At 35.6% G+C, this 141,242-nt stretch overlaps 15 protein-coding genes, 2 long non-coding RNA genes, 1 other non-coding gene and 1 pseudogene across 31 annotated transcripts; 11 read left to right on the top strand and 8 right to left on the bottom strand.

Annotated features, from left to right (window-relative positions):
- Window positions 1-723: 723 nt before the first annotated feature.
- On the top strand, window positions 724-4,422 carry LOC130730691 (rhodanese-like domain-containing protein 9, chloroplastic). The gene is made up of 6 exons (XM_057582759.1): window positions 724-855; window positions 1,028-1,278; window positions 1,383-1,533; window positions 3,706-3,791; window positions 3,872-3,976; window positions 4,079-4,422. The coding sequence occupies exons 1-6, from the start codon at window positions 806-808 to the stop codon at window positions 4,147-4,149; spliced, it is 714 nt and encodes a 237-aa protein (XP_057438742.1). The 5' UTR covers window positions 724-805; the 3' UTR covers window positions 4,150-4,422.
- On the top strand, window positions 3,365-3,588 carry LOC130734961 (small nucleolar RNA U3). The gene has a single exon (XR_009018293.1). It is a non-coding gene; the product is annotated as a small nucleolar RNA U3 (small nucleolar RNA).
- A 714-nt stretch (window positions 4,423-5,136) lies between the features above and the next one.
- On the bottom strand, window positions 5,137-15,242 carry LOC130730690 (uncharacterized). Its single transcript, XM_057582758.1, has 9 exons — window positions 14,622-15,242; window positions 14,199-14,339; window positions 10,721-11,101; window positions 9,544-9,648; window positions 7,668-7,808; window positions 6,283-6,486; window positions 5,977-6,069; window positions 5,754-5,865; window positions 5,137-5,546 (listed from the first exon to the last, which is right to left on the bottom strand). Exons 1-9 carry the CDS (start codon window positions 15,102-15,104, stop codon window positions 5,503-5,505), a joined length of 1,704 nt encoding a protein of 567 aa, XP_057438741.1. The 5' UTR covers window positions 15,105-15,242; the 3' UTR covers window positions 5,137-5,502.
- Window positions 15,243-19,259: 4,017 nt separating this feature from the next.
- Window positions 19,260-26,042, bottom strand: LOC130730688 (probable pectinesterase 8). Its single transcript, XM_057582757.1, has 5 exons — window positions 25,452-26,042; window positions 21,791-21,962; window positions 21,440-21,646; window positions 19,702-19,961; window positions 19,260-19,559 (listed from the first exon to the last, which is right to left on the bottom strand). The coding sequence occupies exons 1-5, from the start codon at window positions 25,862-25,864 to the stop codon at window positions 19,412-19,414; spliced, it is 1,200 nt and encodes a 399-aa protein (XP_057438740.1). The 5' UTR covers window positions 25,865-26,042; the 3' UTR covers window positions 19,260-19,411.
- Window positions 26,043-29,150: 3,108 nt separating this feature from the next.
- Window positions 29,151-32,824, top strand: LOC130730687 (FT-interacting protein 3). 2 transcript variants are annotated; one of them, XM_057582756.1, is made up of 3 exons: window positions 29,151-29,387; window positions 29,858-29,914; window positions 30,201-32,824. In XM_057582756.1, the coding sequence occupies exon 3, from the start codon at window positions 30,209-30,211 to the stop codon at window positions 32,543-32,545; it is 2,337 nt and encodes a 778-aa protein (XP_057438739.1). In that variant the 5' UTR covers window positions 29,151-29,387; window positions 29,858-29,914; window positions 30,201-30,208; the 3' UTR covers window positions 32,546-32,824. The 2 variants fall into 2 exon arrangements, with proteins under 2 accessions (XP_057438739.1, XP_057438738.1); XM_057582755.1 differs by having other exon boundaries at window positions 30,112-32,824.
- Window positions 32,825-53,101: 20,277 nt separating this feature from the next.
- Window positions 53,102-60,924, top strand: LOC130730686 (bZIP transcription factor TGA10-like). 5 transcript variants are annotated; one of them, XM_057582750.1, is made up of 11 exons: window positions 53,102-53,649; window positions 53,778-53,890; window positions 54,565-54,659; window positions 54,820-54,951; window positions 55,186-55,254; window positions 55,372-55,431; window positions 55,568-55,645; window positions 55,881-55,959; window positions 56,069-56,340; window positions 57,082-57,321; window positions 60,529-60,924. In XM_057582750.1, exons 1-11 carry the CDS (start codon window positions 53,453-53,455, stop codon window positions 60,676-60,678), a joined length of 1,485 nt encoding a protein of 494 aa, XP_057438733.1. In that variant the 5' UTR covers window positions 53,102-53,452; the 3' UTR covers window positions 60,679-60,924. The 5 variants fall into 5 exon arrangements, with proteins under 5 accessions (XP_057438733.1, XP_057438732.1, XP_057438735.1 ...); XM_057582749.1 differs by having other exon boundaries at window positions 53,104-53,649; window positions 55,183-55,254; XM_057582752.1 differs by having other exon boundaries at window positions 53,105-53,649; window positions 53,781-53,890.
- Window positions 60,925-67,687: 6,763 nt separating this feature from the next.
- On the top strand, window positions 67,688-68,890 carry LOC130730684 (polygalacturonase inhibitor-like). The gene has a single exon (XM_057582747.1). The coding sequence runs from the start codon at window positions 67,712-67,714 to the stop codon at window positions 68,708-68,710; it is 999 nt and encodes a 332-aa protein (XP_057438730.1). The 5' UTR covers window positions 67,688-67,711; the 3' UTR covers window positions 68,711-68,890.
- Window positions 68,891-70,080: 1,190 nt separating this feature from the next.
- On the bottom strand, window positions 70,081-71,837 carry LOC130730685 (40S ribosomal protein S20-2-like). Its single transcript, XM_057582748.1, has 3 exons — window positions 71,646-71,837; window positions 71,441-71,554; window positions 70,081-70,437 (listed from the first exon to the last, which is right to left on the bottom strand). The coding sequence occupies exons 1-3, from the start codon at window positions 71,755-71,757 to the stop codon at window positions 70,295-70,297; spliced, it is 369 nt and encodes a 122-aa protein (XP_057438731.1). The 5' UTR covers window positions 71,758-71,837; the 3' UTR covers window positions 70,081-70,294.
- A 3,208-nt stretch (window positions 71,838-75,045) lies between these two features.
- Window positions 75,046-76,153, top strand: LOC130730683 (polygalacturonase inhibitor-like). Its single transcript, XM_057582746.1, has one exon. The coding sequence runs from the start codon at window positions 75,070-75,072 to the stop codon at window positions 76,075-76,077; it is 1,008 nt and encodes a 335-aa protein (XP_057438729.1). The 5' UTR covers window positions 75,046-75,069; the 3' UTR covers window positions 76,078-76,153.
- A 3,344-nt stretch (window positions 76,154-79,497) lies between these two features.
- On the top strand, window positions 79,498-80,608 carry LOC130730681 (polygalacturonase inhibitor-like; annotated as a pseudogene).
- A 4,947-nt stretch (window positions 80,609-85,555) lies between these two features.
- Window positions 85,556-86,650, top strand: LOC130730680 (polygalacturonase inhibitor-like). The gene has a single exon (XM_057582745.1). It carries the CDS (start codon window positions 85,576-85,578, stop codon window positions 86,590-86,592), a length of 1,017 nt encoding a protein of 338 aa, XP_057438728.1. The 5' UTR covers window positions 85,556-85,575; the 3' UTR covers window positions 86,593-86,650.
- A 362-nt stretch (window positions 86,651-87,012) lies between these two features.
- Window positions 87,013-92,003, bottom strand: LOC130730679 (uncharacterized). Its single transcript, XM_057582744.1, has 5 exons — window positions 91,311-92,003; window positions 90,138-90,222; window positions 89,863-90,032; window positions 89,326-89,600; window positions 87,013-87,398 (listed from the first exon to the last, which is right to left on the bottom strand). The coding sequence occupies exons 1-5, from the start codon at window positions 91,684-91,686 to the stop codon at window positions 87,222-87,224; spliced, it is 1,083 nt and encodes a 360-aa protein (XP_057438727.1). The 5' UTR covers window positions 91,687-92,003; the 3' UTR covers window positions 87,013-87,221.
- A 3,903-nt stretch (window positions 92,004-95,906) lies between these two features.
- LOC130730678 (uncharacterized) lies at window positions 95,907-101,937 on the top strand. Of its 7 annotated transcripts, none has more exons than XR_009016434.1 (10): window positions 95,907-95,932; window positions 96,026-96,172; window positions 96,296-96,368; window positions 96,480-96,522; window positions 96,638-96,811; window positions 97,091-97,159; window positions 97,307-97,459; window positions 98,442-98,545; window positions 100,732-100,820; window positions 101,667-101,937. It is a non-coding gene; the product is annotated as an uncharacterized LOC130730678 (long non-coding RNA). The 7 variants fall into 7 exon arrangements; XR_009016430.1 differs by lacking the exon at window positions 101,667-101,937 and adding an exon at window positions 100,931-101,246; XR_009016431.1 differs by lacking the exon at window positions 101,667-101,937 and adding an exon at window positions 100,928-101,246.
- A 2,012-nt stretch (window positions 101,938-103,949) lies between these two features.
- Window positions 103,950-106,199, bottom strand: LOC130730677 (cytochrome P450 93A2-like). The gene is made up of 2 exons (XM_057582743.1): window positions 105,172-106,199; window positions 103,950-104,653 (listed from the first exon to the last, which is right to left on the bottom strand). The coding sequence occupies exons 1-2, from the start codon at window positions 106,078-106,080 to the stop codon at window positions 104,021-104,023; spliced, it is 1,542 nt and encodes a 513-aa protein (XP_057438726.1). The 5' UTR covers window positions 106,081-106,199; the 3' UTR covers window positions 103,950-104,020.
- Window positions 106,200-107,483: 1,284 nt separating this feature from the next.
- On the bottom strand, window positions 107,484-111,630 carry LOC130730676 (3,9-dihydroxypterocarpan 6A-monooxygenase-like). Its single transcript, XM_057582742.1, has 2 exons — window positions 110,660-111,630; window positions 107,484-108,370 (listed from the first exon to the last, which is right to left on the bottom strand). The coding sequence occupies exons 1-2, from the start codon at window positions 111,572-111,574 to the stop codon at window positions 107,756-107,758; spliced, it is 1,530 nt and encodes a 509-aa protein (XP_057438725.1). The 5' UTR covers window positions 111,575-111,630; the 3' UTR covers window positions 107,484-107,755.
- A 6,243-nt stretch (window positions 111,631-117,873) lies between these two features.
- LOC130730675 (protein POLYCHOME-like) lies at window positions 117,874-119,464 on the bottom strand. Its single transcript, XM_057582741.1, has 2 exons — window positions 118,922-119,464; window positions 117,874-118,755 (listed from the first exon to the last, which is right to left on the bottom strand). The coding sequence occupies exons 1-2, from the start codon at window positions 119,225-119,227 to the stop codon at window positions 118,384-118,386; spliced, it is 678 nt and encodes a 225-aa protein (XP_057438724.1). The 5' UTR covers window positions 119,228-119,464; the 3' UTR covers window positions 117,874-118,383.
- A 3,121-nt stretch (window positions 119,465-122,585) lies between these two features.
- LOC130730674 (transcription factor bHLH130-like) lies at window positions 122,586-126,323 on the bottom strand. Its single transcript, XM_057582740.1, has 6 exons — window positions 125,488-126,323; window positions 123,896-124,125; window positions 123,638-123,814; window positions 123,440-123,505; window positions 123,287-123,355; window positions 122,586-123,199 (listed from the first exon to the last, which is right to left on the bottom strand). The coding sequence occupies exons 1-6, from the start codon at window positions 125,837-125,839 to the stop codon at window positions 123,128-123,130; spliced, it is 966 nt and encodes a 321-aa protein (XP_057438723.1). The 5' UTR covers window positions 125,840-126,323; the 3' UTR covers window positions 122,586-123,127.
- A 945-nt stretch (window positions 126,324-127,268) lies between these two features.
- LOC130730672 (uncharacterized) lies at window positions 127,269-130,076 on the top strand. Of its 3 annotated transcripts, XR_009016428.1 has the most exons (4): window positions 127,269-127,843; window positions 127,944-128,812; window positions 128,990-129,039; window positions 129,575-130,076. It is a non-coding gene; the product is annotated as an uncharacterized LOC130730672 (long non-coding RNA). The 3 variants fall into 3 exon arrangements; XR_009016427.1 differs by having other exon boundaries at window positions 127,269-128,043; XR_009016426.1 differs by having other exon boundaries at window positions 127,269-128,812.
- Window positions 130,077-132,572: 2,496 nt separating this feature from the next.
- LOC130730671 (uncharacterized) lies at window positions 132,573-137,124 on the top strand. Its single transcript, XM_057582739.1, has 7 exons — window positions 132,573-133,976; window positions 134,087-134,152; window positions 134,743-134,887; window positions 134,974-135,192; window positions 135,815-136,004; window positions 136,110-136,305; window positions 136,660-137,124. Exons 1-7 carry the CDS (start codon window positions 132,820-132,822, stop codon window positions 136,775-136,777), a joined length of 2,091 nt encoding a protein of 696 aa, XP_057438722.1. The 5' UTR covers window positions 132,573-132,819; the 3' UTR covers window positions 136,778-137,124.
- Window positions 137,125-141,242: the final 4,118 nt, after the last annotated feature.

Raw genomic sequence — 141,242 nt, 5'->3', positions numbered from 1 at the left:
AACAATGTCGATGAAATGTAACATTTCACTTTAAATGATAATAATGATAAAAGAAATGCTAAAATACATTTTTTAAACACATTCTTCACACATTTTTTTTAAAAATAAACAAATCTCGTGTAGTATGATGAAAAATGTGTCTAAAAAGAGCATGTTATCAGCACTTATCTAATAAATTGGTTTAGACAAAACTCATTCACTCATTTTCTTTATATTTTACTAAGACTTTACAATTTTAACTACCCTTCATCAATCAAAACATACCTGAGTTTAATAGCTTAATGTCTTGTACAGTGAACAAATAAATTTTCACTATCTTATTATTCCTTTATATGGTACGTACTATTCTATTTTCTGGTCAAATTATTCATCTCTTACTAGAGTTGAGTTAACCAACACATATTGATTCAGTTAGTAAGGATGAATCACTTTTCCTCAAAATATTACGTGTTTGATTCTCATTATTGATGTGAGAGCTATGATAGTGGGTGACCTATAAATACATATATAATTATAAGCCACATATGATCGTGATAATGATCGGAGCCGAACCCAGTTAAAATTTAATCCAACGGAGACATCTGCAACCATCAATGGGTGACAAAAGCAATAATAAGGTTAGTGTGTACCTGTGAAGCGGTGATCAAAGCTAAGGATTGAGAAACATTTCCACGTGGCAGAAAGCCATTGCTGATGCCAAATTTCATGGCCCACTAAATTATACCATTGGCTAAGTTGTGTTAAGCTTTGAAAGCCTAGTTGTCATGGAGGGACAAGAATGACACACAAATTCTAAGTTCTAACTATGGCAGGGACTGGTTTCCACACTTCCTGTCTAAGTCTCTCCTCCTCCAGGTAACTCATCTTAACTTTCAACTTTCCTTTAACATGTTAACTTTCTTTTCAATTTTTGCCTTATAAATTAGATATTTGTTGAAAACAATTAATGAAGGGGGGAGAAAAAGCTTAGTTAATGTTTAAAAATCTACTTGTACATGATTGTGAGGGATTAAGGTTGTGTTTTCAGCAATTTAGGGACATGTTGGTTGGTATTAAAAACTCACAATGCAAGGGCCCTGCCAGGGAAACTACCTGGAAGGAGAAGCTTGACATTGAAAGCAGAAGTGAAGTTTGTAAATGCTGAACAAGCCAAGGAGCTCATAGCAGTGGATGGATATAGTGTTCTGGACGTGCGGGACATAACTCAGTTTGAGCGAGCTCACATTAAATCATGCTATCATGTGCCTCTTTTTGTTGAAAATAAAGACAATGATCCAGGTATATATAATATATGGAATTTCTTCTTCCAAAAGAATTTATGTGCATTTTTTTTTTCCTTTTCTATTGTTCTTTTCTTCACCTCATTCACTCACTTTCTGTAGGTACAATCATAAAAAGGACTCTGCACAATAATTTTTCTGGGTTGTTCTATGGGTTACCATTCACAAAGCCAAATCCTGAGTTTGTACAATCTGTCAAGAGCCAGATTCCGCCTGAAAGTAAAGTCTTGGTTGTATGTCAGGAAGGACTGAGGTTAGTTTATGATTTATTAGCAATTTTGATTGCTAATTGTACTTAACTGTTCTTGATCATATGTTGAGAGGAAGCTTACATTGATATTTTCAGTCCCTTAATCTGCCATCTTAGGACATGGAATCCCAACTCTGCTTTGGATCATTTATTTTTTGTTTGTGATTGGCTTCCAAAATTATAGTTTCACAATATCAGAGAGCGTTTTGCATGTACTGTAGCTTGGAGAGAAAAAACTGATTGAGAAGAGTGTTGGTGATAAAGAATCATTTTTTGGGGGTTTTAAAATAACTTAACTTCTTGGGAGGTTTGGTTTTTGACAGAGAGTCATGTTAAATATTTCTTGCATTGTGTGCTTAGAGAAGTCATATTTTCAAACCTTATATTTTGGAGAGTTTGGACTACAGTATTGTGTAGTTTCAAGCAAACTCTCCCAACACTTTCAATCTTTTCCTTTTTGTTATTATCTATCTTCAAGTTACCAAACTCCCCTTCAGTTTTCCAAGTGTCAAACATTGCTTGGTTTTAGCAAATCTGCATTGGGACTGCAGAATCCATCACCCATTTTGATTTAGTAACCTTACTGATTGCTAAGAACACATCATCTTTTGTGGTTCTAACCATGTTGCTTTGGGAGTTATCATTCTTCTTAATCTCTTTCAATTTCTTCAAGTCCTTCTCTTTTGTGTACATTTAGCTTGTATACGTTGCTCGTCTCCCAACAATAGTGATACTCCTCACTCATATCTCTTCATCACAAATTGACTCTTTGATTGGCTCTTCCCTTACTCAAGCTCCTTCGCAGCTAACATACCATCTTTGTCATTAATATTCGCTCATTTTTCATTGTATTTATAATTTTCTCAAATGACTGCAATCAAGTCATTCAATTTCAATGGTGCCCTCCCTATAAGTCATGTTTGAACTAGAGGCTTGTAGGACTTAATTAAGCCAACAATAGCAGCGCCTACTTCTCTTGAGAGATTTTATCGTCTGTGTTCAATAGTTGGCATACTAGCTGGTTGAACACATTGATATGGTTATGGAATGTTCCTCCTTATTTCATGTTCATTTAATGTAACTCCACCTTCAAACCAAGTTAAATGGTTAGCAACTTAGATGCATAGAAGTTCTCAAGCTTCTTGCACACGGCTTTTCGGTGGTGTCTCATGTAGAGTAGTGAGAGTGCCTCTCGTGAGTATGTTATTATTCCTTGTGACTATTGGGTGGGGTACTCGTGTTTGCAGGGTGGTACATATGTTCGGGCAAGTTTTACAAGTTTTCGTAGAACTTGTAAACTTATTTTGAGAGAGTGAATATTTTCATTGAAGTGTTTTCATGGATGTAAGTTAATAGTACCTAAGTGTGTTAATAGAGCTTAATCAGAAAGCTATTAATTAAGCTATACTGGTGGAGAATCCTGTAACCATGAGTGCAAATAACAGGAGTATAATCCGAAGGAAGGCCGTGAATACATTCTGATTAGTTCTTGTTCTTGAGATCAAGAAAAGGAGTTACAAAGAATCCACAAGCCATACTCTTGAATGCCTCAACTCTTCAAAAGACTCCTTTCTATGGTGTTTGAGTATGCCTTCTTCTAAGAATGGTTAAGTTGGATATAAATCTCATCACCTTTTTGTAACACTGTTGGCATCGTTTTATGAATTTACTTCTTGAATTTCATCATTGTATTTGAGGTGTGAAGGAATCCAGAACTCCAATAGAAGCAACTTGTCAGACAAGTGCCTTTTTGTCAGTAACATATATAGTCCCACATCGTGCAGAATTGAACTAATAAGATGGTTTATATAACCAGAACATGACATGATTGGTCACGACCTTACTTGAACAGGATCTGTTCTATAGGCTCGTACAACTGTATCCTTGAGTTCTAAGGAGACAGGAACCAAAGTCTGGTGGATGAATTATGGCCATGAGATCAGAGCGTGATTAATGGCCTTAATGAGCTTCTGTTTCAGGGTCTCATCTTGGGCAATAGAGGATCGTTCTTGGTTAGCCTTTGCTGACTGAGATGGTCTCATGGCTTTCTGACAGACTAAATATCTTTTTTTCTCAGTTTTTGTAAATTATATGAGCCAACGTTGAGATTTCTGAGCACACATTGAGATTTCTGAATCTAAAATTTGGAGTTTTTTACCCCTTCTTTTTGTCAAGGTCTACTGCAGCTGCAGATAGGTTAGAGAAAGCTGGTTTCGAAGATGTAGCATGCATAACTTCTGGCCTTCAATCTGTGAAACCAGGTTTGATGATGCATTGGCTTTTTTCTTTTAAATTACTGTTTATTTCTTAGGTTAAGAGTTTTAGTATTTCCATTTTGTAGGAACATTTGATACTGTTGGCTCCAAGGAGTTGCAGGATGCTGGCAAAGCGGGTTTGGTGACGATCCAAGGAAAAATTTCAACTGTGTTGGGAACAGTTCTTGTTTGTATGTTTCTGTTTTTGGTGTTTTTGTTTGTAAGTTTCTAATATCCTTTGTCACAATTACTGAAGATAATATTGAATCTTCTTTGTTTTATGAAATTTTCAGGTGCATATCTATTTATTACCTTTTTTCCTGATCAAGCAGAGAAGCTGTTCCAATTGGTCCCTGCAGGCTAACCCCAAATATTACATTCATTGTTTTTCCTTCTCATTATGCATTTGGCAAAATTGAGAAATGTGAGATTAGGATTGAGGAACATAAAAACATGAAATGTGAATGGACTCTGATAGAATGGAAGAGCTAGTAATGCCAGTAAGGCTATAATGTTCAAAACAAATTGTAATCCCACTGTGGCAGTGGTAGTATTCTCTATTAAGCAATGCGTACGCCCATTTCCGAATGTTCATATCAGTTATTTTGAATGTACTTGCTAGAACACTTGCAAGATATCAGAACCTGTTAGATTGTTTTCATCAACATCTATACTAGTACTTGTGTAGTTTGGCTTCAAAAATAGCGTTTTCACAGGTTTCCTTCCTGTGAAAAAAGAACATTCACATGTCTATTTTCAGATTTTGTGAGAGCAATTTAAAAGGATTCATCAATGAAGGTGAAAGGATTTGTAAGGTAAATCCCACATGTGGTTCTCTTGATTAATTTAACAATTTCCTAGGTGAACTAAGCAATTTACTAGGTTAATGAGACATTCTAATATTTCATGTAACATTCATATGGAGACTTGATTTCTTTCTAACATCAACTACGGTATCACCACTGATAGTCGTGAGACGATGCTCTTGCCTCACTGTTAGCTGATTAAGTGGTAGGAAGTTTACCAATAAGTTATTATATTTGTAAGAGTTGAGAATCAAACTCTCAACCATTTACTTAAGAGACGAAGTACTGAATCACTTTAGACCCACATGGTTTCATTTGGTGACTTGATTACATGAACTGAACATCATAAACGGACATCTACCATGTGGCCAGTCCCATCTCATTACTAAGCAATCCTAGCAACCATTTAAATCTGCACTCCACAACATAAACGACAAAACTATATTTATTGGCATAAACCAAAACTAAGTCGTTTTTGTGTCCTAAAGCTATCTCCAACCATCCTCGCAAAATACTAGTAAATCAGCCATGACAATGCTACAAAGTGAATCCCAACAGAAATTCCCAGAAATTCTTAAATAAATGCACAAAACTCCAAGTTGGAAGACATGCAGTACACTAGATCTTGGCAGGTGGAATTTTTCACAAAGCCATTAATTTAGGCTAACAAAATATTACAGTAATTATTTTCACAAACAAAAAATTACAAATCAGATTGGGAACTGTAATTCTGTGCACCGGTGATGTCACGGCATAAATAGGTGGGCAATTCTAATTCCCGTAATCTGAACTCAGCAGCTACCTATGGAGCCAGTAGAATTGGCAAGAGGAATGGAGGAGGTTCAGAAAGGAATCAGAAACCATGGTCATGTACCATCACTAACTGTGCAACATGAATTGTATGACAAAGATCAATCACCATGTAGACAGTAAAGTTGACGAATGTTCCCGGAAGCTGTCACAACAGAAAATAAACTATTAGCATTATCTGTGAGGTGATGTTGAATGAAACTCAAAGAATTAAATGCTAAATTCCATAGGAGGCTCTACAATAAAAGGTACCATAGAAATTTCCCCAAAGCATTTGCCAGAGAAATAGCAAGTTTGGTAGTAAACAAGTTTAAACTTCAAGGCCATAAAAAAGAAAAAGAATGATAGTTACCATAAAGCCACTCCTTGAAGTACACATGGAGGGCCGATGACAATTCGCGTTTACGACTTTCTTCTAAAGATGCTTCTCTTAAGAGCTGCCTTATCTCCCTTAAATTATTTTGCTGTAGAGAAGATACAATTTCATTCAAATTAGAACATAAATCACTTCAAATATAGCTCCAAAGTTTGAGCACAAATATTTTGACAGTCCAAAGGTAACACTGTAGACATACATTTTTATGTTGAGATGCCCTATAAGCGTCAGGTAATGCGAACAGGTTGACTTTTGTAGACCCGGTGGACTCGCCTCCAAGCCCATTTGGAATCTGCATCCCAGCAATATGGATAAAAAAAGGTAAATGACTAAATATAGTGGAAAGAAATACAGACCTTGACTATTCTTCATCCTTTATATTTTACAAACACACACACACAATACCAGCCAATAATGAACATATAGAAATCCATTAAATTTGACTGTATTCAAAAAAAAATCTTCACTTGCCCTAAAAATCAATATAAAAGAATAACATTTGTACCACAAAATTAGTGAACTGATCAGGGTCCACCCGTGTAGCAGACTCAGCTTGAACATCAGAGACACCTGCCGGATGAGATAATGAATCATGAGGATCAACCATGCCCAATGCTAAAGGTTCATCCCATCTGTTCACCGTGGGCAGAATTCCAACTTCATTCATATGCTCCTCCAACTGGGAGTAAAATGTATTATAAGGTGCCACCTGTTAATATTGGAAGGGAGAAATCTTTCAGACAGTGACTCCAGTTGAGAAGGGTCAGAGGATTTTAAAGAAAAATAGAGACATACACTATAAGAGGCTAGAATGTTAAAAGAAAAAATAGACTATAGGTAAGAGGCCAGAGATCAAATATCATATGTGCAGTGATCTTAAAGAATGGATAAGAAATCTGTTACTTAAAATTTGAAGATGAACTCAAATGCTTGCTTATGACTTTTATGAATTTAACCAATCCATTACTTAAAGCTTAATCATGAAGTAAACCTTCTTATAATTTTCTCTACTTATATTAACTACATCATATCTATAACATATAGGTCATAGACTGTGTTCCCTGAGTGTCAAAAATTAATTATCAAAATTGGCAAACAATACAAAAAAAGGTGAAATACATATATGATTCATAGAGCACTACTCAGTGCATACACGATGAGACACCCTTTTTTCTCTCTATCTCTCTTTCGGTCACATCACATCAATTACTTATCTCTCCTCTCGTCCTATCTCTCTCTAGTAGTCTACACCCATTAGGTGTACACCAATCTTTATCAATAAATATAGTTTAGATAAAAACATAAGCTTAGGAATATGCCATATGCCTACTAGTACGATCTATGAAGAAGCTCAAAGTACACACTCTCACAGTCCAGCTATTATATTTATCTTGTGTCACTACAATGTGATTTGATAGTACTGGTAGTTTCATTAGTAGTTGCCCAATATTTGCAGTGATTGTACTAGTCCTTTTCTGCTTCTTTTAAGAGATAATTTTAGGAATAACTAATAAGCAACGCACATGACATCCCAATGGTCAAAATATAAAGTAATTGAAATCTTGTCATCTTAGACATACTCTGGACACTAAATAAGCAGCAATACAAAAATGGTAAAATTTACAAAACAGTCAACATGCTTTAAATTTTAATTTCTCTAAAGCAGCAGTATTAACCACTTCTTCTGTGTTAAGTGATAGCAGATAGGCCAATAGGATAATATCATAATATATCTTGTATTTCTGTAGGGGCATCATATGAGGCCTAAACATAATTCCGGAATTTCAAGGTTACATTTTCATACAAGAGCCAACAGGGAAGGGCAGAGCAGCATCTGGCTAGCTACTAGCCTACTACATAAATCATGCAAAAGTAAATGAAGAAGCTCACCTGCAACTTATGGTTATCTCCAAGAATAAGAGGTTGCTGGTTCACCCCCAGAAAGAAAATACATTCACGGCAATTAGCAATACAAATTCGTTTTGCTGCTACAATCACATGTACTCGTTCACAGTGTTCTACTCTCACAGCCTGTCAAAAAAAAATGTGGAGATCAACTTCCTTCCAATTAAGCCCCAGATATTCTAACACTCCTGGTAGACAAAAGCTCAAAAAAGTGCTTCCCAGGCCCAGCTATAAAATCTTACTTAACATAGACAGCACACATGCATAAGCATAATATAAGCAATGGTTTTTAATATTATCAGTAAATAATTTCATTATCTCTTTTAAATATAATATTAGGCATCTGAAACTGAACTATGCATGAACTATCTGTATATAAGCTCTGGAACAGAAATCAATAAGATATTCACCGCACGGTACAGATTCAATAAATTGGAAGATAAAAGAAGTATAGCAAGGAGAAAATAAAACAACAGGAATTTTGAGGTTCCTGTTTCCTCCCACCCCAAAACCAATATTACTTCTCTCTTGCCCACATTCCCACCCCATCCCCCAATCTCCAACTTTACTCCTCAACCATCTTCTCCAACCCATTCTCTTTCTGTCACCTGTTAATTTCGTTACGCAACACATCACCAACATGAAAATACTCCCTCATAATGAAAAGATTCTCAAGCCACTTGTAGGACTGAACACTCTGCCCTCCCTCTCACAGTAACTACTTCAAATGGCAGTTTTCTTTAATAAGGGAAACATCTAACTATAGATATCAAATGGCTTGATTTTAAGTAAGGGAGTATGTAATATAGGAGGATTGAAAAATTTCTCCCTCCTAACCCTCGAGGCCTAATCATCTTCTTCTCAAGTTACTATTCCTAGAATATACCTTCGTGTGTGCGTGCATTTATGGTTGGGGGCACTTGATAGAACCTTGTTGAAAGGTGTTACAGGTGATAGATAATAATCAGCTCAGGTAAAATCATCAAAGGCCTGATTTCATACATCAAAATAATAACAGATTACTGTCACATGCACAAGTGCAGGTGTGAATTAACAATCATCATCTCTAGTACTTCTCATATGCCTGAAAGGGCTGTTCATAAAGCACAGAACAGAAGCAATACCAAATGAAAAATATTCCTTTTTTAAATCTTTTGTGATAAACTGACAGTATCACAAGAAAAACTATTGCATTCAGGAAAGTTTAGCCATCAATTATAATCCCACCATCCAAAGAAAGTTAAGGCTTTTACTTTCACATATTTAGTCTGTCAGATTGATTCTCATCTCTTCACTTTTCTTTTCTTGTCCATTCTTAAACATGAACATAGCTCTTTACCAAAAATGAAGAGTTTTCATTTTTCACAGATAAAGAGATAGACACATTGTACATCAACAATATGTTTGCATATGTCGTAATGTAGTATGTACATATGTTTCGTATGAATGAAAAGGTATCCAACCCAATAAAAATATAGAAAGCTAATGCCACCCTAGTGTGCATAAGCATATATAATTTAGTCATCAGAGTTTCCTTCACTTTATAAGGGACTCATACATACATGACAAGGCTAAAGATCCTTTGAGAAAATATAAAAAGATGCACATATAAAAAGAAGATAGTATCTAATAGAAAGAACTATTGCATTCCCATTACCAACTAGAACTTTAATCCTGAAGGAAATCTAACTCACTTGAAGCCCACCCGACAGTTGTAAATATCATATCAGTACATTCTTCCTTGCATGATGACAATATTTTTTCCCAGTGTGGTAGGAAAACAAATTCCATAATTGTTGTATTTATGTTTAGACTCATTATGCTCCTTTCAAAAACAGAACACAAAGTTACTAGTTGTTACCTTTCCAACTGCTCCTAGAACTATAGTAGCATCTGAACATCCATAGACAGTGGCATATCTGAAAGGTGCTAAGATGTAGATGCTAGACTCTTGGCAATTTAGAACCTGCAATGACCAAGCACAACTTCTATTAGCATATTTATATTGACATTAAACTCAAGAGACCCCTCGACGTCCAAAATTAAAATAAGATGCAAAAGTTACTGATTGAGAGCAGAAAAAAAAAAGTTTATCTCTGTTCTGAAGCACTCGAATAAAACTTCAAGTTCAACATTAGACAGTCTGACATATATTTTCAAGAAACTAGTAATTTCAAAAACTTAAGCTGTTAGTAGGGATGTTAGAAACCACCTTGTCCTGAAATACAAACTAACCCAATCCTAACTGATGGGCGGGCATTGATCAATAATTATTATATATCATCTTTTCAAATAGGCCTATATTAATAAAACCATTATCATCATGAATATATTGGTTACATAAGCATTGCATCCTAATTCAAGCTTTAAACTTGAATAACTTTCAGCAAAACAGATGATTGATCATGAAAAATCACCATTTAAAGCTTTCTTTTTCAAGTGTAGGCATGTTTGATCTAAAATCAGTTTCAAATGATTAAGTCTGCAAGAATGCTGAATTTTTCATTTGTCTAAATTAAACTGTAATAGCAAATCTTCTAAAAAAAATCAATACGCGACTTCATTAGTAAATCCAATGTAACAATGCCGTTAATTTATATAGATAGGCAGCTAGATCCGTGCAGGATATGGAAGCAATTATGTCCAACACTGTCTGGTAAAACATTAAGCATTCAAAATAATATTCACAATCACATCATGAACCTAAATCTATATGTGCATAACTTGTTCAGAAATAAAGGAACAACCACTAGCATATCCAAATTTCAAATTTATAGACAGAACTACACGTGAAAAATACCCCAAAGCGAGCATCAGTCATTTTATTATATAAAGTTTGAATACAAGATGCAAATGGTTACATCAAATAGAAGAACTGCATTTAATAGTGGCCTTAGAAGGAAAATAATATTAAGAGTTAATAACTAACTTAAAATTAATAGCTTCAATTATGTACCAAAAGTTATAATCTACAATTTGATCAGCATTTTAGTTAAACACAGACAAATATATGGAAAGAAGAAGGATAAGAAACAAACCTTTATAGAGGAACCTTTAATGTCAGATGCGTGCTTCACATATGACGATTTAGAGATCCCTTCAATGAAACTTGCACCTCTAGTACTTGATGAGACCTTTACGGGGGCAGTACATGCATCAGTCATAGCAACATCCTGATCAGAGGCACTAGCTGGGCCATTTTCCTTTGAAGAATTCCGTTCAGCAATATGTTCTAGAGCAGAAGCTATATTCTGCAGAAGCCAATCATGAACTTGAGCAGCAGGTACAGGAACAGCAGGCATGTCAGGATCGGAGTTTGCAAAAAACGGAGAAGATTGACTCAAAGAATTTCCTTCAGATCCCTTGTCACCAAAATGAAATAGAAATCCAAGGTGCTCAAATCTATCCATGGTTAACACCTATAAAATATGAAAAATAATGTTAGGACTAAGAACTAAAAAGAACATAAACATTTGAAGACATAAAAGAAAAAACTTCTTCTGGTCCTATTTATAAGACATATTCTAGAAGCTTTTCATGTCCCGTAACCCAATATAAGTCACTTTAAAACATAAAAACATCTATGAAGCATTAAATTCTTTTCCAAGTTTACCCTTAATATTCAATGCTCCATATTTAATTAACACTCACCAATAAATTCTAAGTTTTTCAATAATTTAGGAAAGTTAACATAATATTTGCTAAATTTGAGACTAAGAACTAATCTTAATTAATTTTCTTGATCCATGTGAATTAGTTAAAAGTGACTTATCAATAAGCACAGAGTATATAAATCAATAAAATGAAACATTTAGTCATAGACAACATAAACATTTCAAAAAATTCCTTATACTTTCCTCCTTGTAAGTTGTAACAGACTAAATGATTTTAGGCTACAATGTTGGGTTCACTCCGTGGGGAAAATTGGGAATACACTGCCGTCCAATACAATATATCATAACCAAATGCATGTTAAAGTTAAACAAAGAATGAATTAGGACTAGCATTAACATCAACAGAATTTGGCATCAACAAGACAACAGCAAAGACTACATGGCTGACATCCTTATCACATTAAAATAGATTTTCCCCAATACCAAACAAGGACGAAGAAGCGGCTAACAACTCACATACCAGCCCCCCTCCCCAATTCACAAAAAAAGGGTTGACTGTCTCTAGAAATGTCCAATCAAGCTAGCTGTAGGGCATGATATGTACATAAACCACTAGAGGTAATTTCATTGATTATCAATGCAAATTGTCAGTTGACCCATTCATAGCGCATCGGACCCAAGGCCCAAGCTCACTCAGAAGACCATAACCCCAGCCTCATTCTTAATAATTGAGTCACTGATAATTGGCAATGAGCCTTAGTAATAAGTTATAAATATGGATTGCACGCAAGAATTTTGACCATCTACAGCAGCACTCACAACCCCGCGACCCGAATTGATCAAATGAGAGTGAGACTGATATGGATGCAGATTTGAATTGATGATATAGATGTTGATTTGATTTGATTTGATTGACCATCAACAGCAGCACTCGCACCCCCAGGACCCCAATTATTTGTTTTTATTTGTTTGATTCTATGTTGTCAATCCCAGTTCCCAGCTCGTCATGAGCAGCCTCAAAACAAGGATAGCGAGATTCCGGAAAGCGGGATAGAACAGAGAAGAAGAGGGTCAAAGTGGGTAGAACAAAGGTGACACTCGCCGAAAAAAGGTCGGAGGTCCGGTCGTGGTGGTCGCCGGCTGATTCAGGGTCAAAGAAAGGGATGGTGCGAAGATAAAACAGAGAAGAGGGTCAAAGTGGGTAGAAGAGATGGAAAGATCCAACAAAATCAAAGTTCTAGGGCTTTTTCCATTGTGAAAACCCAGAAATACCCCTAAATAAAATCCTCAACATTAACATTTGGGGGGCATTTTTGGAAAACTGTTATCCCGCCGGGATGGCTGAGATTTTGCGGGATTTTGGTTGGGATCCCAGCCAGGACAGCGATCTGGGATGGGAAAATTCATCCCAGGGCAAGGTTAGGATGGGATGGGAATCCGCCGGGAATGATAACTTAGGTTTGATTTGAATTGTTAGATGCTGATTCGATTTGATTTTTTTCTCATTTATTAAGCTAATATAGACCGACATCCAGATGCAACAACCCGAAAATCTCGGGGTTGCCATGAACAAGGCTCGAGCATTGGAACGCAAATAGGTGTCTCACAGAACTCTACCAACATGGACAGCGGGCAGCAACCATTCAATTGCCCCAACTGACAAGAACCAGATTGACAAGGGAGGGAGACAAATCTCCAAGCCAACAGGTGGAAACAACAAGGAAGGCTCTTCAAAACCTTTTTTTAAAGGTTAACACGCCCCAGAAATGGCAGAAAGGAGGGCCAAAGAGCTGTGTTACAACTGTGATGAGTCTTATTTAATGGGGCATGAGTGTAAGAGACTATTTTGGATTGAGGTTCCGGACGAGGAAAATGGGCCAGAGGAAGGCTCAGTGAATGATCCTACAATTTGACCTTGAGGACAACGTCAATGCCCAGGAGGGGAGTGATGATATGGATGCAGATATGAATTGATGATATAGATGCTGATTTGATTTTTTGTTAATAGGCAGATTGGATTTCGTGGGTTAATTTAGGATTTTTCTATTTTTATTTGTTCTTTCTTTATTAGTTAGGATTTGATTATCATTCTTTATTAGATACGACTTCATTGTTTCTTGTCTTGTCAAATAAGATCTTAGGATTTTTTTAGATAGGATTCTAGTTTCCATATTTCCTTGTATATCAATCCTAATAAAAGGAGATTTCATAATGGAATAAAATCAATCAAGGAATTTTATTAAGAACCGTAAATTAGAAGAGGCTCTGTCAAGGACTAGTCCGCTTCTTTTCTACACACTGGGTCGCATGAAGAATTTCTCTGCGTCCAGACCCGTGACCAGATCCTACGCAAAGGGGCATAACAGAGACATACAAGACAATCATGTTTTCTGCTCTCGACTACGATTTACAATTCTAGTGATACATCAGAAAATCAGAATACAAAGTCACAATCATACTGGAAGGGGACACAAAATGGTGACTACATACCCCAAAATCTTAACAAAAGATCCCTTCAGAGTTCAGTGTATGCACAAAGTATCAAGTTTGGACAAAAACAGATCACAATGAGCACACGATAGGTAATATGATTAATCCTGTTCATATTAAGAAATAAATAAATAACGTCATTTTACCGGAGCAGCCAAAGCTCTAGAAGCCCGCGCACGTGCACACACAAAACAGGGTAAAAAAAACTAAGTTACAAGACATTCAAGCCCTATTCCTAGTTTGCATGGGATAATTAAGTCGTCACTAAAACAGCATACAAATTGCAAAATTGGATCCCATAGATAAAAGATATATGATACAGATATAAGGCAGTTTTTTTATAGTATAAGAAATATAACGTATAGCAGTCAAGTTTAGCATTTCATGGGTAGCATGCAGTAAAATAACAAACCAGTGACTCTTCGGGTTCCCCCTCCACAGGCTCTGCCAGAAGAGACAGAATGTTAGCCAAGTGCTTTTGCAGATACAACAATTGGTGCGCCTCTTCATCATTCTGCGACGGCATGAACCGCCGACTGTTGCTGCGCACAAGCTGCAATCACAAAACAATTCACAACCAAATTAACACTTGTAAGCATCAAATCAACATAATCACTCGAAATGAAATTCTCAGCAGCTTAATTCGAGAATCAAACAGAATCACAACGAACGAAAAAGCACCAAATGCCAGCTAAAATAAACGAAAAACCTAATAAACCGTTTGAATTTGATAGTAACCACAAGAAATCAATCAAACAATACAGGAATTGAGCAATGCATTAATCCATAACAACACCTCGTTATAAGGATCGAAGAAGGAGAACAGAGAAATCACCTGAAGCGGAGAGAGAGCGGACAAGTATCCATCGAAGGCGGAGGTTGAAGGCCAGACATCAGCAACCGCAGCGGAATCCTTGTGCGTCCGGGGAAGCAGTCTCTTATACGATTGAATGTAGAGGAAGAGAACCAGATCATGAACATCTACACCAACGGAATCGGTTTCTCCGAGTCCAGCGGCAACGAGAGGCTCAGCGTCGGAGTGGAGGACGGAGGCAAGGGTATCGAGAACAAGCCTAGCGTGTTCGACGGAGATCTGAAGCGACTCGGCGATGGCGGCGGAGCCTACACGGTGGTTGGAGGACGATTCTAGAAGCTTCTGCTTCAACGAGATTAGGGTTTGCGTCGGGTCGGAGAAGATGAGACGCGGGATTGGTAACAGGCCGTGCTCGAAGGGCTCGCGGCGTGGGTGAATCACGTTGGTTGGGTCCCTCGGTGCGGCGGGGCCACCAGAGGAAGAGGTGGTTGGTTCCGACGACATGGCTACGAACGGAGGAGGAGGAGAGGGAGAATCATGTGAGAATGAGATGGAGATCTTTGAATCGGGTGGAAGAAGGAGAAGAAGAAGAGAGAGAGATGCGGGGTGTGTTCTGGTGGGGTGAGTGTACGTGAAGAGTGGTTACGTGGCGTGTTTTGATTGGTTGGTTTTTTTTATGCTTTTGACTTGAAATTGTGATGTGAATGTATTTGTACTCGGAAGGGCTTTTCTATAAATAATCAATTTGGTGTGGCACGGAATTTTTCATTTGTGGGACAAACTCTGAGACAGTGGGAGCAGAGCAGAGACTCCTTTAGTTGCTGTTGCCTGCTGCTTTGTTAACATCATTCTCGTTAGTGATATGGCCTTATAGGATTAGTAGTACTTGTACTCTATAGTTGGAAAAAAAAAATTGGTCATTTCAAATTTTCATGCTTGGTAAAGAGTGTTTGATTGAGGGAAGTTCCAATGGAGCTTCAACCAAAGCACTTCTATGTGCGAATATGACATCCGTTATCGTCGAATGATGTCATTAAGCGAGATTTGTAATGACACTCTAACGTCTGAGTTAGAAGATGAGGGAAGAACAGAATGTAAGGGGTGAAATGTGTTTATACCTTATGTAGCACAAGACTCGTCTATTAGGAAGATAGATATATTAGGAAGATAGATATATTAGGAAAATCAATATATTTTTAGTTGGGATTTGATTGTATTTATATTAGGAAAATACTAATACCGCCTTTATATGGTTGGATTATGAGGGTGACGATCATGATAATTATGAGGTGTGGTTATAGAGAAGGGTTATTGGATCTTCTAACATGTCGTTTAGTCAAATGGGTGAGGGAACGTTAGCGTGATGTGACAGAAACTTTGAGCATTGCGCTTGTTCCTTGATAAGAGGATTGCTGACTTGGAATGTGGCGTGATAGATGGAGAGGTGTCAAATTGTACCCTCGGTCGAGACAGTTTATAGAGAGGCAGTCGATTTGGGATATGCGCAAATAGTTTTGGTGAATGAATTTGGTTTGCCTGACTGTAGCGGTTAGTGGTTTGTTGTTTAGTGTGTACTCGTTTTGAGACGTAAGCTAAGGAAGGACGGGTTGGGTCTACGTAACCAGACTCAACTTGGTTAGAGCAGGTACTAGAATAGTAATCCAGTGGTCCCTACCTCTATGGGTGCGCGAGTGCGAATGCCAAGAGGTACTAGATGGTCCGTAGTGTGATACAAGCTTTTCGGGGATGACGTGAAAATTCTATTGGTTACTAGGTATCTGAATAGTAATGATAATTTAATTTTTCTACTTATACATGACCTAAAATGATTTTACTTGGCATCCTTTTAATATATTTAGCTTCATATCATAATCCATTAATAAATGTTTGAATTGAATTACTTTTCTCATAATTAATTCTAACCTCGATAAGCTAGTTATCAATATCAATCAATATCAATATCAATATCAATATCAATCAATATCAATATCAATCAATATATATTAGAAAAGAAGAACTTTCATAGTGACGTGTCAGCACCAGATTAATTCTTAGTGACGTGTCAGCACCAGATTAATTCTCATAAAAATTATTCCACGTGTCAATTTATTAGAGGGTATAATTTTCAATTAATATATGTTTTAATTTTATATATTCTAAACTAATTAATTGATATTATTTTAGAAGATATAATTTTCAATTGATATATGTTTTAATTTTATATATTCTAAAATTATTGATTCATATTATTTTAAAAGATAAGATTTGGTCTTTTAATTTATTTTTAGAATATATTAATTAATTTTTATTGAATTTTCGATTTTTTTTATTAATTCGGGATTTTATGAGTTTTTATTGTGATTTTCTAGATTTTATTAGTTTTTATCTATTTTATTTAGTACCTTTTTTTAATATTATATTTGATTGGGATTTAGGTTGTTTATTTCTTAATTTTATTTTAATTTATCTTATTATTTATTTAATTTTAATTCCAGGAAATATTTTCTTTTATTTTAGATTTATTTTTAGAGTATATTAATTAATTTTTCTTGAATTTTCGGATTTTTAATTAATTCAGGATTTTATGAGTTTTTATTATGATTTGCTAGATTTTGTAGTTTTTATCTATCTTTATTTAGTACCATTTTAAATATTAGATTTGATTAGGATTTAGGTTGTTTATTTCTTAATTTTATCTTATTATTTATTTAATTTTATGTCCGGGAAATATTTTATTTTATTTTACATTTATTGATAGAGTATAATAATTAATTTTTATTGAACTTTCATATTTTTATTTAATTCAGGATTTTATGATTTTTTATTGTGATTTGCTAGATTTTGGTAGTTTTTATCTATCTTTATTTAGTACATTTTTAAAGTTTAGATTTGATTATGATTTATGTTGTTTATTTCTTGATTTTATCTTAATTTATCTTATTATTTATTTAATGCTAATTCTAAGAAAAAGAAGTTGATTTGGTGCTGAGGGTCCACAAAGCTACCATGGACACGCAGAGATTTGATAGCTGCTATTTCTACCTCTGCCACATGTCGCGATCAGGACAGAGGTTTGCCGTAAGATGATGTTACGTGAAGTAAAGTTCAATTTAAATTGATTGTTAGTATAAGTTCATTGGTGAAGTAACCACAATTATTTTGGGTGGGAGAATTTTTTTTTTCCTCACATATATAGATAATTTGTTGGGGTGTGCACAATTGGGGCATTACACCATTTTTTGTTTCTTTTTACTGATATGCATCTTTGATTTTTTGTTTCACAAGGGTTTCACCCCAAGATTCACAAATACACTAGATACAATTCTTTCACCACAGTCCTTTTAAATTGGTGAAAGAGGGTTTTTTTGTTCTTCAAGACTTCATTTTGGGTTTCTGTTTCAATCTTCTTCATGAATTGATTTTGTTCTTCAGCTAATTGTAAGATGTCATATGCTTCAAGGATTCATGCTTTTCTCTTCTTAATCAAATGCAAAAGGATTGAGGAAAAGAAAATCTTTTGGGGTGCAGAATATTCATTTATTGGAAAAAAATTACACGTGTCATTCTCAGGTTAATTCTCATAAAAAAATACATTTTAAAATTAAATATTTGATTAGGATTTAGGTTGTTTATATCTTGATTTTATCTTAATTTATTTTTAATTTATTTTTAAAGTAAAAAAAATACATTTTTAAATTTTAGATTTGATTAGGATTTAGGTGATTTATTTCTTAATTTTATCTTAATTTATTTTTTATTTATTTTTTGAGTATTAATTAATATATCCCTAACTTTTTTTAAAAAGAGTGAGTTTGAAAGCTATAGCTTAAGTTAATTTGTTAATATATTCCCAAATAATAGTAATAATGATAATAACATATGTGTGCGGGTATGAGCCGGTTGGGTACTATAGTGCTCATACCCACTATTTTTTGCTGGTAATTACCTATACCCAACCTCATACCCTTTTAGCGGTTTTTTACCCTACCCATAGTTAGTATTTTGCGGGTACCCTATGATTTCGAGACCCATTGTCATCCCTAGATTTAGATTTTGCCAAAGATTGATAGCTTCCTGTAATGACATTGAATTGTCTAAAGGTGGAGAGCTTCGAGTCGCTACCCACGTGAGTATAGGGACGAGTATATGTAATTTTTAAAAACGCGGGTATGTGGATGGTACTATAGTACCTACCCATTTTCATCCCTACTTAGTTGGAATAAACACAATAATGTTATACTTTATGATTTATCTTACACAATCCTGATTTGTGCTACTATCACATTCATTTTTTTTTAAAGATTAATATGTTGGTAATTTCTTATATCTATGATTTGTGTTATCGTCTTCATATTTACGGAGAATGTGAAACGAGTTCCCGTTGGTCTCAATCGGGCTTAGAAGAGAAGTCCTTATGTCCACTTTACTCATCAATTCTAACTCTTATATTTCATTCGTTGTTTAATATATTTTTAATAATCAAAGTATTAATTAATGTATCAAATACAATAGACATATTCCCCGTGCAACGCGCGGGTAAAAAACACTAGTATAAGTTATTACGATAATTGATTTTGACTTTATAGGCAATTGTAATTTTCAAACATAGTATAATTGGACTTTTTGGTATCACAGCTACTAATAAAGAAGCCCAATAAGTAGAGCAAATGATACTTGTTAACAATTTGTCATTATAATATACAGGCAGTTCAATGATTCGTATCTCTTTTTCCTTTGGTTAAATTGTGTAGTTGTTACACAGTAAGAATGAAAAAAAGAGTTCAATTTACATGGTAAAGTTTAGCTTATTGCTATGTTTCCAACCATTGATCACCATCAATAAAACTTGAGTTGAGGAATGGAAAAGCTTGTGTATCGTTTAACCTTCGGACATAAGATGCCCTCAAATTCGCAGTAGCCCCTGGTCCAGAGCAATTGTATTCTCCATAGAAGATAGTTCTGCATGAATCCCCAAAATCAGTATATGCAAATTACAAAACTAACTACAATTAACACTAGTTCAAATCGGTATATGAGAATTGTACAATTTTTTTTTTCATATAAAAGAAGAATTTGGCTTGTTTTAAGTGTGTGTACTTACTGATCTCTTGTAGGGTCATTGAAATCATTCCAACCTTCCGGGGCAATGATGTCTGACATCGCCGTGAAGGCGAAAACAACCCGGGAATACGGCCTCCATGCCCGGCCCAACCATATTCTGCCGTTGCCTCCTATTGTGCTGTTCACAAATGCAAATCCTGTGTTTTCATCCATGGAAACTCTTCCATGAGCTGTAACAGCACCATTTATGCTCCTTTGTCCCGGGGGTACTGGATTCGCTATTGAAACTAGTTGACAGTTCTGTTTAAATACCAAGATCAACAACATCAATTTACATTTTAGCTATAATTTTTGAGTTTGTGAAAATTAAACACCACATTTTGCTAAGTAATTAAAAACGAACACTAAAGGTTATGTTTGGCATGTCATTTCAGCTAGCCTATAGCTTATTTGACTAACTTAAAGCTTATTTGACTAGATTAAAAGCTCTTCAAAAGTGTTTGGTGAATGAGCTTATTTCAGTAGCTTAAAGCTTTAAGCTATAAGCTCTCTCAAGTAGCTTATAGCTTATTAAATTTATTCTCATTTTTATCCTTAATATTTTATTAAAATTCCACCTTTACCTTTATATATTTATAAAAACACTAAACATATTTTCCCATCACACTTACGTATGCAGTTCCCGCCACACCGCTGCGCACCATAAGTATTAAAAATATTATATTAATAAAAATAAGTAAAATTCAATATTATATTTTTAAGATGATAAATAACTTGAGTTAATAAAAATATTTAAAGTGATAATAATTTTAATATTAATATCATATAGGTATTAATGTGAAAATAAAGTAATGTTAAATATAAAAATAATTATTATACAAGTATGTCCTTTTATGTCCTTTTACAATTTCAGCTTGTTTAACAGCTAGTTTTACCAAACACTTTTGTTTCAATCACGTAGCTTTTCAGCTTTCAGCTATCAACTTTCAGCTAGCTTATCAGCTAAACATGTCAAACATAGCCTGCTTTCTAGTTTAGGAAAAAAGAAAACTATTAGAATTTGAGCGAGTCCAAACTATAAAAAAATGTAGCTCAAATGTAAGGATTATTATCTCACGCCAATATTGGACATTGGAGCATGTGAAGTGTGGACATCACAAATTTCATATTATCAGAATGTGTATATTTCATCATTGAATATTTATCTAATATTGGGCCAAAGTGAGTATTCATCAAAGTCTTACATCAAGTGGTATAAAGAAGAAGAAAATAGAGAAAGTTCGTACTCATCCAAATCTCACTTCGAATGGGGTGAAAAAGAAAGAAGTTGAGATTATTATAAATATGAAGAGTTATGTTGAGTTTTATTCACCACAATAACACTAGTGTGATTTGTGTTGAGCTTGGGTAATTATGTGTCATTGTGAAAGTTTGGAATTATGTCATTCAATTGTATTGTAATAGTTTGCAATTCGATCGGTCATTAAATACACCGAGAGAGTTTGCAATTTTATTAGTCGACCTCTCATGGTTCCTAATATCGGGCGGGTCAGGTCAATGTCTTTATCCCATCATATCATGAGATATTTATAAGGCGATCAAGTCAATTCTTCAATTTCAAGCTTCAATGCATAACCCAACAATGGATCAAAGGTTGACTCCAATTAGAACTTATACCAAACCTAACTTTATTGGGAAGCTAATTCAGATGTACTTCATAAGGAAGAATTAACAAAAAATCTAGGTAGGTATTCAAGGGGAAGGAAAAAATTAGATACCTCATAGAGTGACCTTGCATTGCCGAATATGAAATCAATGGAGCCTTGAATATAGCAATCTTTGAAGTAATGACGACCCTTATCATCATGAAGGGTGTCTTGTGCTCCAAAGAAACCACAACCCCTGAATTCAGCTTGATCTCCTGATATTCTAATAGCTACTGCTTGTGCTCCTTCTACGCCAGGGGCTGGCATTGGTGCTAAATTCTATTTCAAGTTACGTAATTATAAATAGTTAATGAAATTGTTAGTGTCAAGTAACATATATGTTTCTTATTTTTCTATATTTTCTTCACTGAGCAATTAGATATCACATCTAGGCACATAAATAATTAATTAACAACTCTTCACCATAAAGCTTATGTTCTTAGCAATGAAGTTGGGGGCAAAAACTTGAACGGAGCCACTATAAAATGTGCCATTTGCAGACTTTGCAGTATCATTCCATGCAATTGCAGTTGAAGTGTAGCCTTGTCCTTGGAATGTTATGTTGGGTTTGGTTTTTGGCACCATGACTTTCTCACTGACAAAAAAAAAAGGCTTAAATGCATTTGGTGCCCCTGATGTTTCAGGTTCGTGTAAATGACACCCCCCATCTATTTTTGTCAATGTTTGTACCCTCAATGAAACAGAACAGTGTAACGAGTACCCCTCCGTTAGTTTAGAAAACGTCAAACTAACGGAGGGGGCTGACGTGGTTTTTTTTTTTCCTATTTGACACGTCATTAAATAAAACTCAAAACTTGGAAAAATGGTTAAGGGATTCGAACCCAAGACCTCAAACTTGCAAAACACACACTTTACCATTTGAGCTGCACAATCAATTAGTTATATTATGAACAAAAATTTATTTATATCATTATTCCCCTTGTTCTTCTCAATTCTTCATCATCTGCTTTATCTCATCATTGTGTTTACCATCTCCATCCCCAACCACATTGAAACCCAGATTTCAACATCTTGCTCTTCTTCTTCATCATAGCCAACTAAACCCAAAATCAGAACCAACCTCCATAGTCCAAACCATCTCCTTCTCCAATCTTCTACCTCTCCTTAGCAACACGAAAAAGCAAAATAAACAACAACCCCATGAAATGAGATTCCAACAACCCAGCCAAAAACACCGTTCAAAAACCCACAGACTCAAACCCAATTTCTAAAAACGATTCTAACTCTTTTCCCTCTAGAATTTAAGCTCGTGAGGCTTCATGCTAGACTTCAAGGAGAACCTGGAACCTAGGTAAGCCTTCAGGTCTGGAACACTCTCGATGGCGTAATTTAACAATGGTACCAGCCAGTAATTTAACATGAGAGTGAAGCCAAAATTACAAAACTCAAAAGGGATTGATTTTGAACAGCTAGCGGATACAGTGAAGAACCAGGGAACAACCTCAGGCACTCATTGAGCTCTTGAAGTGATCCTCCAACGCTCCATCAATTTGTGCTTCTCTTCTCAGATCTGGAAACAAAACCAGAAATCGAACTCAAAAACAAACCCATAGATCTCATTTTTCTGCAAAATCAAACCTTCTCAAACAGCCACCGCAGCCCAACCTCACTTCATCCCTACGGCAAACCTTCTCAAACAGCCACCCACACCCAACCTCACTTCATCCCTACCGCAACCCACAACTGCAAACCTTCTCAAACCCCACCCCCATATCGGAAACCTAATCCACAGCCTCACCCTCGCGCCGCTCTGCTCCACCGCCATCACCCAACCCCCACCACCGACTGCTGGCCACCACCGCATCCCACCCCACCTCCACCCCAAAAACCAGAAACCCACTCACCTCCAACCACCACCGCAACCCACCCTACCCCCTTCCCAGAAACCCAATCGGTAACCACTCAAAGGGAGTTTTACCATAAATTGGGGGTGAAAGATGAAGAGAAGGAGAGAGAGAGAGAGAGAGGGGGAAGGATGATCTGAGATCTTTGCACATCGCAACTTGGATCTTCACACGGGCTTGATTATGGGTTGCTTCAGGTATTTGTGAAAAGGAAAGGGGGAGAAGAAATTTGCACATCCCACTTAGGCTCTTCTTGTTTACTTTGGTTATGTCTGTTGCCAGAATATGAGGTTTGGAGCTTTGGTTAGCAGTGGGAAGAAGATCTGGGTATAGGTTTAGAGGAGGCTAAATGATATAAATAAAATTGTGTTGCAAAATATAACAATTATTTATGTAGCTCAACTGGTTTAGTGTTGGTTTTGCCACTTCCAGAGCTTGGGTTCGAATCTCTCTCACAATTTTTTCCCAATTTTAAACGTTATTTCCACGTGGCAGGTCTAAAAAATAAAAATAAAAGCCACGTCAGCCCCTTCCGTTAACTTTTTAACGTCACTCTAACGGAGGGGTACTCGCTACACTTCTTTATAACATTGAGGGTACAAACATGGACAAAAATAGATGGGGGTTGTCAGTTGCACAAACATGAAACATCAGGGGCAATAAATGCTTTTAAGCCAAAAAAAAATGATATAATGATTACTGAGGAGCGTAATCTTAAGTACTATTAACTCCAACCAAACAAAATGAGTAAGTGTGTCTTTGGATAAAGTTAATCGAAAGTGATTTTTCCTCCTCAATCTATAAATGGAGGTATGTTTACTTTTTATCTCTATGTGAGTGTTAATATTCATTTGGACTGATGCTAACATATATGTAAACATAGCCTAAATGTTTTATTGTCTCCAACACTTGAAATATGTGTCATATTTTCTATTTAAAACTACAAGTATCATCCACTGAGACAATTTTGTTCGAGTCGAGTAGAATTGTTACGAACGTTCACACTCTCTTTATAAAGTTTTTCATGCACTTGCATTCACTCATATAGACTCGAAATTGAGACATTTGTGTAAGTTATATATTTTCATATTCGTCTCAACACTAAAGAAATGTGTATAAACATCCTTAACTTATTTTTTTTTTTTTAAGTTATCTAATTATATCATGAGGTTAAATAATCTTATCCAAGATTGTATTTGAGATAGGTAGATTGTGCACCAACTTCTTACTTGAATCTTTATACAAACATTTTTAGTTCACCTATAATAGATTTAAAGCATGTTTGGATAAGTTTATTGTTAGAGCTTATTTACTAGAAACTGCATTAAATAGCTTTATTAAGTGTTTTTTTCTTTCATTCATAATCAGGGGTGTTCATCGGATCGATCCGATCTGATGAAACCGACGAACCGAACCGAACCAATGCAATTAGATTGGTTTTTTTTGTTATTCGGTTAAAAAACGATCCAAACCGATTAAAACCAATGAAGATTGGTCCGGTTCACGGTTTGAAAAATTAAAAACCGATGAACCGATGATATATATTTATTTATAAAATATTTAAATATATATATATATATATGTATTTATTAAAGAAATGTTTTGAAGAAATATTGTTTATGTTAGACTTTTTATGTTTGTTAGACTTATTATGTTTTTATTTTCTATTATTAATTTGTAGTAGCACTAATATTAAACACTACTTTAAGCATTTCTACATTGTTAAGTACTTAAGTTTGTTTCAAAAAAAAAGTACTTAAGTTGTTGATTATGAATTATGGATTATAGATTTGTGATTAAGTTATGATTGAGTTATTGATTTGCCATTTTTATGTATTGTTAAGTTGTGAATTATGTGTTTGCTATATATTTAAATTTGTAGAATTGATATTTACAAAAAAAAATTGTGAAACCGATGAACCGAACCGATCCAAACCGTTCATCATCGGATCGGATCGGTTCGGTTTTGGAATTTTTTTTTTGCTAACAATCGATCGAAACCGAACCAATGAATTTTGATTGGATCGGTTTTTAGTTTCACCTAAAATCGGTCCAAACCGAACCGCGAACACCCCTATTCATAATATAAGTTAGGCAAACTCTTTTATAGGTCAATTTAGCCTCTTAGAATAAGATCTTGTTAGAATTGAAAATTAAGAATGAGAGTCTACTTTAAACAAAATAGAGAAAATTTTGATGAAAGATGATGACCAACTTACAAGTAGATGCCACTATTAATCCATATTATGTTTCTTTTAACACTGAAATCAGGAACTGCATTCACGGCTGCTTGTACTGTTGTGAAATTACAACACCCTTTTCGATCAACACAAAGATAAGAAGTGGTATTGGTGGTTGGAGGTGGAATGCCTGGTGGAAAATCATCACAAACAGAACCACCATTGTCACTATCAGGTTGTTTATTGTGCGGTCGGCGACGATGATAATGATTGTCTCTGCCGGAGTTGTAAGTTAAAGGAAGAGCCAAGTATATAGATGAAGGTGAAAAGGTTGTGATATTGGAGTATGTGAAATTGTTGAGGAAATGTGGATTTGGATTTATGAGATACAAAGATGCAAAAATTGCAGCCAGGGGAACCAAAAGAGAAATGGAATTGCTTTGGAGACTCATTTGCTGATTATTAGAATGTAAAAGGGGTTGAAGAGGATGAGGAACAGTATTGGGAAATCAGAATATATATACATTGAAAACATGCCAAAGATGCACTTGAAGGGAAAGGTTTCATAGCCTGTCTTGCAAACTACCCTGTCTCCAATCTTTGGGAATTAAATTAATTTCTAACCTTTACCAAACTTTTCAAGTTGGCTAGCATTATTGATAATGGATTTTCAAGCTAAATAGCATCATCCTTTCTTCAATCTTCATTGAAGTTTGAGAAAGCAAAGCTTCTTTTAATTGTAAAATGAAAAATACCTTTTTTATGTGTCCCCAATCCATAGGTTTTTATTGATGTCATGATGTGTATGTAGATGGCATGTATAGATGGAGACTCAATTCCATAGGCACATTAAGAAGCTTGATGCCTCCACGGTTGTGTTCTCTCATGAGGTTAGATGATCAGTCTCAATTATTTAAAGCATATGCAAATGTTGATACGGTGTTGATTCACATACACTGTTTTTTTAAACACCAATAATTTATGGCTATTTTTTACCATCACAAACTGCAAAGTAAAAAAGTTTTATAAACAATAACAAATTGTTGTATCCCAAAACAAACAGTGCACACGATTATTTTTTTATATTAATATTTGATCACAAACTCTTTACAGAGCGAAACTAAGACGTTTAATAATTGACTAATAATTAATTCATTTAATTGCCATAAATGGGAGGTGTAAACACCTAATTTTAATTCTTAGATTTCAACAAGAAGCATTCAATAATTATTTATAAGGATTTAAACAATATAGCGGAGAAAAGTTTAAGAGGTGTTGGGCACTATAAAGAAAGCATCTTCTCATATGAAAATTTAAGGAAAGACTTCGGTTAATTCTTGATTGTAGTTGGTGTTTTTGGATTTCTGCTTGTTCATTGAGAAGACATTTTCTTCATACTTACATGAATGGTGGTCAGTGGTTAATAAAGATGGGAATAAGTTAAGTTGTACAAACTTTCTTGTGACCTAATTCTCGAATTTGGATTCTAGTCTTATTTTGTTGCTTGATTTAAGCCATTTTTAAAGTTTGATACAAACTTTTAAAAGTTTAGTTCAATTTGAAATTCTATTTAAAGTCCTATTTTTTAATAAAGTACTTATACACATTTAATCTATAACCGCTTGTAAGCTCAAATTCTAAATCTTAAAACTTAAAAGATTATCACTCTAAACACACTTTTTAACAAATTTTTACTGTCATATAGTAAAATTTCAACTTTATATTTTATGACGGTAAAAAATTACCATAAAAATTGACATCATAAGTATTTTTTAAAGAATATTTGCCACTATTTAGTGGCCTAAGAGTTACCACCGATCTTTCTTTTTTAAACTAAGGTACTCGGCAATACTAAACGTACATAAGAAAAAACATTTTTTATATAGCATATATTTATACAAACACACTAAAATCAACAAGTTTTTGTTCTAGTTGTAAGCAATCAGATGAAGTGAAAGCACAAGATAAATCTCTTCTTATAAATAAAGAAGAAATTATATTCACGTCATTGTAAATTCTTTGCTGGTATTCAGTTTCGTAGCAAAATTCTCATGCTAAATAGTACACTCCATGAATAAAATATAAACTAAGGTTGATCTCAATTTTGACGGTTTTGGTCAATCTCTTTCGCTTTCTGGTTTGCACCAATTTTCAAACAATAAAATGCATAACCAATCCGGAAAGAATGCATATAAATGTTGAACAAACTTCCCTTCTGATCATTTCGTGTAGTTGCTATGTTATTACTACTTCAAAAGAAGTATAAATGTATAATTAGTGGGTCACAAAGGTCCAACCAGAGCTCTACCAAATTTGCCAGCAGATCAATAAATAATGGTCCAACAAAGTGTGACTCTGAAATTCCATTTTGACCCTCCCCAATGTACTTTCCCTTGTTTGCAAGTTGAGATTTGAGAATCCAACGATAGAGATGTACAAACTCAGCCAAATCAAAGTCACTTTTGAACTTTCTCCTTTTTCTTCAAAATTAAATGACAAACTTATTATGGTAGAGGAATATACAAAATTAGTTAAGTAAACTCATTAACTCAGTTCATTAACTGCCTATAAAAAAAAACTTAGTTCATTAACTGACTTTAGAATAGTGCATGACTTTTCTTCACATATACCACGATTTACATATTTATCCCTCATAATATGTAGTATTTAGTAGGGTGGTAAAGTGGTTTGATCCGGCTTGACTGGGACCGAACCTGGAAAAATAAGTTCGGGGAGCATAAATTTAACATAATAAGGAAAACTCTTCTAACACATTTTTATTCGTTACACATAACCACCATAAAATTAAAAAAATATAATATAATGAGAATGCATTAAAATGGGTTGGTCCACTAGTTGGCCCATCATAACCCAAAACACTAAAGTAGTATTACAAATTATATTTTTCTAAATTAAATTTAACAGCTACAAATTTTTTAACTAAAATTATTACATAGAAAAACAATGGTAATGAATAAATGAGAAAACCACATCATTTAGTATTTATATTGTGTTTATTTGATTTTGTACTATGTTATTTTACATACTTAATTAATAGCTTAAAGTGAGCGTAATTTTTTACATGGAAAAAATAAATTATACTATTCAGGGATCGATCTCATCTCTAAACCTTTTCTTCCCTGACCCATATCTCCTCAAATTATTATCATTTGAACTATCATTTTGGGACACTTAAAAGTGAAGGTATACTAAAGAGTATGATTTAATTAGCATATACTGATAATGATAATGTAAAAGTGTTATATATCCACATCCAATTATAGCTCACTATCTTAACTTTTTAATCTTCATTTAGTTATAGTGTGGTAAAAAGGTAAAATCTAGTCAGTGGTATTTCTGTATACAATTTTCAGCACCATAGTTAAACCCTCTAGTTAAGGAAGAAAATTGTAATATTATTACCGCTTAGTGCTCTGATTGTCGAATGATTAGTCTCACAATTATAGACTATAAATACCTTACTTAACATTGAAAATAAGAAATAAAAAAATAATGTCATTACACACATTCTTATCTATTAAAAAATGAGATCAGCAAGGCACTTTTTACCCACCCAGGGGATAAATATGATCAGAAAAACTCAAGAAACACGAGGGAGTCACACGTGTGAGTGCCGACCGAAGTCCTTCACACGCTTAAAGCGGCCCCACCGTCACTCCAGCACCACCCTGTACAGCAACAGTGATCTACCACAGTAGCAAATACAAAAGCAAAGTAAAGAGCTTCTGTGTATATTTTGCATAGATTCATCAGATCCTAGCCCCACACCACCACCACAAAGGAAAAAGAGGAAGAAGAGAAAAAAGCAAATACACTACTCACTCTTCCTTCTTCTTCTTCCCCTTACTCACTCTCATCCCTTATCTCTTCCATACCACCAAACCTATGTCAAATTCTCCATTGCTTCTGCTTTTGCTTTTCAAGAAAATATAGAACAAACCCATTTTCTCTAAGGTAATTTCTTTGCATTCTAAGCATAAAAATCTCTCCTTTATTTCTCCTTCTTCTTCCTCTCTGTTTTTCCTGATTTGGGTTGTTCTTAGAATTTCTCAAGTTTCTACCTTTTTTTCAGCTGATTTACAACACCCATTTGGTTCAAAATTATATTTTTATTCATTTTTTGGTGAAATAATTCTGGGAAATTATGTTGTTGATTTTGGTAAAGCTTTGTTTTTTTTAAGAATAAAATTGAAAAAAAATGTGGGTGTGTTTGGTAGCATAGAAAATGCTGAATCAAGGAAATGAAAGTGAACCAAAGTTGATTTTGTTTCTCTTAGATGGTCTCAGAATGCAGAAAGAATGAAACTTTGAAGCGATGCTGCTGCATTTAGTCCAGAACATTCTAGGTTTCCGATTGTTGTTATGTCTTCTTCCAATGTCTTTATACAAGTTCCAATTTTTAATTTGATTTTGTGCTTTTGCAGAGTGAAACAATCGGATCTGAAGGCAACGATTGAGGAAAGCTTTTTGCTTTAATTAAGGTAACTTCTAAGCCTCGTCACTCTTGGTATTATCAGAGATCTATCTATGTTTTTAATATTCACAGTTGATGCATTAATTATAACTTTTGAGTTTCCTTATCTTCTAGTTTTGTGTGTTTCAAAGTTTCCCGAGAATTTAGGTGACTTGATTTGCTAGCCTGCAACGGCTATTTGACTGTGGTTTTGCTGTTTTTTAGGTTCATTGGAACGGTTGTGTTTTTAATTCAAAACACTGTTCCTAAGCCTAAGACTTGAGCATTCAACATTTGAAACTGTTTTGTTCTAGCTTCCATTATGCAGAAGATGCAGAGACCGCCGCCGGAAGATTTTCTGTTGAAGGAGACCAAGCCCCACCTTGGAGGGGGGAAGGTCTCCGGTGACAAGCATACTAGCACCTATGATCTTGTTGAGCAAATGCAGTACCTTTATGTGAGGGTTGTGAAGGCTAAGGATTTGCCTTCCAAGGATGTCACTGGAAGCTGTGATCCTTATGTTGAAGTCAAGCTGGGAAACTACAAAGGCACAACCCGGCACTTTGAGAAGAAGACTAATCCTGAATGGAGCCAGGTTTTCGCTTTCTCCAAGGACAGGATTCAGGCTTCAGTGCTTGAGGTTACTGTGAAAGATAAGGATTTCGTGAAGGATGACTTCATTGGTCGTGTTTGGTTTGACCTCAATGAGATCCCAAAGAGGGTTCCGCCTGACAGCCCTCTCGCGCCGCAGTGGTATAGGCTGGAGGAGAGAAAGGGCGATAAGGCGAGGGGGGAGCTGATGCTTGCTGTTTGGATGGGGACACAAGCTGATGAAGCGTTTCCTGAGGCGTGGCACTCGGATGCTGCAACAGTTAGTGGGACTGATGCTCTTGCTAACATTCGGTCGAAGGTGTATCTATCTCCTAAGCTTTGGTATTTGAGGGTTAATGTGATAGAGGCACAGGACTTGCAGCCAAGTGACAAGGGAAGATTCCCGGAGGTTTTTGTGAAGGCTATTCTGGGAAATCAGACCTTGAGGACCAGAATCTCTCAGAGCAGGACTATCAATCCAATGTGGAATGAGGATTTGATGTTTGTCGCTGCGGAACCATTTGAGGAGCCGCTGATTTTGAGCGTGGAAGACAGAGTTGCCCCTAACAAAGAGGAAATGCTGGGAAGGTGCGCAATTCCTTTACACCTAATGGACAGGAGATTGGATCACAAACCTGTGAATACTAGATGGTTTAATCTTGAGAAGCATGTTATTATCATGGAAGGGGAAAAGAAGAAGGAAATCAAGTTTGCGAGCAGGATTCATATGAGGGTCTGTCTCGAAGGTGGTTATCATGTTTTGGATGAATCAACTCACTACAGCAGTGATCTTCGCCCAACTGCAAAACAGCTCTGGAAGTCCAGCATTGGAGTTCTTGAATTGGGGATATTGAATGCTCAGGGTTTGATGCCAATGAAGACAAAAGATGGGAGGGGGACGACTGATGCTTATTGTGTAGCGAAATATGGGCAGAAGTGGGTGCGAACGAGGACCATCATTGATAGCTTTACACCGAGGTGGAATGAGCAGTACACTTGGGAGGTCTTTGATCCTTGCACTGTCATTACACTTGGTGTATTTGATAACTGTCATTTGCACAATGGCGACAAGCCTGGAGGGGCGAAAGATTCAAGAATTGGGAAGGTGCGAATCCGTCTTTCCACACTTGAGACTGATCGAGTCTATACACATTCCTATCCTCTGCTAGTCCTTCATCCAAATGGGGTGAAGAAAATGGGTGAGATTCACTTGGCTGTAAGGTTTACTTGTTCTTCTTTGCTTAACATGATGCACATGTATTCACATCCCTTGTTGCCAAAGATGCATTACATTCACCCATTGACTGTAAGCCAGCTTGACAGCTTGAGGCATCAAGCTACTCAGATTGTGTCAATGAGACTGAGCCGCGCCGAGCCGCCATTGAGAAAGGAGATAGTGGAATACATGCTGGATGTGGGTTCCCACATGTGGAGCATGAGACGAAGCAAGGCCAATTTCTTCAGAATCATGGGAGTTTTGAGTGGACTAATTGCTGTAGGGAAATGGTTTGATCAGATCTGTAACTGGAAAAATCCGATCACAACGGTTCTGATCCATATTCTGTTTATAATACTGGTCATGTACCCTGAGCTTATCTTACCCACAATATTCCTTTACCTCTTCTTGATTGGAGTTTGGTACTACAGATGGAGGCCAAGGCACCCTCCTCACATGGACACACGCCTCTCGCATGCGGATTCTGCGCACCCAGATGAGCTTGATGAGGAGTTCGACACATTCCCTACCAGCAGGCCTTCTGATATTGTGAGGATGAGATACGACAGGCTTAGGAGCATTGCTGGGAGGATTCAGACTGTGGTTGGAGATTTGGCCACTCAAGGGGAGAGGTTGCAGTCTTTGCTCAGCTGGAGAGATCCAAGAGCCACTGCACTGTTTGTGATTTTCTGTTTGGTTGCTGCCATTGTTCTCTATGTCACACCATTCCAAGTTGTGGCACTTCTCACTGGAATTTATGTGTTGCGACATCCGAGGTTCCGCCATAAGCTTCCTTCTGTGCCGCTGAATTTCTTCAGGAGGCTGCCTGCAAGAACTGACTGCATGCTTTGAGCCTCAACCCTGCATTTTAAGGCCACATGGAAAATGATGAAACAAATGGAGCTTGCTTTTACTTTCATTGTTCTTGCTGTTCATTATGTCATAGGATTTTAATGTTTTGAACTTCATGGTTCTTGCTGTTCATTGTTCTTGTTAAATTTGTAATTTTGTAGGTTGTGAGTTGAAAGTAACTTGTGCTTATTCAACTTCATGTTTCATTAGTTGTAGTAAATTTTCTCAATGGAAGTTTGAACTAATCACCTCAAACGATGGAGGTGATTGATTAATTTATCTGTTTTGCTTTCCCTCCCCCTCATCTGAACTTTTTTATTTTGTTTGTTTTTTCCTTGCTTGTTTTGCACATTGTCTATAATTGTTCTTTATGGTATTGCAATTTGTATCAAGCTAGATTGGTGGATAGTACATGTGGGTATTGTTTTCTCTGGATTCTGACATTAAAATAAAGAAACTGCATCTGCATCTTCACTTTAGTATGCTAGGTAGGAGTAGTTTATTTCAAGCTGTATTTTTTATTGCTTGGATTCAGATTTTGGGGGACAATAATTCGAGTAGTGGGACAGACAGAAATGCTTCCGCAATAATGGGTGGTTTTTTTCTTTTACTCCTCTTACAAAATGTTGCATTGATTGCACAGCAGGATTTAACATAAAAATGTGTAGAAGCATGATGATGACAATGTATATTCTTGTGTCTATCTTTCTTCGGAATATTATTAGGGTAATGAGTGACATTAGAGTATTAGACTATTGATTTCATTTTTTGAAAGCTAGACTACTGATTTCACTTTATTCTTTTTTGTTTTTATATTTGATGGATGTTTTCACTGTTTGAGAAACGGTTGGTTGTTTACCACTAAAATAACACTTTGTTAGTGATTTCACTTTGGTTCTGTCAAATTTAACACAAATGAATTTAATTTTACCAAGTTTTGAAACAAATAAATTCATTGCTGATCGTTGTTCAATATTCTTCCATTCAAAAATTACTATAGACTTATCAAAAAGCTCTTAAATTGAATTTAAAATAAATTTACTAGAAGTAGATGATTCTATAACAAATACTACTAGTTTAAGAGGAATCACTGTCCGGGGATTAAGCAGAGTATCAAAGATCTTACCACCAACTTCCCATGTGCCAAATAATAAAGAAACGTGATGGTCTCTTTCTGATAAAAAGGTTCAATGAAATGGCCCATTTAAGACGGTGACTGTCCTTCATTCCACGCCATTTTTTTTACTGCATGGTGAAAAATGACATGTTAGAAAGAATATAATATGAATGGATCACAATTCATTTTAAATTATTAGTAAATGTGGTTAAAATCAGTTATTAGCGTTGCTATTGTTTTCAAGCAGTGTCAGTGACATTTTGTCATTTTCTTTAAGATTCTCTTTTTAACATTATTTTTAAATAATTGAAACTCATAAGTTCAATTAAATAAAAAGTGGGTTTCAAACAAATAAAATTAAAGTCAGATCTATTAAATGACAGTGAGAATCATATAATTTATGACAATTTTGTATTTTCTTTCATATTATCCCAAATCACTTCTTCATAGTAAAAATTGTTCTTAATTACTATTTTAAAATCACTTTTTATGTTAGGAATTCACTGTTGATAACAGTAACTAATTATCTTATCACAAATAGTCGTATTATATAAACGGTAAACAACTAGTCACTTCTCTAACATGAACTTTCATATACACATTCTTTTGGTGTAGATTTCAACTAATAAAACATATATTAAAAGAAAAAAACATTAAAGAAATGGCTGTTAACTTATGATCATTTCTTCTAAACGAAGTTTCTTACTTCTATAGGCGTGGCATGGGACCTTTCTTCCTCCCGCTGCCCCTCCTTTTTAAGCTTTACAAGCTGTAAATTATTTTCTTTCTCCATTTTTCTTTTCTATTTTCAGTGTGCATGACTGGACTACTCGTATGTGGACAAAATGTACCACTACTACTCAGCTACTCCTATTAAGCTTTGCTCTGATCCTCTTTCTGCACTTTATGGTCACATGACCATACTCCATGAATGTAAAAATCAATGACATTTTTTTATTTTATAAAAATATTAATTTATAGTAAATTTAAATGTATTTTATAAATAAATATATCAAATTACAAGTTAATTTTAAAATCTAAAATATCGGCAAAAAAATGACAATAACTTTCACTATTACAAATTTCACATTTTGTCACTCCTTTGCCACTCTTATGGACCATATCTTGATTATCTTCCATTTCTTTCAAATCATCCTCCATCTTGATCAGAAAGAATCTTCGTTACTTTCGCTCACCATGGTTTTCATAATTTCAGTGGTTAGAGCACTCACTCACCTATGCAAGATGTTGAATTTTGTTTCTCAAGTTATGTTCTTATACTTAGTTTTTTTTAGATTTTAAATAAAATTTGAAGTCATTTGATAATGAGAAAATTTGTAAATTTGTGTTGAGAAACTTTACGTAAATATTTTTTTCGAGCTAGATTTTTTTAACCATTTTAACTAAGACATTATTATTCAGAGTTTTGAAATTGAAAAAACAACATTTTTTTCATTTGTGGATACATTCATACGTTTTAATCTACGTGTATGTTGGAATATACGGTGAAATCAAAACTACGATGGACCGCCGCAAAAGTTCAAGAAATTTATTTTTATCCATCAATATTTGGGTCATCAGGTATCCAAACATGCACTAACACTTTCTTATTTCAAGTATATTTAAAATTATTTTATTTTGATCCTAAAAAAATTCTAAATACGTCTCTCGAAGAAAAGCCCACCATCAATAAATAAATACTTCGATTTTAGAGGTAAGTTTTGGTCAGCCCTCAAAGAGTAGGAACAGTTTTATCTCATGCCGGACTTTTGTTTTGTTCTGACATCTTATGGTGGACTTCATAGACCTTGGATTATAACCCATTGGTAGGGGATAAAATCCACTAGCAACTTGGGCTTATTAGGCCCACTTGTTTTTGTACAAAGAGAGGAAAGAAGATAAGGAAAAAATAGTACATAAATGGTTGAAATAATTATAAGACCTAATATAAAAAATTGAGCTTATTAAGAAAGCATTAAATGTGTCTAATTAGTGTATTGGTTTTTAAAAAATGTATATATTCTTCCATATTTACCCTTTGTCATTTTCTCTCACTAATTAATTGTACGTGGTAACTAAAACTTTGGAATTGAAAACACACAATTAATGTGAGGGGTATATATGAAAGAGTATAATACTTTTTGCTAGATTATTGTAAAAGGCCTTATATTTATGAACATGAAAAATCTAAAACTAGGTCTTATAATTAAGAACGGAGGGAGAAATCTCTTGGACCTGACCCATTTCCTTGATTTGAATCGAAATCCATTTGACCATAAAAAAAAAGGAAAGAAGATAAAATATCAATTCTATTGACAAAGATTCATTTTTATACAAGCTATTTTCACAAATCTTACATAAATGCTAATGCTATAAAATAAGTATTTCCAAACAAAATTCTTTTTTAAATATATGGTATTCTTTAAATATTTAAAAAGAGAGATCGACACAATGTTTTACTTGACATTATCATGTCACATGAGAGGATTAAAATACTGGTTTTCAAATGAGGGTGTTCGTTGGATTGGATCGACCCAACGAAATCAACAAACAAAAACCAATTAAGTTTTTTTTTTGAAACAAAAAAAAACCAATTAAGTTGGTTCAGTTTTTTTGCTGTTCAAATCCAAACCAATGACAAATTAATCGAGGATGATTGGTTTGGTCCATAGTTTGAAGATTTGAAATGGATGAACCAAATCGAAGATGTGTGATTATTAATATAATAAAAAAATAAACATACTTGTGAGTGACTCGTGACCGCTCGGGCGACCACATACATTGTTTCTCACTTTCTCTCACATATTTTATGTGCTCACAACCTCACACGCAAACTCTAGCAGTTGTTCCTCATCTCATCATCGTTCATCCTCGTTCAATTCATATTCATCCTGTTCCTCTTCATCGTTCATCGTCATCATTGCAAATTCGTAGAGACGTCGTCCTCCTTCGCAAGCTCCTTGTCGTCACCATTGCTATTGGCGGCTTCTAGTAAGTTACACTCACGTCCCTCTCCCTCTCTATGTCATTGATTTGTTTCCATCTTTCTCAATCCAGGATAATCTTTAACTTCACTCACCCTTCAACTTTTTTCTCAATTTCTCGCATTTTTCATACCATAAAATATTTGGGACCAATAAACCAAATCGTTCATCATCAGTTTGGTTTGGTTTAATTTTAATTTTTTTTTTACTAAAAACCAACTCAAACCGAAATGACCAAAGTTTGATTAGTTTTATTACTTTTTCATTTAAAACCGGACGAAACCAAACCATAACCCTTGATGACCACAATTTGTATCCATAAGATGTTTTTATAAAAGAAAACCATTTTAAAACTAATCTACTTAATTAACAAAAAAATTAATCTAATTGCTGTGTTACTAATGAATTTTATTTGAAGTATCAACCATGATATATACACACCTTATATGTTATACACTTCATTTTCACATATTTTTATTTCTATCTCTCTCCTCTTATTATCTACTCCCTCCGGTCCTCCTCTTATTTTTATCATATCTTATATTTTCCCTCTCTTACTTTTTCTTTTCTTTCTATCTTTCTCATCCTCCACCTCTTTCCACCTCAAAGATAAGGTGTGGACAAATAATTATCCTTGAAATAATTATCCTTGGAGTATACACTCCCAAGTCTCCCAAATGAAAGAATGACAGTCAACAGTCAAAAGTCAAAACACAGCAGCTATATTGTTGAGCCGCAGGACAAATTTGTAAGCTGACTGTCCAGTCTGTCTGATCAGACTGCTGCTGCCTGCTGCTGCCTCAGTAAGAAATCAAAAACTGAAAGTCTGAAACTGATCATTTCCAAATCTTTCTCTTTTGTTTTCTTCACATAATTAAGAAACCTACAATCATGGCTGCAGGGTCAAGACACTTATTAATGGCCCAGCTAGACTAGTCGCAGCCACGAAAATGGAAAAATCCTTGTCTTCATTCTTCAACCAGTGCACACAATTGGGTCAATTAAAATTTTAAATTATACGAACATAAATTTGTATTAAACATTAATTTAATACTCAACTAATGATAGTTTATTCATTCAATCATTCATTTGTTGTTTAATGTGCAGAGTTCTTACAGTCTGGTCAGGCCAACACAGTCTTCAAATCTCAAAGTGGTTGGCAGAAGAAACCGAAAGCTTTGGGAAAAGCACACCTAGCCGATCAATATTTACTATATATGGAAACTAAAAAGGGTGGCTCAAGCTCCAACATTGGACTACTAAGATTTTGTATTTGTTTTTGTTTTTTCAAATTAGAGGTTATCTAAATGGATTCATAATAAACGTCTAGCTAAATAACCGAGCTTCAAAATTTAGCACACAATTTGATCCCTTAATAGTTCCTATGAAAAATTAATTATTGGGAAAAATTTACTCACTTAATGTGACTAAGTTTTGAGAGAAAATCTACTGGTAGTAAGATAGATTGTGAAACCAAAATTTTTAAATTTTAAATTTTTTTTGGTACCTCATTTAATTTTTCAAAAGGCTAAGTTACAAAACCTTGTAAAACCCCATTTTTTAATTATTCAACTGCTCACTAATGAACCTAATCAATTGAAAAATATCTAGCTATGTGGATTCTTACATCAATTCTAATCCCTTTAGTTTTTTTTATCAATTTCAATCCCTCATCTTCCCTATTTTTTCTTTTTGATCTTCTTCCTCCTCCACGCGGTGGCACACCAACCTCAAATTTAATGGCCAATATTTTTTGCCACAGTTCCCCTCAAATTGAGGATCTAGTGACTAGAGGATGGAGCAAAAGGCCATTCCAAATTTAGCGTAAGTTTGTTCTCCATCCCATTCGGACATTGTCATTTCCAACACAAAAACAACTCTTCATTGCATATTTTCCATTTATCCCAATATCATCCCATAATCCACTTTGCTTGGTAGATAAATTTTTGTACGAAATTGTGGAATGTTACTAAATGAGTCTTTATCCATCCCTTGGAAGCATGCCAAGTAGATTAACCATTTACTGCCTAGCTTTAATGATTTACAAAGTCGTTTAGATTAACATAACTTACTTCTTACGGTAAATAAGATAAGATACCAAACACGGGAATTCAAAACTTGAGCATTTGATCATTTTTTTTGTCAAAAAAAAAACTAAAAAACTGTTCGGTAATTATTTTCATAATTTAAACTTACAAGTTGCTTTCAAAATTAAGAATCACTGAAAATGTTAAAGTTACAGTGTTACAAACATTATCTAGAACTAATAACGTTTCAGATTCCAATAATACTCTTAAACAGTACCGCGACTAGCAGTGCAGTGGTAGAAAGTGATTCTAATAGTGACGGTCTCGGATTTTTAGCGGGCGCAAGAACATAAAATACCCCAATTATTTGGGGTATACAACGCCACAATTTTTTCACTCAACCATATTAGATGCTGCCATATATTCAAGTTTGAGATAATACACATAAAAAGTGTTAAGAAAGTTTTAAAGATAGGTGGAGAAAGTGACCCACTTTTTAGAGACATTCTTAAATGGGAATATATAATCCATGCCGCAGAAAAGTAAATGGAAATGATAAGACATGTGGTTAGATATTGTGGCCCAGGGTTTCATATTTTAATCAAGGTCAGCTTAAAATGCTAATTTTGAAGGGTTTGCATCAATGAATAATGTTCTCTTCCTAATAATTTTATGTTAATATATAATTCATCAGAAGTTGTATGCATTGAATTTGATCATAAAGGCCACAAGTCGCAATCATATATTAAGCATAGAAATTGGCAGAGATTAGGATAATTAAAATGAAAATAGACTTAATAACTTATTTAACACTTACGGAATGAAGCGTCCGAATTTTCAATTTTTTTTATTAAATGTTTAAGTGAGTTCGGCTCCGATTACCACTATAGATCAATGCACGCTTTTGTATTAAGTTTACAAAGATATATACAGATCATCTACCAACACTCCTCTCACAATTTTATAATTTTAACTTTGTAAATATATGTTTGGAGTAATTAATTTTTATTTACATAAACCAATTCTAAATGTACTATATATATGTGTCTAGCAAGTTTAACTACTCCATGGAATCTCTTTTTTATTTGATGGAGTTATGGCAACAACAAATACAATTTGGACTTTTTTATTATCTATATAAAACAATTCTTGATGTACTATATAGAATATAGTATATATCAAGTTGAGTTAATATTTCATAGCGTCGTTTTCTGTTGGAACACAAATACAATATTGACTAGCAGAGATTCTTCCCATTTTATTTTCCATGCTCAAGACAACGACCAAAGGAAATGAAAGTTCACTTACGCGCACGCATCAAAGTCACAAGCATACATATTTCAATATTATATATTTATAATAAGCCATCTATCTTTTCACTGTACAAATTGTATTATATATTAATTTAACCTGTGATAATTTGTCATTGTAACTCGATTTGTTACCTTTTAGAATTATTAATCTTGTTCAGGAAGCTGTTCTTCCGGAATTAGAATTTAAGCACCTCTGATTTTTAGATGGTACATGTAGAACATTCTGGTGATGATAACTAAAGTCATGGCATAGCTTGAGCCTTGATGGATGATGATAAGGGGTGTACTTATAAAAGAAACTCTAAACTCAAGTTAAATTTGAGATCAAATAAGAAATTTTAAAGTAAAAAAAAATCAAATGCATTTTTTACTATTGGAAACCTCACAAGCCATGTGTATGTTTTCACATCTGCGAAATTTGCAGTAGTTTAAAATCGATATAAATGCATTCTCGATGCCTTATTTGCATTTTGCTGCTCTTAGCTTAGATTTCGGGAAAGATGCCGAGAAAGAGTACCTTCAGTTATTTGCACAACTTAGATTAATTGCCGAGTTGCGAAAGATCTTAAAAAATAAACTATTGTTGAAAAATATATAGATTTTGAAGATTGAAAAAAGTAATTCATGGGCTTAAAGTTAAAACTGCATTAAGAATTAAGAATGAAAGTATTGGTGATATGGAAAATATAATAATTGAAATGTGATAATTAAAATATTAATGTTACGTTATGAATGTTATTGTTGTTGGTTATTAACGTTTTCTAATTGTTACAAATATGTTTGAATTAGAAATAATACTCGTGCGTTGCACGAGTTTATTTACACTATTTTTATAATATAGTATAAAAATTATTATAGTGTAATTGAATTACCAAATATCAAAAATATTTTTTTAATATAAAAAAAGTGTATTGAGACATCAAAATAATAATTTTGGTGTATTAACTTGCTCATACTAAAGTTCTCTTTCTATAACTAATTAATATCATCACTCAAAATTAGTAATTGATATTTAATAATTATCATTGAATTAACTTTAAGAACTTTGGTTGTAACATATTTCAATTGATTTGGGTTCTCTGTTTTTGGGTTTATTATTGTGGTTTCAATTACAGAGCGGCTGATTCATCATATATCCAGCTGTAAACATTGATACTCAGTTAAGGGGAATATTGTCCCTAGATGTTATCCTATTTTTTAATCATAACTAATCCATAAAAACCATTTTAATAATTTATTTATTTAAATAATTTGAAAAAACCTTAAGTGAATTTGAAATATTTTAAATCAACTAATAAGGTTTTAATATAAGTTATAATAACATATTTTTTTATACTATTTTATCAACAATGAAATAATCTTAACTTTAAAAATTATAATAAGTTATATATTTTTTTTTATTATCGTAAAATATTATTTATTAAATTTAAATTTATTCAACTTTTTTTATAATTATTTTTCCCTGTTATGCTTCCTCAAGTTATTTTTACTTCTATATAATAGATCTAAAATCATATTTAAAGAATTTTTTCAAATAATACTTACATTTCAATATAGTAATAATAAATATCGTAAAGAGACATTTTTTTTAATTTTAGGCTATTTTTTCGACATTATTTATTAATAAATATTTTTTATAAGTAAAAAATAGTAATAAGTTTCATTTTTTATTTTCTTTAAACTTCTCAACTTATGATTAATAACTAAAATTAAAATAATTTTTAATTATAATTATAATTATTATTTACAATTAGTAAATAATATAAATAAATTATTATTAACAATATATTATTGTCATTAATTTAAAGGTAGTCAATTTCAATTATTATTATTTTTTAATAATTCACCTCAAGTTTTAATGAATAATTAAAATTGAAATGATTTTATTATTTAATTTTAAATAAGAGAAATTGGAAAGTTTTAAATTTTAATATTTAATTTTAAATATGAGAAATTGAAAAGTTTAACAATTAATAATTATTATTTAATGATTAATAAAGTGGATTTAGTTTTTATTTTAGTTTTGAATTTTTTTATTTAATGTTTTTAATACAAAAAAAATTTATTATTTCTTTATGTGTTTAATGCTATTTTTTCAAGTATGCTTTACATACGTATATAGATTATTTTCATTATGAAGACATCAAATTCATGTTCACACTGATAATGATTCAATTAAATCTCTTTTGCTTATTGGTTGTTTCTTGATATGAATTACTTTAACATTAAAATTTGTTTTTTAAATTTGTTTTCGAGCACCATGTATCGTGATTGAATGCTTTGAATTCTGTCATGTAGCTTGGCCACTTCATCACTATGATTTCTCTATTTTGAGCTTATTTCCCTATATGTTATATGAGAAATTGAAAATGAGGGTAGAGAATATGGAAATCGCAATGTTTAAGTGGCCAAACTATTTGATTGAAAAAAAAAGAATACAAAGTATTCAATGATGATACATTGTACTTGGCGAAAAATTTAGAACAATATATATATATTGTTCTAAATTTTTCGCCAAGTACAATGTATCATCATTGAATACTTTATATATATATATATATATATATATATATATATATTTTAGTTTATCAAAAATAAAATCTCAGTGTCAAAACTATTTAGCTCGAAAAAAATCTTAAAGGAAACAAGAGTTGGAGTTTAATAATTATCATTCTAAATAGGACCTTGGTGTCGGCGTGGTGAAAATAATTCGAAGTTTAGCGCCGGTCATGGCCAACTCTAATAGTGTGTAAACATATATTCATCTAATACAACTGACGTTGATAGTTACGATTTAGCGTTAGTCATCACAACAAGTGTGTATCATCTTCTAAATTGGCACTAACTTCTTACGTCGATTGCTGACCGACGTTACACGTTAGCTTCGAGCCCTTTAGTGGCAGGCGTGACACATACGCTAAGCCGATGCTAAACCAATGATAGTGTCAGCTTTCTGCTTGTTAGCGTCAACTTTGGTTGAAATTGTCGAGTATTTTTCTTATAGTGAGCCTAAAATCCCTTCAGACTGGAAATCAATAGGATTTCAGCCTTTATCTATGTCAGGAATCAATTTAAAATAATTTGAAAAAAATGCACTTCTCCCAACTATTCCTATTCTTGATTGATCATGTTTACGATGGTGTTCTCCATTAATAACTCGATTATGTAGAAACAAAAAATGATTACTTCAATGGAACTATGGCAGAATGATGCACATTTGAGTAATACAGGGGATGCGAGTTGGAGGTTTAATTTCATGGCTGGCATCAACCTTGTTGCAGTTTTACCTGCGAATCGAGAAAAAAGGGCAGAGTACTTTCGGATTTGGCGAGGAGAGAGGACACCAGAAGAGCGGTGGCATTCTCATCCATATACATGTCCTTATAGCAGGGAGAAAAACAAAGCGATAGGTGAACAAAGGAATAGGTGAAGAATGAGAATAGAGGGAGAGAGAATAGGGACAAAGCGCAATGAAGATAAAGAAAAGGAAAAGTTACAATGTGGAAATGGAGACGACATGGTCGTGTGGTGGATGAATGATGTGATCCAACGACGACTAAGCATATTCTGAACGCGATGATGTCTAGGAGGCTGAACCTGACCCGCAACGATAGGGCTTGAACCATTAATCTTGGTTGTGATAGTAGATACTTAATTATGATAAACCATTAATGCATGATAGATGACATATAGTACGATGACTTATAGCGAGACTTGCCATTTACTCTCGCACTTATTTCTGATGGTGGTCAGACATGACGTCAGTGTGGTTGTCCTCATCAGAATTGGAGGATGAAATAGAAAGCGAATTGAAAGAAGATGCGAGCGGTTGAGAAAAACCAAGATAGTTCTTTGTTTTATTTTAATTCAAATAAATTATTTGACAATTGAGTATCTGACAGGGGAAAATATTCAAAGACTATAAGATGTTTGACTAAAGTAATTTTACACTGACAATGCATGCATTAAATAAATCTAAATTAGTTTATTAAAGTTAGTTCAAATAAGAAAAAGTCATGTACTAAAAAAAATACCTTTAAATCAAGGATATTTTCTATTCAACATTTATTATTTATAATATTCTCATTATAATTTTTTTAAAAGAATATGGGTTAAAATTAATTTGCAGTAAAACTCTAGATCTCTCGGCTTGTAAAAAAAAAATTTGCTCACATCAATAAATTAAATCAAATATTAAAATTATTTTTTAATATATTTAAAATATGATTGATTGATAGTGTAAAAATTCTAAAAATAATTTTCAATACAATGTCTATTTTTTTTCTTGAAATTGCTAATAGATCCGGAAAATTCATATTTTAATTTGATTTCCTTTTTGAAATCATCATATATGTGAGAGTAATTTGGGTCAATTCAGAAGGGTACATAGATTCTGGAGCTCTCTTGATTTCTCTCCCATCCATATTGAGGAAGCTAGAGGTTTTAGTGGTGGCATTTGGGTTCTTTCTAACAGAGGATCCAATTTTTCCTTTCGCCTGGTGGATGTGCACGCCCAGGTTGTCTCCTTTGAGGTGTGGAAGGCAAACCTATCCTGGGTTTGTAGTGAGGTTTATGCATCGCCTACCCTAACTCAGAGAGACCTACTGTGGAACCAGCTGCTCAGATTACGAGACTCAATCCAACTCCCCTGGCTCCTCATGGGGGTGGGGACTTCCTCCCTAATAGAGCGACCCTCTTTGCGTCAGTTCTCAACCGATGCAATCTCTTGGACTTAGGCTCGGTGGGACGCAAATTTACTTGGTTTAGACAGATGAACAATAGGCTGATCTTGTCCAAAAGATTGGACCGAGCGGTTGGGGATACCGACTGGAGGGTGGCGTTTCCTGATGCTTTTGTGGAGGTCCTGAATAGAGTTCACTCTGATCACTCACCTCTCCTGGTTCATTGCGGAAATCCTGAAAGCTATAACCAGGATCGTCCATTCCGATTCATTGCTGCATGGGCGGAGCATGAACAATTTGAAACTGTGGTAGAAAACTCGTGGCGAACAAGTGAGGAGAGTATCAACCAGAAGCTTACTCGAGTTCGTGAAGCGGCTCTTGTGTTCAATAAGGAAATTTTTGGCAACATATTTAAGAAGAAACGTCATGTGGAGGCCCGGCTCAAAGGGATACAAAGAGAGCTTGATCACATGGTCACGTCCAACCTTGTGATGTTTGAAGCGGAATTGCAACGGGAATACAGGTGCATCCTGAAGCAAGAGGAATTACTTTGGTACCAAAAGGCTCGAGACAACAGGGTTAAGTTCGGCGATAGGAACACTTCCTACTTCCATACTCAGACTGTTATCAGACGGAAGAGAAACTTCATACACAACCTCAAACTTGGGGATGGTACTTGGTGCTCAGATGTGGAGACTCTCAAGCAGGAAGTCCAAGGTTTTTTCCAAAGCCTCTTTGCTGCCCCTCCTCCCCACCAGGGAGCTGTGCTTAGTCATGACCACTTTCCAGGCCTGCCGCAAGAAGCTAAATCCAACATGGTGCAACCTGTCATGAAGGAAGAGGTGAGGGAAGCCTTGATGAGTATGAAGTCTTACACGGCGCCGGGACCGGATGGTTTCCAGCCGTTCTTCTTCAAGAAGTATTGGCATCAGGTGGGAGACTCTCTTTAGAACCTCGTGAGAGATGCCTTCCAAGAGGGCCAAGTAAGCGCTGACTTGATGGAGATCCTAGTAGTCCTCATCCCTAAAGTGGATCACCCCTCCACTGTGAAGGAATTCCGCCCTATAAGTCTTTGCAATGTCACCTACAAGTTAATCACGAAGGTGTTGGTCAATAGATTGCGGCCCTTCCTTCAAGATCTGATTGGCCCAATGCAAAATAGTTTTATCCCAGGAAGAGGGACCATGGATAATGCATTCCTTGCCCAGGAGATCATTCATCACATGTACCGCTCCTCTGCTAGGAAGGGTACTCTAGCTTTCAAAATTGACTTGGAGAAGGCCTATGATAGTGTCTCGTGGTCTTTTCTTGATGAGACCCTGCAATACTATGGCTTTCCGGAGAGGACTATTCGCCTGATCATGTGTTGTGTCACCTCCTCTCATATCTCTATTCTTTGGAATGGATCCCGTCTTCCTAAATTCAAACCTGAAAGAGGACTCAGGCAAGGGGATCCCATATCCCCGTACTTGTTTGTTCTTTGCATGGAGCGCCTCTCAGTTGCTATTCAAAACCGTGTGGATGCAGGTGAGTGGAAACCGACGACCATATCAAGGGGAGGTCCACCGATTTCCCATTTGCTATTTGCAGATGATGTTCTCTTATTTTGTCAGGCTACAAGTGACCAGGTTAATCTTGTGGCGACAACAATGCAAGCGTTTTGTGACAGCTCTGGCCTAAAAATCAACCTTAATAAATCCAAAGCAATCACTTCTAAAGGGGTCACTGCGGCAGTGAAGGAGGAAATTTCAAGTATTGCTCCTATACCTTTTGTCACAAATTTGGGAAAATACTTGGGTTTTCCACTCTCAGGGGGTCGAATGCAAAGCAGGAAGTTTAACTTCCTCATAGATAACATCCAGAGAAAGCTTGGCACTTGGAGGAGGAATATGCTCAACCTTGCGGGGCGTGTTTGTCTTGCAAAGTCGGTAATAGCTTCCATTCCGACGTATACCATGCAAATGTTCTATCTCCCTAGGAGTGTCACCAACCCCATTAATCAAATAATGCGTTCCTTTATTTGGGACAGCAATGTAAAGGGGAGGGGATGACACCTTGTTAGTTGGGACAAGGTCACGAGCCCTAAGGAGCAGGGTGGGTTAGCAGTACGGGACATGAACCTGGTCAATACAGCTCTTCTTGGCAAGGCTATCTGGAGTGTTTTGCATCATCCTCATAAGCTGTGGGTTCAGGCTATGAGGCATAAATACTTAAGAACTTCGTCTCTTTTGCAGGTCCAAGCGAAGGTTTCTGATTCAATAGTTTGGAAAGGAATAATAAAAGCCCGTGATGAGCTTAAACCCGGATACCAATTCCGATTGGGGAGGGGAGAAACGTCAATATGGTATGCAGATTGGAGTGGGGAGGGCGCTCTTGCTGGTGCCATGCCTTATGTCGACATCCATGATATTGACCTGTCACTGAAAGACATCATTGAGGCAGGAAGGTGGAATGTGGGAGGGTTGTATACTCCACTTCCTGCAAGCCTGACTCTGCACCTGCAACAGGTAAAACCTTTCCTTGTTCAGAACCGTCGCGACCTCTGGGTTTGGGACACTAATGATCGTGGCTGCTACACGGCTAAAGACGGCTACAGTTGGCTTCAGGATCGTCAGAATCCGTCGGCGACGATGGAGAATTGGAGCTGGTTATGGAGGCTTAAGGTCCCAGAACGTGTGCGTCTCTTTATCTGGTTGGTGATGCAAAATTCCATCCAAACAAACAGGTACAGGTTCAGATGCAATATGGCTACTTCTGCCCGATGTACTCGTTGCTCAGCGGAGGAAGAAGACGTTTTGCACTGCCTTCGCGACTGCGCATTCGAGAGAAATGTGGATTCGAATGGGTGCCCTGGCGTGGCCTGGCTTCTTGACCGCGGATGGACGAGAATGGATGAAGCGCCAGTCACAAGGGTGCAATGGTATTAGGTTCATTGCGGGAGTATGGGGAATTTGGAAGTGGCGCAACAATATGATTTTTGAGGTAGTTCCTTGGACCATACAGGAGGCGTGGCGCAGGCTGTGCTTTGAACATGATGATTTCGTGAGGTTTAGGGGAGAGCATGGGGGCAACGATGATAGTGTTTGGATGGCAAAGAGGTGGATACCGCCGCCGGCTGGAACTGTCAACCTTTGCTCGGATGGCAGCTTCAATCCAGTGAGCAATCAAATGGGGTCGGGTGGTGTTATTAGGGACTCTCAAGGGGTATGGCTGTGCGGGTTCCACAGCTTTGAGGAAGGAGGTAACGCCCTGCTCGCAGAAGCAAAAGCGTTGAAGATTGGTCTTCAGATGGCATGGGATCGAGGATTCCGGAGTGTGGAGTGCAACATGGACTGCAGAGCATTGGTGAGCGCATTAGAGGATCCAGAGAGCAGGTTGTTTCTGCCCATCCTTGATGAAATCCGGCAGCTACAGGGACGAAGGTGGAGGGTGCATCTAACAATTATTAATCGGGATTGTAATCAACCAGCTGATTGGTTGGCTAAAAGGGGAGCGGCGTCTCAGTCTTTGTCTATCTGCTTGCTGGAGAGACCTCCCCCGGAACTGGAGACCCTCTTACTTCAGGACCGTTTGGCTATTTTGTAGTCTTTTGTTTTGCCGTTAATTTTCCGATGTAGCAAAAAAAAAATTTGGGTCAGTGCACGTGCCTGGTACATATATAAATTTAGTATATAGTACATACATTGCATGAATCCTGCCTGCAAAATATCCAACAAAGGTTTGAGAATTAATGTTTGGGGAAAACAAGTTTCGTCGCATAGAAATGTCAACAAGAGATGACTTTAAATGAGTATGATCTGTCTTAAGAAATGTCAAACTCGGCTATTAGAGTTAGTCTATAAATATTAAATGCGAATATTTTTTTTTGAAACTAATGTGAATATTATATACTCATAATTTTCTTCTGTCGACTGTAATTGTGATCAAATTAATAAAATTCAGTATATGTAAAGGCTAGAAGCATTAAAATATAATAATAAATGCTTATATTCCTGTAAAAAAATGCTTATATATATAACTGAAACTCACTTTCCCAAAAGCAAACTCGATGGCCTTTCACACGTAAGATTTCAGTTAAAAAAAAATCAAATCAAATCCAAAGCTAGTAACTAACAGGTTTGGATCCTCTCCATCCAGGTTCTCTCCATCCTCTCACTATTTCTAGTTTGAAAATTTATTCAATGTTATGAAAATTGTTTTTTTTTATTTATTTTGTTATGAAAATTGTTTGTATGAAAAAAAATTGTGCTTTATTATTTTTAATGCATAATGTTATTAATTTTTACTTGGAGACCAAATGTGCAATTAAGTTATTTTTACTGCATGAAGTCTCGCTTTTTTCTCAAAACATAACTATGAATTAATCTTTGACCTGTTATGGTTACACATTTCTTCTCTTTCTCTGGATTGATGATGATTTTTGTCATTTAGTGTAACTGCAGCTTCGAGCCTCAGCAATATTTAAGGTGTTTTTTTTATTTTTTATTTTTTTCTTATTTCATTTTCTTTTTATGTCTCTATTTTAAATATTTTTTTTAGAAAACAAAAGATATATATATATATAAAATGTCGATAGTACAAATAGTCATCTAGTGCTACAGAGCAGAAATTAAAACTGCAACCCAATGATCATGAGAACAAACTCCGATCAAAAACCTACGAGACGGACATCTGTCGGGGACCCAAATTGTGACAAAAGTCACACAACCCAACAAAAACGGAGCCGCATCTCGGCACTAGAAAAGCAACAACGCACGAACTATCGACCATAAACACCTCAGAACTAAGCCCAAGAGATCAAAACACCACCGATGGCTCAGGCTGCATCATGACCACCAACCTAGTATGCATCGAGACTTCAGAAAAACTCAACCGCGCAACACCACAAAAGCAGGACAGAAGAAGCTCCTCAACTGCCGCCGGCATCAAAGATGCAAAACGGTGAAGGAAAGAACATAAATAAGCACTCTGAAAGGTTCAAATCTGAGAAAGGACACCGAAATCGACAGATTTGAGGAGTCACGAGCAGTAAACTGAAAAACAGGGTGGAACTCCTAGCGAAACGGGGGCGCCGCCGTCGCACTACACCGCCACCACAGACTCGTATCTGGCCTCAACAGGCTAGCACAGATCAAGGCAAGTAACGAGGCTCACCAACGACGACATGATTGCACGGCGCACTAGCGACGGAGGCGCCAAAGGCGAGGCTCCGAGCCGAACCAAAACCACAACGCAGCAAAACGACTTGAACACAACAGTGGCAATGTCACCAAGGGGGAAGGAGGAGGACGCCGCCGCAAACAAGGCCACCACGCTCCCAGATCTGGCCCCAGCAGGCAATCACAGATCAGGCAAGCCAAAGACTTGCCGACGACACTCGCTATGGAGAAGAGCAGCGATATCGCCCACGGCGAGGGGGAGGCCGTGCAAGCGTCATAACGCCTACGCCAACAGGAGCAGGAAAAGACTGAGGAACCCAGAACCACCGCCTAGAACCCGGACCTGCAAAGACGGCCCAGAACCACCGTCGCCGACCTCAGACGGCACACCAAAGCCCAGATCCCGAACAACCAGACCCGTTGCAACGCACGACCACCCATCCAGACCCAGCGAGCCAGAAGGGGGCGGCGCACCGAGGAGGAAAGTGGAAGCAAGAACTCGCGCACAGACTGAGCAGACGAAACTGGAACCGGTTTATTAGCACACAAGGAGAGAAACGAGCATGAAACAAGAGAAATAGAAGAGAGAACAAAGCTGAAAATAAGAACAGGAGAAGGAGAAAGTGGCCAAGAGAAGAAGGAAGAAACGCCGGGAAACAGGAGTGGGAGGCGCCACCTCCGTGAAGGAGGGGAGGCGGCGCCGCCGCTGGAGGCTTGGAATGGCAAACCCTAGCAGAGAGAGATTTGATATTCCTGTTGTTAAATATTGGATCGCACTTCTAATTTCATAGCTCTCATATAAATTTTAAGTAGTGAAGATCGAGTGTGTTTTTGAAAAAAAGTGTTAAAATTAATGTAGCAAACGCTCCTCTTTAACATAAGTACAAACTATTTTTCCTAAAAGGAACTTCATTAATTAAGAAGAGGAAACATATATATCTAGATGCTAATACATCATGCTAAATAAAAGAAAAAAAAATATGGAGGAATATCCTCAATCAAAACAACATTGGAGAGGAAGAGAAATTCTTCATAGCCAGAAAATTAGTAACACCATTGGCACTCTTACACACAAAAGAAAGATCCACGAAATCATAATCTAATGAAAGGTTAGGACAATCCTTTACAATATTAATTACAAGGGTAAGAGCTACCAAACAATGATTTATGTTAGAGTTCAAACAATTGAAAGTAATCAGTCTCAAACACACTAAATATAAATAATGGTCTGCAGCTGAAGACAACGTAATGCCTGTCGAAAGCAAATAACATTGGCAAAAACAAGCGACAAAACATTAAATGGAGACGCTTTACCTGTCGTAAACACCTCTGGATGATCGCGCAAATTTGCTTGTTAGTATTAATTAAGTAATGAAGAACATAATCAAAGCAAACCATTTATATATGAAAAATAATGTACGATTGTAAATAATTTTTCCAATCTAAATCAATCATCAGTTCCCGAATAACAATGACTAATGTTTTTTTTTTTGGCAACAGCAATGACTAATGTTAGAGTTCAAATAATTGAAAGTAATCAGTCTCAAAACACACTAAATATAAAAAAAGGTCTGCAGCTAAAGATAACGTAACGCCTGACGAAAGCAAATAACATTGGCTAAAACAAGTGACAAAACATTAAATGGAGACGCATTACCTGCCGTAAACCCCTCCGGATGATCGCGCAAGTTTGCTTGTTAGTATTAATTAAGTAATGAAGAGCATAATCAATGCAAACCATTTTTATATGAAAAATAATGTACGATTGTAAAAGAATTTTACCAATCTAAATCAATCAGTTCCAAGTAACAATGACTTATGGTAGAGTTCAAATAATTGAAAGTAGTCAGTGTCAAAACACACTAAATATAAACAAAGGTCTGCAGCTGAAGACAACGTAACGCCTGATGAAAGCAAATAATGTTGGCTAAAACAAGCGACAAAACATTAAATGGAGACGCATTACCTACCGTAAACACCTCCGGATGATCGCGCAAGTTTGCTTGTTAGTATTAATTAAGTAATGAAGAGCATAATCAATGCAACCCATTTTTATATGAAAAATAATGTACGATTGTAAAGAATTTTACCAATCTAAATCAATCAGTTCCCGAATAACAATGACTTATGTCAGAGTTCAAATAATTGAAAGTAATCAGTCTCAAAACACACTAAATATAAACAAAGGTATGCAGCTGAAGACAACGTAATGTCTGACGAAACAAATAACGTTGGTTAAAACAAGCGACAAACATTAAATGGAGATGCATTACCTGCGATAAACACCTCCGGATAATCGCGCAAGTTTACTTATCAGTATTAAATAAGCAATGAACAACATAATCAATGCAAACAATTTTTATATGAAAATAATGTACGATTGTAAAGAACTTTTCCAATCTAAATCAACCTATTCCTTAATAACAACTCACATGGTAAGAGTTTGGTGACACATGGGTTGGTGAGAGCCTGAGAGGTAGGTGCAGAGATCAATTCCTAACAGTTGTAATTTATTTTTTCGATGTAAAAAAAAAAACTTAATCAATCTAACCCGTTTGTGAAATTTTATCACATTTTCAAATAAGTCTATAAAACATTTTTATTTAATTAACTGAGACAACCATATCTCTCTTGCATATTTAAAATGCTAGTTCTTTACGAAGTGCTAGTAATATTTTACATTTAGTAATAATTCATTTATACTCATTTCAAGTCTAATGGAAAAAGTATGAATATAGAAGAAGAAAAGGAGAAAAACCTTGATATAATAGAAAAAGGTGAGAAAGGCACAAAATAAAATTAGAAAAAAAGTGATGCAAGTGCTACCAGCTCCAGACAATGCCGCCTCCCACAGGCATCTACGTGTAAGTTTGCATGAAATGTCAAATTGTAAAACTTAATCTCACAAAAGGACTACTACTCTTTGGTCATTTCACTCCGTAGAATAAAAGGGCCACACCTTTTAAGATTAATTAATTTTAATCTTTGAATCCAAATCAGTTTCTTCTGCTTATAGTAGACTCTTTTTTTTTTTTTGAAATGGCTTATAGGAGACTTAATGAGGATATCGCACCAGTAGTAAAAAATGACTGTTTGAACTTTTAAATTGATGATTCGATTTTTAAGAATCATATACTCTTAATTTTCACCATATTCAGATTAAAATTGCGAGAACAATTTAACACTATAAAATTTCTGTCATGAAGAAAAAAATAAGACAACTTCAACAAAAACAGGTTCTCTTGTTCTTATGTGGTTTCTCTTTCCATGAGATATATAGTGAGAGAGAGAGAGAGTTGAAGAGGACCGCTTTATTTTCAGATTTTGCAGCAGAAATCCTGAGAGAGAAAACAGGAGAGAAGAAGAAGAAAATAAAGCTTTGTCTTTTCTCTGGTTGCATTCAATTCCACTCCCTCTTTTCTCTCTCTCTAATTACTCTTTTCTATTGCTATTCAAAATCCATTGTAACCGACTCTCCTTTTCCCTGGAGAAAGTTAGTGATCATAAGTGGAGGCGGTTTTCTCATTGATTGATGGCAGCAACTTCTTCAAAATCACAACTATAAAACAATAGCAACAGACAACAACATAGCTTTTAGGTTCAATTCTTCTACTCTCCTTTGGCCATGATGGCTTCCAGTGTCAAAAACAACACCAACCCCACAACCACTCAACTTCAACCACTCCCACCACCGCAGCAACACCGTCATCCCCACCACCTCTTTCAGCACCACCACCATCATCATCAAACACCAGAACATCAAATTTCATTCGGAATGATGCAACCTTCTTCATCATCCTCTGTCCCTGGGAACTACCTGCTGTGAGTTTTAACAACATTAGATGAGACAAAGAAACTAATTGTCTTGCATTATTTTGTTTCTTTCTATATGATTTATTGTTAATTCTATTTCTATTTCATGTGATTTATGCATGATTTGTTTATGTCAGCAGAAGCAAGGATTCTGGAGCTTATGATTTGGGAGAATTGGATCAAGCCCTTTTTCTCTATCTTGATGGACAAGCTGGAGAGCCTTCAAGTGTTAATCAAGACCAACAAAGACGTGAGCTTTTATTTTTATTTTTCTCACACACATGCATCCATCAAAATTTCTTCTTTCTTCCAAATTCCAATACCCTTTTTCTTCAAATTCAAAAAGAGAAACCCTTCCTTTCCCCTCTGATCACTTTTTGTTTTGTGTTGGAGATTCTCTTCTGGTCACACCAATAACATGTTCAGAATAATTTCATATCTTCTGCACAGTATAGTACTTGCTTTGACCAGATCCTTGCAGAGAAACCAAAAGGGTTGAAAAAAAAAGAGTAGACATTTCCATTTTCCAAAATTAAAAAATTGTCATTTCTCTCTCTCTTCCACTCTCTTCTCTCACTCTATGTTTTTATTTTATTTACTGATTCTTTGAGATCATGACATGTAACAAACTTGGTATCATGATCTCTTACTCTTCAAAAAAACCACATGTACTGAAAAGGGGAACGAGTATGGTATGGGTTCCCTGTGCCTTTACTTTTCTGTTTGGGAGGACAGAGCCACAAATGCATGATAATTTCACACTCTCTTGCTTGCCTTGTCTCTTATGATTCTTATTCTTGGTCCTCTCTAAATCATTCTCTTTCCTTTATCTCTGACACACACACATATATAGCTTGCTTAGATGTATTTATTTACACACACAATTCATGATGCTGAATTTGGTGCATGGTTTCATCTCAACAGAGAATAACTCATCATCATCAGGAATGAGGCCTCCAACTCTCAACATTTTCCCCTCTCAGCCTATGCACGTAGAGCCATCATCATCCAATTCCAAGGTAATAATAACTAGTATCGACCCTCTTTCTTTGTCAATTGTGTTAGATGCTATACTTCCATTTTGTCGACATCAATAGTATTTGCTAGCCTATTTGCTAATAAACAACACTTATAAATTGACATGTTTTGTTTGTGGTTTTGTTTGACTTTTAATTATAGGCTCTTAGCATAGACTTGGTAAATTCTTCACAAACCAGTGGATCCAAGAGAGCAATATCAGAGCCGTCCATGGAGTTGGCCAACCCAAGAAATGAAGCCGCCTCTGCACCTGAGCCACCCAAAGGTGTCAAGGTTCGTACATAAAATATATATATAGAGAAAGAAAAAACATATCTATCTATCTGTTAAATTTAGTTATATTATAATTGAATAGAACAAGAATCAGAGTTTGGTAGCATCTTTGAAGCCAGAAGTTCAGACCTTTTTTAAGTTACCCAATTGATATTTATTTAATTATTATGCTCTCTCAACAATTTCTCTAACTATTATTGTTCACCTACCTATGGGGGTTTACTATTGCAGCAGCGAGTGAGCATTGGCAAGGGTCCTACCTCAAGTTCTGAACATGAAGGACCAAAGACACCAGATCCAAAGGTTAACTATTTAGTTACTCTATCTCTCTCTATTTTATGGGCATCTTCATTTTTTTTAATTTGAGTGACAATCAATGCTTAATTTATATGGTGGCTGCTTGGAAAACGTTATGCACAGACACTCAGAAGACTTGCTCAGAATAGAGAGGCAGCTAGGAAAAGCAGGCTGAGGAAAAAGGTAAGCGAATCCCCAAGAAGATATATATATTTGATCTCAAGTGTGTTTTTTTTACACTTTTTAGGTAAAACTTGGCAATGCTCTCTTACTTATGATAAAATAATGTACCATTCTATTTGTCCTCTCTCTTTCTCAGGCCTATGTTCAGCAGCTAGAATCGAGTAGGATTAGGCTCAATCAGCTGGAACAAGAACTACAGCGTGCAAGAGGCCAAGTAAGAGAACAAAAAAAACCTTTCTTTTTAGTCATCCATAACACTATGTGCATGTTAGTATACACACCGAAAAGTCACAGTGAGTCTAAAATCACGCAGGATAACTTTCTTTAGTTTTTGAGACTTTTTCACCGTAATTTTTCATTGTATATTTTAACATGGAGTATGCTCGATGATGATATCGAGGAAGTATGAAATTCTAACATGAGTGGTGGATGGTTATTTCTTTTTTTAGGGCATGTTCTTTGGTGGGGGTGGTGCAATTGTGGCAGGAGAGCAAGGCCTTCCTGTCCCTATGAATAGCACTAGCTCAGGTATCTATTCCTATTTCCCAGTACTGTCATAAAACAAACATATCAATTGTGCTTTAGTTGTTGATCCTCTTGGATTGTCATTTATGAATTTTATTTATATTTTTCTCAGAGGCTGCAATATTTGATGTGGAATATGGTAGATGGCTAGAGGAGCACCACCGTTTAGTTTGTGAGCTGAGAGCTGCAGTTCAAGAGCACCTTCCTGAGAACGAGCTTAGGATGTTTGTGAACAATTGCTTGGCACATTATGACCAAGTCATGAACCTCAAGTGCTTAGTGGCCAAAACAGACGTATTCCATGTTTTTTCTGGCATGTGGAAGACCCCAGCTGAACGTTGCTTCATGTGGATTGGTGGATTCAAACCATCTGAACTCATCAAGGTATATACAATACAACTAACGATCTTATCCAATAGCTTAGTGTGTTTCAATACCAGTAGAGCCTAAATGATGTGTGTGAATGCAAGTTTGCACTAATGCGCACACGGATAGCCAAATACATGCTCAATCTTAATATTTACTGTATTTTTCAATATGACTTTCTTTTCCATGTTAATTTATTGGAATAACTTGCATGCGGAAAGGAGGCATGAAATTGGGTAACGTTATATACAAAATTCAAAAGAAGTTGACATTATAAATGCATGAAATAAACTCCGTTTTGTCGGTCAGACTATACCTAAGAAAACAAAGGAGTATGAATTTAATGCCATAAATATGAATGACGAAATGAAACCATGAAGATTTTCCGGTCATGAATGGGAAGTTAGGTTTCATCCCCCATGATCCCATGTCTTCAACTCCAATTTGTAACCGGAACTGGAGATAATCGATTAAGAAATTATGCAAATTAAAGAAAAAGAGAGTGGCACGCACGGGTCTCTATCTCTCTATCATTTTCTTGTTTTCAAATGGTTGTTGATGGGAAATGGGAATAAAGTCCTTGTTTTCATACCCATATCTCCTTGTACCCTAGTTAATCAATAAACAACCTCTCACAATCATAATATTATGTGATTTGACATCCATATATGTGCACAGTTATACAATTATACATACTAGAATAGCATAAGTATATGTGTATATTGATTTAATGATTATGATCGACTTTGTGTGTTTTAGATTGTTCTGACTCAAATTGAGCCTTTAACGGAGCAACAAATATTGGCTATATGTGGATTGCAACAATCTACACAAGAAGGAGAAGAGGCTCTTTCTCAAGGGCTTGAAGCTCTCAATCAATCTCTTGCAGACACTATCACATCAGACTCATTGAGCTATCCTCCTAACATGGCTAATTACATGGGACAAATGTCTGTGGCCATGAACAAGCTCGGAGCTCTTGAAGGTTTGGTGAGACAGGTACACACTACATTACTTTCACTTCATATAAACATTTGGTAATTTAAAATAATAATGTAATATTTGTTTAGGTGTGAAAATTTATTACTCTCATCATAAATAATGTTAATCATAGACATAGTATTTGGTTTTGAAGATTCGGTATGGGAGTTTTCGTGAGCTAGTGATTTTGGTTGATTAGTTTTGTCTTGTGGTCCCTAATGACTTAGTTTTCATAACGGATCTCGTGGGGTCAGTTATAAGTACAAGAATCTGTTGCTCCTCGGGTAGGAAAACCTGCCCCAACCCCATAAACTAAACTGCTCTTTTCCACGCATTTTACTCTTTGGTGAGATGCATCGTTTCGTGTAAATTTGGATACACAGTAAAAAAATTATGCTAAAGTTAAAATTACAGTGAATCAACATAAAAAATAAGAGAAGAGTTACTTTTATTCATCGTAATTTTAACTTATTTTAATTTTTTATTGTGTATTCAAACATTCATTTCATTCGGGGAATCTACAAACAAACATTGGGGGCCCAATATTTATATCTCTAAAAAGACTCTAGTTCCATTCACTTCTGTCTCGTACAGATACTTGGATACTCTATAAACAGAGACGTGCATCTCAATAAGGAATATTACATGCAACAAATTGAAGGTGCATGTGTACTAAAGCTTAAAGTTGGTAGAAGAATTAGCATCTTTGTAGTACATGTATTTTAAAAAGTGATTGGATAAGTACACATACGCATAAAAAGCATAACAAAGGTATCATATTAATTAAGAAGGATAAAATACATTAGCATGAGGATATATATGATTTTGAACATTTTTCATGAACATTGAATTCCTAAGGTGTCTATAGTATGTGTTGTTATTGATTGAATACACGTGACAGTACTAAGGTTAGTGGTCCCCTACCTATACAATTCTAATGTGAAGATATGTCCCTCTAGCTAGGCCCATATCTATGTGATGTCATGGTCATAACCGTTTGACTCCAAGACACCACTACATAGACCCTTCCCCATAACTTTCCTTTTTGACTACTTCTATATACACTCTTGAAATTACTAGAAATCCCACATGGGGTGGAATTTGGATTTGATGAAGTTGCATTTTCCTAAATTCATTTTGTAGTCATTATTCCAACACTGTTTAATTAAGATCCTGCAACTTGAATTTAAAGTGATTAATTATACATCTGAAATCTAATTTTAATTTTGAACCGCTTGATCTTAATTAAACAGCTATGAAGCTTTGACTAGAATGAATATGTGACCGTAGGAAAACCGAATCTAGTGGGTTAAAATAAAAACTATAGTATATAGATGCTAGAAATCTAAAATGTCTTAACCATTCTACACTCAATCCATAGTCCAACACTCTTCAACCATTTTGGGCCCACATCCTCAGCCCAACATGCACAAAGAGAGTTTGTGTTTGTTTAGCTTTGTGTGGGTGAATTTTGAATGGAGTGGGATTCTTTTCTAAAGTAAGAATGTGATCACTTGGTTTTGGAATTTTTATCAAAAAAAAAAAAAAAAGTTGACACCTTTGGTAAAATGGCCTGAGTTTTTTTTGTGAATTTTTTGCATTGGCAATTAATCTGCAAATGCCACCTCATTATGTATGTGTGTGTGCAGTGAATATTATGTATGTGTGTGTGCAGTGCTGTATTCATCATCTCACTAGCTAGAGTTGGTCCACCAAACTTTTATTAATTTCTACACATGAATGATGGGGGGGGGGGGGGGTTATTTACAAGTCATCCAAGAATATATTCTCTCTTTCAATCTAATTAACCAACCGAAACCATGTGAAACGAAAAATGTAGGAATAATTAGGTAGGCTAGATCAATCATAATTATGATTATGTGATTTAATCACAAGTTAACCTCAAGTCGTAGTTTGACCAATTTGTAGTATTTGCATGTTCTACACTTCTATTCTATGTTAATTATGGGATCAATTTGATCATTGTTATTCTTAATTATTATTGTTGCCATTTCGGATTCAGAAACCCAATGTTTGAAAATATTGTCTAAGCGTTGAACCATTAGTCATACTTCTTGAAAATAATACAGTCCGTACATTAACTTGTATGTGTATAATAAGGTGTTTTACGGCTCGATCCGTTGAAAATGTTCTACAATATTTTACTTTTGATATTGAAGTGTTTTAATGAAATTTTGATCAAATATTCCAGAATTTGTCCATGAAAATCTCCCCATGCATTGAATCAGGGGGTAAAGGTTTCATTTCTTAGTTTAATTTCTTTCAAAGTTTTGAAAAAGAAAGAAAGATTGTTCTAGTTTTCCTTCCAACTTCTTTTGTCTTTTTCTGACCATTTTAACTTCAAATATATTTGCTTCTAAGCGTTGAACCATTAGTCATACTTCTTGAAAATAATACAGTCTGTACATTAACTTGTATGTGTATAATAAGGTGTTTTACGGCTCGATCCGTTGAAAATGTTCTACAATATTCTACTTTTGATATTAAAGTGTTTTAATGAAATTTTGATCAAATATTCCAGAATTTGTCCATGAAAATCTCCCCATGCATTGAATCAGGGGGTAAAGGTTTCAGTTCTTAGTTTAATTTCTTTCAAAGTTTTGAAAAAGAAAGAAAGATTGTTCTAGTTTTCCTTCCAACTTCTTTTGTCTTTTTCTGACCATTTTAACTTCAAATATATTTGCTTCTAACTGCAGTTCTATCCAGTATCCACCATTAAAATTATAAATGTTTTTACAACTAACATTCATTACATGTTATTTACAATTCATTACATGTTATTTAGGATATGGTTCTCATGTACTAAAACTAATTTTTTTTTAAATCATTTGAACCTGCATGTGAACCATTTCTTAGTTCAGATGAGTAGACAAAGTCATTATTTTATATACTTTTCGCTAGATAGAATGTCAGAGGGGAAAATCAAAAGTTGAAATTACCTTTCCAATATCCTAAACATCAAATGTAGCTGATGAACTCTTTCTTTTCTGTTGAATATGTAACAAAGATATCCTTAACCTGAAGCATACTATGAATGGTTAAAATTATTTCATTCAAATCTAGTTTTAACTATTTATTTATTTTCTAAGGTTAAAATTGAAGCATGTTCTCACCAGATTCTCTGTGTATATGCATGTGTAATTGAGAATTAGAAGAAAGAAAAATAATTAGAAAGTTAACTTGTTTTGTGATTGAAACTTACAGGCAGATTGTCTGCGGCACCAAACCATTCACCGTCTGCATCAGATCCTAACGACGCGTCAAGCGGCAAGGTGTTTTCTGGCCATGGCGGAGTACTTCCACCGTCTGCGAGCTCTGAGTTCTCTGTGGGTGGCACGCCCTCGCCAAGAATGAACAGCAATGAAATGCAATGCAACTGGTAGTAGTGACATGCACTAGTTATCTAGCTATATGTGCCTGACCTTAAATTAATTGTAGCTTCTTAAATTTCTCTCTTAAACATTACAAATTTAATGTTGCCTTACATCTGGTCCCTCTTACTTACTCACCATGCAATGCATATCCTCAACTCAGGTCTTGTCTGTATAGAATTGATAGACAGATAATTAATATAGAGTAAAATTTTAGTACTAACAACTATATACAGTTCTTGCCATTGTTTGGAAGCCATTATTATCTAATTGCTATTTGCTTTGTTTGGCTTTTGTGGAATGTACATGATTCCTCTGAGGCACAGTGTGTAATTGTGTATGTTGGGAATATTGGTAAGTTTTCACCTTGGAAGCAGAAATGCTTTTAAAAATGTTACTGGGAATACTTTTTTTCAGTGATTTTTTAAAAATTTAAATGGCAAACCAAACAAATTGTTAGAATTACTAGTTTATAGTTTCAGGCAAAAATGGAAGCTTGTATTGAACTAATTACTCAATCCTCCCGTTGGCCTGGAAAGGTTGATGACTTGATGCATAGATAGGCTGTTTAGTCATCAATTTTGGTTTTTTAATAAGATCTCTGATTAATTAGTATCAGTTATTTTCCTTGTAAATGCGTAAATTAAAGTGGTCCATTCTTACCAGGTTGGTTGTAACAGTCAATTTCATATGTCAGGAATTAAAATTGAAGGAGGTATTTAAAATGAACTATATTAAAAAAGAAAAGAAAATTTGTAGCAAAAATATTGTGAATCACTTCAATCGACCCGGATTTCACAAGTTTTTTTAAAGGGGTTGTCTAAATGACCATGATATAATTTGGGTAAATAACCCATCATCCAATCATATTGGAGATAAGTGAGTTGGAATTTATATATTTTATTTATTAATTTATTTCCAACTCACTTATCTCCAATGTGATTGAATGATGGATTATTTAACCCAAACTATATCATGGGTCATTTAGACAATATTTTTTAAAATGGAAAATATGTGTATTTTCACTATTTTGGGTGTATTTTAACGTCATGAAAATGATACTGAAGTGATATTTACCTTGTTGGGAGGCTAGAGCAAAATTCCACAACCCTAATAGCACTCCAAAAGTTAAATTAAATGTCTACTAAGTCACTTTTTGTTTATAAGACAAAACAAAGATGTTGCTACAACATGTTTATAGAGGTGTATTCAAGAACTCATATCTAGAGTTGTTAACGTCTGTTTTATATGAAACCGGTGACATTTGGAATATTTTGTTGTCATCTAAAATTCTTGAGAAAGAGATAAGATATAATTATTACGCGAGTTTTCGAAAGCAGCAGCGATGAAAGGGTCGAAGGTTCTTGATGGAAAACCGCGCGCTCGCGACAGTTCTTCTCTCGTCGGAGGCGGCGGCGGTGCAGCAGTAGCGCCTTCCATCGAGGGAGGCGGAGGGCAGATCCCTGGCGGCGAGGGAAGTAGCAGCCCCACCTTCAAAGCTATGATGGCGAGGGTAGATCTGTTAGAGAAGGCCGAAGCCGCGACAGCTGTCGCGGTGGTTCCGCTTGTTGGCTATTACGATCGAACGGAGGGACACATGCGGGACATGAAAAAGAAAAATCGTCGAGAACGTCCGTCGTATAGGATGCGGAGGACCTCACACACCCCAACGCTGCCGACCGACATGGAAGTTTTTGCATCCTCCTCCTCAAAATCGGGAGGATCATCCTCCTCCTCAAAATCGGGAGGCTCAACTACAAAATCCGATGGATCCGAAGCCCATGCTTTAGCGGCAGATGAAGATGGCGCAGATGATGATTTCCCTCCCACTTTTTATATGGATCTGGACTAAGGAATTTGTACTCCACTTCACTGGAACCCATGAAGGCAGCCATGTCAAGTGTCTGAAAAGGGAAGAGGATGAAGGCTAATGCATATGTGGTTAAGAATCATTGGATTTAAAAAAAAACGTCAAAGTTGACATAAAATTAAAATTACACTTGAAAGTCAATCATTGGTCAACACATTTTAGTCCCACATAGATCAAGTTTCTCCACTATTTCCTCTCCTTGCCCTATATAAAGAGAGTTTATTCTCATGTTTTAGACATGCAAAAAATCCAACAATTCCCAAAAGCCTATGATTAAGGCTCTTTTGAGCGTTTGATTGTGGAGACAGTGTGAAAACATAGTTTTTTCCCTAGTTTAATATTCTCACAGTCCCATTGTGAATCTAGTGAATTTTGTATTCAGCACTGAACTTCACAAAATTTGGAGTCTATTTTTTGAAGGGAACTTATTGTTGCACTTCATAATTGTCAACACCTAATTTTATCCTCTTTCATTTTAATTTTAATCATTATTTTTAGGTTTATCTTTTAATTTTTCTTTTATTTTAGTTGATGTGAATACAACTTCTTTATTTTTCTCATTTTTATTTATCACTATTAGTATTATTAATATATCATATTTTACATTATTCTGATTAATATTCTATTTGTGTGTTGGTTAAATGACCAAGTTAAAATTTGGTTTAAAAATTGCTCACTTATCTTAAATGGTATTGATCAACATAGTGATTAACTTCAAATTTTATCCAGGTCATTTACACAACCCTTTAAAAAATAAAAATAAAGTGTTTAAATTATACTTGATTGTAAACTTGTTTGAGCATTATACATGAAAACCAAATAAAAGCAAATTTCATTTATCAGTGTAGTCTAATTGTCTAAATCTTACACAAAACATACAAATGTAAACTCTTGTTGTTGAAGTTCTTGATATTTCAATCAACTCTATTTCCGACTTCTCTTCTGTTGTGGTGAACCAATCTTAGCTGCTGCAAAAGCTTCCCCGCGGTACTTTCTTTTTCTACTGAAGCTTCTAAACTTTGGTGTTTGATCCCTTTGGGCTCATTTGTTCACTGCCCCTTCTACCAGGCCAAGCCCGAATCTTTTTTTTTGTTTATGTAGTGTAAAGAAATACTGTCACATATTTTGAAAAAAATAATAATATCACATACGTTCCCAAATAAAAGACACAATATCACCTGCAAACAAGAGTCCAATTTGTAACTTCAGATGCTGAATATGAGTCATGAATGGATGAATCTATAAGTTCCCATGCACAATATCTTCTCTCTATTGCTTCTAAGTCTACAACAACATAAAAATAAACATTATCAATTTGGCGCAAAAGGATATTTTCATTTACATAATACTCTAATAAAAGAAATACTATCACATACGCTATTAAAATAGCTCTTATGCTTTTCTTTTCAGTTATAATCTCTAACACTATAACTCTAAAGTTGAAAATATTAAACTTCACTGAGTTGTTCTTGTTCATAACATCAGACTTAATGTAGTGAATGAGTCCTTCTCTTCTCAGTGCAATATGATGTTTTCAATTTTGGAGTTCTTTTGCTTAAGATTATAAATGGAAAGCAAAACATAAGAGTTCTTTTGGCTGTGTATAACATTTTTATGATTAGAGTGTTATATCATTGAAAATATCATTTTGTGCTAACAAACAATCGATAATGTTTTTTCAACATTTGAAGTTCTTAGATGCATACATATTAAACTTTTGTGTGTCAAAAGTGTCTTTAGTGATCTTAATGCTGAATCGTGAAGCCGCATTAATGGCACATCCCATAAACTCTAGGCCCTCAAAGACTAATTCCAGGGTAACACTATATAGATTTTTAGACCTCAGGTGCAGAGTGTGAGCAAGTGAAACAAGCCCTCATATTAGTAAATTAATCTTCCTTCAACTTGTTGCTTTGTTTACTCTATACCAAAAATAAGATAAATTTCATAATTTCCATCTATTTTATTTGATATTTGTTACATGAATCACAAAAAAATCAAATCAAATTCTGTTCAATTAGAAGTGAACACTAATAATGAGGGAGTGAGTGGAGGTAGTGTGATCAAAGACTTTGTGTTCAAGAACTATCAAAAATATTCTAAATTATGGTCTGGAGAGTCCTCCAGAAAATGGACTAAATAGTGGGGAAGATCTAACAAATATTATCATTCTGTTATCACAACACAACAACAACTATTATAGTACACATAACAACCAACAACAGGAGTGTCAGAGATTCTTAAGGCTGAGTTACTTGCTATCTTTCATGGCTTGCGGGTTTGTTGGGAGCGGGGTTTTCGTCGGGTGCTTGTTCATTCGGATTCCTCGCTGGCTCTTTTGCTTATTAAAGGTCATGTGTCGGTGTTCCATCAGTATGCAACTATTATTAGCTTGATTTCTAAGATTCTGCAGCAGCAATGGCAAGTGACGGTGCTTCATACTTTGCGTGAAGGGAATAGGGTGGCGGACTTCTTAGCTAAGGAAGGGCTAGAGATGATCGGAGGTGGGTGGAGTATGACCGGCCTCCGCCGGGTCTTGGGCAGTTGCTGGCAGATGATTACCGGGGTACTGTCTTTGTGAGGAGTTAGCTTGGCTCCTTTTCTTTTGCTGTTTCTTTTAGGCTTTTATGTACCCAAAAAAAGCAACCAACAACAATTCAAGACATAACAAACAGCAAAATAATGACCCCAAAGCCCAATCAATGGTTTATCAGGTGCTTAGGCTTACAGAACGCATGAATCTGGGTGGAAAAGAAATAAGGGCATTTTAATTGCAGTTTTTGAAAATTGTATTTAGAAACTGTTTTTAAAAACTGTTTTTGAAGGAAAAAACGGTTTGAATGAAATGTTTTCCAATATTAAAAAAATTGTAATTTGAAAACAAAAAAGTAAAACAGAAAACACTTTTTAACTGTTCTTATTTATTATTTTAAAAACTAAAGTTGAGAACTGTTTTCAATAATAAATTTTAAAAACATAAAATAGTTTTCAAGCAGACCCGTAGTGGTCCGATTATGAGGTTAAGACAAAAAAAAAATACACAAGTAAAAATTAAATTTTAATTAAAATTTATACTTTGATTTCACATGAGCTCCATTTACACAAGTAGGCGTCCCCGAACGATAGCTCAAGTGGTAAGAGCTAGGGACATAAGAGTTGGGTGGGGTGAAGTGTGAAGGGTCCCGGGTTCGAACCCGGAGGAGAGACTAATTTACTAACATTTCTAACAACTAACATTTACCTATAAAAAAAAACACACAAGTAGGCGTGCCATATAGAACCTTTCCAAACACATAGCAAAGTGGTTGGAGCTTTAGCAAGACCTAAAATTGAGCTATTTTCTAAAATGTGTGGATGGTTTTCTAAAATTGTGACGACAAACACAGACCCAAATGTTAGTTAACCCAAATGTTTTGCCTCGAAAAGGAAAGCACGATAGCGTTTGGTAGATAGATGAGAATGGAATGGAACATAATATATGGGTTCTATTTTGTGTTTGTCATGTGTTTAAGATGAAACAGAACCGGACAAAAGGCTCCAGGAATGAGATACTTTGGTTCCCTGGAAAAGGGTGGAACGGAAGGGAGCGGAACGGAACACTCTCTTAAAAATTTCACACGATCAAAAATACCCCTAATTTATATTTGGAATCTTTTGTATCTAAACAGTTTAAAATCACTTATAAAGTGAAAAACACTTATTATATTTGTAGACAAAGTTAAATGAATTTCTACTTTTTAAAAAAACCACTTACAATAAAATCAATTATTTCTTTCAAAAAGTAAAATCACATTTTTAAGCAATGATAAACGAGTTAATTAGAGTGCGTTTGATTCAACTTACTTTAGAAAAATCACTTTTTAATAAAAAATCACTTTTTAATAAAAAGATCACTTTTTAATAAAAAGATCACTTTATTAATAAAAAAAATCATGTTTATGTTTGTTTCATCTTTTCTTAAAAGCCAAAAACAGATTATTTGAAAAAGCTACTTTAACTTATCATGAAAATATATTATGATAGATGAGAGGAAATAAAAAAAAATTGTTTTCAATTAGAGTAAGCAAACACGAATCAACTTATGTTTTTCTCAAAATTTGTAAAAATGAATTTTTTTATAGTTAAAAATCATATTTTTTTAATCTAAACAAACGCACATGAAATAGCTTTAAGAAATAATCAGATTTCTGTTTTTTTAACGCATATTGAAAGTGATTATTTTAAAGAAATACGTGATTATTTAATGAAATAAGCAATAACAAACGGTTTCTATGCATAATGCTCAATTGAGTTCAATTTTTTATCCTCAATCAAATATTAAACATGCAGAGTTATATATGTAATTAAAATCATGGTTATGTTTTAATAACTTGGAATTACCAAACACAATACACAGAATATTATTGTTATGTTCCATCACATTATAAAATTCACTTATTTTTTACTGAAAACGTCTAGAAATAGTCACAGAGATTACACAATCAATTATTGTTTGAGGAGGATTATCTGTAGTGTGTGAGGCCTACTTAAAAATATAGAAGAAGAAAAAAAGAATCATTTGTTTTAAAAGAGCTAGATCTAGTGTTTGAATGATGGAAAAAGTCCACACTTTTGTCTCTAATAATTCCATTTCAATCTTAATGGAGGGGCAAGGGCAAGGCTGCGTTCAACGCCCTGCCAAATCCAGTAGTTAAAGCCTTTTTTTTTTATAATTCATTGTGATGCAGGTATGTGATAGGAATGCGGCAAACGGATATGTATCCAGTTAAGCCTTTTGTTCTTTTTTGACCAGCTTAATATTTTATTAGCTGTTATATTTGATACATAAAATGATGCTACAAACATGATTTTATATATTATTGAAGAAGTTAGAACCTATCAAGTTAAATTTAACATGTATCATATAAACAAAATTTGACATTGAAAGTTCAATGTGGATTCATGTTGAATTCAATGAAAATCGAAATAGCACCTTAAAATATAAATGGCAAAGCTATATAACAAAATAATATTAGATGAATGAGCTGTGTGTGTATAGGTGCTTTCGTCACTACAGACATCATATTATCCCCCACTTAACATGTAGCATGTTCCCATTTCACTCTATAAATTCGAAGACTCTCCCACTTTCCATTTCACACTGAAAATGGGAACTATATTGGGACTGTGCTTCCTTTTGTTGCTCTCCTTCTCTCATGTTGCATTCTCAGGGCGGTGCAACCCAGAGGACAAGAAAGTGCTGCTCCAAATCAAGAAGGACCTCAACAACCCTTACCTCCTAGCCTCATGGAACCCAGAAACAGCTTGCTGCGATTGGTATTGTGTAGAATGCGATCCAAAAACGCACCGCATCACGTCACTTATCATATCTTCCTCTGTCCCGGAGACCAATTTCTCGGGCCAAATACCACCCTCCGTAGGTGACCTCCCTTATTTGCAGGTTCTTGAATTCCACAAGCTACCCAAACTCACTGGCCCAATCCAGCCCGCCATTGCCAAACTCACCAACCTCAGGTGGCTCATTCTCACATGGACCAATATTTCCGGCCCAATACCCGATTTCTTGTCCGAGCTACCCAACCTTCAATGGCTTCATCTTTCCTTCAATAACCTCACAGGCCCAATACCGAGCTCACTTTCCAAGCTACCCAACCTCATAGACTTGCGTTTGGACCGGAACAGGCTCACAGGCCCAATCCCAGACTCGTTCGGGTCATTCAAGAAGCCCGGCATAGATCTCACCTTGTCTCATAACCAGCTTTCCGGGCCTATTCCGACCTCCTTGGGCCTCATTGACCCTAATAGGATAGATTTCTCGAGGAACATGCTTGAAGGCGATGCCTCCATGCTTTTTGGGGTCAACAAAACGACGGAAATGATTGACCTTTCGAGGAACTTGCTAACATTTGATATGTCGAAAGTGGAGCTTCCCACGAGCTTGATATCGTTGGATCTGAATCACAATCAGATTTATGGAAGCATTCCCCAGGAATTGATCAAAGTGGATTTTTTGCAGGCTTTCAATGTGAGCTATAATAGGTTGTGCGGTGAGATACCACAAGGTGGGAGATTGCAAAGGTTCCAGGTGGATACGTATTTTCACAATAGGTGCTTGTGTGGATCCCCTCTTCCCAGCTGCAAGTGATAGAGTTACACAGCATTTGAGGTTCACTAGTTGCCTCAAGCGCTATTCTGATTTCAATAAAGCAAACATGTAGTTTCATTAAGAATTTACATTGAAATACAATGTCAAGCTCCCTGTGTAATGATCGATAAAGAACAGGTTTTTTTTTACCTGAATGAAATTTTCCTTTTTAAAAATTAATGCTATTGCAATTGGTTTTTCAAATCAGAGATGCTATATACTATAAGCTACCCGAATTGCAAAAATTGTTAAGGTGTGATGTTGGGGGAAATTCATGAATTGGGCACAATGGTTGAACTTGATCGGAGAAAAAGGCCACCTACATTTCATCTCAGTTGTTTCAAAAAGCCTTACAAGCCTACATTTCATCTCATTTGAACTTCAAGCTTATAAGTATTACAAATTATAAATATGGAGGTTTCAGCATAAAGAGCAATATATTTGAAATACTAAAATCAAATTCATTCCAAATGAAAAATAGATGTGCTGACCATTACATGTTAATAATTCTTAATTTAATCCAAGAGGGAACTGAGCAAAGCAAGGAGTGCTTATGAACGATAGAGACGTTATTAGAAACCAGTTTCTTTCATTTCTATATAAAAGAGCTACTCAAACAAATTAGTGATGCTCAGGTGAGGGGCACTAACGAACAAGCTACTTTCACAACCCCAAGGGAAGCCCAAAAAGTATATCAATGGAAGTCACACAAGCCCTGACCCAAGGAGTGAGCTTTCAAATACGAACGGGGAGTTAAACAAGGGTGAGCTACCGCCGGGAGCTAGAGAGCTCTTGGCTTACTAAAATAAAAGCAAAACAGCTACTTCACAATATAAGGCTAGTGAGTTTGGTACAATTGAAATGCTCTATCTTGAAATGACTGTTTAACTTACATTTTTTAGGCACGTTGAAACCAATGAAACTGATTTTAAGTTAACACAAATGAGACTTTGTTCATCTTAAACTTGATCGATGCTGCATTTGACAGAATTGAAGTTGAAGTTGAGTTTACCTAGAAGTAAACATTTGTTGCATTTGCTAGAGACTTATACTAACAATATTTTTTCCGTTAAAAATAGCTTTTCAACAAAATATAAAATTTACAACCTAGAAATACTTACTCATCTACAAGCCATTTAATTTAAAACTATCAACACAACATTCTTCTAATAACACCAATTCACTACGAGTTTTTATTCAAATAATTTTTGGGAAGATCATATTTTAAAAGTTTGCAATTAAGAATACACAATCAAGTTTGAGATTCATTTTGGCACCATTTAAGGAGGATACATCAAAACAGCTTGATGAGTGAGTGTTAGGTTTGAAAATCTGCTGGGCAGGATAAAAGGTGCATATGAAGAATAATATAGATAATAATAATAATAACTTTCTGACATAATATCAAAACAAAATTCATCATGTATGATTCTAGAACGTTTTAAGCATGATTTCTCGAGGTATTCATCGATGTTCACTACCGTAAAACTAGAGAGAACAAACCAACTCAGTTCCACAACCAAAACTTCAAATACAGAAGAAATAAACAAGGGATCATAACAACATTAAAGTTTCGAAACCAGATCAAGCATCTGCAATGGTAACCTCAACCTCAACACCAGGTTCAATGGTGATTGAGGTAATCTGCTTGACCACGTCTGGGGAGCTGTAGAGGTCAATGACTCTCTTGTGCACACGAAGTTCAAACCTATCCCATGTGTTGGTACCTGAAACAAGAGGCAGTGTCATGAACTAGGCAGAATATCATTCATTCAACAAGACACAACACTCAAAAAAGGATACAAGCTGAGCACAATAGTTCAAAAGTAAGGTCATGAGGCATATTAATACAGCGTAACAGTTTCATAAAGATAGATCAAGAGCATGCAATTCAGGTGACAGAGGAAATTACACTTCCTTGACTTTTGGATTAAGACCAGGAAGAATGACACTTATCAAGATTAGTCACCCATGTTCAGGGTCACGTGAAAGTTCATACACATACATAAAATAAATTGCAAAATAACAAAAAACATAAGATAAGGCCTAAGATCACACGCATAGAGGAAAATCAACCATGAGATAAATAACAATTAGGAAACCACTAAACGATGCATCAGTTCCAACTTATACTAGAACAATCCATAAGATGGTCAATTTACAGCAAATAGCCATCACAATTTGTTGAACAACATTCTGATTTAAGTACCAGATACCATTCAAGAAAAATGAGTACAAAAAATATCAGACAACTTGCTCTGACTTCAAATTAAAGTTTCAAAATTGAACCAAACCAACTTGTAAATCTAACAACTTTCAGGATTGGTTAATATCTAAAACTTAGAGCACACCCTCTAGTTATAGCCTTTAAGAATAAACCAATAGCTAAACTCACAGCTCTGTAACACAAGGAGCCAAAACAAACACTACTATTTTCCACCACACAACAAAATTCTCCTTAAGCACAATCACAAGGAAAACAAATTCAAAAATACAACAGACAGAACTAGTCTTTTTGCAATCCTTCAAGCACAATTGGAATCACAGCTCAATTGAATTAAGACTAAAATTACAATAAAATTATAAATTTGTTTTCCATAAACAAGTTAATTTCTACGGATTATCACATTTTTGCTTTTCACTAGTTTCATTGAATCAACATCAAATCTTTAAACTAAGCAACCCACATCATATGAAGAACAACTGAATTTCAATCCAAAACTAAATTACCTTCTCCACAAGGGGACTTCCTGGTAGTGATGTTAAGAACCTTAGTAGGCATCCTAACTGGTCCCTTAACCCTGAGTCTCTTATCCTTCGCACCACGAATCAGGTCGGAACAAACTAACACCAAACAGCAAAAACAATCAAAAGGGTAAGCGAAAATCACAACCAAACAGCAAAAAAATGGAAACTATGATGGATTGAGTGATACCCTTCTCGAGATTCTTGACATGCTTGGAAGAGAGAGTGATCCTGATCTTGTGGATTTGCTCCCCGGTCTCCTCGTAGCCGGGTTTTGCAGGCTTCATAGCGAAGGCAGCCATGGTTGAGAGGGAAGGGGAGAGAAGATTGAAGCCGCTGCTGTGGAAGAAAGAGCGTGAATGAAGCGTAGGAGGTTGAAGAAGACCTAATGTGTGATTTTAGGGTAAAATGATTTGGGCTCGTTCGGATCCTTCATAAGCCCAGCCCATAACTTTTATTATCCAACACCAGGCCGGCAGGCCCATGCTAGTAATTTGTTTTTTTTTTTCAATTTTTTAAAAATTTAAAGTAAATATTGAATGTAACTAAAAAAAATTGACTAAAGCCACGATAGGCTTAGGTGACCGATAATATTTTGGCACATGACATGAGTTAGAAAGAGACGAAGATAAAATGGACTCAATCGACAAACTATCTGATTTTTAGTAGAAATTGACTTGTGTGAAGACTGTATACTTAGAAAACAAAAACGAGTCAAATTGCAGAAAAGATGGAATAGAAAACTAAACACGGAAGAGAAAACTTTCATCTTGATACTAAGCATATTTTTGTACGGCCTTGTAGTAAAGTAAATATACATACTAAAGTAACTCTAAACATGAAAAATAAGGTGGCATAGCGGTGAATTTGTTAATTTTTCCCTACTTGTAAGTTGGTCAGTATCTCCTATACTAAAACTAATTATATATTTCTTCTATTTATAAAAAATCGATTATATCAATTGATTTGCACATGTGAACTCTGTTTGGATCATCGTTCGATATAATTATGCTTGATATATGAAGTTTGATAAAATGAAGGATATCGAAGGTCATGTCCTTGAAAATATTATGAGGTGTTTGAAAATAGTTGAAGTAGTTGAATAGAAGGATCACTCCTCCCAATTCAAAGTTTTTTCCAGGAAGTTTCAACTTTTTGTGTATGAAAATCATATGCAAATGTTTAAAAATTGAACGTTCTTTGGATAAAATAAAGTAAAATTAGTTTTGGATATAAAATTACTAAAACGTCCATTAATTACGTTTTCACACTCATTACATACTTAATTATGTTTACATTTTGCTCCCTTAACATACTTAATGAAAAATGTGAGTCGTATCAAAATACTATTGTATTTGTGAGGTAGAAATATTATTTCTTCTTTTAACTAATAGTGAATTTTGGATAAACAATAAAAAGCACATGAATTATAATTATGGTGGATAAAAACAACTTCACTTTACTTTTGTCCACTATAATTTTTTAGAGAATTTCCAAATGTACATATATAAATGCTTTGTTTGATCTAATTGGTCCCCACAATCAAAATTCTAGCCCCGCCCTTGATTAATCCTAATGTAAGAGCATGAATGAATACCCTTCCTAGCAGATATAATGATGAGACATGCTCTCATGTGCCCCACTTCACTTCAAAGTAGAGTGTCTTACAATGTAATTCATCACCAACAAAACAATGTCATAAAGAAGAGCAATCGAGTGCAATTACAATGTATGTTTGAATAACGGTTGAAAATTGTAATTGTCTAAAACAACTTCTCTTAACTTTGTGGTTGTTTGCCATATTTTATCTTCACTACAATTTTCTACCGTATATTCAAACAATAATGCATGCACCCATCTCAACAAAACAAGATTTTGTAAATAGCAATGTGTCCCTCCTCAGTCCTCACAAGGCTCAACATTCAAGTATTACAAGTCAAGATTTTAAATATTTTTTTCTCCTGAAATTAGCAGTTTTAACTTCAATCAAATACAAGGAAACATGTTATCTTCAAATAACACCAAAAAGTACCATGTAAACTGATAAATCCTGAACTTACAAATAAATGAATGTCACATGTCAATGTAACCTTCTTCTAATGGGGTTGTCTAAATAACCCTTGTTAAAAATTGGGTTAAATCATCTTTTAATGAGGTGTCCCAATAATATTATAACATCTGTCTTTATGAATTTCAACTCATTTCATTATTTTTTTATTTTCATAATATTCATTTTAATAAATAACCTATTTACACAATAAACCAATAAATTATGATAATAACACATGTATCCTTTTTTAAAAAAAAGAACTTACAACCCTAATCGGCCAATCCCCAATTTCTTCCATTTTCTGGATCTGCTTTGTTGATTTGTGAGAAACGAAATAAACATTTCTTACAAATTGATTGTTTGTTTTTTGGGAAGCATCAAATTGATTGTAATGTTCAAGTATTACTAATTGTTAGGGGATTGTGCAGCAGAAAAATATCTCTAAAACCATGTTACGGAAGATCAAGAGATCCAAGAACAATTTCAATCATTATATCAATATTCATCAGACATAGTTTAAGCAATGAATACACCAAATTAAAGTCTATAAGATCTATGTGAACCATTTTTCTGCCATGTGAACGAAACTAAAATGAGTTCTACGTTTAAAGCAAACATGGAAGAAACTGGGGATTTAGTTCTTAGTTTTTTTCTTGAGTAGGAGTTATGTGTCATTATTCTAATTGATTGGTTTATTGTGTAAATAAGGTATTTAATAAAATAAATATTATGAAAATAAAAAAAATGAAATGAGTTGAAATTCATAAAAACATGTGTTACAATATTATTGGGACACCTCATTAAAGAGTGATTTAACCCATTTTTTAGCAAGGGTTATTTAGACAACTCTCTTCTAATATTTCCTTATACACATTATGAAGGCATTGTGAGATTGGAACTGAAAATTGTTTTAGTTCAGAAAAAAACGTGTGGATAGAAAAAAGGTAATAGGAAAGGATCCAATGTGCCTGTTCAAAGTTTTTTTTTTTTTTTTGGTAAGCAATGAATTAAATAAAAGAGGCACAAAAGGGTGCCAACCCTTACAAATAAAACAGAAAAGAGAAGATACAAGGGGGGAGAGAGAAAGGATAATATAGTAGAAACAGGGGAATAAACACATGAAGAAAATAATAATAACATGGAGCCCTTTAAAATGAGAGACAGCAACAGTGCCTGTTCAAAATGATTCCTCTTGTTTTGATTCATTCATTGCGATACACAATACACAGGTGGTACGGTAAGTGATGAAGCTATTTGTTCTTTTTAGACTCGTGAATTGCGATCACCACATCCCGTTCAATTATTACTTTTTCTTGCTATAGTTGCTAAGATTAGTGTCCCACACTGCCACACACCACATGGTAATATTGAAAGAAAAAGGAAAAAAAATTGAACCTTTCTATTCTGCATAGTTTTGTTGGTTTGCACATTTTGATGAAAATGCATATAAGAAATACATGTGATTCATTAATGAGCACAGCTGTAACTAGCTAGGTATGTACGTTTAGCTTCACAATATTCTATAAATTTGGACAATTCTCATACGTTCTTATCAAACCAAAAAATGGGAATCATGTTTGGAAATGCATTGCACTTCCTGTTGTTCATGCTGTTGTTCTCCCCTGTTGCATTCTCAGGTCGGTGCCATCCACAAGACAAGAAAGTGCTGCTTCAAATCAAGAAGGACTTCAACAGCCCTTACCTCCTAGCTTCATGGGACCCTAAAACAGCTTGCTGCGACTGGTATTGTGTCGAATGCGACCCCAAAACTCACCGCATCACGTCACTCATCATATCCTCCTCTATCCCAGACACAAATCTCTCAGGCCCAATACCACCTTCTGTGGGTGACCTCCCTTACCTCGAGTACCTCGACTTCCACAAGCTTCCCAAGCTCACCGGCCCAATCCAGCCCGCCATCGCCAAGCTCACCAAGCTCAAGTCCCTCTCCATCACCTGGACCAATGTCTCCGGCCCAATACCTGATTTCTTGGCCCAACTCAAGAACCTCGACTCACTCTACCTGTCCTTTAACAACCTCTCGGGTCACATACCAGCCTCACTCTCCCGCTTGCCTAACCTATTGTCCTTAAATTTGGACCGGAACAAGCTCACAGGCCCAATCCCGGCCTCATTCGGGTTCTTCAAGAAGCCTGGGCCAAATCTTTTCCTATCCCATAACCAACTTTCAGGGCCCATTCCTTCTTCCTTGGGCCAGTTGGACCCAGAAAGGATAGACTTCTCAAGGAACAAGCTGACAGGTGATGCCTCCTTGCTTTTTGCGCACAACAAAAAGACACAACTACTTGACCTTTCAAGGAACTTGCTTTCATTTGATTTATCCAAAGTGGAGTTTCCGAAAAGCTTGACATGGTTGGATCTTAATCACAATAAGATTCATGGCAGCATTCCTGTTGGACTCTCTGCGGTTCAAAATTTGCAGCAATTCAATGTGAGCTATAATCTACTTTCTGGTAAGATACCGCAGGGTGGGGAATTAGGAAAGTTTGATAAGTTTTCCTATTTTCACAACAAGAACTTGTGTGGAACCCCACTTCCTAATTGCAAGTGATTAAGAAATTAAAGCTAGCTAAGTGGTCTTGTATCGACTTGTTCTGACTTGAATTAATGTAAGACTATTTGAATAACCGTTTATATCTATTTACAACTTATTTTAAGTTTATTTCAATAATATTATAAAAAGCACTTATAAACAAGTGCTAATGCGATAAATACTTACTTAATTAAGTTATATACCTTTGACAAAAAAAATTAAGTTATTCACCTAACCACATTTTAATCTATGTTTAGATAATATTTCCACGGTTCAATCAGAAGCAATCTCAACACTCATTTATTTTTATTCACGTAATTATAATTCGAGATTTTATTTTAGAGAAAAAAAATCAAAAAACTATTCTCTCTCTTACCATATGAATGAAAGTTTATTCGGATAAAACTTTTAAAATGAGTTTATCTGTAGAATAGATGCATAAGAGTATTTCTATTTAGTTTTAAATATATTATATCTTAATCATTAAAATGCAAGAGTGAATAAATCACCACTTAGTACTTAATGTAAATAAAAAATTATTTGAAGATATTTGCATAGTACATACATTCAATAAATACTTAGAGTGAGAAAAAATATAAGATAAATAACTTGTTAATTTGTTATATATAAAGAGAATGATAGAGAAAAAAAATGAAATGTTTGTTGGATGTCTGCAACAATCAGTATCATTGCTGAAAAAGCCTTTTCAATTTTGTTGTTTGTTTGTTGTTTCAATCTTCATCTCTTAAGAGTGATAGTTATTTCACTTAAAACATACTTGATCTGATATTCTTTTAACATTATTGGCTAAAAACACTCTAACACTCAAGTTATAACATGTGTGAGAAGCGAGTGCCCGAATGATAGCTCAAGTAGTAAGAGCTAGGCCGCTAGGGACATAAGGGTTGAGTGGGATGAAGGGTGAAAGGTCCCGAATTCGAATCCGGAGGAGGGATTAATTTACTAACATTTCTAACAACTAACATTTATCTATAAAAAAATGTGAGAAGCGGAGAAGAAGGTGATGATGTGTGTACATTACATCTTGCACCTTGTATAGAGTTGGGTTTTGAGGACTCCGAGGTAAGGAAGTCTAGGGAAGTCTGAGGTTGGATCATTGGAATTTTTGACATGCTGTTTAATTGAACAGATAGGAGCAAGCTTGCATACTCTGTGAGAAATTTGAATGTCGCGCTCGTACCTCAAGTAAAGAGTCGTTGACTTCGAAAATGATGGGGTAAATTGTGACACAAGTTGTCGTGGAAAAGCAACCGATCATGGGAAGACCCCAATTACCATGATCTTTGTAGAGGTTAGTAGTGGCTTAGGGTAATTGACATTTGTCGTTGGATTTCTGAGGGGTGGGAAACCATGTTGAGTGGGGAATGCTCGTCAAGTGTTAATCGAATTTGGAGGACTAGCTGTTTTTACAGGCCTTCTATCATGGCCTATGGCCTGTCCTTATCGCTTTGCCTAAACTGTTCGTCAAGGTGATGGCTTGTAGATGCGGTTCGTATGGTACCAGTTACTGAGTATCCAAACAATATTTTCTTGTCATTGATCGTGAGATAGAGGCCGGAAGGATAGTGTACTTGTTCTTAGCCGATTGGTGAAAAAGCAAAATCTTATTCAAGTGCAATAACTCTTATCACAAATTCACAATGGGAGAGACATTCCATGGTAATAAATTAAGGGATGAGGATATTATGTTTATTCTTCTTATTACACTAATTAAATTTAACATGTCACTCAAAAAAAATGTTTGAGTTAGTCACAAGTACTTTTTAATTGATATGACAAACACTTATTGGTGGAAAAAAAAACAAGACAATCTTATCCTGAAATAAAACCATCAACAATGACCCTTCCTAACTCGCCATTATGGAGAAGGAATGATGAAACATGCTCTCTTGTGACCCATCGCACCTCAAAGCAAGAGTGTTTTAGGGTGTAATTCAACATTCTACAAAACAATGCAATTAAAAGGACCAATCCAGTGGCAAATGCAGTCATCTCAACAAAATATTTTGTAGATGGTGAAGTTTATCCCTTCACAATTTTTTTTAAAAGTTTGTCTAGAAAATAGTTTTGATTTCAATCAAATGCAAAGAAAACAAATTTTCTTTAAATGACACAAAAAGTATACCATATAAACAGAGAAATATCAGAGCACGAAACTCACAAATAAATGAATGTCAAATGTGAATTTCTTCTAATTTTCATTATGCACATTAATAATATCCACTCCAATTTGTTGGGTGAGATGACATACATTAAAACTTCCATAGGTTTTCATGTTAGGAACAATCATATGGATTAAATACTACATTTTTTAATGAAACAATAATGTCTCAAGTTCGAACTCGAGCATTGTGAATGACAGTATCACTTTGATGGGATATTCCAAATTCAAAAATGATGGATCCATGTTTTTCTTGAAACGAGATTGCATGAATCTCCTTGCTTCCGGTGGTGTTACACGACCTTGTCTGACTATACTTGCACAGCGGAGCTGCGTTGACATGATAATGGTGTGGCCGCAAAAGACACTCCAACGCCGAAGTCAATCAAAAAGCATAGAGAGAATCTTCAAGTCTAAGAAGAACTCAAAATATAGCATAATGACTATTGCGTACGTAAATGAGCAGTCGCAACACCTGTATTTATAGGTTCGATTTCAATCATAACTATCTCTACAGGTTGTTAGGAAGTCTTACAGAAGGATTTTTGAAATTATGGTTGTCCTTGGACAACTTCGTGTCATTATTAGTAAGAAGGTCGTGTGCGACGGACCCGACTTAGCCGGTACGAGACAATTTTTAACTAAATCATTTCATCAGTTAGGATACATTTGAGGCGAGAAAGATATTATGCATCAATCAATCTGAAAAGGTTAAGGTAAGAAAAACGTGTGGATGGAAAATGTCATGGGAAAGGGTTTCAATGTGCCTATTCAATAATTCAATTTTAGTGGCCGCATCTGCCTTCTACGCGTTGCCAAATCCAATGGCAAAAGCAACTCTTCATCTTTTGGTTCATTGATACACTGTAAGTGATGAATGTTGATAAGCAAACACTGCCGCCCCACACTGATAAGCATCAAGTTGAAGCTCTTAATTTGTTGTTTTTGGACCCGTGAATCACATTCACCCGATTCACCACATACTGTGCAAAGCCAACTTTTTCTAGCACATGGTTTTATTGAAAGAAAAAGGAAAGTTTACTGCATAGGTTCTTCGGTTTGCACATTTAGATGAAAAATCACATTAGAAATTATACATGTAATTCATTAATGAGCTGTAACTAGCTAGCTAGGTCCTTTTGTCACTATCGAAATCAATTCATTGTACCCCCCCCCCACTTGATATCAATTCCGCATGCGGCAAACGTGGCTCTATAATGTGTTTATCTTTCGCATTCTATAAATTTGGATGATAACCCACATTCTTGTTCAACCGAAAAATGGGAACCATGGTTGGAAATGCAATGCACTTCCTCTTGTTGATGTTGTTGTTGTTCTCCCCTGTTGCATTCTCAGGGAGGTGCCACCCAGAGGACAAGAAAGTGCTCCTTCAAATCAAGAAGGACTTCAACAACCCTTACCTTCTAGCCTCTTGGGACCCTAAAACAGCTTGCTGCGACTGGTACTGCCTCAGGTGCGACCCCAAAACACACCGTGTCTATCAACTCTTTTTGCAATGGGACTCCAATCTCACAGGCCCAATACCACCTTCTGTGGGTGACCTCCCTTGCCTTGAGTCCCTTGACTTCTACAAGCTTCCCCTTACCGGCCCAATCCAGCCTGCCATCGCCAAACTCACCAAGCTCAAGTCCCTCTCCATCATCTGGACCAATATCTCCGGCCCAATACCCGATTTCTTGGCCCAGCTCAAGAACCTCCGCTTGCTCCACCTTTCCTTTAACAACCTCTCTGGCACCATACCACCCTCACTTTCCAAATTACTTAACCTCTCGTCCTTGCATCTGGATCAGAACCAACTCACGGGCCCGATCCCAAGCTCGTTAGGGTCCTTACAGAAGCCTGGGCCTGATATTGTCTTGTCACACAACCAGCTTTCAGGGCCCATTCCTGCCTCCTTGGGCCAGTTAGACCCGGACAGGATAGACTTTTCAAGGAACAAGAAGGTGATGCCTCCTTTCTTTTCGGGCCCAACAAGAAGATACGAATACTTGACCTTTCAAAGAACTTGCTTTCATTTGATTTTTCAAACGTGGAGATTCCTACAAAGAGCTTGATATGGTTGGATCTTAATCACAATATGATTCACGGGAGCATACCCATCGGATTGACTGCAGTGGAAAATTTACAGCAATTCAATGTGAGTTATAATCAGCTATCTGGTAAGATACCAAAGGGTGGGGAGTTAGGAAGATTTGATAAATATTCATATCTTCACAACAAGGACTTGTGTGGATCCCCACTTCCTATGTGCAAGTGATTAAGAAAGCTAGCTAAGCTGCCTTGTATCAGAAGATTCTCACTTGAATTAAAATAACCCCTCCTGAAAGAGTTTACTTACCGTTCAAATTAACTTATGTCCCTAAGCTCTTACCACTTGAGCTAACGTTACCTCAAGTAGTGTTAACATCCAATTTTATGACTTTGAAAATATAGCAATATAGCCAAAAAATAAGAACTACTACAAAAATTTAAAATTAAAAAGGAAGAAAGGACAACCTTAGGAGTAAAATTGAAAAAAATAATAAGAATATCATCCCTTATTTTAGACTTTCAGTCTGATGTAATTTGTCCAAAATCCAGAGTGTGAAACTAGACTCTTCCAAATTCCTAGTACAAAAGGCTTCTTGTCACCTTATAAGTTTTCTAAATTAGTAGAGCATATATAGCATTTAGAACCTGCTCTATATTACTTAGAAGCTGGGCTAGATTTGAAAAGAGACACACACAGAGGAGAGGGGAGATGTTGTGTCCTGTGATGACTTTGTAATCAGAATATATAAGAATATTTCAAGCAAACACTACTTCATATTCTAATTTGAGTATCTCACAAATTGAGACCAGAATTTGTAGGAAAGAACTTTAATAGGTGTTCCTTGTCATATTGAGGAGCAGCCATGAATGAAAACCATCAATACATGTAACTAGAAGTATAAGACAACTCTCCACAACTATACAAAGTACAAACATACTCTATCTACTTGTAATCTATTGTTTAAAGGGTAGGATGGATTTCTTTCAGTGTAACTCTTAATTCATATCAAGTCAGCAGCTTTGAAAGAGAATGCGGCAAACAATTAGCATAGGTCAAATCAGAATACAACCACAAACTCAAAGCGTTCCAAATCCAAACAATCCAAGCCTAGAGAACCTAAAAACAAGTTAATAAATTATAAACTCTCTCCATAGATAGATTTAAAATACATTACTAATAATAGAAAGCCAAGTTTTGGAACTATAAACCAAAGAAAATCCAAACCAGTGATAAATAAAGAGGAAATAGTATGAGGTCCTTGAGCTTCTTGTTAAATCCCTAAGTGATCTCAAGCACTGTGTGGTGAATCCTTAACCATTGCTTCTTTGCTATATAATTTCTAGAACATATAGACATGAAAATTAATTATTAGTTCTACTCTTGTATTTCTATTCTAGACCTAATTTCTATCTGATTATCACATAACAAAGCAACAGCCATATGAAAAATATCACTTTCATCAGCATGGCCAAATCTTCAAATTTATATTCAATAAACACCATTTAGGGAAAATAACATAAGCAATGAATGAGATTCCACGGACAAAGCATAGGACGAAAGAAAAAAAAAAATCCCCAAATTTTTCCTCATTCCAGACATACATAATTTCAGTCCCACAATAAAATCTCTGGTTCCACACAGTATCAGAAAAAATAAGCGAGATATAGGGGAATTGTGAGAGAAATTTGGGAAGCCCAATCTATGACTCAATTGCACAATTGCAAGGGACATCATGACAGAGGTGAAAAGCTTCTGATGGGAGAGGGCAATTGTGAGCTTCTGTGAGACTGGGCGCGCGAGACAGCTTCTCCAATAGTCAGGGGCAGGGGCGTATTCGTGATTTTTTTTGTTGTGGGCCGAAATAAAAAAATTTAAAAAAATGTCAATGATAAAAGATTCATTAAAATACAACTTTCATTTTTTTCATATTACTAAATTTATCTATTATTGTATCAACTATCAACTGTGATATTTTCAGCAAAATCTCAATTTATTACTAATAAATTTATGAAAATGTCATCTTTAATCTTGCAGCGAATTCGAGTTTTAACAACTTTCATGTAAAAAGATATGGTTCTGTAAATGCTATTGAAACCTGAACTGTCAGATATCAACAAGTGATTTCTAGTTTCAACTAAAGTTTGGTAAAACTTGAATAAACTAGACACTTATCCTAAATTCAGATCTTGAGAAACATCTTGAATGATATGTTTTAGTTGAAACAATAAAAAAAAATTTCTATCTCAGAAAAAATCTAAGGGGCATTGAATCTTCTATTTTAATTCAGATAGTTGCAAATTAAATGCAGAACAAATATACATTTATTCTATAATGATGTTTCATATCTCCATCTTATGACGATCATTACTCACAAACTAAGGGGTTTTTATATCATAAACTTCAACTTGATGAGCATCACATAACGTTATCACACTCTCAAATAGTTTTTTACTTGCTTCAGACTATTGTCTCTCGATTCTTAAATATGATATTTAGTTGTTGACACAAAATTCAAAATATAAAGTATATTTTTGGGGGGGGGGGGCGTGGCTCATGTCAGCCACTCCGTGCCAATGGTGGGTGCTGGGCGAAAGAGATTGATGTAGAGCTCCCCCATGGGCCCACTTTTCAGGAAAAGGTGGGGAAATGTGAGGATTTGACTCTCTAATGCAAGGTTTTTAGTTCTTATTTTGGAGTTAAGAATTAAGAACTAAGAACTTTGCCATTGAAGGCGCTGACATTGACTCCTTAGTTCTTAAAAATAAGAACTCAATTCTCATATAAAGAGTTTTGCTTTTTGAGTTCTTAGCTTAAAATATTAATTATTTCTCTCTCATTTTAATTACTTTATTACTTTATGAGTTTTGTTTTATTATTTTATGAAAATAAAAAGTATAAATAATGTGGTTGGTAGGACCAAATGAATAGTGGTAAGAACTAAAAACTAAGAATTAAGAACTCATGTTTGGAGCAAAATTGCTAGAGAGTTGCTTAAACATATGTGGCAATACGGGCCCACATGAATAGTGTTAAGAACTAAGAAATAAGAACTAGCATTGGAGATGCTCTAAAGAGTTAGTTTTTTTTAGTCAAATGTTAGTTATTAGTAAATCAGTACAAATTATATTTTTTCGGTTCTTCAAACCTTTACCCTTTACCTATAATTACTTTTAGCTCAATCATGTGAGTTACTCATCCCTCTAAAGAGTGTGAGGTAAAGGAAGCTACTGTAAACATTGCACTTCCCGTGGGATGACTAGTTTTATTTACTTTCTAAAAGCATTTTAAAATAATAGCTGTAAAATGGCTTTGAAAATTAAGGGAACATTGCTTTTATGATTGATAGCCTAGCATTGTGGGGGGGGGGGGGGGGGGGGGCGTGGCTCATGTCACCTACTCCCTAGATACGCCCTGCCAATGGTGGGTGCTGGGCGAAAGAGATTGATGTAGAGCTTCCCATTGGGCCCACTTTTCAGGAAAAGGTGGAGAAATGTGAGGATTTGACTCTCTAATATAAGGTTCTTAGTTCTTATTTTGAAGTTAAGAATTAAGAACTAAGAACTTTATCATTGGAGGTGCTGACATGGACTCCTTAGTTCTTAAAAATAAAAACTCAATTATTATATAAAGAGTTTTGCTTTTTGAGTTCTTAGTTTAAAATATTAATTATTTCTCTCTCATTCAAATTACTTTATTACTTTATGAGTTTTGTTTTATTATTTTATGAAAATAAAAAGTATAAATAATGTGATTGGTGGGACCAAATGAATAGTGGTAAGAACTAAGAACTCATGGTTGGAGCAAAATTGCTTGAGAGTTGCTTAAACACATGTGGCAATACGGGCCCACATAAATAGTGTTAAGAACTAAGAAATAAGAATTAGCATTGGAGATGCTCTAAAGAGTTAATTTTTTTAGTCAAATGTTAGTTATTAGTAAATCAGTACAAATTATATTTTTTCGGTTCTTCAAACCTTTACCCTTTACCTATAATTACTTTTAACTCAACCATGTGAGTTACTCATCCTTTTTTTTTTTTTGGTCCGGGAAGCTACTGTAAACATTGCACTTCCCGTGGGATGACTAGTTTTATACTTTTATTTACTTTCTAAAAGCATTTTAAAATAATAGCTGTAAAATGGCTTTATGGCATAGTGAAAATATAGCCTAGCATTACTTTTTGTTCCTAGCATTCTTGAGTGGATGAATTTATACTAAAAAATGATATTAAAAGAATAAACTTTAAAAATTATTTTTGGTTTGAACTTTAAAAATTATTTGAATAGAATACAAATATTTTTAGAAATAAAATTATTTAAATTAAATGAATATAAGATGAATGTAATGAAATTTTCATCGTGGTTTATTTTGTTTTTTTTTGAATATTAAGATTCAGCGTTTGATGCCTTAAAAAAGTGGTTAATAAAAATATCACTGTATTGCCAATAAGATGTTGGTCTAGTCTTGATGCTTCCTCTTTTTTGGTTTGGATAGAGGATGAGTCGCCAGGTTTTGTTGCTTTTGTTCGTTCTGACATTTTGGCCTCTGTGCCCGCTTAGCTTCAATATATTTGAATTCATTTCAAAAAAAAAAAGATGTTGGTCTAGTCTTAAGCAAGCTAGACTTTATAAGAATGAGAGAGCCCAAATTTTAAATTTTCATGAAAGTCACTTGTTGAAAGGGACAAATAATTGTTTTTCAAAGAAATGGTAACATCCGATAAAGATAAAATAAAATATATTGACAAGGTAAATAAACTGTCTCACCATCTTAATTGTTATATCATAATGAATGAAAATTAAAAAAATTAGGCTTGATACTGAACATGATAATCGTTCAACCATTTTTACTGTATAAACATAATCATTTTCCTCAAACAACTTGTAGACATAAGATTAATTACTTTAAGTTTTTAAAATCACATTATTTAGATTAATATCTTCAAACAAATATTTTCTATGCACACTATTGAGTGATCAAACTCTCAATCAAGTAAATAATGTTTGAGGAGTCAAATTATCTACTGGTTGTAATACTTTGCACATGATTTGCAAGCAACATTTCACTGAATAAACTATGATATAGGTGCCTCGCTAACTTTTGATTAAAAAAATTCAAATTTATATATGAAAAGCTATGACTAGGTTCTCTTGCCCAATATAGATATCTTGGCAACCCCACTAGATACGATTGATTCCCATATGGGAAACATGGTTATGTTTTCCTCTCCATTACAGTCTATAAATTTGGACCTTCACCCACATTCTTACCCAACCCAAAAATGGGAACCATGTTCGGAAATTCACTACACTTCCTCTTGTTCATGTTGTTGTTCTCTCCTGTTGCAATATCAGAGCTGTGCAATCCACATGACAAGAAGGTTCTGCTCCAAATCAAGAAGGATCTTAACAATCCTTACCTCCTAGCCTCATGGGACCCAAAAACTGATTGTTGTGAGTGGTATTGCCTCAAGTGCGACCCCAAAACGCACCGTGTCTATGATCTCTTCTTGCAAACGGACACTGATCTCTCAGGCCCAATACCACCCTCTGTGGGTGACCTCCCTTACCTCGAGTCCCTCGAATTCCACAAGCTTCCCAAACTCACCGGCCCAATGCAGCCCGCCATCGCCAAGCTCACCAAACTCAAGTACCTCCTTATCACATCGACCGGTATATCTGGCCCAATACCTGATTTCTTGGCCCAGCTCAAGAACCTTGAGTTGCTCCACCTTTCCTTCAACAACCTCTCCGGCACCATACCACCCTCACTTTCCCAATTGCCTAACCTCTTGTCCTTACATTTGGACCGGAACAGCCTCACGGGCCCGATCCCTGACTCGTTCGGGTCCTTTACTAAGCCCGGACCAGATCTCATCCTATCCCACAACCAGCTTTCCGGGCCCATTCCTGCCTCCTTAGGCCAGTTAGACCCAGACAGGATAGACTTCTCGAGGAACAAGCTGGAAGGTGATGCCTCCTTTCTCTTCGGACGCAACAAAAAGACACAAATACTTGATCTTTCAAGGAACTTGTTTTCGTTTGATTTTTCCAAAGTGGGGTTTCCTAAGAAGAGCTTGATATGGTTGGATCTTAATCACAATAAGATTCATGGGAGCATTCCTGCTGGATTGACTACAGTGGAAAATTTACAGCAATTTAATGTGAGTTATAATCAGCTTTGTGGTAAGATACCGCAGGGTGGGGAATTGGGAAGGTTTGACAAGTATTCATATCTTCACAACAAGTGTTTGTGTGATCCTCCACTTCCAAACTGCAAGTTAATAGATGCTATCTGAGTGTACTTGACCAAATTATGCTACTTCGAATAAAATAAAAGTCTTGTTTGAGTAAGAATTCTTGTTGTCTCATCTTAGCACTTAACAAAACTCAAATCCCAAGTCTTACTCAAGTAAAATCAAACTCATTCATTATCATACAAGTTAAAATTTAATTGGATAAAGTTTTACTCAAATCAATGTCTTTAAGTAGGTAATATTATATGCCGGATAGCATGAAATGCTATTATGTTTAGTTACCACTGCTCCTATTTTTATCACCATTGCTGTTCTCTCACAACATTGCCACCCATAATACAATCAGGCCGACACATAAAAAGACAAGAAATTAGTTGACCTGGAAATCATGAGTTAAAATATCAGTGCAATTGAATTCCCACCCAACAAATTTATCAGTTTTTTTTGCATATAAAAAATAAATAAAAAAACACTTATGTCCCCATTATTATAACTTTAATGTACAATTTTGTTATGATAATGTACAACCCCCCTTCCCACTTCATTTGGGGAAGAAGTCTGGGATCAACTATGCAAGGTTACAATTTTAGTGGTGTAAGGTGGAAAGGACCACTGATCAATCAACATTCAACAGTATAAAAGCAATATCTTAACCAAGTGCAGTGACTCTATCACAATGGAGGCTCTTTCCATGGTAATCTATCAAGACCATCGACGATGGCCCTTCGGAACTCGCCATTATGGAGAAGGAAGGATGAGACATGACCACCTGTGACCCATCTCACCTCAGAACCTGGCCAAGCTTTCTGAAGTTCCATCACTGAATGTTTTGGGATGTATCCATCATCCTGCAAAACAATGTTGGCAGTGATTAACAGGACTAATCCAGTGGAAAATGCAGTCATCTCAATAAAACAAAACTTTGTAGATAGCAAAATGTCTCTTCATCAAGAGGATTTCACAAGGCTCAACACTCAATAATAGTGGTTAACATTTGAATACTTAAACCCTAGAACTAGTAGTTTTAATTTCAATCAAATACAAGAAAAATAACATCAGGAAATCGCCATAAAAGCAAATAAATATCAGTGAACCAAACTGAAAATCCCTTTCAACCTACTTTCATTTATTGTCCCAACAACAGCTAGATACAGGATCGGGAAGAAAATGAAAATTCAGGGTGTTTTTAAAATACTGCAACTCAAATCTCAATGCAGAAAAACCAAGAATCTTTTACAAAATAAAAATATTTAATTTTCTGAAACTTCCATGGTAATTAAAACCGGACCGGCCGGTTCGACCGTAAAAACCGGGAACCGGACCCTAGGCCGATCCAAAACACCAACAAAACCGTCTGATAAGAAAACCGTAGTTGAACCGGGAAAACCGGCCGCGAACCGGACGAACCGGGAAAACCGGCCGGTTGCCGGTTTTGAGCGGTTCAGTGAAAAATGATTTCTTTCCTGCTTTTTCATGAAAAATTGGGCTCGGACAAAAAAAATCATGAAAGATGGGCTCAGCCCATGAGACCAGATCCTTAAAAAAAAGGGCAAGAATGAAGAAACCCTAGAAATATCAAAATAAACAAACAGCAGCCACATCCTGCTATGCGCAGTGTCAAATGATATCAGAAGCTTTGGAATCATTGATAGAGTAGGCGTCCAACCTCAATTCATGGAGTTACCATCCCAGGCTCGTGAACATGGCATAGACGAGGCTCTGGTTACTAAAATGGATTGAATGGACATCAAACGTTGGTTGAGGTGGGAACTTAATCAATTGTGGAACCTGTGGATCTGAAGCATGTAGGGGGAGAAGGGATTAAATGCAATCTTGTCTGTTTGGATTTGTCATAAGGTTGTGAAGCTTAATAACAATCCTTTTCACGCATCAGGATATAGGGAAAAGGACTTGTCAAGCTCTGTAGTGGATTTTGGCTGCTGTTATATTTTAACTGGGATCTATATCAAATTTGGTCATTCATAGGAACGGTCTGGGTGTTTCTATTACAAAGTTCTATACTTTTACCTTATATACTTTTACCTATACAAATCATGTTTCTATTGCAAAGTTCTTGACTTTCTTTATAGTATGATATTATGAATATTATTTTTTTTAGTTTTTTATTCAATACTTTACCTTATATACTATATATTTATCTTAAAATAATATTAATTAATTTATAGCGGTAAAACCGGTCGGACCCCGTTTCAACTAAGGTTGAACCAGTGAACCGTGAACCAGTGCCCTCACCGGTTTGATCACCGGTCCGGTTTTAATAACCTTGGAAACTTCTGTCATGTTAGCAAACTATCTGACCCGGCTTGATGTCAACGGCCCGGTCCACCCGATTGAGACCACCATAAAGAGGGCTGCAGAGTTTCATCACGTGCTTAATATTATAAACAGTATTTTCAAAGAAAACCCTCACAATTCCTCCAATCAGGTCGGAAGGCACCAATGGGTCCAAATCTTAACCAAAAGTACCCAAAATCATAAGCGTTGTTGAACATGGCCCAGATCACAACCTTGTTGCAGGCAATCACGCCGTGTCAGCTAGTTTGCTAATATGGCATGCTTTAGAAGATCAGAGATTCTTGTTTTGTAAAAGATTATTGGTTGTGCTGCATTGATAGAATGCTTTTTCAACAACTCATAACTAAAAAGATTTAAACAACCATGGAAATGGAAAATCAATTAAAATAAATCAGATGTAAGTTTCTTCCAATTTTCATAATACACATTCATAAGGTGATGATGAGAAACGGAACTTACAGTAGCAGCAACAAAGATTACAGCATTGGGGTTTTTGGGAATTGGAAAGCGTGTGACATCTGTGAGTGACAACACATTTCTCATCCGTTCCCTCACCTCCTCGAGAGTCATTGCAATCTTCTGGGCTGCAAGATCATCTCTCAACGCTTCCCAGGCAGTGCCGTGCTTTAAAATCCCCTCACAAAATGCCACAACGGCAGAATGTGGTGAGAGGAAAGGGAGTGTGGCAACAGGTGAAGGGTGAAGTGATCCAACCATTGCAGCATGTACTCCTCCTAAAGTCCATAACAATATTGCAAAAAAGAATTATACAAAAGGACAATCACAAAGATTCTAAAATTTAAAACTTATTTGCTTTGCCCTGGGACAACCACTATGTTATTACATCTAAAAGGAGATCTAGTTCAAGCAACAAACTAGTTTATTTCTCCTGAGGTATATAGTTGCAGTTGAAAACACAAGAGCATAGGTAAAAGTTAAGTGGAACTGAACAAAAACATAGTGCAAGCTCTAGTATGGGTTACTGATGAGTCTTACCCATACTAAGTCCACAAACACCGATCTTGCCAAAACCCTCTTCAGAGTCCAACCAGTGTAAGAGACCACGTGCCTCTTCAATGGTTGCTCTTCCTAACAAAAGCAAGTCACTAACACACAAAAGTTTCGCACCTCGCTGCAGAAAAGGTCGTCTTTGTCCATAGAATGGACTGCATTTGGATATACCATGAATACAGAGCATAGATTTAATGAATAGTTTAAACAAATAAAGTGCTTTTGATTTCAAAATGAGACCATTAAATAGTGACCCTGACCTTTCAAGTACCATGGTTGCAATGTTTTCCTTCACTAATGGTCCACCAAGACGCAATCTTCTTTCAAATGTATGGTCCCCAGTTCCTGCAAGGGGAAAAAAGGAATACAACTTTTAAACAAAATGGAAATGTCTTAAAGACATTATCAGAGCAAGACAGAAATTTAATCTTCAAGGTTTTTGTATAAAATAGCTATTTCAGCAATATGATGAACTTATCAAGCTTTTAACAAAATTGTTTTATACAAAACATGGCTTTGATGCAAAGAAGAAAAAAGCACTGTATTTTCATGTGCATAATTGCTAAGCACATCCGTCACACAGAATGTTCACTAGATGGAATCCAGAAAGCCAATAAGCTAAATACATAATCAGACTATCCTTTTGCATGTAAACAAACAATTCATCCAGAACAACACGCGCTACACTGACCTTAAGCAATGTCCTAAAGTTGGGTTTTGCAAGGAGTACGACAGGATGGAATGAAAGATAAAGGCATAAAAAAAGCTTAAAGTCAATTAATTCGTCAAGAGGGCAGGAAAACAGAAGGACTGAAATAAAAAAGGTAGCCATTCTCTTCCATCCTTAACCATTTTGCATCAAACATAAGGACAAAATGAAACAGCACAGGTATAAATTAAACTATTATGAATCTGCAGTTTTACCCTACACAAAGTTGTCGAAATAATTATTGTATTACTATGTACATCCATTTCAAAACACCTTCCTTTCCAGTCAACTCTTCATAATATTTCACAATTACTTCACTTTTACATTTTGTCTGCCTAATCACATCATCTCCTCCACCTCTTAGCAATCAGCACTAATGTATATAGAGTATGTTTGGTTTTCCATCCATTGGCACATTCAATCACACGCTTTCACCTTTTTATAAATGGTAAAACAAACACACTCATAGTCTACAAACACAATTTAAACAAGCTAGCAGTAGATCAGATTTTAATCCAGAAAAGCCAACCCATATCCCAAGCCAGCAAACTTGACAATGAAATAAACACTCAACACATCAATCATATCTCAAAAATCCATCATTCATCAATTCAAATCAAACTTGGACCCCCATTGATATCAAACAAACAACAAACACCTTCAAATTCAGCAACCAAAAGAAACAACAACAACCATTAACAAACCAAAACTGCTATAGTTTTACCTGCAAGATGAACCACACAAGCCATTCTATGAGTAGGCACAGACTTAGGCATAAGGAAAGCAACCCTTGCATTATGACACTCAGGTGGCAATGCAGCAAGAAGCTGATCCCCACAAGGAGTCCTGAACACCCCTTCTCTCAAACAAGCCGTCTTGGTCTCCCAAACGGTTCTCCAAACCGGCCGAACCAAACTCGGTGGCCAATTCTGCCCAGCAACTTCCGGGAACAACTGGTTGATCATCTTCTCAAGCATCTCCAGCTTCGTCCCACCCCATCCTCCGGAGAAAAACGGTGTGCTGATCTTCGTCCGGTGCATGAATGCTCCATAAACGTGGTCCAACACATAATGAAGCATTCCCAGATTCACCGTCACCATTGAATTTCAAACTTACCCAGAAATCAATTCAGGAACTTTAAGATCGAATCAATCTAAAGATGCAAGCTTTTATCGATTTTGATCAAGAAGGGTAAAATGAGGAAAAGGGTTGGTGGGTGATTGTTTGTTGATTCATATACAAAACACAAGATTGAGAATCATGGGAAGAGGATACATGTCTGTAACGTGGAGCGGAAGAATGGGAAATGGGGGAAGAAAGAGAAGAGAGAGTGATTGTGATAAGGATTGGATTTGATTGAGAAGAGAGAGGGAGAGAAAGAGAGAGGGAGAGAAAACTGTGGGTGTTGACAGACAAGGACACAAGGTGGATGAGGGCCACCCTTACCAAACAACCTTTTTTTCTGTGGGCTAAGCTTGCACTTTTCAAACGATTCCTACCAAATTCCAAAAAAATAAATTGTTTAAGTGTGTGTTTTGATCAACGGTAATATAATTGGATTTGATCAGAATTCGATATGGGAATGTGAGTTTAAGTGATGTGTTTTATGTTTGGATACGCTTATTCTTTATTGATTTTCGTATCTGAGTTATAGTACAAATATCTAAAATTGGATCAGCTAGATGAAGAAGCTACTCCATCAATTCTAGCCGATCCGGATCAAACTCGTAGAATCGATTCTCAAAATTAGTTTCCAAACATCTTCAAAACGATGGAGATTCACGTTTGAGGTTCTGATCCACATTTGGACCTCAGATCCACGTTTGAGAGTTGAAACCAAACACGCTCTAACACTATGTTTGTTTGAAGAGAGTTTGGCAAGAGAGAGATAAGGGAGAGATAGATAGAGAAGAGATGCTCAAATCACCCTTGTTTGGTAGCTACATCTCTAGTGAAGAGAGAACTTTTTAACGCAAGCCCCACTCCTTTTTTTCCTCTCTCCAATGTGAGAAGAGATAGCATGTGGATGATGTTTACTTTTTTGTTTTCTATTTTGTCCTTGTCTTCTCTCTCTCTCCAAGGCCATTGAAAGTTGTAATTTTTTTTTTCTTTTGTTGGACATTATAGTCTTTTTCTAAAAATTAAATTTTTTAGTTTTTTATTTTATATTATCCACCTCATTTTTTCTCACATTTCTCTCTTTCATCTCTATCATACCAAACAATCAACAAATCTACTCTATTTCTCACATATTTCTTTCTACTCAACTTCTCTCTTCTCTACTTTCTCTTCTCTATCTCTCTCTATCCTACCAAACAAAGTGGAACTATCTTTTTGTTCATGTAAAATAGTAAAAGGATGAGTTTTAATTTTGTGCATCACTATAATAATAAAGTTAAAAAAAAATATCCCTCCATTAGGGAAATAGGATGGTTTTAGTTCTCGCATCAATTGGAGTTCTGACGACTTTATCATGTTTCCTACAAAATTAATGCGGCACACCTAAATGTAATTTTTAATTAATATTTATATTACACATGTATGATCTAAAAATTAATCGTATTTTCAAAAAAAGTAAATATCAAAATTATAAAAAAAAAACCTATATTAACAAATTCAAACTGATTCCATGGTTGCATTAGAAAATTAATAAGATCATGAATCGGACCACCGTGAAGAATAATCCAAAACTTGACGGAACTAATATTTAAGTTGTTGAATCAAGTAGAATTTATCACCAAAACAACCATAAATTCGAATTCAAAATATCAAACAATCATGTTCGTTCCGGGTATGATAAAGGTCAAATATCTCTCCAGTTACCTAAATATATAAACAAAAATAATATCCAAAGAAATACAAAAATAATATTATAATGGTAATGTTGTTAGGGTTGCAATGATAGATCTTCCACTAGTTGATCGTGAAGATTCTCATCACACAGACAGGATGACCATCTCGTGGCACCTGACTAGCTAGTATCAGAGGAAGCATGCTCCGATTGCTAATGAAATAATATTTTTATAATAACTCTTTAATGCCTCTACGACATATTGTCCAACTGACACTATTTTCTATCCGATGCCACAACATCAACTCTAGGCGCCTTAACCTCACTCCACCATCTTGTCGCCACCTCAAACGTCCCTACCATCGACGCCAGCAAAAGCTCAAGACTATCCAATTGGTAGGTTACACCGACTCTAAGTCTCATGTGTCATAACATCAGGAGAAACCTTAATTACTTTATTTAACATTAGTGGTGGCCTAATCATTGAGGTGGAAGATGTGAGTCAAGTTAAGTTTAAGTTTAGTGCCACACGACTTAGCCGACACAAAGATATATTTTGTTAAGCCAACACTAGTTAGCATTAATGTCGTGGTTGACGCTATGTATATGTCTTGTAGCTAATATCTTAGTTTATGGTAGTGCGAAATATTAAGAAAAATCGTCATTAGAATATTGACATGTGTATGGAGATTGATATCATTTACTTTCTTTAGGTTAATTTAAGTTTTCATAAGTTTCAAATAGTTTTTCTCAAATCTTAAAGTGACATGGAAATGGGATGCCTTCCTTGTTAGGAGATTAAAGCTTGATCGAATAAAATGGCTTGGACCTGTAGTGGACTGGAGATCGGCTCAGAGGCTTACGACCTAATGAGTACATTTATTGTTGTATTTTATGGTGAGTGAAGTTTAATAATTAATATGTGTGGATGTATCAGTTGAAATAATATATATGAAAGAATCTAGATCCCCTCTTGCCGCTGGAAGGTCTGCAAATGTAAATGGCTCATTCAATATTTTAAGTGATTTATTTATTCTTAACTTCAGTTAATCTCAACCATCAAATACATAAGGTGCTTGCTGTGGTACCTTAATTTAAATGAGGGTATGGTACCTTAAATGATGTAAAACCTCTTTATCTCCAATTTTTTTAACTTCTAAAAGCCTCTAGCACCATCATTCATGAGCATTTTAGTAGATTATCTCATTATCTTATCATTCGCCAGACACCAATTTTCATATCTCACCCTTATTGTGGTCAATAACTCTCTTGTTCTTACATAGTATACATTTCCACTTCCACCACTAGATTCTGACTTAAAACGAGCTGCAACAACCGACATGACGTCTAAGATTCCAACAAAAGTTAAAATGTCTAATCTTCTCTCTTACTCTGTCCTTCAATTTCACAATTTCAACTAGTCGGGGTACCATCCCCAAAAGAATTTCAAGGTACCACAGAATTTGTCAATACATAAATGGTTTCAACAAAAAAATACATTAATGAATGACTTCAAATCAGCTGGAGGGAGGCTGGCTAGAGGCTGGAGAGGATCCAAGTTGGCTAGGAACTAGTTAAACCTATGAGTGAAAATCCTAGCCGAATATTGTACTCACTTTGAAATTTGTAAATTAGCCATTAAGTTTACATGTAAAAAATTCCAAACTACTATAAACTTTAAATTTGAAAAGAGAAATGTTATTTAGTACGGAACACTCCCTCACGAAATATAAGAATTGACTATGTAGTGTTATTGGAGAAAAATCAAGAAAACACTAATCATAAATGGATGGATTTGATTTGTTGAGTCATGAGTGTGTTCATTCGTTGGTTTCTTATGACAATCCTTCGTACTTAACATCATTTTCCATTTGAAAATCATATATAATTTCCCAACTCAATTTGCATATATGTATCATTGATAGATTCTTGAACCAAAGTAGATGATTTAGGTAGAATCAAGTCATCACCTGGATGTAAATGAGGTTGGGCTTTGAGGAGATGTATCCAATCATTAGCAGATTGAATATTGTATCATAAATTGTATGGCATTGTACGCTTTTATAGATACATCAAATCTACTTCTACTACCTAACAAATGAAGGATTGAATTTACTGTTCATTGCTCCAACTTTTTTTTTTTGGACGGGAGAGTGTTGGGCTGGGCCTATGGAAAGATGTGGTGGCCCGTTTTCTCTGCTATTCAGACACTCTGTTTTTCCTCTTCTTCGTAGGCCATCGTCAGCTTCGCCGGAGAGTGTAGTGCCCACGCCATCAATCGTCAGCTTCCCCTCCCATGAACTGCTGTCAAAGATGCTTTACAGGTTGGTGCTTAATTCCTGGGATAGCATCTAGAACCAACCTGCCTACCTCTCTTCCAGAACCTTCTCCCCGTAATAGCTACATCTGTTCCTACAAACCAAGCTTAGTCGTGCTCCAGAACCTTCTTCACCTGACACGCTATAGTTTTCTCTGCTTTTTACTGAGAGCTGCGTACGGAACAATCTAGAGGTACCTCCAAGCTACCAAATCCAGCTGGCTGGCCTCCTTTACAGGTTGTGTATCTATACTCTATCGCAATCCCTTCTGATTTTACAGCTTTGTTTATCTATGCGACTATGCTCAATCCCTCTACAATTGCTTCTTAGGTACCTACAAGCTCATAAAACCATATTGTAATTTTGCTTTACGGGTTGTGTGCCTACACCCTACCTCCAGCCTCAACCTTCTTTACAGCTTGGCTGATTTGATTTGATGCACGCCCAAGTTTTTGCTTATAAATTGAACCCTTTGATGTGAGTATGTTCATCTGTTGTTTTTCATCCAGTTCCCCCAATTTCCAGTTACCCCTAATTCTGCTGCTTTGTTTTGACATAAAGCGTGATGAGTATGCTACTGTGTGCTTCTATGTATTTCAGGGAAGCGAAGAAGAAGTTGCAGACACATAACAATCTGGAAATTGGCTCTTTTTTACTTATGCTCAACGAATATGTGTGTATTCTACATAGTTTTAGGTTTCTCAATTCATTTACCTCATGTTGTTGGTCCATTATACTTCCTTCATATGATTGGCGTTTGATCTTCCAATTTTATTTTTGGTAGGTCTTGTGTTAATAAACAAAAAAATTGAATCTTCCAATTTTTTGTAAGTCTTATCTTATGTTTGGAATTTTGTATATTATATTATGTAATTATTTGATACTCAACTTTTAAAGAAGCATCTTTTTGTTTTGTTTTTTAATATGCCACTTTTCTTTCAGGGGCAATTGTGAGTCTGTGACATATGATGATTCAAAGAACTTGAGGAACATTATCTGGCTGGCTCCATTACCTGGTGAATTTGCTAAATCTCACAATGTGTGGCTGTTGTAGGGTGATCAAGTTCTTTTTCATCCAGCAAAAGTATTTCTTCCAACAATCCACAAGAGAACAAGGTGAGTGGAACTAGAAAAAATGTCAAATGTGCTGAATTGAAAAGAGGTGGTGGAACCAGAAAAAGAATCATATTATTTAATGACATGTTTCTAGATGTAGTTCAAATTTTATACATGGTAGACTAAATCCAGTAAGAAACATTTGTATGATGGTTTGGATGCAGCTACTGATGTGAAAACAGTTTTTGATAGCTCACTATTTTTTAAGTCATTTCCTTAGTTTTCTTCAAACTATTATTTATATTACTCTGACTTGAGTTCTATTCCATGTTGCTGTAGTCTTTGATGATTTGAAGTCTGGATCTGATTTTGAAATTCCAGTTTCAAAGGAGAGTGGCTTGGCTGAAGGTACAACATGGAATAGAACTCAAACCAATTAGTCTGTAGTCTTTGATCATGACATTGAATGCTACTACCATTGAAGCGCGTTCTTACTCATTGTTTCTTGTGTTTTCTTTTTGTCTTCCATTTTCTCCTTCACTTTTTTTTTTGCAGTTTAGTTTCCTTTATTCCTTCATCATCGTAGGTTTGTTTCTCAACTAATGTGGTGATAATTCAATCAAGCATTCAATGGAAGGACAACCTCATGAATTTGGAAATCTGACTTCATCGCATCCATGAGCATAACCATCACCATCACCATCATTGGTAACCCTAACCCTTCCTCATTATTATCTTTATTTCTCAAGGGTTGGTATTTTAATGATTACTCTAACTATGTGGAGTTATCAACTGAGGAAAGAAGATAGAAATCAAACAGGGTTGGATGAGACTGTTTTGGAATTTTCTTTTCAATAATAAGAGTAAGGGATAGATATAAAATGTTATATTTTGGATTTTTGTTATCACTTCATACAAACTATTCTTATCACTGCAAAAGCATAGTCTGCTTTCACAAAATCAAAATCTCAAATGGTTAGCAGAACTAGGTTGTGTCCAGACCACTCTCAACTCTCTTCTAGAACCTCAAATGGTTAGCAGAACTAGGTTTTCTCCTATCCATTGTGAGATCCAAACACACTTGAGCCATGGCTTTAGAACTTCAGTTCCCTTGTGTAAATTGTCCAATTGAAAAAAAATTGAATGAGTTAGGCCAATCCTTGACTTCCTTGATCTGCTATGTTCTAGAAGGTTTGAATGTTTGAAACCTCATAATCCATTGTGCTGGTGCCTCTGTTGATTTTTACCCTGAATTTGCCTTGGGTTCCTTCCTCTTCTGCATGTTACGAGCAATCTCTATCCAGGCTTGATCAGCCATTCCCAGAAAATCCTTGACTATGACAAATAAAGAGAGAGGGTATTCTGCACTATCTTTTGAAGCTCCTTGGTAATAATGTGCTGTGCTCCTGACAAGCTGCATTACCCTTAGTGATCTACATTCGGCTCCCGTGAGATAGGCAATTGTCCTAAGGTGCATGATGCATCAGGGTGATCGATCAATTACAGTAGTTCTAAAGTTTCTGTTGACTATTTGTCCTTGAAAATAAAAGACAAATAGTTTAGAAGAATTTGAGTAGAGTCTAAAAAATTCCAAAAATGAAGAACTCTTTTATAAATTTTTGTTGATTTTAGTTGACCGGCTTTATGTGTACCACCATTAAAGTGCTAAGAGTTTGTGTATTTTTTGCAGTTGCATTTGAAGGCCATTTATGCCAGAGATGTTGGTGTTAGTTTTGGTTAATCTGAGCATTTGTTGCACCTTACTCTAAGTATTGAGGTTGAACCTCTTTTTGGGTAAGTAAAGGTTGACTTCAGCTATTTTTATTGGTTCAAATAAATAAAAAAACTTTGGTTGTGATGATTTGGCTTTTAAAGGTTTCTTTTCTTATTTTTCAGTTACAAATTTATCATGTTTATTATGCTCATATAGTCATATGTCTTATTTGCACTTTGATTAGGTAATGACTGGTGTGTGGTGCTTTGTAGCGATCAATCTTTATTGATTTTTTGGTTTCTTAGTTTGTTCTATACTATGGTGTGCAAGTGTACATTTTTATTTGGAAGGAGGATACCTCTGATTGTTCTTGATTGTTCTCATGGTGGCCCTGGTCTTTCCATGACTAAGAGTGATGTCACTGCAGCAGAAATTTCTAAATGGGCTGAAATGATAACAAAACCAAAGGTTTTTCTCATTTTATGAATGTCTAAATAGAAAAAGTGAATGCTTTAACTATTAGGAGATTATGTGGTTCAGTTATGTGGCCATTTGACGTACTTGTACTGAACTACACCCATCACGATTTGATAGACTCTTTTATTTTAAGATTTTACTGCATGTAATTGAGATGAGATTTCAATTGATTTGATCCTAAAAAAGCACGTTGTGTTGGGTTGTTGGTGCTCCGATGGGGACCTCTATTAGGATGATTTTAGTTGATGATTGTTTCCTCTCATGGGTAATAATTAAGAACTATCATCTATTTAGATAATTTTAGTTTATGCTCAGGTTTTGTTTACACTTTGTATTTGGTTGGTGTAGTTTATATATGAGCTAATAGGTATTGCTTTTGTAGAGATTGAGTTTTGTTATCTTTTAGAACTATAGATGCACATTTGGTTTGATCTCTAACTGAGATGCACAAATAACAGATAAAAAAGTTGTACATGTCATGTCAAAGACCGATTAGAAGAACAATTTCTACCCCAGTAACACAGGGTAGTTGTAGACTGATATGAATTTGTCAATAGATGATGTTTTTTTTTGGATTGGATGTGTTTCTCTACATAACAGGGCTGGCAGACTGATATGAATTTGTCAATAGATGAAGTCTTTTTTTTGGATTGGATGTGTTTCTCTACATAAATAATGATGCAGGCTGCCATAAGTTTTAATTAACTAACATTAGTCTTAATAAATTTACACAAACTAAAACATAAAGTCAAACAAGGGTTTTAACTTTTCAGCTGCAACACTTTCTTCACAATTTACACTATGTGGCTTACAATTACTGCACTTGGAAAAATCAAGCACCTGAGTAAGTTACAAAGATTTTAGAGCCAACTATTTGGGACTCATTACCCAAATGAGGGAAGGTCCTTTGATTGTTTGATCAAATGAGATAATACTGATATTTGATATAGGATTTTCAAAATGAGTTGTAGATTATTCTTCATATGATTTGAAATTAATAATATTAAAATATATTGCCACGAGAATAAACATTTAGCATTTGATTATGAGATTAATGGATATTGACGGTCGATATAAATAAGTTTTAGACCGACATACAATTATATTATGTCACGTAGGATGAAGCGATTATATTTCTTTTTAATTTCAATAAAAATAAAAATAAATTCGAATGTGACAAGCATCAATTAGATGTATGTGTAAATGAAGATTACACTAACGGTGCATTCACCATTTTGACTTGGATGATATTAAGATATTATAAAAAAAATATAAGATACTACTTTAAGAATTCTTAAATAATTTTACAAAAGGAGAATTTAAATGATTTCCGATGTACCCAAAAAAAGTAAGCTTAAATTTCATAATATAATTATAATGGTAGAAATTAATGTTAACTTTGTACTGTGAAGTTTATTATTTTAAATTTTAAAAACCATAAAATGACTGGAAATTCAAATTTCATAATATAATTATAACGAGGTTTGGTGTAGAAATAGAAATATATGAATTATTTGAAGTAAAAACTTTTCATTATCATTTTTATCGATTTACATTTTCATAGAAGATCAAGATATCTAATGAGAAAACCTTAGACATTATTGGTGTGGATACTCCATTACTACAAGTATGTATTTATTTATTCATAAAAATATTGCTATGTTTGCTGAACTTATCATCATATATCATTAAGACATTTGTTCATAGCCACTTTTACTTTGTCCAAGCATTGCTATAGAGTATAGACTTTAGTATCTTTCACTTATTTGTTTCTTTTATGATGTTGAAGGACTCTGTCTTAAGGGGATCATTAAGTGGAAATAGAAACAATCAATTGCATTTGCTGATCAGAACATTGGAAGCAAACAGTAGTAACTGGTATGGGATCAAACTTTCTCTTCCAACCCAATTTTTTCAAAATCTGAATGGATTATTTCAATTTCATTTGTGGTAATAAAAGTAATTACAGTTGTTGGTAACTTCAGCAGATTGTTGTTGGAAACCAACCACTTACCATCTGTGGAGAGAAAAAGGAGAAAATGAAGAAAAATCAAGTTTTTGAACTGTATTTAGTAACTTTCGAATTGTGTTATTTCAAAGGATAGAAAGGATGTGCTAAGAGTTTATTTAGGACAAATGAGTAGATATGTTGATACAAAGCCTGAAAACAAGAATGGACATGTAAAGGAACAACACTGAGGGATGGAGAAAACATTAGGCACTTACTTTTGAGGAACTTTTCTTTTAAAAAAATTCTTTACATGTGCACTTTATAGTTTCTATAAATTTATCCTTTAAATTCTAGAAAAGAGAAATTGGCATGCCTTAAGTAAACTAGATCATTTCTTTACACTGGCATGGCATCACAGATGCATTTTCTTGTATAAATAGAATGTGAATTTTGTTTTCTCATGACTTAGTTCATTATAACTTCGAATAAGGATCCTTTGAAGAAATTCTGACTAGAAAAAACTATATTGGAAACATTACCAATTAGACCAGATAGTTAAATTGGTTAAGTGATTAACTGTTCCAGAAACATCCTTTGTTTGGTTAAAAATGGTAAGGAAAAAACATTGAGATGTGAGAATGAAAACATGTAATGAGAATGAGGAAGCAGGAGATTTGTTTCCCCTTCTTGTCTTTTTGTTGATATGAATTAGAATACAATGAAAACAAATTTGTAGTAGTACATATTAAATCGTCAGTGTATGTTTGGGTTAGGCTGGTATCGATATTGCAGGGAGAATATGTTCAATACTCGAGATCAACTGCACTCCTTCAAGCTACCCCAAGCCAATACATTCAAGGTTGTAGTCATCCGTCACTAAAATGTGTCGTCTCTTTGTCATAAAACTAAAAGTCTGTCTGTGGTGGGGTTGTTAATGACTGTACTTTAAGGTGTTAATGTGCCGTTGTGGTTGTGTTGTTGTGTTGGTGTTGGTTTTTTCATTCCAGAATTGTTGCCTATGAGAATAATTATGAACTGTTCAAAAGTTGTTCAAAAGTTGTCTGAAATAATGTTCGCTAATATTGAAGATATTCCCCCTATCTATGAACGTACGCGCGGTTAGTTACTATAAATATTGGTCAGGCATAAACTCAAAGAAAACTACAGATAAAACCTCCCGTGCATCGCACGGGTACCATCCTAGTTTAAACTATAGCTATATCAAAATTGACATCAATACATCACAATTTATGAGAATATCTTAGAATGAAAATGTAGTAAAATTCTAACTAAGCATAACTAATGCACAAAAGCTAGCTCCAAGTTGATGGTGGTTTTGTTATTTATTAGTAATTTAATAATTATATCTCTAGACTGGGTGAGACTTAACAAGAAGAATCACACTGAAGGAAATGGATTAAGTTTTGGAAGTTGGACTCGGGGCACAAACTACGGGACAAGGGGAGGGAGGAGAAGGAGGGTGGGGATTGGGTTCTCCAAGAGGTTGAAGAAGGTTGTGTTTTAGAAATCACAAAATATTTAATTTGTTTATTTTGAGAATTTTTTCCTAAAAATAAGAAAAACCGGGAACCTGGCATAGAAGGTCAAAATCCTCTTGTGTACCATTGCGCAAATTTTTTGTGTGTATGTTAGACGGACCCAATGTAGATGGAGTGGAAATAAGAGATAAGAAAAAAAAAAGAAAAAAATAGTAAATAAGAGATGTGATGAGTGATATGATTGAAAAAGAAGTGAGAGGGAGATAAAAAAAAATGAAGATCACAAAGAAGTGATAGTGTGAATAAGCCTCGTTTGGAAGAACTTATTTGAGCTTATTTGATAGCATAAGCACTTATGCCAGTATTTGGAAGAACTTATGCAAACAGCTTAAGGCCTCCCATAAGCTGTGATAGCATAAGCACTTATGCCAGTATTTGGAAGAACTTATGCAAACAGCTTAAGGCCTCCCATAAGCTGTTTTGAGCTTATTTTCATAAGCTATTCATAATAGGTTATGAAAAAGAGTTTATGCTTATATATAGCTTATTTTCAATTTATTTCAATAAACTTTTTAAAATAGCTTATGAATAAGCACTTATGTCATAAGCGCTTATGACCATAAGCACTTAATTAAGTTGTTTTTCCAAACGGGACCTAAGTGTAAGAGGAGAAAGTTTGAAAAAAGAAAAAGAAAAAAAAAAGAGAAAAAATGCTACTTCTATAAGGCCCAGTTTGGAAGAGCTTATTTGAGCTTATCTGACAGCATAAGCTCTTATGCCCGTGTTTGGGAGAGCTTATGCAAACAGCTTATGGTCTGCCATAAGCTATTTTCAGCTTATTTTCATAAGCTACTCAGGATAGCTTATGAAAAACAGCTTATGCTTATACACAGCTTATTTTTAATTTATTTCAATAAATTTTTAAAAATAGCTTATGAATAAGCGCTTATGTCATAAGCGCTTATGACCATAAGCGCTTAATTAAGCTGTTTATCCAAACGGGGCCTAAAAGTTATCTAGTGATGAGTAATTTTTTTTTTTTTTTTTACTTTCTAACGGTTATGCAAACGACCTCATAATCATGAGCATACTAGTGTTAGTGTTATGAGTCATGACTCTTGATCTTAATTAAACAATATACAATCTCTCTTGCTAATTCAAGAGTAAGCTTTCTTAAAAGGTTAAGCTATTTGGTAAATAATACATGAATAATGATTAAATTTCTAACATGTCCTTCACGCAAGAGACCATATGGGCTTGAAGCGTGGACGATATTGCACAAGTCTATCTACCATATGTTTAAATTTAACTTTTTGTTAGAAGAATTGACGAAGGTAAGAATTGAGTTCTATTCCACATAATCATATAGTCCCAAATACCATATCAAGAACAAATTTTCTCAATAGCTTAACTCAATAGCTTAAGCTATTGAGAAAGGAGATAATGTATGATTATATTTCTATCTTCTAGCAACAATAATCCTTACTTCCCTTTAGTATATGAATCTAAATGTCATTCTGGAACTCTGAGAGACTGAGACAGTATTACAAAGAAACAAGAACAGGAAAAATGTAAATTTTCAATTTAAAGCTGGTATATTCTCCACCAACCTTGATCAATGATCACAATCACATGGCAGGAAAAGGATCAAGCCTAGGCACAGGGATACACATCAAGGGATGAGCCCTTGAAAGGGTCAACCCAAGTTTCTCTTCCATGTCAACCCTCTCTTTGCCCCCACTAACCTTCCATTCAAAACACTGAATCATAGCAGCAAGGTTTGTCTGCACAACCTGCAAAGCCAATGAGGTTCCAGGACACCCTCTTCTTCCACTCCCAAATGGAATCAGGTGAAAATGTTGGCCCCTCAAATCTAAACTCTTCCCACTTCCCTCTTCACTGATAAACCTCTCTGGCCTGAACTCAAGTGGGTTCTCCCAGTGATTGGGGTCCCTGCCAATAGCCCATATGTTAACAAACAACTGGGTCTTTGCTGGAATCTCATAGCCCCATATGGTGCAACTTTCAGATGATTCTCTCACAATTAGTGGCCCTGTTGGGTGAATCCTCAGTGTTTCTTTCACTATAGCTTGCAGGTAAGGAAGGTGCACAATGTCTGATTCTTCTACTATTCTACTATTTCCAACTACTGAGTTAATCTCTTGCCTTGCTCTCTCCATCATATGTGGGTGGTTAATTAACTCTGCCAGAGCCCATTCTGTTGTTAAGGCTGAAGTATCAGTTCCTGCCATATATATGTCCTGCAAAAATGTATAAACTCATATCATCAGTTGCTGTTAAGTTTAACAATCTGATAGCATTTGGATGAATTTCTTTTTCCTCAAAGTATATTCTAACGCCTAGGAGCTACTCAACTTACTCACAGAAGTTTCTTCTCATAATTGATTTTAGTTTTAAAATCAATTGTATAAGGATTTACAAACATCCTCTTAGTGGTTTGCACTCCATTTGCATGATTTTGATTTGTGGTTATAGTCACAAGCTTAAAAAAAATTGGATTTGGAGACTAGCACAACATTCAACTTGGATTTCAGCACTCTCTAGTCTCTACTTATAGCAGGATTGGAAATCATTCTAAATTGATTTTTAGTGAACAACTTCTTGGTGTCAGAATTGATTACAGTAGTTTAGTAAAAACATGTGAATACAAAATCAATGCAATAGTTAATTATAGTAGATGCTCAACCCAATTTAGCAGATTAGTAATCACTAATCAATGAAAGGGAAATGCAATCTTTTGCCTCAGAGATTGACTTACCAAGATGAAGGCCTTTATGTTCTCCATTGTCAATTTAATCTCAGAGCTCTCATCTTCATGAATGTCCAACAATATATCAAGCAGGTCCTTGATTCTGCCATCTCCTCCACCAAGTTCCTTTCTTTTCCTCCTCTCCTCTTGATGCTCCTTGATCACCCTCTCCATCATGGCATCAAACCTGTCCCGAATCTCCTTAAGCCCTTTCCCAAACCCCTGCAAGTCCCAGTTCTTCAAGAACCAAATAAAATCCGAAACATTAAACTTCCCGGTGAGAAACACGGTGTCCTGCACCATCTTCCTCACCTTTTCCGCTTCACCATCATCTTCACAACTCTGGCTCATGATCATCCTCGACACGACGCTATTCGACAGCCTCAGTAGCTCTCCACCAACATCAACATCCTCACCTGATTTCCCTTTCTTGAGAAAAACTCTCATAAGCCTTGTAGTCTCTTGCCTCCTCACAGGAAGAAGTTCTGTGAGTGTGTGACCGCCAAGAAGCTCGGACATGCAGATTTTCTTCATGAATTTCCAGTAAGGTCCATACGGGGCAAAGGAGAAGTCCTGGGAGCCATATGTGAGGTAATGGACGGCCGAGCTTTGCGGGCGGTTGGAGAAGTGGGTTTCTTGGGTCTTAAGAAACTCTCTGGCAGATTCTGCGGTGGAGGCAACGACACAAGGGACGGAGCCGAGGAAGAGGTGCATTATGGGCCCGTGGCGGGTTGAGAGCTTGTGGAGGGCTTGGTGGGGGATTGGAGCAAGGAGGTGGAGGTGTCCGATGATCGGTAAGGCGAAGGGGCTTGGTGGGAGATGAAGCTTGTTCTGTTTTCTGGTGAAGATGGTTCGGACTACAATTAAGGACACTAGCCATGTTAGGAAAAGTAGGATGTATGTTTGGTAATCAGCCATGGTTGAATCAATGTTTTCCAAGTAAGTGAAGTGAACATGTAATGGTTGCTATATAAGAAGGAATGGAACACTTACCTCATACACTCTAGCACATAGTGTTTGATTTCTAGTTTGTGTTTTGATATTGTTCTGTGTTTTGGAAACGGACGTTTATGTGTTGTTATCAAGCCGGCAATATACGCGTTTGTGACCAAATCCAACCTCTAATCACTTATAAGTTTATTCTGAGAGAGCAATAATGAGTAGGACAAGAAAATGCTTTTCAAATTTATATTAAACATATGTAGCAAGTATAATTTTAAATTAGGAAGAATTGGCTATGCTTACCTTGTCTCTACTATTTTTTGTTTTGTTGTTTTTGTATCAAACTGCATCACTTGATATACTTGCTTAAAACATTTCTTGTCGCCAAACTCTGGCTGTCAGAGAAGCACACAGCCTAGTCTTCGGTTCAAACGTAAATGATAGAGTGAAGATGTCAAATTCCTTTTATTTAAGCTTTTAATAAACTTAAGATTATATCTTGACGTTTTAGCAGTTTCAAATTTGTTATGTGATTTATTAGTCCGTTAAATGGTATAATGATTGACTAATGAACGTCGAGTTACAAATGGCTACTTAATTCGAGGGTTACGTGTCTCTTTGGTTCGTAACAATCTCCCTGATTTAGGTCGGGCTTCATGTTTATTGGAGTTGTCTATTTGCTCCTCCTTAGGCCGAACTACCATGAGTGGTAGCTTTGTAGACTCACAATTAAACCTTTGTGTTTATTAGGCTTTGTGTTTATTAGGCTTGAAGTGTGACTCACTCTTTAGGCCATGATACCATGAATTACAGCTTAATAGACACAAAGAAATATGACATTAGCAAGAGTATGGCAATCATAATCTTACATGTGTGATTTTTAAATGACATGACATAATTTAACTGGTGAAACGAGATGAAAACACCAAATGACGACATACGATTTCAGTTCGAGTTCTGCATAGCTTGTCTTTTCTTTTCATCTGTTCTTGTTAGGTTGCATCAAAGCTTGGATATACTTATTCCAAAGAATGTAAATCTGATTCATTATTAAGGCAAAAGTTTCTTATACTATATATAATGTGCGTTCGGCTGTTGGCATATTATTAAAAGAGCAAGGCTTTTTAAGCATTGGCTGTAAACTGGATGATAGTGACTGCATCGAAATTGATGAGAGTTCTGTATTCTACTGCTAACACCTTCTTGATCATGGTTTTCTGGGTGGCTTATTCCTTAATATTGTTAGCATTAAGATCATAAATCAAATTTGAAGTAGAGGATACCATAAGTTACACAATCAAATATTAGCAGGAATATCCATTTTGACCAGATTTAGGAAAAACCTGAATTTGAACCTAATTTGTAATACTAAATATATATGGTTAAAGGGTGCAAATTAATATACACCTCAACTATTATCTTAAGGGTAAATAATCCTTAACACATCACACAGCTTATTCCTTAACTTTTTAACATTAGGATATCTGTCTCAATACTGCTTGCTCACTGATGGGATGGGAGCAATCTGAGTCTGAGATGCATCATTTTCTTGCATAGATTTTAAATAGGAAAATGATTTGTGAACATTCACACAGTGTAGAACCAAGGTAATTACACCTAACCTCATTTTCCTTTGAAAAATGCTAACTTGTTAAAAAGGATTTAAACAAATGACAGGGTAACACACTAGTGGCTTTGCCAATCCTGCCGAAAATGATGACCCTTCTTCCATATTAACCTTGTCTCCCCCTTTGATTTTCCAATCAAAACATTGAACTAGAGCTGCAAGTGTCACTTGTATCACCATCAAAGCAAGTGAATCCCCAGGACACCCTCTCCTGCCAAACCCAAATGGAATGTACCTAAAATCTTCACTCTTCATTTTCATCACATTTTGATCATCATCCAAGAACCTCTCTGGTATAAACTCCTCTGGATTCGCCCACGCTTCCGGGTCCCGCATAATGGCGTAGACATTGATCAGTGTCCTGGTTTGGCCTTTTATATCATAGCCATTGATGATGCAGTCTTCAATTGATTGTCTTAGAGCAAATGGTGCTGGTGGATGGAGTCTCAACACTTCTTTCACAATAGCTTGGAGGTAAGGTAGATTTGGAATATCTGATTCCTTAACCAGTGTGCTAGCTCCCACCACTGCATCAATCTCTGCCTTTAACTTGTTTAATATTCTTGGGTTGTTCATTATCTCTGCCATGGCCCATTGCAATGCCACTGAAGAGGTGTCTGTTCCAGCTAGGAAGATATCCTTGCATTATCACACACAAGAGAACAGAGATAATATAGTCACATTCATATAACCCCAACATAATTTTTTTGATAAGCATTACCCAAACATAATAATACACAATAAAATCAAGTCACAAGTACCATAACTTCTAAAAAGGTTTAATTGTGATTTTTGTGCTTATAATTTAGATTACATGTGATATTTGCCCGAAAAAAAATATAAGTTGATCAAGGGTATATTTGGTCATGTTATCAATTCTTTTTACCTAAAATTTTGAAATTTTCATTCACTATTTAATAATTTAGGATTTTTTTGGTAGGTAATAATTTAGGATTAATTTCATGTATAAAATAATTTTACAAAGTATTACAAATTCAGTGAAAACTTTTTAAAAATCTGAAAGATTTTATATAGTATGAAGATTTGAAAATAACATATACCTTTGCCAGTTTGGTCTAATCATATAACCGAAATGTCTGAGAACCAGTAAAATTGATCAAAAATCAGATACTAGTTTAGGCCATTTCATATTTTCAAAAAAAATATTTTAGGCCATTTCATGTTTTTCTTTTCTGTTTTTGGATTATAATTTCATACAGGAAGGACCACCTTACCATTATGCCCTTTTTGATATTGCTGAAAATATATATTGAAAATCTATAGATTAAAGTTTGAAATTTTAATGTCCTTACTATTGAAGGTTAAAAATTTATATATTGTGTGATTTTCGTTATGTATACAACTTTTTACATACATTTATTTAAAAAATACTATTTAATTATAGTTCAACCACGGATTCTTGACCACAATCCGACCAATAAATTCTGAACTCATGTCTCAATTAATTCAATGATCGGTCCAATTTTGAGAAGACTGCTAAAAAAACAATAAAGGTTTCCCTAGAATGTAGGAACTATATTTGTTTTAAAGAAAAATTGCAAGGCACTTAAGATAAGCTACCCGGATGTGTGTGAAGCGGTTGAGGTTTCTCTAGAATGTAGCAATTTTCAATTCTGAGCCACAACAAAAATCAACGTTTGGGGGAATTGGCATTTGGACTGCTACTGTTTGGTCACTTTGGCTCCTGCGCAACTCTATTATTTTTAAGGATGGTACTCTGGATAACAGCTCACTTGTGAAATTGATACAGGTTCGCTCATGGCACTGACTTAAAGCAAGGTGGAGCAGCTTCTGTAACTCTCTTTATGAATGGAAGTCTTGCCCCTTGGAGTGTCTTTCTTCACTGTTCACTGTAGGATTATGGTCCTTGATACACTTACTCGCTGAGGCCATCTCCAGCGTGGTGAGTTTTTTGTGGAGAATATGTTTTGTAGTACTGGCTGTAGAATTTATAGGCTTAGTAGGGCTGCTTTGAGAATGTTTGAGTTTGGAAATTTGGACTTATTGACTATAGTGGCTGTAGCTTTTTTGGGGGTTACTGGTTTAACTAATTATTTCTAGCTTGTACTTTTAGCTCTTTTTTTCTTTTTTTCTCTCCTATTGTATTTGGGTTTTGCACTCCTTGTGCTAATTTGAATACAATTTCTTTACTTATAAAAAAAAACTTAAGATATGCTACCCACTAAAAACATTTGCTTACCCATCACAAAAGTAAGTATTGGGAGTGATTTGGCATTGCTAAGTGGTTTATAAATAGCGGCTCATTTATTTTAGCTTTTGTTTAGTTTGTTGTCTCACTCTATCAGTAAAAGAGTCTGAAAATAATATTAAAATTTTGGCACTTTTGATCCCCAACTATTGCCTTCTTGCGAAAATCGTCCCCAAACTTAAAAATTAGCAAAAAAAAAGTCCTCCAACTATACATGTTGTTGCACTTTTGGTCTGTTGTTTGCCTTCCGTGAGAAAACTAACGTGAGAAGCTGATGTGGCTCCCTCACGCGCGTCTCACCTGACTTTCTTCAAAGAGCTTGATGACTGGACAAGTCACATGTTTCTCACGTAACTCTGAAAGGCTCCAACGATCATCTCCCTCCTCCATCGTCTTCTTCACCATGGAACCCTTTTAGAGTCACGTGAGAAGCATGTGACTTGTCCAGTCATTAAGCTCTCTGCAGAAAGTCACGTGAGACACGCGTGAGGGAGCCACATCAGCTTCTCACGTTAGTTTTCTCACGGAAGACAAACGGCAGACCAAAAGTGCAACAACATGTATAGTTGGAGGACGTTTTTTGCTAATTTTAAAGTTTGGGATGATTTTCGCAGGAAGACAATAGTTGGAGGACCAAAGGTGTAATTAAGCCTAAAATTTTCAATAATGAAAAAAATGGGAAAAGAAAAACAACTTACTAAGAAGAAAGCTTTGATATCATTCCTGGTCAACTTCACTTCAGCATCTGGATTCCTATAAACCTGCAATAGAATATCCATCATGTCTCCTTGAAAACCAACCTCATTAACTTTCCCTTCATGTTCCACCATCACACGCTCCAAGATCCTATCAAATTTCCCCACAATCTTCACAAGCTTTTTCCCATATCCAAACAAGTCCCACTTTCCTAAGCGCCCAAACACCTCACCCATGCTCAATTTAGCACCAACATGCAAAAACTCCTTAACCAAACACTGAATCTCCCCGACATCATTAACCTCATCGAAGCACGTGCTGCTCATAGCCATCTGACAAAGAACATTATTGGTTAAAACAGTGAGGTCTGAGCTCAAATCAGTGGCAGTTCCTTCATTTGAACAAACCGCCAGAGATTTCAAGAGATTATTAATCTCTTGCTCTCGGATGTGAGTGAAGCGGTTGAGGTTGGAGGTTGAGAGGAGCTGAGTGACGCAGAGCTTCTTCATGAACCGCCAGTATGGTCCGTACGGGGCGGTGATGAAGTAAGAGCCTTTGTAGAGGAAGTGGTCGGAGGAACCGAAGTGTGGTCGGTTGCAGAAGTTGAGGTCATGTGTTTTCATGATTTCTGTGGCGGTTTGGGCGTTGGAGATGACTATGCATGTTGAGGCGCCGAGGCGGAGGTGCATGAGCGGGCCGTGGCGGCGGGCTAAAGTTTGGAAGCATTTGGGGATGACGGAGGAGCCCATGAGATGGAGGTGGCCGATGATGGGTAGGGAGGGTGGGCTTGGTGGCGGCCCATGTTTGGTGCTGTTTTTGGCGGTTATTGTGGTTAGGGACTTGACAAGAAAACTAAAAAAAACTAGCAAGGCTAAGGACGAGAAGATGGTGTAGAAGAAAAAACTAGCATCCTCCATAGATGATAATTTGGTTCTTTGATTATAGTTTTCTTGGAGTTTAAGCTTTTATTATGTGATGCTTATATTGAACCAACTCTTTTTAGTTTAATAGTTAACTTGTCAATGAAAACAAAATCAAAAATGTTTTATTAACATCTCTACATCTCACACATTTAGGGATAGATAGAAATAGAAGAGAGAAAAATAAACGATGCGATATATGATGTGATAAAAAATATAGAATGAGATAAGAAGGAAAATAAGTGAAAATGAGATGGGAAAGACGATAAAATGTGTATGTATCATTACTCAAACAAAATGCATGAAATTGAGATCTTTATCGAAAATGTTTATGTAATGTAGGCATTTGGGTTGCATGTTGAGAGGAAAAAACCATGAATGAAAGACAGAATATATGATGGCAGAAAGAAACAGAAATAGAGACAAAAATTAGGTGAAGATATGACATGGAGGTTATATATTGAGTGTACGGAAATGATTATTTTTTTAGTGTAGGGAAATTATTATCATTATTAAGAACTATTTTCACAACAAAACACTCAAATTAAATCCTAGCCGTCGGATTTTTTAAGCAAATTAATGGACTCATATTTAGTGATTGATTCGATGTACCAAAAATATTTAGTGATTGATTTTCAGCTTTTTTTCCTGGCATGACATGTCATTCTTGTGTTTCAAATGTTATATTTCGATGTCCCCGAATGATAACTCAAGTAGTAAGAATTAAGGGACATGTAGTTGGGTGGAGGAGATCTATTGATCAATCTTTTAAGGATGCAATTTATTTTTCCGATGTACCAAAAAAATACTATGTTTCGTAATGCATAGCAAAAGATTTCAAATAATTTTATACATAAATTACTTCCACATCAAATACTTTTATGTTACAAGGATTTAAAGTAGTAGTTTATGTGTAATTTCTTCTTTTTTCAGTTTGGGTTTGCCCTTTTACTTTACTAGTTCTTCCTCTTTTCAGAGACATAAAAGGGGGAGTGAGAAGAATGTGAGTATAATTAGGAAGAGAGATGAAGATTATGGAAGAAATTTAGGGAATATGATGAAGAGGGATATGAAGAATTGAAGATGATGATAGAAGAGGGATGTAGTGGGGAATGATTAAGATAACTAAGAAATTTGGATGAACGGGAAGATGACAGCAGTTGCCAGTTGGGTTGCTTGGATGAGAAATAGATTTCAGATTAGGGATTAGGGATGAATATTAGAGATTAGAATTTTTAATATAAAAGTTTGTTTTTAAATTTGATCATCATGGCATGATCACTAAAGCTTATTTTCCATTCAAAAAAAAAAACAAAACTAAAGCTTATTTTCAGACGAAGATTATAAAGGCGGTATTTCTCTTAGTGTAGATGTATATTTATAATTTTTTTTTGATAAAGTATATATTTATAATTTAAGTCCGTGTGCCAAAACCCTATTTAACCCTAAAACATATTTAACGGGAGAATAATACCACTTGGCCACTAGTAGATGACCTACATAGTGACTCACTTCTTTTTCAACCACCCAAACCAACTCATTTGTTGAAACTGTGTGCATTGGATGGAGAAGACACGTACCTTGTAAAACAGGTGTTAACATATGACAATTTAAAAAAAAAAAATTAATAATAACATTGTTCTTCTCATGGAAGCGAAATTATTAAATTTCATTATTATTTCACTTTATGAGCCCTCGCGTTGCACGCAGGGAATATTCAAAATAAGACAGGCTTGCAAAAACGTGTATTTCATTTTTTTTATACGAAATTTCAATGAAATAGGCCATTATAAAAGAAATACCCCCTTTACTCTGATAGATTTGTATGCATTCAGCTCCAATGGCAACCTTGATCGGTTGCCAATATTACTATCTTTTGTTCCTTCTATGGTTCCTCTCCATTGTCACCTTCTTTGTAGACACTCACGTTGTGCTTCTACGTGGGAAAATGTTCCTATTGGGTACTTTTCAACCCTTGCGCATGAACAGACCAACATTGATACCTATATCATTAGCACAATGCTTGGACCAGTTCATCCCTATAATCCCTCTTGGTTTATGTCCAAACTTACCCACAACGTATATGCTTGCTCTTGCTTTCCATTCATAGTTGTTAGTGTCTTTGAAGGTTGATAAGGTGTGAATCATAGATTGTAGAAATAAGTGTTCATGATGAAGCTCCGCTTCTTCTCGGAAGTTTTAAATTGCGGCTACGGTTGTAATTGCGATTGTCGTTGTGTAGTGAAATTGCAGGCAAATGCGGATTAATGTGACCGCGATGTCAATGTAGCACGCCAAAACCCGTGACTTTGCGGACTTCAATTTGAAATCATAGGAAGCATTCATAGTCCCTGCGTTTGTACCTTTGTGCTTTATTTTTATTTTGTGGTAGATTCTGTAACTTCAAACTTTATTCTGAGTTGAATGGCATACCAATTGTGACAATAATAATGGGAAATGTAAATGATCAAAACTTCCTCAGATGATTATTTGAGAAACCAAAGATTGATGAACATTTAATTATTTTTCATATGAATTTTCTTGCAAAACCAAATAACTCTGAAGTGTATATAAAGTTAATTTCTTATATCTCTGTGATGCATTTCACCACCTTCATCATTGTTTTTTGGCTTAATCCAGTTTTTGGTCCCTACCCTTTGCCATAAATATGGTTTTAGTCCCTCGCCGGAGTAAAGGTGGGGATTGGTCCCCGGTTTTTGGCAAAATGATTGGTTTTGGTCCTTCTGGCCGGTTGGGTCAACGCCGGAGCTCCGGGAATCCCATGTGGCATTGCCACATCATTTAATGAGTCTACTTGGATTTTTTTCTTTTTCATTTAAAAAAAATTAAAACAAAAAAAAAAAAAAACATCATTCGTTCATTGCATCTTCTTCATCATTATCAACATCATCTTCAACCATCATCATCATGAAAAAAACCCAACCAGATGCATATTCAAATATCCAAAGTAATTAACTCAGCAAACTTGAAGCAAAAACATACACTTTAACTTCATTCTTCATCTTGATTTCACATTCATCCAAAACATTTTTGAAATCAAACCAAACTAGAATCAAAACCAATTAATACAAAGTTCATGAATTCCATAAACACTAAACCACGAGACCTGCATCATCTTCAAGCCTCATCAATCCAAGAAACCACCAGACCTTCAAACAACCACAACACTTGAATCGACCAAACCCTACACCCACATCACCAAAAACAACAACCATCGTCAAAACACGACCCCGACTTCATCAATCCAAAACTGTGGCCACAACCAGATCGGAGCCACCGCAACGCTCCATCGTCGCGTCTTCAGCCACCACAGCCAGATCTAAAAATACAGTGGCTTCGCGATTTGGATCTGGAAGAAGAATGGGGGGGGTGACGATGTGATATGGGGAAGAGGAGAAGGTCGCGATTTGGGTTGGAGGTGGTTGGGTGAGGTTGCGGCGGCGCTGGAAAGGGAGTACGAGCATTGTGTGTTGCCTGCGCGCAGTGCCTCTGTTGCCCACTTTTTTTCCTCTGTTTTGGTCTATATCAAAAGCTATTGTTCCAAAGGCACAACTATAGTGCAGTCCAATGCTACAATTTTCACAATACCCAAATCTGGTCCAACCTTGTGCTCCGACAACCATGGTTAATGTTAAACAAAATTCCACTGTTACCAACAACAGCACAAGAGGAGTACCTTTTCTCACCGGAACTCCGGAAGTCCAACCAGTACCGGTAGAACAGCGGTGACCTGAGATTCGCCGGGAGGCCATTCCTGTTGTTGATGAGGAAGGATGATGGTGTTGATGATGAAGAAGAAGAAATCTGGGTGGTGAGGATTTTAATTAATTAGAAAAGAGGTTAATTAGTAATAATTAATTAATGTTTTAATTTTTGTCTCTTTAATTTAATGAAAAAAGAAAAAAAATTCCAACAAGGCTCATTAATTGACGTGGCAAGGGCCACGTCAGCTGGCGGAGCTCCGGCGTTGACCTAACCGGCCGGAAGGACCAAAACCAATCATTTTGCCAAAAATCGGGGACCAATCCCCACCTTTACTCCGGCGAGGGACTAAAGCCATATTTATGGCAAAGGTTAGGGACCAAAAACTGGATTAAGCCTTGTTTTTTTCAACCGATCTCCAAAAGCAGGAGATAATGATAATGGAGCTGTGACCCTCTCCCGCAAACAAACCATGTATTAAATTAAGAAAAAAATACTTGATTACTTGAATCAATTTCAACCATTTAATGTGTGAATTAGTAGTCATAAATTTTATGGAGGGGGCTTGAGAGATGTATTGGAGAGGATCCAAATTCATGAAAATTAACCATATTTACCTTGTCAAGCTGGCGAGTCTACATGGATCAACTTCTTTGTTACAAGTTTTCACATGGGATATGAATCTATAAGGATTCAATAAGATTCATAAGGAATCATGCTTTCACATGGTGATGTTTTCACATGGTTGGGACTATGTTGAGCCAACTTAAATGCAAGTATTATCTATACCTTTATTATGTCTTTTTATAACTGCAAGGACCATAGGAAGATAGTTGGACACACTATTCATGTTACCTACAAGTACCATTAAAGGGATATTGCTAAACAGACTATGTAGCATGATATCATTCTTCAAAGAGACTGCTGCAAACTTGGATCTAGCTCAAGATACCCATTACCTTATTAAGCAAACTCAATGAATCATACTGCTATTGACATTAAATAATGTTGATAACAGCAGGAACAACTTAAGAGGCAAATCATCATAAGAATAACAAAAGAGGAAGTACCTAAACAGCAGGAATTGTCAACACTCAAGAAGCAAGAACAATATATGAGAAAATTGTAAGGTTCTTATTTATGCAAAAGTTTCTTATACTATAATACTTGTTCCGGGGTAAGCACATCATAAAAGTAGCAAGGCTTTTTAAGCATTTGTTGTAGGGGTGGCAAAATGGGTTTGGCCCGCTGGGCCAGCCCGTTTGACCCACCTTTTTTGACGGGTTGGGTTGGGATTTTGAACCCAAATTTAAAAGTGGGTCAACCCAACCCAACCCGTATTTTGGCGGGTTAATGACGGGTTGGGTTGGGTTAGCCCGCCAACCCGTTTTTCACTTTTTTTTGAAATTTTTTAAAATTTCTTTTTATTTTTATTCTTTCAGTAGATTATTTTAAGGTGCGCATATAATACGACAGACCTAAATTAAAAAATATATATATTTTGAAAACTCCCTTCAATGGATTCACCTATATAAGTTATTGCTCTTATTCGTAGGTTATGTTTTGTCTAAAACTTTCATGACTACTCGACATTATATTTTATAACTGTTGATTGACTATTATTGGCTAAAGTAAACTCTTGTTGCTAGTGAGGTTACAGTTTTACAACTTTTAATAACCACATATGATAAATATTTTTTTGTTATTGCTATTGGTAAGACTTTCTAGTTGAACCCATAACATTTAAAGATAAAGAACAAGTATAATTCTACTTTTTTCATGTGTCAACATATAAAAAGTGAAAGATTGCTTAAAATTTCTCATTGCATTTCTTTTTTTATTTCACTACAGTTTCTAAGTGGGCTAGCCCGCCAACCCGTTTTCCCGTCAAAATATGGATTGGGTTGAGACTTTGAACCCAAATACCAAAAGTGGGCTAGCCCAACCCAACCCGCATTTCGACGGGTTAGTGGTGGGTTGGGCCCAACCCGGCCCGCCAACCCATATTGCCACCCCTAATTTGTTGTAACCTGTATGATAGTGAGTCATCAAAAGTTGAGACATCTGTATTCTACTGCTAACATCTTATTTGCACCTTCTTGATTATGGTTTTTTGGGTGGCTAAACCTTGCACACTTTTAAGTAGAGGATACCATGCTGACACAATCAAATGTTAGCAGGAAAATCCATTTTGACCAGATTTAGGGAAAATCTGAATTTGAACCTAATTTGTAAATATATGAGTGGGTTTAAACTTTAAAGGGTGAAAATACACACACCTTAACCATTATCTCAAGGGCAATTAATCCATAACACACATCACACAGTGGGATGGGAACAATCTGAGTCTGAGATGCCTCATTTTCTTGCATAGATTTTAAATACGACAAAGATCCGTGAACATTCACACAGTCCAGAACCAACCAAGGTAATCATAGCTAACATCATATGAAAGGAAAATGCTTAACTTGTTAAAAAGGATTAAAACAAATGCAGGGTCACACACTAGTGGCTTTGCCAATGCTGCAGAAAAATATGACCCTTCTTCCATATAAACCCTATCTCCCCCTTTGATTTACCAATCAAAACATTGAACCAGTGCTGCAAGTGTCACTTGTATCAAACTCAAGATACCCATTATCTTACTAAGCAAACTCAATGAATCATACTGCTATTGACATTAAATGATATTGATAACAGCATGAACAACATATAAGGCAAATCAACAGAAGAATGACAAAAGAGGAATTACCTAAACAGCGAGAAGTATGATCAATATATGAGAAAATTGTGGGGTAACAAGAATTCATAACTAGTTAAAAGAAGAAATCAACTACAATTGCACTAAAATCTAAAATGTGAGATTTCTAAGTAAGAAATCCCACCGATATCTATATAGTTGGCCACTTGGTCTTGCTGCTTGCTCGTAGATGTCGACGCGCGAAGAGCACAAGCTGAAAAGCACAAGCCGATATCGGCACACCCCCATTCATGAATCTATGCACTGTCGAGTATGGGGTGTGCCATTATCTCCAATCTTCCTTCTTCAACATTAGCCCAACCCTGCTCAGTGATATCACATTTCACCTCATTGACATTAGCGTTTTCACCCTTTTCTCCCTCTCTGCCCTTCTACCCATCGGAGTCCTCTTCAACCTCTGAAGCTCTTCCCTCACAACCTTCTCAACCGTATCAATTGACTCCAGAAGCTTCTTCTGAGGAGTAAGAAACTCCGAATCATCCCCGTCCTCAGCAATTTCAAGAACAATCTTCGGCACCTTGCTGCACCGGATCTTCACGCTCACCGGACTGGGAGAAACCCCAGAAGAAGATTCACCAGCATGGTTCTCAAGACGAGCACCAGCATCAGAAGAATCCGAAGATTGACGCTCAGGGAGTGGTGTTCTCTCACCTTCGTTACTCTCTCCCAGAGGAACTCTCCTTCTCTCTATAGCCTGAAACACAGTAGAAAATTTCCACGATTCATAAACAGAGCAAGAAATCGCAAAAATCACAGAAATGGAAGCAAGAAACCTAACTACCAAAGAGATCACAGTAAATGCAACAACATCGAAATCAAAGAGCGAGAAATTGAAGAAGAAGAAAGAGAGCGATTCTTACGCGAACAAGGTCGGTGATGTTACGAAGCGGAGTTCGAGGGTACCAAGCGGGAAGAACACTCCGCGAAGAAGCTCGAGCCCTTCCTCGACGAGCGACAAGCGGAGGAGTATTCTCCGGTCCGGGAGCGCGGAGGGAGAGAGCGCGGCCGCGTCCGGTGGCGTTTCGTGGAGCTCTGGTGCCGAACGGTGATGCGCCGAAGGTAAACGGGTGGGAATCATCGAGGACGAAGAATGGTGAAGTTCTGCGTTGGGCGTACATGGCGGCGACGTCGAGTGGCGTCACGCGCCTGTCTCTGGCTTCAGGCATTGTGCTGAAATAGGGAATGGAGTGGGATCTGAGTGAGAGATGAAGAAGATGATGAAGATGAAGGTGGTTTTGGAATTGGGGATTTTTGGTTTTTAGGGTTTGTGATTTTCAGCACAATTGCGAGAGAGAAAAGGGTGCAGGGTTTCTGTGAATTTTGGAAGATGAAGAGTGTTGTGACCAAATGGCGAGTTTTGAAAATGAAAAATGGGCGCTATATAATGAAACCTTGGTTTGCAGAAACCAAATTCAAATGCGTGAAATTTTCATTTCAAATTGTTTTTGGTTTATTATTACAATTACAACGTGTAGCTTTGAAAATGAAAATTCAAATTCTGCAAAGGCGGGATTAGCATCAAATTCAAATGTTGCTTTTGGGCTTTTGGGCTTTCAGTAAGTAGGGCCTGATTCAAAACATCCTGTCCAAAAAAAAAACTCAATTTTTTTATAATTTTAAATTCAAATAACACAAATTATGTGTTTGTCTGCATGAGGCTTTGCCGGTCAATTCTAAACGGTTTCATTGTAACTTAGCCACCAACGAAGCCTGCTCGCGCTGCTCTTCTCCTCGAGAAGACATTCTTCATAGCCTGCGTGATTGTCCCCATTCTAGTGAATTATGGAGCAAGTTGGGAGCTTGGAGGTGGAGTGGGTTTCGTTGCACTGACCTCGTGGCTTGGATTCAGAACCTTGCGCGTAGTCACCATTCAATTCGTTTTCTAGCTGGTTTGTGGGGTGTGTGGAAGTGGAGATGCAATATGGTGCTTGATGCACATCCATGGACGTTATACCAAGCCTGGCGGAAGCTCTGCTATGAGCATGATGATTTCCTCAGGTTCCTTCAACCTTCCTTGCTTGTTGGTGGTCGTGGGCTTCTCTCTGGTGGCTGGAGACCACCGCCTGAAAATTTCATGAAACTCAACATTGATGGCAGCTTCCGGGAGGAGACCGGGGACATGGGTGGAGGAGGGCTCCTTCGTGACCGAGCTGGGAAATGGGTGATTGGATTCATGTCCCGCTGGCTGTATGGCAATGGAAACTCTTTTCTGGCAGAAACAATGGCTCTTCGAGACGGACTCGTTTTTGCTTGGGACCAAGGGGTGCGCCAGTTAGTATGTGATTCTGACTGCAAGGACCTGATCTCCATCATGGAAGCTCCGAATAGGATTTCTACTCATGTTCATGCTCCTGTTCTCCGTGAAATTGGTAACATTCTAGCAAGGTCTTGGCGCGTGGATCTCTTCTTGTGTGGTAGAGAGGCTAATTATGCAGCGGATTGGTTGGCTAAGCGTGGTGCGACGTCTAATACATCTGGTTGTGCTTTGGTACAAGTCCCTTCTCCTGAGCTTGAAGTCCTTCTTCTGAGGGACTCTTTAGGGGTTGGCTAGTTTTGCTTTCCTTCTTGTTAATTTTCCGATGTATCAAAAAAAAATGTCTATAGTGAAAAGTTATTTTTTTTTAAACTGAAAAGTTTATTTTATACTAAATGATGATGTGTTGAAAATTATTATTAATTTATAATTTTCAGTTACAAGTTACGATATTGATATTTTTTTCATCTTAACCAATATATTCTCACAGCTGATTGCTGTTGTAAGACTAACTTATCACCTCATGATCTGCACACTAAGCAAGTATGATATATAAAAGTTTTTAAGGGAATTTTCATTTTAAATTTCATTTCAACGAACAATTGTTATTGTTATTTTTATATTGTTGAATCATGGTGTATAATTAAAATGTATGGAACTATGAAAAGTAATAGTTTGAGTGAACGGAAAAAATCCACTCTGTTGCGGATGAAAATTTCATATGCAGCAAAATTAGCTTGGCGCAAGTCAAATTAATCATCTACGGTATAGATCATTTGTAATTTTCACACAACTATGTTTGTTGGTAATTATTGACGACTTTGGGATCAGTTGTTTGGTAAATTTTAGCCCCATTTGGAATAGCTTATTTGAGCTTATCTAATAACATAAACGTTTATGTCAGTGTTTGAGAGTGCTTATACAAACAACTTATGACCTACCATAAGCTTTCTGTTTTGAGCTTATTTTCATAAGCTATTCAGGATAGCTTATGAAAAAAAGCTTATACTTATATATAGCTTATTTTCAATTTATTTCAATAAGTTTTTTAAAATAGCTTATGAATAAGCACTTATATCATAAGCGATTATGACTATAAGCGCTTAATTAAGCTGTTTTCCCAAACGGGGCCTTTGTTAACGAGGCTTATACCTATGAATTTTGGATCGTGCGTAGTCTTAAAATTCAATTACGACAATTATTTATATTACTGGCAATTTTCTACCGACATTAACAAGAAATGTATGAAACTATATGTTACAACGGTCAAAAGCCATCGATAATACTCAATTTTCCTAGTGTTAGCATCTTTACAAAACCAAAGGAAAGAACTCGAAGAAACAAGTTTTCTTATATAAACAAAAAAAAAAAGTGTTTATTTGTAACATCTCATTCTCAAATTGACCTCATAATAACAATACAAGTCCTACAAATGAATTATGTCTCTCCTTGTGCGCTCTTTGGGAAAGCTTATTGGGAAGTCACTCATCTTATATTTATCCAAAGCAAGAACACTCAACATTTGACTTTCTCTGATATGGGCTCCCGTAAAAAGGATGCACATTACTGTCTTAAGTAGTATCTATCAAATCTTATAACTCTCATAATATATTTCATTTAGGTGTGAGATTAGTTAAACGTTTGCTCATTCGCCTAGAAATCTTGTCAGATGTCGCTTCTTATTTGTAACTTTTCATTGCACCGACGAACATTCTCCGCCTTTTAGGGTGTCATGTTTTTTTACCTCTTACGTTTACAACTTTTATTCATTAAAAGAAAGAGACTATTATTTCATTTTAATTGTACGATAGTAGTACTCAATAAGAAAATTGAATATTTCTTCAAATTTGATTTTCATTTTTTTCCTCTATTTAAGTCAAACAACTTAATGAAGAATTTCGAGTTGGATCAACTTCCAAAGTACTTTTCTTATTTCATTGCTTCAAAAGACTATTTTCGTTGTCCTTAAACATAAATCTCATATTGAGTCTCTATGAATGTGGTTGTCTTAAATACTTAGTTGAGAGAGTTTTGTCGCTCATAATGATTCTACTCAACTCGAACATAATTGTCTCCGTGGATGGTACTTGTAGCTTAAATAAATAAATAAATACCATTCTCAAACAATGATAATTTTACTAAATTGAGCCACAATCACACAAAGTGAGGAACTATTTAAGGAGTATATAGGCATAACTCTTTACATATCTCAACTGCTGAGTCTGCAATGCATCAATTCTTCTGTAATTTTTTTCAGAATTGCAGGGGGATAAAAAGAACATAATATCAAAATGAATACATTAAAGTTCTAGTATACAAAATTGCATAATGTCTCTATTAATTTTTTCTTGTTAATATTTCATAATGGAAACCATACAACTTATACTAACTATCCACTCTAAGGGATGAAAGGTGACCTTACATGTGGCACCATGATAGAAAGTAGAATACTCTAGAACATGATCTAAATAACAAACTAGAAATAAACATAGAAATAATATTAACTAATTATATTTGGCCTAGTAACTTGATGCCCATAAAGGATGTATTTATAGAAGCTCATTAAGCATGCAACCCTCTACCATTGATCTATTTGATTTATTGTTTATGTGATTGAAATCCCCAGTTACCTTAAAGAACCTCAATATTGTAGCAAAAAGCTAAATGCTAGCTATCTGTGTTACACTCAATAAAGAAAATATCATATTTTTTCAGTTTTTTTCTACTTAGTTTTTAGCACTTGCAGATTTGACACGATGAACGGATCCTATCCATGTCTACACACTTCCTTTATTACCTGTACAAAAGAAACTCAAGCAATTTGATTTGATTCTGATGTGTGCATTCTTGTACATTTGCATTTAGCTCGTTTTTCACTTAGAGTCTGCAGAAAGCAATTAAAAACGTTAGGGAAAACTCATAAAAGAGCATTAATAGCATGGCATCTAAGTTAGTTTATCTCCTTAAGTACCTTGAATTGTTTCTGAAGATCATTAATGTACACTGCAGCCAAGTCCAACATTTCTGCTGTGCTAGTTTGCTGCCAATAATTAACAAATGTTAAACTTCCCAAACACAACATATACTATATACCAAGGTCAAATCAATTATTGATGAATCAAACCTTGTCAAGATTTGGAACAAGCTCTTGCAATTTCCTTATTCGTTCACTGATCCTAGTTCTTCTCACCTGAAGATAATTACACATGTTAGAACAATTTTTCAAACATTAGCTCATGAATTCAACATAAAAATCTAATTCTCATAGTTTTTGGCAAAGGAAAGGACCAAGTATAGAACAACATCCTTATTAATTCCTTACCCTTTCGGCAATGCTTCGAGGATGAGTAGCAAAGCCTCTCTTTGCTCTGACATTGGTAGGAACAGAATCTGTGAACTCAAGCAAATTGTCCATAGCAAACAACTGTGATGACTTTCTCGGTAAAGGCAAACTCAGGTGATGAGTCAGTGTGTGAACTTGATTTCCTAGCTCTCCATTCTGAGTTTAACAGCTTATGTATTATAACAACAAGGAATGGAACTGAATAAGAAAATAAGAAAATTTGAGCATCATATATACCTGAGCATCAGAGAGTAACTTATCATCACCATTTCTCTCTTTGTTGGAGTCAATGTGTTTATCTGAGAAGAATGAGGTCTCATTCCATGAATCATAAGGGAATCTAAGGCCACTATTACGAGTATCACCATTGCTGATTTGGTTATTCAATCTATTCATAGATAGACTTTGTTCACCATCACTGTCATTCACCCCACCATAGTTTCCAACACCTTTAGTAGTATCATGCCCTGCACTTTGCAAATGTACATTATTGTCTGTGAAAAATTGATCTATTATCCAATTTGTGTCCACATGAAAGATAGATGAAACCTTTTAAAAGAGTGAAATTTCCATATGAACGGCAATTTCAGCCCTCAAAATTTTTAGCAGCCAACAATCGGATAAAAATGTCTCCATGGTATAAATATAACTCTAAAAATTTCAAGTTGGTAATCAATGGTTCAATATCAATCTTCCTTAGTCATATCATTACTAATGGCATATACTGAGTCAACAACTTAATTAGGCTTCTTCAATCTGCTTATCTACCAAGCTTAATCAAACATCTATGTCATAAAATTCTTTGAGAAACTTATAAAAATAGATGAAAAAGAGTTTATGGATAAATCAGTTTATTTTTATATGTTCATCATTCACCTATTTAAAGGTTTATGCCATAAGACCATTATAAGCCTCTTCCATAAGCTAAAACATTTAGGCCCTGTTTGGAAACACAGCTTAATTAAGCGCTTATGGTCATAAGCGCTTATCACATAAGTGCTTATTCATAAGCTATTTTAAAATATTTATTAAAATAAATTGAAAATAAGCTATATATAAGCATAAGCTCTTTTTCATAAGCTATCCTGAATAGCTTGTGAAAATAAGCTCAAAACAGCTTATGGTAAGTCATAAGTTGTTTGCATAAGCTCTCTCAAACACTGACATAAGAGCTTATGCTATCAAATAAGCTCAAATAAGCTCTTCCAAACGGGGTCAGTCTGTCTTTGGCTTTCCGTTTATAATCAATTCTAATAGAGTAAAATAAAATCTTGATGATAACATTGATGTTTGGGAGTCATTTTAAACAATTGATTTCAGACTCAAAATCAATTATGCTAGAAACAAGAGAGTGAATAGTTTTTACGTAGAACATAATCAAATGTGAAATTTTACGATTGAATTTCACTCATTGCCAACATAAATCATTTTTTCATTAACGTATCTGAACATAACTTCACTTTCTGTTTTAAAAATAAAAAAATAAAAATAAAAACTTCACTTTGAACTTATTTTTCTATAATCAAATTTATTTAAATCAAGTTGGTCAAACCCAATTGTGACAAACTCTTATGCCAACACGCAATTGAATTTAGTCTAGCTACTGGCCTACTGCTATACTATTATCTACTACAGATTTATTTCATTCACCATAAAGCATGTACTTCATATGCCATTTAAAGGAAAAATGTGCAGCAGAAAAATATGTCATTTAAAGGAAAATTCCAAGGACACTAGAAAACATTAATATTGCCTAAAAAGTGGTCTAGAACAAATCACTCAACAAAAACAGTACAAGCAGGAAAACAGAACTAGTACAGAGTACCTACCATTCTGAAAGGAGATGATGTTGGAGAAATGTGCAGCAGCGGAGCTACTCTGTCTCAGAAGATGAAAATTCATTCTGCTGAGAGATGATGGTGATGATGATGATGAATTATGATTAGTAAGTTTCTCATTCACGAATTCAGAGTAATTGTGACTCCTCTCAGTGTTACCTGAATTCATGAATTGAGGAACCAGCCTCTCTGGTTCAAAACCCCCCCACTGGTTGCCCCCGCCATTATTGGCAGCAGCACCACCTTCACCTTGTTTGAGATTCGTCTGAGGTGAGCTAAGGGTAGAGCGAAATCGAAGGAACCCAGAATTGGGTTGGAGTTGATAACGGGAATTCGAATCCATTCACACACAAAAAAATGCTGAATGCTTTTTTTTTTTTCTGATTGACTCTGTCACCGTGCACTTGACAAGGATTTTAAAACAGGAAAAAAAGGAAAAGTCAACTAGATACTGATATGATATCAGAGGCTTGGGAATCTTTATGGGGGGGATATTTCTTGTGAGAGAAGATTTTGGAGGAGTAGCAAAATCCTTGATTGCAGAAAAATGAAAGAGAGGGTTGAAGGGTAGGTTTTATGCAGAAGCAGAAAAGTCAAAAGATATTTAACAGATTTATACAAGGAGTGAAAAGGACTTAAGATAATGGATAAATAAAGATGAGTAGTTACTTGTTAGTTGTTAGTGCAGGTGCTGCAGACTAATTTGAAAGAAGAGTGAGAGAGGAACTGAGGAAGCAATGAGATCTTGTGTTGTGAATGAGAGGTGGGATGAGGAAGAAGAAGAGAGAGAAAGACAGGGAGAAGGACAGGGAAGGCAGTATTTGATGTTTCTATAAGCGGTATGCGCAGCCAATAAGATAGTACACAGAAACGTCAACTAGGCTGTTAATTTACTTAATTAGATTAGATTACGTGGATTTCCAAACAAGGAAAGTACACGAGCATCTCTATTCGTTAATTATAGGCTTAAATAAGTTTTTGGTCCCTAACCTTTATCATATGTTTGGTTTTCGTCCCTCACCGGAGCAAAGGTGAGTTTTAGTCCCTAACCTTTGTCAAAAGGTTTGGTTTTGGTCCCTCCGGAGCTCTCGGTCAACGCCGGAGCTCCGGTGGTTCATGTGGCATGACCACGTCAGTTTAATAAGCTGACGTGGAATTTTTTTTCTTTTAAATTAAAAAAAAAAGAAATTGTTTAAAATTCTAAAAAAAAAACTTAATTTATAGTTTAAAAAAAGAAATTGTTTAAAATTCTAAAAAAAACTTAATTCTAAAAAGGAATTAATTCACATATAGCCAATATAGCAACATGGCTTGCATTTCACATAAGCCAGTATAACAATTTCATAGTTATATTAATTCACATATTGAATTCATGGTACTGATTATATTCAAAATTTACTATATATAGTTTAAAATCAGAACATTGGGGGAAGAGTTTACCTATATGCTTTACCGTTTCAATTCTATTATGGGTAATATATTGTTTTATGAGGGCTTAAATAAGTTTTTCATCCCTAACCTTTACCAAATGCTTGGTATTGGTCCCTCGCCGGAGTAAAGGTGGGTTTTAGTCCCTAACCTTTGTCAAAAGGTTTGGTTTTGGTAACTCCCAAGCTTTTGGTCAACCCCGGAGCTCCGGTGGCCCATGTGGCAATGCCTCATGGGATTAATGAGGCCAGGTGTTATTTTTTATTTAAAAAAAAGGAAATTAACAGTAATTAAAAACCCTTAACTAAGTAATTAAAAACCCCATCTCCCACGCTTCTTCTTCTCTCTCACGCCCTTCATCTTCATCCTCTCTTTCACTCCATCTCTCACAAAAACAAAACTCTCATCTCTCTATCACCCCTCTCTTTCCACCTGATCGTTGAAAACCCAGAACCATACATAACCCCTCTTTTTCTTCTTCTTCATCCAAACCCCTAATCAGAAAAATCAAACCCTCATCTAGAGGGCTTCACAGATCCAAACGGTTCATTCATAGAAATCCCAATCCACCAACCTAGAAATTCCGCCGCTCCGACGGAACCGCCGCCACGAGCTCCTCCACCGCCCCACAGGGGCGGCTCTCAGTGAAGGCCCGTTCCAACTATTGACGGTTCAGGTCGAGATCGGGCATCTTACTGCTTCCTTTCATCTTCTTCTCCTTTTCCTTTTCCTTTTCCTTTCCCTTTCCCTACCGGATCTTAGGATTTTCTGGAAAAGTTGACAGAGAAACTCTGGTTCAGGTTCGGAGACAGAGTGGTTCAGGGAAGAGAAATTGTTGTTCTTCTTCGTGGAAGGTAACTGTGTGTTGTTCTTCGTGGAAATGCGTTGCTGCTTCCATGGCTGAGCTTCGAAAAACTGGGTGAGTGAGTCGAGAGTTTGGGTTTATGCAGCAACAACGATTAAATCTGGTACCATTTTCGAAAAAAAACAGCTTGAATCTTTTCACCTTTCCTCTGCAGATCTGATTTTTGGTTCTCAATTTCTTCTTCCCTTTGAAGGCTTTTGTTCATGATGATGGAGATGAAGATAATATGAAGATTGATGAAGAAGAGGGTTGAGGTATGGGGTTACTGGGTTGAGATGATGAAGATGAAGATACTGATAAGAAGAAGATAGATGATTTTTTTTTTAATTAATCATGAAGGAGGTTTCTTTTGAAACTATTAAGAAGGAGGTTAATTAGTGAGGATTAAAGGTTAATAAGTGAGAGTTAATTGTGTTAAAATTTTATTTTTTTAAATGAAAAAGAAAAAAAAATGTTAATTTCTTTTTTTAAAAAAAAATTAAAATTAACACCTGGCCTCATTAATCCCATGTGGCAATGCCACATGGGCCACCGGAGCTCCGGCGTTGACCAAAAGCTCCGGAGGGACTAAAACCAAACCTTTTGACAAAGGTTAGGGACTAAAACCCACCTTTACTCCGGCGAGGGACCAATACCAAGCATTTGGTAAAGGTTAGGGACGAAAAACTTATTTAAGCATTTTATGAGGATTTGCTACTCATGACAGTTACAAAGAATGATAGACTAATGAGGACAATCCACAATCTGCTCCGTTCAAATATACATTGTTGCTAAAAACTTTTTATAAGATAGGCTAGGCATTGAATATCAACAACACTAGTCCTTCTATTTCAATAAAAACAACCCCTAAGTGAGAAACTTTGGAAACTAACATCATAGTGGATATGGCAACAGGGAGAAAGAGGGGCATACGACAATTCATGCATTACTGGTATGAATTTGTCCAATAAGTTTAGAGCATTATTCAGAGCCACCAAAAAGCTAAATGTGCATATGCACCTGGGACTCAAAAGAATGTTTCAGGTGAAGTCATTTGGTGGAACAATGTTTGCATGTCATGTTATTACAAGTTAGAAATGATTGCAAAAACATCATAGTAAAGTTGGCATCTCATTATTGGATTACTTTTACTTGGATATCTAAAGTACTTTGATATGAATTGCTTGACTAATTGTGTTTGTGGTTGTTTTCCTCTCATAGGTGTGAAACAACATAGATTGATTTCTGATTTCTTGTGCTTGGCTGAACAGGTAATGTGTCTCCCCATTTTGCAATGTCATCCCATAGCAAGTTATTTTGTAATTTAATTTTTTGTTCTTTTAGTGAACCGGGGTCCCAAGCTCAAATGTAATGTCTAAGCTTAGGGACAGTGGATAGTGTATGAGTGAAGTGTAGAGTGAAGAAGATATCTTTTTCCTAGCTCAAATTATCATCTTATAGGCCTCCTTCTTGCCCCTTGGACTTCTGGAGGTTTCTCCTCCCCATTGCCTTATAAATGTGATGGTAGTGGCTCTTATGATTTTGGGGGTTATTGACGACCATTTATTGGTAGAGTTTGAGCCAAGCATGAATTTCCATGTGTGTGCAATTTGCAGTGTCTTTTTCAATCCGAGATTCAATTTCTTAAATGTTAACGGGGTATAGTTTGAGTAGTGTAGAGAACAATGCAGAATGTTTTGAGGCAAATGTTGGTACCTCCGAGGACACAAAACCTTTAGTTGTTTAGGAAAATATAGAATTTCTTCTCCTAACTTCTTTTTTTCTGATTTGTTTTTGGTGGTGCAGATATGAATGATGTAATAGATGGAGAGTTGCTGGGTGGATCATATCATCCATATGCTTAGGGGCGTTTTCCTCACATATGCAGCTTCATATAGCTTTTCTCAATCTGTCTGCACATGCCCACATTGTTTCGAATCCTATGCTTTCTTTTTCTTCAATTGTTGGTTCCGAATCTGTTTTTCCTTTTGTTCAATTGAACAAGTTTTTAACTTTTTTCAAACTATTTTTTTTATTGTTTCTTACTTTCAATTTTCGTTTTTTTTTTTTAAGTTTTTTTGTCTGTTATTTGCTTTTTAAGCTAGAAACTAAGTGAATTTTTATGGTCTTCTATTTTCTTACTTCAAGTTATTTGATATTATATTATATCTCGCTATTTTATCTGTTTCTAATGATTACTATAACACCTCTCCCATTTTCCCTCATTTCGCTTTGACAACAATCAAACCCCATTCACTATGGGTGGAACTAGCAGAAGACCATGGTGACGCTCAATATCGCTTTTGAGTTTAGCGTAACCATATCTTCTACCCATTTCATACTCATCCAAAGGCGATAACTTATTCAAAGATAATGTGGAGCCTTAGTTTATAACCGATATCCAACTCTATTTGCCTCATGATTTATAATTGACCCGATTTCTTCTTTATTTATGAGGTCCATTTTGAAAATAAAATTCATTCAAATATTCAGACCGTAAAAGAGACATTACTCTACTTAAAATTCATGTGTTTTGGTTGATTCCAAATATCCTCACCGGGACACAATACTGATTGAGCTAGGAACATTAATATCATGGTGGTGTTGGGGCAAAAAATATGTTTAAAACTTTGAGGGATTATCACATCATCACATTGAGGTAAATAGTAAACACAAGTGAGTTACCACATTTTTCACCAAAAACCTAAGACATTAGGTGTATGAATTATCTTACTTATAAAAATCTCAAAGTTGTCATTTTTCTTCTTTGTTAAACTTACTCACACTTGATAGTGTCTTATATAATTATTTGAATAAACATAATAAAACTAACACAATTTTTTTAAAAAAACTTCCCGCAATGACATGTGATATGAAATTATGCATTTGCTTACAATGGTGAGAATTCAATGTTTTTTGAAATTCAAACTACTTTTGACCAAACTCCGTTTCCCACATTTTGTGTTCGAAATTTTCCTTGATACAAAACCTATGGTCTGTATAAACGTTTGCTCGATTAATTAATGCAAGATGTCATTTGCACATCACATGTACTTAACAACATGCCTCGATAATGTGATTGCACTTATATAAATCAATAAGATTTTAATTGAAACTCATCTTGTGAAATATAATTATTCAATTTCGTGTTTAAATTTGGATTGTGATAACGAAAAGTATTTCATACGGTAACTAGAAAATATTAATATAAATAAATTATCTTGATTGATGTTTTAATTACAGGATAAAAAGCTCTAACATCAACTAACATTTTATATGAAAGTATTTTTGTGTTAAAACTTATTGAAATATAATTTAATAAAATCAAGTGCTTTTTCATAATTCTCTAAATAATGTTTTTTTTACGTTTATAATTCTTTAAATAATGTTAGAAGTATATTTATATCAAAGTACATATATTTCTTATTGAAAATATGATTAGAAATATTTATTTATGTTTAAATTATTAAAGGGTAAAAAAACTATAATAATGAGGATCAACATTGTTACATGAAATTAACTAGTAAAGTACACTCACCCCCCTCAAGTTTTGTTAGAATAACACTCCACCCCATTCTTATCTAAAATCTACACACCATCCCATTTTATATAGAGGCAAATTTAGTGACGAAAAATATTCTTCATTAAAAATTAGTTATTATTTAAATTGTTAATCAATAATTTTAAAAAATATTTTCAACATAATCCAATAAATATAAAAAAGAAAACATCACGGTCCTCCTCATTCTCTCAAAAGCGTTCTTCCTCCGTAAATTTACAATGCAAATTCTGCAATAGCACACATGATCGGTTGACAAACCATATCTCGAACATAGTGAAACATGCTTGTGTTTTCATATTTGGTAATAATTCAATTTTAATCAAAATAATCTATTTATACCTCCAATTTTTAAAATTGGATTGTATCCGGATAATGCTTGCATCCTCTGTCTTATCGCGGCTGCTGGCATAGAGTTAGCCGATGCTTATTCCCCGGATACCGTCATTGCTTCTTCTCCTGGAAAAGAAGTTCACGACCCGTAGGCCCTCTACCTCCACGCGGCATTGTTCCGTCAGGCTTTCGCCCATTGCGGAAAATTCCCCACTGCTGCCTCCCGTTCCAAAAAGCAACACAAATGGGTGGTGAAGAAAATAGAGAAACAAAATTAAGAAATATGAAGTGGATCGGAGGTTATTAGAACCCAACGATGCGGTGGAGCACCGTTTTTAACAAAATCCAACAACATCTTAAACCAACAAAGTGTTTGCTCACAACTTAAAGGAGTGAAGTTCACAACAAGTAGTTGAACAAGTGGTTTTGAGGATGTGCGATTCAAGTTCTGGGGTTCAAGTCGCAACAAAACTTTGAGGCATAGTGGTGTCATGGGGTTTCACATTCTGGGATGGTTGTCGTCGTGTTAAAGAGAGCAAAGGTTTAGTGGTGACCGTTTGTGGTGAGAAATACGATTTGGAGATAGATGAGACGTGGACTTAACAGGCAGAGTGAATGGTTTTTTTTAAATTTAATTCAGTAAAATTATTTTCATAAATTGATGTATGATAATGTATATGCATTTAATTTATTTAAATTTTAACTAATTAGTAATTATTTTTTATTAGTGACGAATTTGTTTTCGTCACTAAATTTTTCCTTTATAAAAAATGGGGTGGAGTGTAGATTTTAAAAAACAATGGGGTGGAGTGTCATTCTTGCAAACCTTGAGGGGGTGAGTGTATTTTACTAAAAAAAAACATTTTTACATGAAATTAATTTAATGTGAAAACAAATAGAAATATAAATTTTAGATTATGCCATCGTGCGAGCTTCCCAACCCCTCACCACTGGTTTCATCGACGCCGTCTCTGTTCCGCCGAACGCCGCCATATCGAGCATCCCCTCCGCTCCTCCATCACCACTGGTTTCATCTTCCACGGCGAGGCCTGCCGGAAAACTGAAGGTCGCCGTCATTCCCATCAATTTCTCCCTCCTCTGCGCCGTCACATTTAAATCCTAATTTGAGAAACCCTAACACCAGTTCCACACTCCAACCATGTCTTCATCGAGAGAAGGAGACCCGAACCTGGGTTACCTGACCCGGAAGGACACGGAGGTGAAGCTTCCTCGCCCGACCCGCGTCAAGAACAAAACCCCCGCTCCGATTCAAATCACCGCCGAGCAGATTCTCCGTGAGGCTAGGGAGCGCCAGGAGGCGGAGATACGCCCACCGAAGCTGAAAATCACCGACCCCCACGAGCTCGGCGAGTATCGCCTCCGCAAGCGGAAGGAGTTCGAGGACCTGATTCGCCGTGTCCGATGGAACACCAGCGTCTGGCTCAAGTACGCGCAGTGGGAGGTCTCGCAAAACGACTTCAAACGTGCGCGTTCTGTTTGGGAGCGCGCGCTGGAGGTGGATTACAAGAACCACACGCTGTGGCTGAAGTATGCGGAGGTGGAGATGAAGAACAAGTTCATCAACCATGCGAGGAATGTGTGGGATCGCGCCGTCACGCTGTTGCCGAGAATTGACCAGCTCTGGTATAAGTATATTCACATGGAGGAGATGCTGGGCAATGTAGCTGGCGCGCGGCAGGTTTTCGAGCGGTGGATGAAGTGGATGCCGGACCAGCAGGGCTGGCTCTCGTACATTAAGTTCGAGCTCCGGTACGGGGAGATTGACCGTGCCAGGGGGATTTTCGAGCGGTTCGTGCTGTGCCACCCGAGGGTTGGCGCTTGGATACGCTATGCAAAGTTTGAGATGAAGGGTGGTGAAGTTGCCAAGGCAAGGAATGTGTACGAGCGGGCGGTGGAGAAGCTTGCGGACGATGAGGAGGCGGAGCAGCTTTTCGTTGCATTTGCGGAGTTTGAGGAGCGGTGTAAGGAGTCGGAGCGTGCCAGGTGTATATACAAATTTGCACTTGATCATATACCCAAGGGAAGGGCGGAGGATTTGTATAGGAAGTTTGTGGCGTTTGAGAAGCAGTATGGGGACAGGGAAGGGATTGAGGATGCTATTGTGGGGAAGAGAAGGTTTCAGTATGAGGATGAAGTGAGGAAAAACCCCTTGAATTATGATTCCTGGTTTGACTATATAAGGTTGGAAGAGAGTGTGGGGAGTAAGGAAAGGGTCAGGGACGTTTATGAGAGAGCTATTGCCAATGTTCCTCCTGCGGAGGAGAAGCGGTACTGGCAGCGATATATCTATTTGTGGTATGTTTGATTTGAATTTCATTTGATCATTTCCCCATGTTGTCGTTTTTCTTTCCAGTCTTTTACATTTTGTATTGATATTAATCATTTGTTTTTCGCATGTTACATAGGATTAATTATGCACTCTATGAAGAGCTTGATGCTGGAGATGTGGAGCGAACAAGAGATGTATACAAGTATGTTGTTTTTTATAAGCTTGAAGTTTGTTAATTGATAATAATTGTTTTTAGGTTCGCTCTAGATGTCACATGTCACTATCATGAATAAACCTCTGTTCTATCCATCAATCTTATTGGTAAACTGCTTAAAACTTGGCAACTTGGAATCTTGGTAAGTGTTAAGAGAATGTGATACCTCAATGAGGATATGTATTTGTGAAAGCAGCAAATTACCTTTAGCTTATCTGCAACAAATTTATCTGCGGGACATTGATGACATTAAAATGCAAATTGGTTAGTAAATGTGCAGTGGAGTTCGAAGCTTTCATACTAATAATTTAATAGGCAAAAAGGAGAGGTAAAAAAATTAGAGGGGGTGTGGGGGGGGGGGGGGGGGGTTTATTGAGGAGAATAGTCCTTTGTTAATCTGTAATTCCTTTCTTCTGAATTCTGCAACCACATTCAATTTATCTTTTACCATCTGTTTTTTACATTTTTCTGGTCAATTTCTGTCATCAGTTACTATATCAGTATTAACACTAGTAAATTTATCCTATTGAATTGAGTATTGAGACTAATTCTGTTCTTTGTGGCTTCCATTTCTTCAGGGAGTGTCTTAACTTAATACCTCACAAAAAGTTCTCGTTCGCGAAGATGTGGCTTCTAGCAGCCCAATTTGAAATACGTCAGCTGAATCTCACAGCTGCTCGTCAAATATTAGGAAATGCTATTGGAAAGGCTCCTAAAGATAAGGTAATATATATGTGGATGAAAATATTATAGCTTCTTTTAATTCCAGCGTGATCAACTTTCTCACTCAGTTTCATCTTTGATGACAGATTTTTAAGAAGTATATAGAGATAGAACTGCAGCTTGGTAACATTGATCGATGCAGAAAATTGTATGAAAAATATTTGGAGTGGGCGCCTGAAAATTGCTATGCTTGGAGCAAGTATGCAGAATTGGAGAGATCTTTATCTGAGACTGATCGAGCTAGATCCATATTTGAGCTTGCAATTGCCCAGCCAGCTTTGGACATGCCTGAGCTGTTGTGGAAGGTACACACAACTTATTTCTTGTGCAAATGAATGCATGGACTTAGTTGCATTTAACTATGCGACTCATTCTTCACGCAGCTCATGAACTTAAATTACATTTCAGGGTTGGATGGATTAGGAAATTTTAGGAATGGGCTGGGTAGCCATTTGATTCTGTAGCTTTTTTATCCTATAGCTTTCTGATTGTAATTGTTCAGTCATAAAATATCATGTATTTTACGTTCTGACCTAACCGTATACCTCCATTGTCAGTTAGTATTTGATCTCACAAAAATTTGCACAGCATCTTTAACTTTATATATAAAATGTTTAACAAATTTTAAGGACTGGGCCATTATTATGCTTCTTAATTTATTTAACCCTAGGAATAACAATTACTCTGTAGAATGGTTTTAGCATTGCTCTGTGAATATGAGATTTGTTATTGCCTCTGTTTAAAGGTCCAGTGTGCCTGATGAAGACATGTAATATAGTTAACTATTCCCCCGCTGTCTTTCAGCAATAATCACGTTGTTTTCTTTTATGTTTCCTTCTTTCTCCTTTTTTGTCATATTGTAATGCATACCTTGTCGAAGATATATGGTGTTCATAATCTAAGTGCAAAATTTGAAATACAATATAGGCATACATTGACTTTGAGACTGCTGAGGGTGAATTTGAGAGAGCAAGAGCACTTTATGAAAGGCTTCTTGATCGAACAAAGCACTTGAAGGTATGGATAAGCTATGCAGAATTTGAGGCAACAGCTGTGGATGAGGGTTTAGACTTACCAGAAGAAGAACAAAAGAAGCAATGCATTCAGCGTGCTAGAAGTATGTAATCCATATGCTGTTAATTTATGATTGAATGTCTTCAATTTGAACTGAAGTGTAATAATTTTTTGATTTTCTTTATATTTCTTTCTGTGCCTGCACCAGGGGTGTTTGAAGAAGCTCTAAACTACTTCAGATCATCGGCTCCTGATTTGAAAGAAGAAAGGGCAATGCTATTGGAAAAATGGCTCAACCTGGAGGCTTCATCTGGTGAACTGGGTGATGTTAGCTTAGTCCAGTCTAAGCTGCCCAAGAAGCTCAAGAAGAGAAGACATGTTCCCACTGAAGATGGTTCTTCTAGGTATGTAGCTAATTCATTGTTTATTCTCAAGAGTAAGTTTAAATGGCTACTTATGCAACATGGTCAGTGCTATTATGTTGGAGTTAGTCCACTTTTAGCATGACTGGATCAGTTTTTTTCATTAGAATCAATTCTGACACCAAACAGCCACTGACAGCAGCTTCTCTCCATAATTGATTCTGATCAATTGTAGAAAGATTTCCAAACATGCACTTAAACTTTTGGCTTTGTGCATGTTCAGAAGCCATCAATTGTCTGCTTTTTTCACTTTTAATTTTACAACTCAGGTATTTTTTTAGTTATCTATTTTGTTAGCCTATTTCCTACTTCATTTTGGTTAATTTAATTTGGCAGAATCGAAGAATTCATCGACTATTTATTTCCTGAGGAAACTCAGACCACCAATCTCAAGATCTTGGAAGCTGCTTACAAATGGAAGAAGCAAAAATTGTCTTCGGATGATGATGATTAGCACTAGCAGTATCTTATCTTGGATCTGTACCTGAGTGTATTCTTTGGCAAGTCGATTTTGTGACTGAAGTTTGTGTTACAGAACTGCATCTGAGAACTTCTAAAACTGTGACCCACGATTGATTAAGGCAATAGATGGTCTGATCAGTACCAGAATTATTTATTGAGTGTACATATGTTCATAACATTTTCTATTTGGTACATGCTCAAACACTTGTTGATTCTTTTTCATGTAATTCGCAAGTTTGCATGCTTCTCTTGTCATGGTCTGTTAAAAATTAAAATGATGACCTGGTCGGTTTTTATTGTCGATAGGCTCTAATCAGAAATTTTAATTCCATTTAGAAATTTTAGATTTCTTGTGATGGTCAATGTAGTTATGGTACAACTACTTTGTGATGATATTTTAAGTTAGGATTGCTAAGTACTAACTACACATATCCTTGAGCTCGTGGGGTCTATTATAAATTTATAATCGTGTTTTACTAAAGTTTGGTGATTTATTTGTTTAATTTAATTATCTTACTAAAACCATAGGCAATGGCGGATCTTGGAGAAAAAGTCTGGGGGGGCTAAAATAAGATTTCAATACATAAAGTAATTTTTTTTACTTAGCAATACTCATACCAAAAAATATGAAGATAAAATTAAATCATTTATATGGATATTGAAAATTTGGTTTAAATAATCTTATTAGCAATACTCATACACAAAAAGATAAAGATAAAATTAATTCATTTACATGAATATTGAAAATTTGTTTTAAACTATGTTAATAATCATAGAAATTTTACCTAAAAAATGATCATAGAAATTTACTTCACCTTTTTCTATACCCTCACCTAAATTGTGATTAAATGTAAAGATGAAGCTAGTAAAAAATGAAATAATAAAAAGGAAAAGATGGAGGCAGCAATATAAAACGTAAATATTACAAAAGAGAATTTGGAGTGGGTTTGAATCATGATAGTGAGGTGTAGGGAAAAGGTACTAACCACTACCATCACCTACATTCTGATTAAATGTAAAGATGGAGCTAGTTAAAAGTAAAATAATAAAAAGGGAAAGATGGAGGCAACAATATAAAATGTAAATATTACAAAAGAGAATCAAGAGTGGATTTGAACCATGGTCGTGAGGTGTTGGGAAAAGGTACTAACCACTGCCCTCACCTAAATTGTGATTAAATGTAAAGATGGAGCTAGTTAAAAGTGAAATAATAAAAAGGAAAAGATGGAGGCAGCAATATAAAACGTAAATATTACAAAAGAGAATTGGAGTGGGTTTGAACAATGGTTGGGGTACTAACCACTGGAACAGCGCACGTTTCGTGTCCTCTATACGCTTTTTCTTCTATATATCGTGACATAAATGAAAAAAATTAGGACATGCCTTGTTATATTAGATTGTTTTTGGAAATTTCGAGGGAGCTATAGTTCTCTCTTGTCCTAACTAAGGTCCACCTAGGAATGCGTTTTTTAATCACGTCTCAAGCCAGTATTAATTTTGAGAGAAGCACTATGTAATTAATGTGCGTGAAAATTGATTTTAATGGTAAAAGAAACCGATCCAAAAAAGTGGTGTTCAACTTTCCACCACCTTAATAGATGATGTATTTAGACCCCGTTTGGGAGAACTTATTTGAGCTTATCTGATAGCATAAGCACTTGTGCAAGTGTTTGGACGAACTTATGCAAACATCTTATGACATACCATAAGCTGTTTTGAGCTTATTTTCATAAGCTATTCAGAATAGCTTGTGCTTATATATAGCTTATTTTCAATTTATTTTAATAAATTTTTTAAAATAACTTATGAATAAGCGCCTATGTGTTTAATTAAGCTGTTTTCCCAAACAAGGCCTTAAAACACTTGAAAATTAGCTGGAATTAGATGGTTATCTAGAGCATATTTTGGATCGCTAATTTCCTAGTTATTTCACCTCTATTTGGTAGCACCCCTTTTCATTTTGGTGACTCTAGACAATGGCAAAGTTACAAATCATATGACAAATAGATAGTAAAAGTGACAAATATTGTACATTGGCCAACGTCACTTATTGATTTAGAAGAATTACACCAAGCGAATGTTCTCAAGTGAATGTTCTCAGTGGCTTTAAAGCGACCACAAATCCAATAATCCCAAGCATCTGAGTACATATGCAAGGTAATGCTCTAATTGAGAAGCGAACTATAACCCACTCTTGCAGAATAAAGTCATTTGACACTAGCTTCCCACCTCATGTAGTTGGAAGCATTGAAAGATCATTTCGTAGTATGAAGATCTCTATTCCAATTTGATGTCTTCTTGTTTCAACAATTATTCACAATCTTACCTGAGTGATATGACATGACATAATTTAATTGATGTGATAAAAAGTGGTACATCAAACAGGCACAGATGATTTCGTTCTCATCGCGTAGAGGGTTGATAAGTTTTTTTTGTTGTTAAGATAATTGCATTAATCAAGAAGAAAAACTTGATTTGTTGATACAGAAAGGGTCATGAGCCTTGCACTCACATCTACACGGCCCTATTGCAATCCCTAAACGTTAGAAAGACTTAACGCTCCATCTCTATGGGCCTTGTTTTATTTTATTTATTTTCAAAAAGTGCAAGCTTGAACAGGAAAAAAAAAAAAAAGAGCAAAGCCTGAGTAATTGAATTAGACCAAATTATAATTCATCAAGGACGCAAATGGAAAAAAAACACTAAACAACACTTTTTTTAATCTACCAAAAAAAAAAGAAATAATACATTTTTATAAGCAAAAAGGAAAGTGTTAGTAACACTCACTTTTGACTTTTGACGCTCTTTTTTCAATTCTCTAGTTAATTGATTGAAATTCACATAAAATCCCTTAAAAATATAAGACTTACTTTCAATTTAGTGAGACTTACATAAATTTAAACCCGTGACTAAAAAAGTGTTAAATTGAAAATGGTTATCACTCTTCTTCTATAAGATGCAACATCTAAATGCTTTCATCTTAAACAAAATCCTTCTTTAACTTTTAAAAGAGATCAAATTCCTTTTTAAGAAACTTTTTAAACTAAAATATATTTTTTTAAGTTCAATTTTTTTCTAATGTGGGAAGATTCTCTTAGTCTAGGACAAAGATAAAAATCTTTCTAATTGAAAGGTATACTTGGGTCCCAAAGTAAACTAGAGGTAAGGGGCTATGTTTTGTAGTAGCTTGAGTTGAGTGATCCATGAAAATGACTAAGGCAAATAAGCATCTACCCAGACCCGACATCCTGCTGGCACCTTCAAAACACCACTGCCTTTCAAGTAAAAGACACTGAATTTATGATAGGGTCCATTTGAAAGCATCCCTATTAATTTCCAATTGGTTTATGAATTATGATACTTAAACACTCAATCTACATTAGAGGTGAAAATTGCACTACCTTTTATAAGGACTATCTTGATGATGTAGTGAGATTTCTAATACATTATATCACGTTCGGGGCTGAACATCTTACACGTGAAGATTGTATGCGCAATATTCCTTATAATGATAATATTTGTCATATACTTAGTCAATGTGAGTCTTCTAACACATCACGTCGTATCATATACCGCGTTCATCACTTATCTATTTTTTCTTCATTTCTCACTCTAAGTGTCTACACTCATTGAGGGTCAATGCAACCTTTTTCATTTCCAATTTTCCCTAACCCATTTCTCCCTTATGTTCTAGTTGATTCGTCTGATGTGAGGTTTTTAACCACTTTGATGTGTTCACCTTACACAATTGGTCCATGATGTTGAGCAAAATGTTGGGTCATTTTCATTGCTGCTTGTGGTCCTGCATCTCCAAGCTCTAACTTGGGCTACTTCAATATGCTAGCTAGTACTCTTATTCAAGCTGGACTAGCCATGCATGTTGATTAAAAACATAAAATGAAGCTGGACTATCCATTTATTCTTGACATAAATTCACCATATTGGAATCTATGATTGAAGCTTCCGTTGACAAAAATAAAGAGCAGAGTTGAGACTTGAGAGATTCCTTATAGAAAGTGCTCCAAGACGAATGAAGAAAATTCTGTTTCTCCACACTTCAGACAATCAAGAAGCACCTAAATATGATAAATCTTTTAGCCAAGAAAGTAACTCACCTTTGTTATTTGGTGTTTTATGTTTGTCTAGTATATTTGACTCGCTTCTTTTTCCTCATAATCAATTTTAACACTAAAAAACTACTCATAAACTTCTCCACATAATTGATTTCGATTTTAAAATTAATCATGTACAGTAAGACTTATAAACTTGCACTTACTTTAATTATCTTACTTGTCAACACTTGTTAGTCATAAACTTCTCCCCATAAAATCAGTCTTAGTAAGCCTTATAAACCTGCACTTACTTTAGTCATCTTACTTGTCTACCGTTGTTCCTTATATTTGATATAGGCTCCGAAAATTCTATTTTTTTTCTTTCAATTTTGACACCGAAAAACT

Source organism: Lotus japonicus, chromosome 1 (assembly GCF_012489685.1).
Source record: "Lotus japonicus ecotype B-129 chromosome 1, LjGifu_v1.2".
In the NCBI taxonomy this organism is placed as follows: domain Eukaryota; kingdom Viridiplantae; phylum Streptophyta; class Magnoliopsida; order Fabales; family Fabaceae; genus Lotus; species Lotus japonicus.
The sequence above is the reverse complement of the archived record's forward strand: the minus strand, read 5'-3'. Positions and strand labels throughout refer to the sequence as shown.

Excerpts from the sequence above, each read along its gene's own strand:
- LOC130730683 (XM_057582746.1), top strand. The coding sequence starts at position 75,070 with ATGGGAATCATGTTTGGAAATGCATTGCACTTCCTGTTGTTCATGCTG.
- LOC130730686 (XM_057582749.1), top strand. The coding sequence starts at position 53,453 with ATGATGGCTTCCAGTGTCAAAAACAACACCAACCCCACAACCACTCAA. Across the intron at positions 53,891-54,564 it reads TAATCAAGACCAACAAAGAC|AGAATAACTCATCATCATCA; the intron begins GTGAGCTTTTAT and ends TCATCTCAACAG. Across the intron at positions 55,255-55,371 it reads CAAAGACACCAGATCCAAAG|ACACTCAGAAGACTTGCTCA; the intron begins GTTAACTATTTA and ends CGTTATGCACAG.
- LOC130730674 (XM_057582740.1), bottom strand. The coding sequence starts at position 125,839 with ATGGATTCGAATTCCCGTTATCAACTCCAACCCAATTCTGGGTTCCTT. Across the intron at positions 123,356-123,439 it reads TTGTTCCAAATCTTGACAAG|CAAACTAGCACAGCAGAAAT; the intron begins GTTTGATTCATC and ends AATTATTGGCAG. Across the intron at positions 123,200-123,286 it reads ATCTTCAGAAACAATTCAAG|ACTCTAAGTGAAAAACGAGC; the intron begins GTACTTAAGGAG and ends TGCTTTCTGCAG.
- LOC130730690 (XM_057582758.1), bottom strand. The coding sequence starts at position 15,104 with ATGTCGTCGGAACCAACCACCTCTTCCTCTGGTGGCCCCGCCGCACCG. Across the intron at positions 11,102-14,198 it reads GGGAACCCGAAGAGTCACTG|GTGTTAACCATGGATAGATT; the intron begins GTTTGTTATTTT and ends CATATTTTATAG. Across the intron at positions 7,809-9,543 it reads TTCTAGGAGCAGTTGGAAAG|GCTGTGAGAGTAGAACACTG; the intron begins GTAACAACTAGT and ends TTTTTTTGACAG.
- LOC130730671 (XM_057582739.1), top strand. The coding sequence starts at position 132,820 with ATGTCTTCATCGAGAGAAGGAGACCCGAACCTGGGTTACCTGACCCGG. Across the intron at positions 136,005-136,109 it reads ATGCATTCAGCGTGCTAGAA|GGGTGTTTGAAGAAGCTCTA; the intron begins GTATGTAATCCA and ends TGCCTGCACCAG. Across the intron at positions 136,306-136,659 it reads ACTGAAGATGGTTCTTCTAG|AATCGAAGAATTCATCGACT; the intron begins GTATGTAGCTAA and ends TTAATTTGGCAG.
- LOC130730680 (XM_057582745.1), top strand. The coding sequence starts at position 85,576 with ATGGGAACCATGTTCGGAAATTCACTACACTTCCTCTTGTTCATGTTG.
- LOC130730687 (XM_057582756.1), top strand. The coding sequence starts at position 30,209 with ATGCAGAAGATGCAGAGACCGCCGCCGGAAGATTTTCTGTTGAAGGAG.
- LOC130730691 (XM_057582759.1), top strand. The coding sequence starts at position 806 with ATGGCAGGGACTGGTTTCCACACTTCCTGTCTAAGTCTCTCCTCCTCC. Across the intron at positions 1,279-1,382 it reads AAATAAAGACAATGATCCAG|GTACAATCATAAAAAGGACT; the intron begins GTATATATAATA and ends CACTTTCTGTAG. Across the intron at positions 3,977-4,078 it reads GTTGGGAACAGTTCTTGTTT|GTGCATATCTATTTATTACC; the intron begins GTATGTTTCTGT and ends TGAAATTTTCAG.
- LOC130730688 (XM_057582757.1), bottom strand. The coding sequence starts at position 25,864 with ATGAGTCTCCAAAGCAATTCCATTTCTCTTTTGGTTCCCCTGGCTGCA. Across the intron at positions 21,963-25,451 it reads ATTAATAGTGGCATCTACTT|TGAGAAAGTCATGGTGCCAA; the intron begins GTAAGTTGGTCA and ends TTTTTTTGTCAG. Across the intron at positions 19,962-21,439 it reads ATGCAAGGTCACTCTATGAG|AACTGTCAACTAGTTTCAAT; the intron begins GTATCTAATTTT and ends GTATTTAAACAG.
- LOC130730684 (XM_057582747.1), top strand. The coding sequence starts at position 67,712 with ATGGGAACTATATTGGGACTGTGCTTCCTTTTGTTGCTCTCCTTCTCT.
- LOC130730675 (XM_057582741.1), bottom strand. The coding sequence starts at position 119,227 with ATGCCTGAAGCCAGAGACAGGCGCGTGACGCCACTCGACGTCGCCGCC. Across the intron at positions 118,756-118,921 it reads ACATCACCGACCTTGTTCGC|GCTATAGAGAGAAGGAGAGT; the intron begins GTAAGAATCGCT and ends ACTGTGTTTCAG.
- LOC130730685 (XM_057582748.1), bottom strand. The coding sequence starts at position 71,757 with ATGGCTGCCTTCGCTATGAAGCCTGCAAAACCCGGCTACGAGGAGACC. Across the intron at positions 71,555-71,645 it reads TGTCAAGAATCTCGAGAAGG|TTTGTTCCGACCTGATTCGT; the intron begins GTATCACTCAAT and ends GTTTGGTGTTAG. Across the intron at positions 70,438-71,440 it reads GAAGTCCCCTTGTGGAGAAG|GTACCAACACATGGGATAGG; the intron begins GTAATTTAGTTT and ends CTCTTGTTTCAG.
- LOC130730679 (XM_057582744.1), bottom strand. The coding sequence starts at position 91,686 with ATGGTGACGGTGAATCTGGGAATGCTTCATTATGTGTTGGACCACGTT. Across the intron at positions 90,033-90,137 it reads GCAACCATGGTACTTGAAAG|TCCATTCTATGGACAAAGAC; the intron begins GTCAGGGTCACT and ends ATCCAAATGCAG. Across the intron at positions 89,601-89,862 it reads TGTTTGTGGACTTAGTATGG|GAGGAGTACATGCTGCAATG; the intron begins GTAAGACTCATC and ends TATGGACTTTAG.
- LOC130730677 (XM_057582743.1), bottom strand. The coding sequence starts at position 106,080 with ATGGCTGATTACCAAACATACATCCTACTTTTCCTAACATGGCTAGTG. Across the intron at positions 104,654-105,171 it reads ACATAAAGGCCTTCATCTTG|GACATATATATGGCAGGAAC; the intron begins GTAAGTCAATCT and ends ACATTTTTGCAG.
- LOC130730676 (XM_057582742.1), bottom strand. The coding sequence starts at position 111,574 with ATGGAGGATGCTAGTTTTTTCTTCTACACCATCTTCTCGTCCTTAGCC. Across the intron at positions 108,371-110,659 it reads ATATCAAAGCTTTCTTCTTA|GATATCTTCCTAGCTGGAAC; the intron begins GTAAGTTGTTTT and ends TGATAATGCAAG.